Genomic DNA, 144179 nt, shown 5'->3' on the forward strand with positions numbered 1-144179 from the left:
CCTTTCCATCACGGTTGACAACTCCACAGTGTCCCTCTACCAGAGTGCAAAGAACTTTGGCATGACAGTGGACAACACCCTGTCATTCTCTGCAAACATCAATGCAGTGATTCACTCTTGCAAGTTCATGCACTACAACATCCTTAAAGTATGACCCTTACTCACACAGGAAGCGGCGCAGGTCCTAATCAAGGCTTTCTGTTGGCTGGACTCCCTGCTTGTGCCAGTAGATCACTGCAACTTATCCAGAACGCTGCAGCCAGCCTGGTGTTCAACCTTCAAATCAAATCAAATCAAAACAAATTGTATTTGTCACATACACATGGTTAGCAGATAACATGCGAGTGTAGCGAAATGCTTGTGCTTCTAGTTCCGACAATGCAGTGATAACCAACAAGTAATCTAACTAACAATTCCAAAACTACTGTCTTATACACAGTGTAAGGGGATAAGGAATATGTACATAAGGATATATGAATGAGTGATGGTACAGAGCAGCATACAGTAGATGGTATCGAGTACAATATATACATATGAGATGAGTGTGTAGACAAAGTAAACAAAGTGGCATAGTTAAAGTGGCTAGTTCTCCCATGTCACATCGCTCCTCCTCACACTCACTGGCTTCCAGTCGAAGCTTGCATCCAATACAAGACCATGGTGCTTGCCTACGAAGCAGCAAGAGGAACTGCCCATCCCTATATTCAGAATATGCTCAAACTCTACACCCCAGCCCGAGCACTCCGTTTTGCCACCTCTGGTCTCTGGCCGTCCCACCCCTACACAGGGTCAGCACCCACTCAGCCCAGTCAAAGCTCTTCTCTGTCCTGGTACCTCAATGGTGGAACCAGCTTCCCCCTGAACAGTTCCTGCCCATCTTCCGAAAACGGCTGAAACCCTACCTCTTCAAAGAGTATCTTAAATGATCCCCACCACATAAAAAACGAGCACTGATATTGAGGGAAAATTGACTTGCTATGACTGTGATATGTGGTTGTCTCACATAAGAACATCTGCCAAAATACTAAAATGTCAATGTAAATAGTTTCCCTCTGCTGGTGATTTGCAGGATATGCAATGATACAAGTAAAAGGAGGGCTGTGATTGGTTACATTGCATACTATGATAATTGCTCTGCATAACACGGCAATAACTTTAAAACTAGAGATCGCACTCTGGAAACGTAAAATGCCAGTATAGTATATTATGTTCAACCATATATTCAACAATTAGCAAAATTAACATTTTATATTTTCAATATTCATGTTTATATTTTTCAATATTCATACAGTAATGTAAGATTTAAAAAAACAATCTAAATTATTAAATCATATTACACCATTTTTTGCATTGTTCACACCTAGAGATGAAACATTATGGAGTCTTAAAGGAGTCCTGGGTATGGCTAAAATGTCACAAATGTTCCAACTTTAATGAATTATTTCTCAATTATGCTTTAAAATGCAAATGTCAAATATATGTCAACAATAATTCCTCCAAAGGACCCTTGTATGGAATTCATTTTTTGGGAAATCCCACAAATCATAGTCTTTTCTTGTTCTGGTTTCGTGAGGAATAACCCAGTAGGTGTAAGCAAGCGTTCCCCTGCACCAATTGTTTGTTGTTATATTAGTGATTACCTCAAGGAAGGAAGGATGGAAGGAAGGACGGAAAGATGCATTTTATGACTAATAGAACAGGGCTTGTATGTGCAATCTTTCATTGAGAGAGTGTAAGTTTTGTTGAGACTCCAAGCACTCCCTTGATACACTCATGAAGGCTGGAAGTCTCATGTTGGGTCACATTGTGTTTCCATCGTGAGTGAAAGAGCTAACTGTGTGGTGCAATTACAGTGTGACGTGATGGCTGACTAAGGGATTAGCCATCGCTTGTTTGATAGAGCAGTCGCCGCAGCGTCTGTGCTCAGGCACGCGCTCGACGTGCACACAGGCATACATGCACCCACACAAACACACTAACACACTCGCACGCACACACACACACACACACACACACACACACACACACACACACACACACACACACACACACACACACACACACACACACACACACACACACACACACACACACACACACACACACACACACACACACACACACACACACACCTCGCCCCCGGTGATATTGAGGAGCCAGGTCGCGGGCTGTTCACATGTTTTGAGGAGGAGGGTCTGTGTCATGACTGCTTCACTGTCCAGTGAGCTGACACAGATACAGCTGGCCAGGGTGGAGCTGAGAGGGGGCACACAGGGAGTTGAAGGACATGGATCACTGCCAACGCATTTCATACATAGCACATATCTTACAAGTGCAGCTGAGAACTAGAGATAGGGGGCCCTCGCCCCACCACCACTGCCCACCCATCCATCTACCTGCCTAGGGCTCCCTGTCTCTGGCTTAGCCTCCACATTGCCAGCCATCTAACTGGCTGTCCAGCTTTCTCCTCTCTCTTCCTCTCCCCTCTTCTCTCTGGCTTTCTCCTCTCTCCTCCTATATCCTCCTCTCTCCTCCTCTCCCCTCCTCTCCTTTCCTACTCTATCCCCCTTTCTCTGCTCTTCTCCTCTCCCCTCCTCTCTTCTCTTCTCTCCCCCTTTCTCCTCTCTCCTCCTCTCCTCCTCTCCCCTCCTCTCCTCCCATCCTCTCCCCTCCTCTCTCCTCCTCTCCACTCATCTCTTCTCCTCTCCACACCTCTCTCCTACATCTCTCCTCCTTTTTCCTCATCTCATCCCATTCTCCCCTCCAGCAGGAGTGATCACTTATGGTAAAATGACAGGACAAGGCACAGTGTAGGGATGTCAAAGTAATGAGGGATCACCAGGCTTTTACACTTGTTGAGGGGAAGACATACAGCACCTTCAGGAAGGATTGCACACTTGACTTTTCCCACAATTGTGTTGTGTTACAGATGGAATTTAAAATGGATTACATTTAGATTTTCTGTCACTGGACCTCATAATGTCAAAGTGGAATTGTGTTTTTAGAAATGTTTAAAAATGAATAAAAAATGAAAAGCTGAAATGTCTTGAGTCATTAAGTATTCAACCCCTTTGTTATGGCAAGCATAAATTCAGGAGTAAAAATGTGCTTAACAAGTCACATAATAAGTTGCATGGACTAACTCTGTGTGAAATAATAGTGTTTAATGTGATTTTTTAAATGACTACCCCATTTCTGTACCTCACTCATACAATTATCTGTCAGGTCCCTCAGTCGAGCAGTGAATTTCAATTACAGATTCAACAACAAATACCAGTTTTCCAATGCCTCGCAAAGAAGGGCACCTATTGGTAGGTGGGTAAAACAAATTAATTAAGCAGACATTTTAGTATCCCTTTGAGCATGGTGAAGTTATTAATTACACTTTGGATAGTGTATCAATACACCCAGTCACTACAAAGATAGAGGCGTCCTTCCTAACTCAGTTGACGGAGAGGAAGGAAACCATTTCACCATAAAGCCAGTGGTAACATTAAAACAGTTACATTGTTTAATGGTTGTGATAGGAGAAAACGGAGGATGGATCAACAACATTGTAGTTACTCCACAATACTAACCCAAATGACAGTGAAAAGAAGAAAGCCTGTACAGAATAAAAATATTTCAAAACGTGCATTAAGATTACACCAAATTGTTAATCTAGCTCTATGCTGTTTGGCTGTAATGCTACATCTCACAGCTGTAATCATTGCCAAAGGTGATTATAACATGTATTTACTCAAGGAGTTGAATACTTATCCAATCAAAATATATGTTTTATTTTAGATTAATATATATTTTTTTAAAATCCAAATACAGAGTATGTTGTGTAGATTGTTGACAACAACATTACAATTAAATCCATTTTAATCCCATTTTGTAAAACAACAACATTTTGAAAAAGTCAAGGGGTGTGAAAACTTTCTGAAGGCACTGTATTTTCTTTGGGTGTCTAATTTAGTTCCTGTTCAGAAAGGTAGGAAAAGGACCCAGGAGAGGTCACAGGTCTCACTGTGGTTATAGTTAGTAACTTCCTCTCTGCGTTAGCGTTTACAAAAATACTTAGCTTCCCCTCACTTGTTTTCCTTTGCCATTTATCTCTGTCTATATTGTAGTGCGTGTCACATGTTTTGGGAGTTAACAACAACTTTGGAATCGGGCGTCAGTCTTAACTCGCCCCTCATTCTACTCTCTGTCCAGTTGGTAAATCATACATCCTGTTTCTTCCCAGCCAAAGCGATGAACAGGAATGCATAAGCAGCGGCCAAAACTAATACAGCGCCATGTTAGCTTCATCGCCTTCTTTAATCTGAACAGGTCTCAATGTAAAAACGAATGTCAGTCCCTGTCAGGTATCACTAAGCCCTGAGATGATAAGCAATCAGCGAGACTCTTCCTGCTTCCCTTTCATCCTCCTCAAAAGCCACTGTAAATAACACCAGGTTACCACGGATGGGCTGACTGACGACTGACTCATACACACTCTCCGTGCTGCGACTGGCCAAGCTTCCCTTATAGCTGTCGGAAAAATCCCCTTTAAATCATTCTAGCGTGCCGCCAGAGAGCTACAGGAGTTACTGCTAAAAACACCCCTAGTCAGTTGCACAGTGATATCGATGATAGCCATGGATCCTGTATGGGGAAACGGTGGTCGGGTGGTGAGTGTTGTGTGGTGGGTGGTGAACGGAGGGAGGTGATTGGTGGGTGGTGGTTGGGGAGTGGTGGTTGTTGGGTGGTGATTAGTGGTTGGTAAGTGGTGGTTGGTGAGTGGTGATTGGTGAGGGGCGGGTGGTGCTTTAGTGGGTGGTGGTTGGTGAGTGGCGGGTGGTGGTTTAGTGGGTGGTGGTTGGTGATTTGTAGTTGGTGATTGGTGGGTGGTGAGTGGTGGGTGGTGGGGGCTGGTTGGTGGAAGATGAGTTGTAGTAGGTGATTGGTGGTTGGTGGGTGGTGGTTGGTGGGTGATGGGGTGTGGGGGTGAGTTGTAGTTGGTGATTGGTGGGTGGTAAATGGTGGGTGGGAAGTGGTCATTAGTGGGTGGTGAGTAATGGGTGGTGAGTGGTGGGTGGGTAAGTGGGTGGTGAGTGGTAGGTGGTGGGTGGTGGTTGGTGAGCAGTGGTTGGTGGGTGCTGGGCAGTGAGTTGTGGGTGGCAGGGAGAGTTCCAAACCTCTCTGCCAATAACAGCTAGTTTTCAGTTTTCCCCTCCCCACTCAGATTACTCCAAGACAGTCCTAGCAAAATTCTTGCTTGAGAAGCATTTTTTTAATATTTGAATTGAAAACAATCACAGTATGGTACTTAATTGTTAAAGATAAATTATTTGATATTGAGATAAAAATGGCTGTATTAGACCTTTAATACGGCTAATTAAATGTTTTAATGAAATGTTTTAATCAAGGATTGTGTCAGTATTGATCCCTATCTGTGGCTGTGGAGAGAGTTAGCCCTCTCCTGATTATTCCTGCTCCGCCAGAGCTGTCACTCTCCACTCTCTCAACGCAGTCATCCCATCAGCCCCTGCTGCTGCTGCCGCACGCCGCCGGGTGGGAGGACCAGTAAAAATAGTGAGCTGAAGTCATCCTCCGACTTAGTCACTTGCCAACTTCTATTGACACATCCATTCTTTGATTAAAGAATTACCTAAGTGCCATAAGCAGCTCTGATTGAGACATTGGCTGTTGAATGCAGTGGTCATCTCCTTGGGTATGATTAGCTCAGTTTTTGCATGCCGGCAGACATGAACTGCTCTCTCTCCATCTGTCTGTTCTGATTTCTTGTTGATCTATATGCCTCCTCTAGATCTGATTTGACTCGGGGGAGGGGGAGGGTTGTGTGTGGTTGCAGACAGACACACACATACACACAAACACACACCCACACACATTCCGAATCCTGTCACTGGGGTCACATACCCACCCCTTGCACCGAGCCTCCTCTGCCCTCCTGACCCCTTGACAGGTACATGGTGGAACTCAAGAGTGAAAGGAGAGACCGTGAGAGCAGGTCTACATCTCAGAGACGTGGCCTCTCCATACTGTAGGTACCTGTCTACTCCTCCTGATTCCTCCTGGTTCCTGGGGACGTCTCCACCTCCAGCCTGCCTCTCCCGGGAAGCCATAACTCTCTTTTTTTTAGGAAGTGAGGTGTGTCTGGAGAGTTCTCTGCATCTGTCTGGGATGGAAACAGGAGAACAAAAGGTCAAGCCTGGGACCCCTTCTATCATGCATTATGGATGACGACTGGCATGTGATTGAATATTTACATTTGTCTGAAGGTGATGCAAATAGAGAGAAAAAACTCAAGTTGAGACAGAGAGATCTGTGTTTGTCCGTCAAGAAAGGCTCCCTCACAAACAGTTAGGCATCGTGCCAATCCTTAGCATTCAAATAATCCTGATTAGTAGACTAAGTGAATCATTTGCATGGAAGCACTGATTTGATCAAGATCCCAATATATGTCACAAGTGTGGTAGTTTATCATATTCATGGTTTAATCACAATATTGTTGAACATTCGTTTGAGGACAGATGCCCGACTAAGTATTCTTCTCTATGCATTGTCAATGGGCGCTGATGAAGATTTGATCTAAAGTGCATTATATTGGCTTGGAAACACAATGGCATTTCTAAAGGAAGCAGATAGATGTAGAGATGCTGTTTATAGATGTTTGTTTTATTTTCACATACTCCGGATAGCTGCAGTGAAATGTGTTGTTTTACAGGGTCAACCACAGTAGTATAGCGCCCTTGGAGAAAATTAGGGCTAAGTGCTTTGCTCAAGGGCACAGCTTTTCACCTTGTCGGCCCAGGTATTCGCATCAGTGACCTTTTCTGTTACTGGCCCAATTGTCTAACCGCTAGGCTAATTAATAGGTAGGAAAACCTTTTCACAGGAAAACCTGTGATGCCACCACATTGACATTAGATGCAGTATAATCTTTAATTATTTGTTATTATCATCTTCTTTCTTTTTTCTTTTATTTTCTTACAACTGTATTGTCGGTTAAGGACTTGTAAGTAAGCATTTGACTTTAAGGTCTACACCTGTTATTGATTTGATTTTAATTTTAGCTAGCTAGTGTTAACATTGATAGCTATTTTTGACAAACTTTGCAAGCTAATGGCAACATTAAACTTGACCACATCGTAATATGGCAAAGTTGTTTCCTACTAATTATTTGCCTACTTTGTCAGTGTCATCTTATTTCCAAGCCACTATTGTTTAATTTAGACGAAACAGTCAGCCGCTGTTCAGAGTGACTGGACATCAGTCTACTTTTGGCCATCAATATGACTACGGTGTGTGTAGAATGTTGATAACAATTGCACGGTGGTGCAATTCATGAATACTATGACTACAAAGACCAGGATGCTTTGTCCTTCACCATAGTAATACAACCTTTTCAGCCAGATCAACATGTTTTTCTTCTCACCCCTCTCAGATGGATCCTATATGAATCCTAGGCCTAAAGTATACCCCCTCTCCTCTCCAGTGTCTGTTGGAGCTTTGGAGAAGCCCTGAAACAACATGTCATAGAGGAATATTAACAATCTGCTCTCACAAAGCAGCGTTTAAAGCTCTGGTGGGCGATCCCCGTGAACTCTCACAACACTTCCAGGTATATCATTAAAAGGTTGTTTCTCATTTCTATGAGAGTAAATTGCTGCGGGTGAATCCATTGTTAAATCACGGCCAGTGGCGTTGCCCCTGGAGATAGAGATGAATTAGAGTGGGTTGGACAGTCACTTGATAATTTTGACAATGGGGTTCAGGCGATCGTCCATCACTCAAGCAACATACATGAAAGTTTTGACAGGTAGAGGTCAAGGCAATGTGGCAGAAGCCAAAGGAGATGGATGCCTTTCATTTGGGGAATGAAGAGTTAACCGTCTTGGGAGTGTTAAGAGGAGCGGTAAATGGACGAGCCATCCCATATTAAAGGAAGTCTGATTTAAATCTTCTGTCTAAATGGGGAGCCATCGGAACACAATTCAGTGATTGACAACGAGGCCCTTCGACATAATTCCCAGCAGACAGTTCACTTAAGTTCCATCCCTTGTTAATCTCAAATATAATGAATTGCAAAACTAAGGTTAAACGTGCCAGCGTGAATTCATTATCGCTAATAGATTAGTCCGTAAGATGATTTACTGTAACTCTTTTTCATTAACGGTGAATGGGCGCTTTGATTTAACGGAGATCCTCCAGGCCTGTCCGTTCCAACCATCAATCTCTCGGCTGTGGTCATAGTCCTCCTTTATGTGACCCATCTTCGCTTCATTACAGAGATGAAGAATGAATATATGTTGGAGCCCATGACCCTGTGGAAAAATTACTATTCTGTTTTGAGTTCGCTGAACAAAAACCTCAGAAAATTATATTCATCCCGGCCTGTCATTCAAGTTCATCCTTGACCCCAGTCTTATTGTTCTGGGCTTAATGGTTAGCCGCTAGCCAAGATAACACTTAATGCCTTCTGTCAACCAGCAAAGAACCTCACTGTCTTTAAACACCATATCTGCATACCGTATTGATAGACATACTAACATTTAAATGAATGTACATACCTATACCTTCATACCTTGTTCATTACTGAAAGTATAAGCTCCTTGGCTTTTTATTCTTTCAGTAAGAATTCCCCAAAATATAGCTCTGAGTGCTTCGCTGTATAACATTACTGGTACTTTATGGCTGAGGCTTGGAGAGGAATACTTAGAGGAATGTCATACATATGTCAGCCTATTAACCGTATACAGCCCCAAGCACTGTGGCTTATACCCAATTTGCTTGACTGAAAATTGCATATAGAAATTGCATTAACTTATCGCCATTTGCACTCTGTGTGTGTACCAGTGTGCATACAGTATGAATGTGTACGTTGTGCTTATATGTGAGCTTTGTAAGGCTGCCAGTGAAAGGAGACGGCTGCTGTCTCCATGTGATGTGATGATTGACAGTTTGGTCACATGGTCTAATGACAGGTTTTAAAGCTGGAGCTACTACTAATTGGGGTGATGTGTCCATCCCATCCCAAGACGTGACTAGCAGGATTATGCATGATTAAGGTATCGGCTGTCCAATGGCTTTAAGATCTCCCAGCATTTAGTCTCAAAGGCCCAGTGATAGACAGATATAGATCATTTAGATATCTTTAGATATGACAGTTACAAGCTGTTGAAAGCTTTAAATGTAACTACCTCTCTTGCTGTGAGGTGGTTTGTGGTTGAATCCCAAGCACAGTCTTGAAAGTTATAGATCTCCAGACTCTCAGTCGGTGAGGCTGTGTGTTGAGTCTAAGAGAAAATGGCATATTTATGCAATCACTTTGTTATATCAAACAGGTCAGGAACGACTCCTGGGGATATTTTTCACGTTCTTCTGCTCAAATCTGTTTGGATAAGCTTTGTTAAACAGGTGCCAATTATGTGTTCTTCCTCTTCAAGTTTAACAGAAGGTCTAAGTCAAAATGTAATTATTAATTTATTAGCATACAAGTGTTAAATGTCTATATTTCGCCACAGCGGTTTAATTAATCTTCAGGGGATAGGAATTCCTAAGTGTGGAGGTTTGTGTGGCTTGTTTGGGGCTAAGCATCATCAACTGTGATCCATTACAGTACTTCACTGGAAAGAGTAATATGTTGAACCCTAGAAAATAATAAACTCAAAATGTGAATATTTATTGAACTCAGATGTTTATTGCTACTTTTCGTGAGGAAATCCCTGAGCACCAACAACGAGCCTCTCGGGACATTACACCATTAAACAGTGCTGTGGTCACATTGAACACATTTGCTAGGAAAACACATTCACATTTAAACATTTTCCATTGTCAGGAGTTGAAATTATCAAAAGCAGACAAAGCTGATCCCCTTTTTTCCCTTGTTAGAAAATATTGGTTCCACAAAACTCTCATGTGTTTTCATTTGTGAAGAGAGAGGGAGGAGAGAGAGAGAGAGAGAGAGAGAGAGAGAGAGAGAGAGAGAGAGAGAGAGAGAGAGAGAGAGTGAGAGGGTGGGGGGGTGAGTGAGAGAGAGAGAGAGCTAGGTGAGAAGCTAAAGGAACAAGAAGCAGTATCTTGTTTAACTGAATTGTCATGTCTGCCTGACAGACACATATAATGAGATTAGCAAGCAGATATCAAAGAGAATGTCTCTGGAATAAGAAAGGTGATAAACCACTCCCACTTTTTTGACAAATCCATCTCTTGGTTTTTCTCAGAAACGGTGCATCCCTTCTTCATTAGCTAACTTTGTAACACAAGTTTTCTTGTTAAAGTTCCTGAAGTGGAAAAAGGGGGATTTCTGATTTCAGGTACAACATTGAAAAGTTATTGCCTTCAAACAGGGATGATGTCACCAGCTAACAACAGCTAGCTAGCGTTTTAGGGTGTGTTATGCTACATTTCGGTGTTATCATAAAACTGTTCACTCGTGACCTACTGCAAATTCACCCTCCACACATCTTTCCCCCCCAGCCAATCTCATCCTCTCGATAAAATGACCAAGAATGAGGTCTTGCAACTGGAGGCATTTCTCTTGTCTGGAACACTCATTACCAAACTCTAGATGTTTTGTGGTTGATCATTTTGAAATGCTCTCGCACAGAGATAGATTAGCCTTTTCCTTCCTTAGTTCTCTTCCAATGACCTTTACTGTGGTGATAGAGATAGCTGTCATAACATATGGAGGTGTGTGGATGGATTTGCAAAAGTCTTGAGGCTGCCTGAAAAATCCTTCAGAGACATGAAGTAAAGGGCAGTGGATCCTCCTATGGATATATAAAGGTGAAAAATACCAGTCTATATGTGCATAAGTCATACCAAGTAGAAAGGAACTGACCCTATAACTATTTAAGTTTATTTTTTTAAGTGGTCATGTTCTCTTTAAAAAAGTGACATATTGCGCAAATACAGCGAGCTGCCCAGTGACACGAGCCTACCAGACGAGCTAAATCACATCTATACTCACTTCGAGGCAAGCAACACTGAGGCATGCATGAGTGCATCAACTGTTCCAGACGACTTTGTCATCACACTCTCCATAGCCGACGTGAGTAAGACCTTTAAACAGGTCAACATTCACAAGGCTGCTGGGCCAGATGGATTACCAGGACGTGTGCTTCAGGCATGTGCTGACCAACTGGCAGGTGTCTTCACTGACATTTTCAACATGTCCATGATTGAGTCTGTAATACCAAAATGCTTCAATCAGACCACCATAGACCATGTGCCCAAGAGCACTAAGGTAACCTGCGTAAATGACTACAGACCCGTAGCACTCACGTCCGTAGCTATGAAGTGCTTTGAAAGGCTGTTAATGGCTCATATTAACACCATTATCCCAGAAAACCTAGACCCACTACAATTTGCATACTGCTCAAACAGATCCACAGAAGATGCAATCTCCATTGCACTGCCCTTCCCCACCTGGACAAAAGGAACACCTACGTGAGAATGCTATTCATTGACTATAGCTCAGCGTTGAAAACCATAGTGCCCTCAAAGCTAATCATTAAGCTAAGGATTCTGGGACTAAACACCTCCCTCTGCAACTGGATCCTGGACTTCCTGATGAATGGTGAGGGTAGGTAGCAACACATCTGCCACGCTGATCCTCAACACTGGAGCCCCTCATGGGTGCATGCTCAGTCCCCTCCTGTACTCCCTGTTCACCCACGACTCCATGACCAGGTACGACTCCAACACCATCATTAAGTTTGCTGACGACACAACAGTGGTAGGCCTGATAACTGACAATGACGAGACAGCCTATAGGGAGGAGGTCAGAGACCATGGCTGGGTGGTGCCAGAATAACCTATCCCTCAACGTAATCAAGACAAAGGAGATCATTGTGGACTACAGGAAAAGGAGGACCGAGAGCGCCCCCCATTCTCATCAATGGGGCTGTAGTGGAGCAGGTTGAGAGCTTCCACATCACCAACAAACTAGAATGGTCCAAACACACCAAGACAGTTGTGAAGAGGGCACAACAAAACCTATTCCCCCTCAGGAAACTGAAAAGATTTGTCATGGGTCCTCAGATCCTCAAAAGGTTCTACAGTTGCAACATCGAGAGCATCCTGACTGGTTGTATCACTGCCTGGCAACTGCTCGGCCTCCGGCAGCAAGGCACTACAGAGGGTAGTGCGTACGGCCCAGTACATCACTGGGGCTAAGCTGCCTGCCATCCAGGACCTCTACGCCAGGCGGTGTCAGAGGAAGGCCCTAAAAATGGTCAAAGACCCCAGCCACCCCAGTCATAGATTGTTCTCTCTACTACCGCATGGCAAGCAGCACCGGAGCGCTAAGTTTAGGACCAAAAGGCTTCACAACAGCTTTTACCCCCAAGCCATAAGATTCCTGAACAGGTAATCAAATGGCTATCTGGACTATTTACATTGTGTCCCATCACTTCCCCCCCTCCACCAACCCCTCTTTTATGCTGCTGCTACTGTCTGTTTATCATCTATGCATAGTCACTTTAACTATACATTCACGTACATATTACCTCAATTAGCCCAGCTAACCGTTGCCCACTCACATTGACTCTGTACCGGTACAACCTTTATATATCCTTACTACTGTTGTTTTCACTGTCAATTTACTGCTTCTTTTTCTTTTTTCTTTCTTTACTTATCTATTGTTTACCTATTACCTATTTTTTACTTAAAAATTGCACTGTTGGTTAGGGCTTTTAAGTAAGCATTTCACTGCAAGGTCTACCTACACCTGTTGTATTCGGTGCACGTGACAAATAAACTTTGATTTGATTTGTTCCGAAATTATTGACACCCTTGATAAAGATGAGTAAAAATGACTGTATAAAATTAATATTTCAAAATACTGAGCTTTATTGTATGCTAAAGAAAATGGGGAAATTATATTAAGCACACATCAAAATCCACAAAGAAATAGTTAATTGGCCACAACACCAACATTTTGCAATGGCCATCTCAGTCTCCGGACTTAAAACCCATTGAAAACCTGTGGTTTGAATTGAAGACGGCAGTCAATAAGCGCAGATGAAAGATATCAAGGATCTGGAAGTTATCTGTGCAATGGTCTAAGATCCCTCCCAATGTATTTTCCAAATCATTAAACATTTGAGAAATTGAGGTATTGAAAAGTACAGAAAACAATAACTTTGACCTTTTTGAGAAAAAAAGTATTACATGTTAATTCAACAAACTCTCTTTCTCTGAGCAATTGTATAAGAAGAAAATAATATAATTTCAATATAATTTATGAAATTATTTATTTTACACTGTCATTTTTGCTCATCTTTTCAAGGGTGTCAATCATTTTGGACCCACTATATCATGGTAAAAAGTGTAGATACTTATATGACATCAGATGATATCCAGCATTTAAAGAAAATCCACACGGAGAGCCTTAACCAATAGAATTGCACATCCATCTACTATGAAAATATAGCTTTATGCACCCTATTATGTTTATGTTGCTATGTTTAGAATTGAATATCTTTACAGTGTAAAACCAATATAAACTTTTGACTGATATCCTGAAAATCCAGTTATTGGTTTCGCTACACTCACATTAAAATCTGCTAACCATGTGTATGTGAACAATACAATTTGATTTGATTTGATTGAACAGGACCCTTTCAGTGACGTCAGGCATTTCAGTTGAGCTGTTGGTGGGTTGTATGTCTTGGCAGGGGCTGGAGGCATTGATTCCCTTATCCTCTCAGCACATTGATGAAACTCTTCTCTGGTGCTCCCCTGGGAATGTATCTTGTGCTGATAACTTTGAACAATCTTATCTGGTCAATGTTTAAACAAGACTGAAGTCTCAGATTGTCCTTTCAGGTGTTTGTCTCTTTTAAGTCCATTTTGTTGTTTTTTTCCTCAAGGTTACAGCCTAAAGCTTTACTGAATTAGGTCCATGTTATTTCCCCTTACATTTTTGGTGTTTTAGGCCTGGATTCAATTGGAAGATCTGCGCTAATGTAAAGTTCATTTCCAATTGAGCAGACATATGCAGTGTTTACTGCGAATACCATTTCCACGAACCCGGGAACATTGCCTTTACATTTCAATCGAGCTAAAACGTGGACCTTCAACGCTATGGATTGAATCTAGCTATTTGTTTTGTTGCAAATCTATATATAAAGATTTGAAGTTGAAGTCGGAAGTTAGCCAAATACATTTAAGCTTCTAAAGCTGTTGAAAGGCACAGTCAACTTAGGGTACGTGAACTCCTGACCCACTGGAATTGTGATACAGAGAATTATAAGTGAAATAATCTGTCTGTAAACAATTGTTGGAAAAATTACTTGTGAAGTCAGAAGTTTACATACACCATACACCGCCAAATACATTCAAACTCAGTTTTTCACAACTCTTGACATTTAATCATAGTAAAAATTCCCTGTCTTAGGTCAGTTAGAATCACCACTTTACTTTAAGAATGTGAAATGTCAGAATAACAGTAGAGAGAATGATTTATTTCAGCTTTTATTTCTTTCAATTAGTATTTGGTAGCATTGCCTTTAAATTGTTTAACTTGGGTCAAATATTTCGGGTAGCCTTCCACAAGCTTCTCACAATAAGTTGTGTGAATTTTGGCCCATTCCTCCTGACACAGCTGGTGTAACTGAGTCGGGTTTGTAGACCTCCTTGCTCGCACACCCTGTTTCAGTTCTGCCCACAAATGTTATATAGGATGGAGGTCAGGGTTTTGTGATGGCAACTCCAATACCTTGACTTTGTTGTCCTTATGCCATTTCGCCACAACTTTGGAAGTATGCTTGGGGTCATTGTTCATTTTGAAGACCCATTTGAGACCAAGCTTACACTTCCTGACTGGTATCTTGAGATGTTGCTTCAATATATCCACATAATTTTGCTCCCTCATTATGCCATCTATTTTGTGAAGTGCACCAGTCCCTCCTGCAGCAAAGCACCACCATAACATGGTGCTGCCACCCCCGTGATTCAAGGTTGGGATGGTGTTCTTCGACTTGCAAGCAATCCCCTTTTTATTCCAAACATAACGATGGTCATTATGGCCAAACAGTTCTATTTTTGTTTAATCAGACCAGAGGACATTCTCCAAAAAGTACGATCTTTGTTCTCGTGTGCAGTTGCAAACCGTAGTCTGCCTTTTTTATGGCTGTTTGGAAGCAGTGGCTTCTTCCTTGCTGAGCAGCCTTACAGGTTATATCGATATCGGACTAGTTTTATTGTGGATATAGATACTTTTGTACCTGTTTCCTCCAGCATATTCACAAGGTCCTTTGCTGTTGTTCTGGGATTGATTTGCACTTTTCACTTGAAAGTATGTTCATCTCTAGGAGACAGAATGCATCTCCTTCCTGAGCGGTATGATGGCTGTGTGGTCCCATGGTGTTTATACTTGCGTACTATTGTTTGTACAGATGAATGTGGTACCTTCAAGGGATTGGAAATTGCTCCCAAGGATGAACCAGACTAGTGGAGGTCTACAATTCTTCTCTGAGGTCTTTCTTTTGATTTCTTTTGATTTTCTCAAGATGTCAAGCAAAGAGGCACTGAGTTTGAAGGTAGGCCATGAAAACATCCACAGGTACACTTCCAATTGACTTAAATGATGTCAATTAGCCTATCAGAAGCTTCTAAAGCCATGACATCATTTTCTGGAATTTTCCAAGCTGTTTAATGGCACGGACAACTTAGTGTATGTAAACTTCTGACCCACTGGAATTGTGATACAGTGAATTATAAGTGAAATAATCTGTCGGTAAACAATTGTTGTAAAAATCACTTGTGTCATGCACAAAGTAGATGTCCTAACCGACTTGCTAAAACTATAGTTTGTTAACAAGAAATTTGTGGAGTGGTTGAAAAACAAGTTTTAATGATTCCAACCTAAGTGTATGTAAACTTCCTGACTTCAACTGTATCTCAACACCATCCATATTGGATTTATTTTTGCCCTATATTTTTCAACTCTGCTGTGATGTTTCACAAAAGTTCTGAACCTTTCTATTCTCATTGTTTCTACAGACTTTAAATTGAAAATAAACATTTTTGCTAAAAGTATTATTATATTATTGATTGAATGACTATGACTTTTCAGATCACCTTGTAGTGCTATCTGTAGGGTTAGCTCCAGGTAAATATTTCATTTCTTCAGCCATTCCTGGACCTGCGACCAAAGACAAGCTACATATTGACAGTACCAAAACAAATGATCCAGTGGTTATGTCTCTTCGCAGCAAAATCTGCAGAACTGGGCAGGTTGTATCCTCCATATAAATAACATTCTATTGATCACATGAATTTTGTATAATATTTCAAATTGCAAAATGTTAAGATTTGAATTGAGTGTTATTTTTTTATATCAGTTCATAAACCATGTGACATGGAATCGGTACGTCAAAAATATTTTCCCAACTTTTTTGCAATCAATATGGCTGTCAATTTTTTTATCCTTAACTTATGTATCGGCCCCTTTAAAAAGAAAATTGGCCTAAAATGACATACCCAAATCTAACTGTAGCTCAGGCCCCGAAGCAAGGATATGCATATTCTTGATTCAATTTCAAAGGAAACACTTTGAAGTTTGTGGAAATATGAAAGGAATATAGGAGAATATAACACATTAGATCTGGTAAAAGATACAAAGACAAAAAAATATATTTTTTGTATCTTCATCTTTGAAATGCCAGAGAAAGGTCATAATGTATTATTCCAACCCAGGCACTCTCCTCAAACGATAGCATGGTATTATTTCACTGTAATAGCTACTGTAAATTGGACATTGGAGTTAGATTAACAAGAATTTAAGCTGTCTGCCAATATCAAATATGTCCTGGGAAATGTTGTTGTTACTTACAACCTCATGCTAATCACATTAGCCGACGTTAGCTCAACCGTCCCGTGGGGTCCCACCGATCCTGAAGAAGTTTGAAATTGGTATACTTTTTTATTTATCACAATTTTCTTTAACAAATGATTGTCTTAATGCAGGGCCAACAGACAAGTTCCTTACTTTTCCCCCCTTCCATTTTTGCAGTAATGCTGCAATTCGTTGGCTGTAATTTTGTCTATAGCAGACATTTCCATATGTTTTTGTTAGCTGCATGTGTGGCATATCTCCAGCAGTCCTATTTATGATATCATTTATGAAGACTATACCTTTTTGTTTTTTTCTTCTTCTAAAAAGCATGTTTTTTAAAAATCAATTACTATATTTAAGTTTAACCACAATATTTGTAGTATTATTTGTTCTGTCTCTTCTGGTGGATTAAATTGAAATTGCAACCAACTTTCTATGTCTTGCTTTAAAAATAGCGATATTTTGGAGATGATTTCCTTTTCAAATAACTGAAAGTGACAGGTTGTAATCTGAATAAAGGGAAAAGGCCATTCTTGAACAAAGGGTGAGACATTCTTACTAATTTGCTAGAGAACCAGTTTGGATTTATGTATAACTTTTGTATGACTGAAGCATTTAATGAGAGGTCTGCTTAAATTTGTAATAATCCCCCCCCCAAAAAATTAATATTCATCAAATAAATAGTCCCGTTCAATTTTGTCTGGCTTTCCGTTCCAAATATAATTGAATATTCGCTAAGTGTAGGCAAGACCATAAGCAAACAGGTAAACTGGGATATGACTAATGAGTTAATCAGGGTGATTTTTCGACAAATAGACAGGTATTTACCTTTCCATGGTAGCAAGATAATATCTATTTTTATAAACGTTCTAATAAAATGTTTTGGAATGAGATAATTTATTTATTTCTGGATATGTATACAGAGTACATCCCCACCCGACCATTTTATTGGTAAACTACACGGCAATGTAAAAACTGTATTTTTTTGTGATCCAACATGTAATATAGTACAGTAATCATAATTTGGCTTTACTCAGAGGAGGTTTTGGTGGCTGTGAAGGCTTTGGAGGCTGTGGAGGGATACTAATTGTGGATTATAAAGAAAATATGAATCATTAGTGTACAATGACACCTGGATGTCTAATCACTTGAAATTATTGTTGGATATGATTTGAATAGCTAAAATTTCGCAACCATGATAAATAGATATGTCTATAGTGGACGACCTTGTTTTACTCCTCTTGACAGTTTAAAACATTCTGAAAAGTAGCCATTATTTACTATTTTACACCTAGGGTTACAATACATGATTTTAACCCATTTTATAAGAGATTCTCCAAAACTGAAATGTTCCAGGCATTTGTATATAAACCCCAGTTGTACTTTATCAAAAGCCTTTTCAATGTCAGCTATGAATAGCAGGCCTGGTGTCCCTGATTTTCCACAGTGTCTATTGTTTCCAGTACTTGCCTTATATTATCTTGAATGTATCGTCCATGTAAAAAACCTGTCTGATTAGAATGAATAATGTCCGACAATACCTTTTTAATTATATGTGCCATACATTTTGCTAGAATTTTTGCATCACAACACTGAAGTATAAGGGGCCTCCAGTCTTTATATTTCCCACATGTATCCTTTTTCAGTAATAATGAAATCAGACCTTTTTGTTAATTGTCTGATAATCTACAATTTCCATAGGAGTGGTTAAAACATGCTGATAACGATCCTCCTCGTATATCAACAAAAGTTTGGTATACCTCCTTAACCCTGTATTTTTCCCGAACTGAAAGGCCTTAATTGTGTCAAGAAGTTCCTCCTCTGTAATTTCACTTTCACATGAGTCTTTGCGTACGGCTGTTAATTTTACAATTTTAATAGAAAACAAATCCATACAATTGGCTTCGGTTAGAGGAGATGGAGGAGACACTAAATGAGGAGAGGAGGAGATGGAGGAAACTAAAACAAATCCTTAAGGTACTTTTCTTCCAATTTCAAAACATCATTTGGTGAATCATTGGTGACTCCGTCATTTGTAAGTTTCATAAAACACTTTTGTGTAGCATTTATTTCTATGTTAAAGATTAAAAAAAAAGATTTGGTGTATTTTTCTCCATATTCCATCCAGTTTTCTTTATTTAAAAAATATATATTGCAGTTGATCTTTCTTGAATAAGTTCCTAGGTCAGGATTTTTAAGCCTCCATATATCCAATTGTTCCAATATGTCCATGACATTCATGATTTCCTTAAGAGCATGAGGGTGATAGTTTGTTGCGTGATTTCCTTTATGGTCCATTGAGGTATTTAAAACAGTATTATAATCTCCCACCATAATAATAGAGTATTGTAATGCTTGTAGGGTTGATCATGTATTATATATATTTTCAAAGAAGCATGGATCATCATTATTTGGTCCGTAAAGGTTAATGAGCTATATCTGTTTATGGTCCAATAACATCATTTAAAACCATCCATCTTGAATCTAGCTATTCGTTTGTCCATCCTTATTCTAATCCCATGTCATTATTTTGTTTCAATTTTATTTTTCATTATTGTTCATGACACCAGCTTTAGATGTGCCTCTCTTCTTATGATTATGCATGGCAAGTTAAGTTAAGTCAATCATTAATGTGTGGGGATGTACCTCAAACGCATGATTGTTGCAATCAGTAAAATGTCTCATTAAAGAATTGAATAAATAAGTAAATTGTTTTATAACTGATTACAAGCGACATATCTCATGTTTTTGTGCTGAGTTGAGGGTTTGATCCAATTCCCGTGCGGTAGTTTGTATGTTTCATGCTTTTCATTTTATTGTTTGTTTGGTTTCTACAACAACTCTTATAGCACCAAGCAATAACAACACTATAAAAACTGCATTCAGAACTGTACTTTCTGTTTTTAAGTACAGTGGTCATTGTGGGCTCATATAAAGCATAATCAAATGGTTCACGTACAATGTTAGTACATGGGTGAAATGAAAGACATTGTGGGTGGAACAGAGTGTGCCTCAGCTGCAGGCAGCCAAATACCCCATTGCATCGTGGGGGCCAACAGTAGTCATGTAACCTCAATACTTTGTCATTGCTTGTGTGCAAAGCCGAATCAACAGATATAGAGGAACAAGAAATTGAACAATGTCAAACAATGTATGATCCATGACACTTCAAGAACGAGCAGCATCTGCATATAATAACAAAAAAAGTGTGATAAAAAGCCCATGTTTGACGTACACCATATAAATAATAATATCCCAACAGAAAAAACATAAATGCATATTGCTACCAAAATCTGGAGTCTAATTTGGGGTTATCTAGAACCGCTAATGACTGGGGGTAGAGGGCCTAACATAGTGTTGCCTGAGCTTACCCTGAAGGCTGTGGATTCTGTGGGGCTGCTTTGAACTGTCACAATTGAGCTTGTGGTGCAAAGATCATAAACCAGTAAAACATCAGTGTACAGGATGTCTGAGAGTCACTAACCACATTGGAGCCCCCCTCTTCTCCTCTCCTCTCCACACTGACTGGCCTGAATTGAACACAATCTTATCTAACTGAGGAGGACATGCCTGGGCTGGTCAGGCTCATGGCTTGGCTAAAAACAGTCCTGCACTTCTTATAAATCATGATTTGCAGCCACCAGGTTAGAATGTAATGAACAAATTTCAAATCACACTCTCTCAGTATTGGTCAATTAAATCTTACACAACAATCATCTTATAAGCAATTCAAACAATTTTTTCTAACTGAAAATCAACTAAAACACATGTAAAAAAAAAATATATATATAAGGTAACATAGTTGTTTTGTGCATACTCTCCACACAAGTGAAAGTTATCCTAAACTTTTCATAGTCTATTCAATGCACAAGTGAAACATTACCTAAACTTTCCTTACTAATCCAAGAGAGAGAGAGAGACAGAGAGAAAGAGAGAGAGAACGAGAGGAGTGTGACCTGCAGTCATATAATCCGTCAACATTTGTCCCAGTCTGTAGACTAAACACGCTATCATTACACACAGCCTTACACAGAGCTTAGGGGCCCTGGAGGGATTCTCAAGACATGTTTATTAGCCCAAGACACAGTGTACATAAGTCGTCGGCTGTACATTACAGTAAACAACATTTTTTAATGCGGATTTATAATTAGGGAACTCAGCAGGCACAGCTTAGGGGGAAGACAACAGGTGACGTGACAATGTACTTAGGACATGACTGCTCTCCGATGATCTTACCACCTCCCACTTCCCTCTGTGGATTTCCTTCCCCTGGCTAGAGCTGAAGGCTGTACAGGAACAGGAACCTCGGTATGTTTTCATTGTGAATTCCAACAGTGTCTCACTGTACGAGTGGTGATGCAGGCCTACTACTCTAGCGCAATTCCCTCAAGGGTATGGGTGTGTTTAATCTTTGTGATTTTACATTTGACAGTGTAGGTTGCCTCTGTGACATTATATATTAAGAAATATATGGGTGACTCCGGAGTGGCTGGCCTCTGAGCTGAGAGAGTGTTTTGCAAGGACAAGTGAAAACAGGATGCAAGCCAAGCTTGGCCCTTGATTGTGCGTGTGTGCTCCGTGCGACAAACATTCCAGGGAGTGCTTAGCGTCAGCTGTTTACATTCATGACAAGATACTCCAGTCTCAAGTATCTGCTAAGCATCAGGACCTTGAGAGAAGGGCAACATCACGGAGGTCAACAGAGAATCGGACACCCTGGAGATACATTTTGCATTGAGTCGAGAATGTTAGACAACAACATGGCAAAAATGAGTCTCTGTTCTTGGGCCAAACCGATCCTTCTAATTGTGAGAGGTTTCTCTGTTATTTGGAGTGAGAGGAAAACACTGTCTAATGGTTTGTGAGTAATTCAACCACAGGTAGTGACAAACACTACAATTAATGTTCGGCAGCTGGTATGGCCTGTTTTAGAACCATCTCACATATTGAAAGAACTAAATGGGACAAAGTAATGTGAATAACCCCTTATTTATGTAAAAGTAAGGCCTTTTGTTTAGTACTTGTGTATACGGAGTCAATTAATAAAATAAAGTGTCACTTGAAAAGGGTCTGAATTGTCTGAACTGAGGCAGCATGGGTAACGTACTACAGTAATAACACTGTCCCTATCGGTGCATATCAGCAGTTTCCATAGGCATGAATACCCTAAGAGAACTATCTCCCTGAGACTCATTCAATCAGATTACCATTAAATGACTCCACTGTATTGGCCTGAAAACCATTCACGAAACACACAGCAATAAACACTCCGCCCTTTGAATAATATAGGATCATTTGCGCCTGTGTGTGCCATTGAAACGACTGTTTTCTCTCCCACCTCCACCCTGTCCATTGTGAATCCATCAGATAGAGGCTGACAGAAGCACCCACCTGTCTGGAGGCTATGCAGAGGAGATGGATCCTGTGCATTTTGAGCAACAGATAACCCCTAGTGAGGGTTCGTATTGATCCAACGCTCCACTGCTTCTTTGTGAGAGCAGCAGCTCTTTCAGATAAAAATGGGGGAATTATTTTTTCTCTTGAAAAAAAAAGCTTTCGCTGTTCCTACACGAAAAACATTCACTTAATTTAACACTCCATTGCTTTTGAATATAAATCATTGTGGTTGTCTCCCTCCTGTACACGAATGCGACATATAAACATTATCATCTGACTTTAGGCATTAGAAATCATGTAGTGAGAAAACAGCTTGATACATTTCTAACTAACTATTTTTTTCCTCAACATTTGAAATAATCTATGGAAAAAAACACACTAGCAGCACACTTTAGGATGTATACCTGTCCTTTCCCTATAGCTTTTACTGATCATTATGCTATTTGTCACTGTTGCCAGGTAGAAGTCACTGGCACCAGTCTCCCTGCCTATATAGTATCTCACTGAGCCACACATGGCGCTGATGGCACTCCCAGGGATCTAGGATAGCCCCTGCCTGGGCTGACTGACTCTGCATTGTTGGAAAATGACCAGTAAGTAAGCATCTCACTGTTAGTCAACACCTGTTGTTTATGAAGCATGTGACAAATACAATTTTATTTGATTGATTTCATCTCATTCACAGCCAATAATGAGCCACACTAATGAGCAGGCCGGCCGGCCGCCCTGCATGCTTCCATTAAGCAGTGCTGTGATTCATGCTCGGTTCTGCAGGAAATCATCATACCCAATGCATTGTGGGTCCAGAGATGAACTGATTAAGTCTTTTTATGGTATCGGGGAGATTGGATCTATCTCTCTCATTGTAAAGTACATGTGGTCTACTTGAATTCATATTGAACATGTTATATAATATTTAAAACCTTGTTTTCGTGTGGGTTTTCACAACCTCTGATATTCATTTATTCAGCTGTATAATAATCAATTGGAAGTGTATCTGCTGATCACTACCAAATACTATTTAATAATGTATACTAATCAATTGGAAGTACATCTGCTGATCACTAACAAATACTATTTAATAATAGGCCTAGCCCACAGATTGCACTGGATAAGGCTGTCTTTATGGCTATACGTCAATTTCATGCTCTTAATGCATTCAAAACATCAGGGTAAGATTTAATGTTGTGTATATAACCAAAAGTTCAACTGAATACATCCTGGAAAGAATACCCGTGATACATCTATGTGCGTCAGCCTCTTGAGGCTCTACCCAGTAGTGTATATCTGATAAGGCTTAATCAGCACAGGGTTGTCATGATAAAGCATTTCATCAGTATCTCTGTCTCAAAGAAGAGCCTCACTGTCTGCTCCAAGGATGGGAAATGAAGACTCTCTCTCTCTGTCTCGCTCTCTCTTTCTCTCTCTCTTTCTCAAGTCTGAATCAGTAGACACTTCATAAGTCTCAGGCAAAGGCACGGGTGGGGGAGGGTCTCAAAAGGGTAAGTGATTGCCCTCTAGGGGACAAGGGGAAAAAGCAGTCGAGCCTTATCGTCCCCAGCCTCCAATAGCACTGCTGGCTGCCACCCAGAGCCCAGAGCCCGTCGACGGGGGTGCAGCCTTAGCCGAGCACTAGCAGGGAGGGAGACCCACGCTGTAGTACTGCTGCCTCTTGTCACAGCAAACTCAGCAGGGAGGGAGGGAGGGAGCCCATGAGCTGCACATCCTAATGTTGGTGTCAGAGGATGGGGTTGGTGCATGCATCCTCCTAGACGGGCCTCAAGACAGACCACATCAACAACATGCTGAAGATAAATACGGTCCACAGGTTACTGTTTATAACACTATAATAGATACAGTTGGTTGATTGAACTATTATCCTAATAAGTAAAACAAATTAAATCAGGGTTATATTGATAAATATGAGATTATGAAACAGTGTTTACAAAAGTATTGTTATTCTAAAATCAACAGAAGGTGCCTGGCTCATGCTATTATAAATTATATGTATTAATGAGATTAAAGGCAATTAATTTAATTTAATAAACAGATACATTTAGGCATACAGACAATTAAGAGACAAGAAACACTTAATACAGACTGTAAAGGTGTGATACTATTGTTGCCATGTAATAACTGCCATGTAATAACTGTGAATTACAGTAGCCCATTGCTAATCAAGGCTACTGATATCCATGTGCCACTGAGGACACAATGTATCCAGTCCGCGCGCTGGCTGTAACAGTGTCCAAGCGCCACCTTCAGTGTATCCAATAAAATTAAAAATAAATAAACAACCGTAAACTGGTACATTTTTCTAAGCGTGTGTGAGTCAGATACATTATTACTAGGCTACTGCGCGTCTATCCTAGTCTTTCCATTCTGATACTCTGACTGAATTATTTTAGCACAGCTAAAACATAAAATAAAGAGAGTTTTATAATTTGCTCTTCTCATTGCTCGTTCATCTTCAGAGGATTGTGAGCTAAGTGTATGTTTAATATGCCTGCTTCGCGCAGCATGCGTCCGGGGCATAGACATTAAGGTCCAGACAACGTACCACACGACCCACCTCCAAATCCCACCTCCAATGAGAGCTAGGGAGGGCGGAATAACGGGTTAAGGCACTGTATGGAGTCTTTTGGGCGGAGTGGAGGGGACGTGATTGGATACTTATCAATGACGTAATGGACATGAAAAAGCTAATAACTAGTTAAGAAGGCAGTTTGTAACTCTGGAAAAGAGACCAGAGCTTGGGACACGGAGGACGTGGACACATTGGCGAAGCGAATACAGAGATTTGGCAGTGGGCTCTTAGACACTGCAACGTCTGGGGGAAGATAACTTTTTAAACAGGACCATGGTGCAGCACACCGACAACAGCGAGACGGAGGGCACCATGTCCAGGGAAGCTACCGATTCAGAGGAGAGTGAATTTATTGCTTGCAGCCCCGTGCAGATAAACCCAGACTGGTGCAAGACAGCCACCGGTCACATAAAGAGACCAATGAATGCATTCATGGTTTGGTCCAAAATTGAAAGGAGAAAGATCATGGAGCAGTCCCCGGACATGCATAACGCCGAGATTTCCAAAAGGCTGGGGAAAAGATGGAAGATGCTAAAGGACAGTGAAAAGATTCCCTTCATCAGGGAAGCGGAGAGGCTCCGGTTAAAACACATGGCTGATTATCCCGATTACAAGTATAGACCCAAGAAAAAACCAAAGCTCGACAGTTCAAAACCATCAGCACCATCTCCGGAGAAATCTTGCAGCAAAATGGCAAAGACTTCCGGTAAAAAATGCTCCAAAATAAAGACTAAGACCCATTCTAAATTGTCTCACCGCTACGGGGATGACTGTGTGTTCCCAAAAGTTACAAAGACGGTTAAAAGTGAACTCACAGATGATGATGACGATGATGAATACGAGGAGGACTATCGTATGCGGATTAAACAGGAGGACGAGGAGCAGATGAGGCCGTATAATGTAGCAAAAGTTCCCACGAGCCCAACGTTGAGCTCCTCTGCTGAGTCCGAGGGAACCAGCATGTATGAAGACGTACGGAATGCGGCTCCGAACAGACTGTTTTACAATTTCAAAAACAGTACTAAGCAGAGTACAATGTACCCAGCATCCGCCTCACCAGCATCTTCTAGGTCAGTTTCAACATCTTCCAGTTCCAGCGAGGACGCGGACGACTTGCTTTTTGACTTCAGTTTAAATTTCGCCCCGAACGCTCAAGGGCCGGAGGTGGGCAACCCGAATTCAGGAAATCTCTCCCTCTCTCTTGTGGATAAAGATTTGGACTCATTCAGCGAGGGCAGTCTGGGCTCTCACTTTGAATTTCCAGACTATTGCACACCAGAACTCAGTGAAATGATAGCAGGGGACTGGTTGGAGGCGAACTTTTCTGACTTGGTGTTCACATATTAAATTGAAAAGATCCGACTTATAACAGAGAAGGATAAATGAAATGATGTCCTGTTCAAGTTGTTCCTATAGCCCTGCCTCCTCTGGTTTCTAGTGGTCGGGGGAGGAGGCAAGGTGAGGTTTGAGGAATTAGATGCTAATGAAGCTGGTACTGTAGCAAAAAAAAGTCTGCAAATGTTTTTCTGGCAGAATGACAGGGTTTTATGGATTTTTCTGTGGGTCTAAAATTACTGTTCAACTAAAACGGACCACAAATGGAAAAATCTGTGAACTTCTATGCATCTTATCCTCTTTAAACTGCAGGGAACTGAAAACGTAGGACTGTGGACTGACTCAAAGCAAATCCGTGAACTGACAATGTTCAGGATGTTACTTTACAATGGTTTTATGTCATTTCTATATGCCGCAAACATTTTTGTTTTGTAACTGATTCCGTTTACCTCCTGATTTGAAAATGAAGCAGTCTAAACCTCTTCAGAATACAGGTGCGGAGGAAACATTTTGATACATAACAGACCTCATCTTTTTAAAAGAAAAGTAAAATATTTTCAGGCATATTTTTGTACAGTTAAAAGGGAATGTTCTTACTGTGCTTTCAGTGAGTTTCAGGCACTTCTTCCCTTTATCATTTGTTTTCGCATGCAAGGAAGTCCTGGTTTTAAGGATTAAGTTCAATTAAAACTTGCATCAAAATGCCTTGTGGATTTTAAGATTTTGTACAGTTGTAGAGCAGATTTGTTAAGTATTTGTAGACGATAGGCTACAAGGGCATCATGGGGACAACATACCTCAGTGATGGGATTAGTTTCAAGATTGTATATGTACTGTAATATAGTAAAGTTAGGAGTTTATGTATATCATACTCGTGATATGTGGATGGGTCCCAAATCGCAGGTGTGAAACTGGATTTTGGTATTTTTTATGGCACATACTGTTTTTTTTCCCCCTCATTTTTTGTGCAATATATACTCTTAAAATACAGGCCATCTGCATTTTGTAGCAAGTGATGGAAAAACAGCCTTGTGCACTGTCAATATCATTACCTGTCATGATGCTGAACTCTGCCTCCACAGAATATAGACAAATCAGCTGGAACTGATACAAAATTACTTAATATGGCCATGTGGTGTGATGCATTTAAAAGGCAAAACAAAGATACCAATTTGAGTGTTATTTGACTCAGTTTGGATATTGGGCATATCCAAAACATATCTCAACCAAACTGTGTAAAACTGACCCCAAAATTCTGGGGAAAAAAAGAGAAGTACTGCAAGGGGCATACTTTAATGTGGGTGGTCTGGCATAAGTCAAGCAAGCAAAAAATAACATTCCGGAGTCCTGTTTCAAGAAATGAAATGTTTTATTTCAAACTGAAGACTGCCTTCTTTTCTTAAACATTAACCATAAACCTGTATTTTTGTTTCTTGCACTTAAGACAGATATTGTTTATTTTTATGTGGGTCTTACATATGAAGTCTGTTTGAGTACAAGGTTTGGAACATGACCTAATTATATGTCAGGAAAACGTTAAAAGGTTCATGGCAGTAGTTATTTCACATTCCAAGTGTGAATCTCTCTTTGACTCATCTTTTAATAAACAAGTACATACCACCATCAACTGTCCTTTCAGTTTGTGAATAATACAGTATGTATTGTTGATCTTGAATTGGGGTCATAACAGAAAATGTTGGATGCATATTTTTTGTCAGAACAGACAGCTTTATGGCCATGGAGAAACATCTTAATTGTATTGCATGGGAACACTTTTTCTTATAATGTGCATATTGCATAGGAATAATGATGATGAGTAAATAACATTGCATATTGGCTGAACTCACATGAAATGGCCTCAAACTGATATGTGAAATCGCATTGAATAAAACCAACAGGTACACATGCAAACTACAGTGTTGAAATATATTGCGTATAAAAATGTGTATTTCAGTTCTCCCGTTACTTGCATAATGTGGCTGTAAGGACACCGTAGCTTTAAGAAATTGAAAAGCGCGCTCCAACACGCTGAGCATTGTGATTGGTGAGATTGTGCTTCCTCATAAACGGTGTTGGTAACCAGAGACGCCACTCACAAGCCCCTTTATACATCAGTTCTCTCAGCATGTGTGCCTGCCTACTGGCTCCCCTGTCTATGCCTGATTCGGAATTACCCCTCTGAGCTAAAACACAACATCTCATCCTAGACCTAGAATAGAAATGATTACATTCCAAGAGGTGAGTATGAACAGAATGCGCGCCACTGGTCTGTCAATTCAACAGGTGTTTATCATTGCTTGTTTACCAGACAAACTGAAATAGGTTCTAGAGAATTGGCGTATCTGTTATAAACTTGTCATGTTATCTTCACAGTTTAATTGGTAAACCGAAGTAGAAGGATGAGGGAAAGCTGCATATCAGTTATTTATAGGCCTTATGTCAAATATGGATATGGATTTACGAGTGCGTAATAATAGCAACGACATAATAACAAGCCTCACTGATGACTGACGCCCCCTCTGTAAGGAGAGAAGTAACGATATTCAGAAATACACGTGACTTGAAGGTCGAGCAGTATAATCAATAACAGGCCGTATGTTGGCAGTAACAGAGATTAAGAATAAAGTTCTGATTCAACTGAAACTCCACATGAAATATACTCTGTGGGATTTATTCAGCATAAACAGAAACATGTAATGTCAGTCTGGCATGAAATAGTGTGTGGCTGACAATAAGGGTAGCAAATACATAGCATTATTGTGCTGTCGGTTGATGAATAAGTGTTCACAAATAAGAGCTGTACTGTCGTTTAACTGCATAGGTTACTTCAATTGAAAACAAGGGGAAAAAATGCCGACTCTTTATAAACAGTGTATGCAATGTGTACCTAAACCATAATTCAAATGTTATTGGTCACATAAGACAATAAGGCGGTCTTCATTATCCATACACATGATATGAACGGTGAAAGATATTATGATCAATATTTTTGAAATATCAAAACAAATTCGTGATGACATTTGTTGGTTTCTCACTTTCACAATGTAGACTGGCGTCTGACATGGATCATTGTTAAACCATGGAGATGCTGCCTTTGTCACCACCGAGAACAAGTGGGCACAAGTCGTCACCGGTAACCTATCAGAAGTCAGGATGAGCCCTGCATGGCTAGAAATGGTCTGTGCTCATCACACCAATAGAATTGAATGATTAATATTTGCCATGCGTGACTGCACAGGTTTATCCCTGCCATTAAGTCAGTTTGCAAATTTGTAATAAAACATTGATCTATTACTTTACCTGACCTATTGGTCAATGTTACTAATGGATTCCGGGACAATTCCCAATAGAATATGAATATTGATTTCGTGTTCCTCTGAAATATCCGCTCTGGGCTAATGCCATTGGTACAAGGTGAAATTAAATTAGTGACTGTTGAAATTTTCCTTCTATTTCCTCCTTAAATAAATACATGGAAATCTACCCTCGTCAAAACATCCTATAGGATCAGTCATTTTTCCCATAGAATCCTTTAGGAAGCTCACAATCCTATAGGGTTTGGTGTCACCTCTATCAGAACCCTATTGGAATCCAATTGGACTAATTTATTCCTATTTTGCTTAATTGAACTAACTCAATTATAGTTTGTTGTCATTTGTTCCAGTACAATACAAAAACATGAATTACAACATTTTCGTTGATCGGAAACAACATTTTGGTTTCATTCACCACCTCAATATGGGAGTGATTCAAGGCTGCACGTTAATTTGCAGTAAGACCACCTGTAAAATATATATATTTTTTTAACAAAACAATCACTTTAGTTATTTTATTTTATTCCGATTCATGCAACTTCTTGTCTTTGAAAAAGACATTACAATATGACATACAATACTAAAAACAATGTTACAATAAAAAAAATATTTGGGAGGGTTTCCCAGAATACATAGCATCTTTACATTGATTATATGCAAATAAAAAGTACTAAGCTATATGGAATTGTTTTAAGAAGGTCAAACCAAGGATCATATTGCTGTTTGATTTAGAATTTTAAAACCCCTTGAAGTATCAAAAAAACAAACGCATTGAATAACAGATTCACTACATGGAAAAACAGATAGTCCCCCCCCAAAAAAAGTTTAAAATAAGTTTGTACTGAAGTGTCTGTCCTATATCTGAGAGACATAAGATGAGGGAAAATGTGCTTTTTTTAGTTTTATTTTTTTTTTTTTTTTTTTTTACATATATTGAACCCGTTATTTTTGTCACTAAAGAGTCTCTTTATATACTTCCATAAATGTTTTCAACTGGTACTGGGGACCTTCATGCGAGTCATGTGAGTCCTACATGTTCGTGAGAGGCTCACCTTTACATAGAGGGGTTATATTAGTGTGCAGCCCAAACTGCTCTGACGCTACAGACCCGCCACAGCTATTCTATGGCAGATCGGCTGTACCGACTTCAGACAAGACCCAAGTCGCTTGCTCTTGTGGGGGTCGTGGAGCAACACAGAGAACACCATCGTGTTCGTGAGTCTCTATATTTCCATAGAAGGGTCATAATAGTTCTGTAAGCCAAACCGTTCAGACTTTACAGATTATTTTGTGAGAATACAGATTTTCAGGACATCTCATGGTCTGACAAACACGGTGGATTGAGTAGCATTCAATGCAAAGATAACAGATACTGTATCTGTAGCTTAAATTTACTGATTTTTGTGCGAATATTTGTATTATGTTAATTCGATTTCTGGGAGCGTGCGGACATCGACCTTAGAGGGTTATTATAGTATGGTCAGCTATACATATGTTCCTTTTACCCTCTTTATGTTGATATAGGGAGAGGAAAAGAAAAACCTAAAGATAATCAGACCCCCTTGCCCCCTAACTCCTTTCCTCCCAGGGGTGTACCACCCCCTCTCCCTCTCTACCTGCCTCCCTCCCCCCTCTCTCCCACAGAGCTGTCCCCCCACCCTCTCTCCATTCCTAGAAGGTGCTCCCTCCCATCTTTCATCTCTCCCTCCTGGATGTAACTACCAGTTCCCATCTAGTGACCTCTTTGCACACCTGATTCTGGTGTTGTAATTTTTTTAAATTACCTGTGGCACATTAAGATTACATCTAATTATTAATCTAGCCCTGTTTGGCTGAAATGCTACATCTCGCAACTGTAATCGCTGCCAAAAGTGATTCTAACATGTATTGACTCAGGGAGTTGAATACTTATCTAATCAAAATATAATAGTGTTTCATTTTCCATGAATACTTTCTGAAGGCACTGTTGTCACGTCCGTTATAATGATTGGACCAAGGCGCAGCGTGCGTAGAGTTCCACATATTTTAATTAATAGAAACTCAACAAAACAGAACAAACAAGCACGAAAGAAACGTGAAGCTACTGGTGTGCACACAGGCAACTATCTGTAGACAAGATCCCACAAATCACAATGGGGAAAATGGCTACCTAAATATGATCCCCAATCAGAGACAATGATAAACAGCTGTCTCTGATTGGGAACCATACCAGGCCAACATAAACAATTAAATCACCTAGATGACCCACCCTAGTCACTATCACGCCCCAACCAACATAGAGAATAAACAGCTCTCTATGGTCAGGGCGTGACAACTGTATACAATTCAAATCAACAAAATGCATAGAAATCCTATAGGATAAAAAAAAACATTGAAATCCTATAGGATCCTATAGGATTCGAATACAAGAATCCAATTAGAATCCAACAGAAAAATCCTATCAGATTTTGGAACCAGTCCTATTGGATTATAATCTATATGGTTTTATGTTAGAGGATCCTATAAGATTCCAATACAAGAATCTAATAGAAAAATTAAATCAGTGTGCTGGAGTCTAAGCTCCCAATTTGGGACCACATATGACCCTTCAGAGGCAGGGGTTCGAGCCCCCGCTCGGCTGACTCAACCACTTTCTATACATTTCCGTCTGTCCAGTCCCCACTAATCTCCTTGAAAAAAACATTTTACTAACATGAGTGCTACCCTAGTAAATAAAATCCCATAGGATTCCAATTTTTAAAAAATCTAATAGAATCAGATTTTGGAACCAGTCCTATTGGACTCATATTCGATACAATCCTATAGCATAGGTTACAAAATCTGATCGGATTTTCTTTTGGATTCTTAGGATTCTTTTATTAGAATTCTATAGGATTTTTTTTTACTAGGGTTGAATGCTCAGGAGACATTGAATGAGATACCATCCAAAGCAAAAATCCAGGCAGGGGGAAAAGGTGGTGACTAAATAAAGTAATTTCCAATCCCTTGAGCGCTTAAATCATTCATATAACCCGGGATGTCATGGCCAAACGCTGTATGTGACACCTCTACAAAGGCCTCTGCAAAAGAACTGAGGGGCTGATGGGTGATTTTCCGATTTGCCAAGTTACTTAAAGCGGACATTTGAAAAATGTCACAGCTGTCTCGGCCCCGAGGCTCAGTCAAAGCCTAGGTGGCTGATCTTTGTCATACTCTGTTGCTGTCGAATCCGGTAATTATGAGGTATATTTTATGATTTGCTCAGATCTCAGAGTCTCTTCTCCTCTCCTTTATGCTGTCCACGATGCTGTAGCAGCAAAGTGCATTACGTCACCTCGCTGGCAGGCTAGCTCAGAGAGACCCAGCAGGACTCCTGTTGTTCTGTGGCTTCACATGTCCCCTTCTCTCAGTGGGGAACCTCTAATACAACATGGCTGTGGGAATAGCTAGCATTGCCTCCACAGCTAAAAGTCTCAGAACAACACAGCGCTGTTTGCCTACAGATAAACATGTTTGGTGTCGGTAGAATTGACGAGTGGGTAGGATTTATGCCTCCTTCAAATCTGCTGCCTTAATGAGGATGACACCCCTCCAGGCGTCTCTACATTATAATACTGTAGGTAGGCTCACCATGCTCTTGGCTGTGCTTCCCTTTGTAGTCTGTAATGGTTTGCAAGCCCTGCCACATCCGACGAGCGTCGGAGCCGGTGTAGTACGATTCAATCTTAGGCCTGTATTGACGCTTTGCCTGTTTGATGGTTCGTTGGAGGGCATAGCGGGATTTCTTATATGCTTCCGGGTTAGAGTCCCGCTCCTTGAAAGCAGCAGTTCTACCCTTTAGCTCAGTGCGAATGTCATGTTTTGTCATTGATTATCATGTCTTGTCCCTGTGCTTCCCCTTCTATTCGTTTCCCTCTGCTGGTCTTATTAGGTTCTTTCCCTCTTTCTATCCCTCTCTCTCCCCCTCCCTCTCTCCCTCTCTCGCTCTCTCTCTATCGTTCCTGCTCCCAGCTGTTCCTCATTCTCCTAACTACCTCATTTACTCTTTCACACCTGTCCCCTATTTTGCCCTCTGATTAGAGTCCCTATTTCTCCCTCTGTTTTCCGCTTCTGTCCTTGTCGGATCCTTGTTTGATGTTCGCTGTTCTTGTCCTCGTTCCGTCCTGTCATGTTTTTTGCCTTCTTCAGATGCTGCGTGTGAGCAGGTGTCTAGATCAGCTACGGCCTGCGCCTTCCCGAAGCGACCTGCAGTCTGTGGTCACATCTTCAGTTGTTCCCCTCTACTGACTAGAGGGTTTCAGTATTCCTGTTTTGACTTGGAATAAACTCTGTTTCTGTAAAGTCGCTTTTGGGTCCTCATTCACCTGCATAACAGCGAATGCCAATAAAACGATTAGGGACAATAAAACGATTGAGGGAAGGGCAAGGAAAGAGAGATCATGAGCCCCATCTGTTGCAGGGATATTTACCATCTCTTCACATTTAGAGAGGAGGCCAAGGCCTAAGTACCCCCCCAACACAGCATTTTATTCTGCTTGTATCACAGACAGGTTGTTGAAAATGTCACCTACATGATTCCATGGTGCCTTGAGATGTGTATAGGCTGAACTACCTGGTCACTCCCTAGTCACACCAATAGGAAACTGTTTCAAGGTTTGTCACTCCACAAGAGAACATTCTCAAAGACTTGTGTTAATAAGGGATATTGTATTACTTGTCCAGATAATTTTCTTCTGTGGACTGTTGCTTCTAGGACTAAAGTTTAGAAGGCTATTTCTGAGGCCTGTTTATATTTTGGGCTTTTCTTCTGTGGACTACTTTCCTTTGGATTGCTACAGAGATGACTATTCATTACTTCATTTCTTGTGGTGGGATTTGTTTCTGTTTCTTGCTGGCATTTTTGGACTTTGAATCAGAGACTGGGCCTATACGTTCAAGTTAATTTGGGGGGAATTTGGGTTTGATTCTGTATGCCAGCGGATTAATTTGTGAATACACATTATTCATTACATGATGTTTGTGTCCTCTCTTGTTCAGAGGTGTTGTGTTTAACTAACTGATTGTTATAAATAAGTAGCAGGAAGGAAATATGCTGTTTGTCATACAGCGCACACCAATAGCAGTTCAATCACAGCTGTAAGAATCCACTTTGACAGGTGGTAAAATCTCATTGGTAAAGGTCACTTTCATTTTCATGGAGGTCATTCATCAGTCATTTTAATTATCCATTGATATGACATGAGCTCACTGTAGTAACTATAACTTCTTTTCTTCTTCTCTCAGTTAGATTGAATCAAGTCACACACATCATGTCCCTTCACATAGAATTTGGGACTCTGCTATGTTGAAGTTAGCTGCACTTTGTGTGGTAAGAACGTTTTTTAACTCCCCATAACAAGAAGCATTGGAGTCATTAGTGTTCACTACATACTTATTAACCTCCATGTTTACTATGTAATCTAGCCACAAGCTGGTTGGTTTGATTGTGGTCAGTTTGGGGTTTGTGGAACCTTGTTTGGAATTAATTGTAACACTGTGCTCTATGTTTATTTTTACAGCTTTACTGATACCACCCCAGCCGTTTGCTCTTTCTAACACAATGCTGTGTATACATTTATCTCAATCATTCGTCCAATATCGGATTGATGATGTTATATACGGTATATAACTCAGATATGATGTTATATTTTAATCCAGATTACAATTTTAGAGTTACATTTTGGTGGGCCATGTATTGCTTCAGGTATTTCAGCAGTATGTTTACTGTTAATGCTTGAACTAAAAATATACATAAAACTCGACCAAATTAAATCCACAGATAATACTGGATCTCTCAAATAAAATTGAGTGGAATATTAGTATTTTAGAGCACACTAGTCTTGGATGCGTTGATCTGCTTGCTGAGGGAAAGTTGCCAGATGTATGGATTTAAGACCACATGCCCTGCTTTTGGGTGAGAAGAGAATATGAAGCGTGTGGAGCGAAGGAACTTGTATTACTAAAAGTAACAGACTAGAGCTTTGACAGAATACCCAGCTTCAGTTAGATTCCTGAGTACAAGTTTAAGTGCTTCTTCACAATTCCGTTTCTTCAGCAATGGTGTTGCATGATCACAGCTCCCACTGCCAGGCTTGCGTTTGTAGGCCTGTTGATAATGACTAAAAACATCTAGGACCCCTCGCTCTTTCCTCGCAATCAGGCTTAAGCCATGCAGACTGGAACAAAAAGCTAAATGTTATGCAGTTTTTACCCCAAACCTGTAGCACCACCAGCCAGTTCGCCATTCATATTAATTTGCAATCTAATACTGTGTTATGGTCCCTGGTGGCCCCTTCCAGAGGTGTGGACTCGAGTTACATGACTTGGACTAGAGTCTGACACCAATCACAAATTTAATGACTTGAGACTCAACAGTCTACCTCAGTATGATTCTCAATCAGAGACAACGAACAACACCTGCCTCTGATTGAGAACCATACCAGGCCAAACACAAAACCACAACATAGAAAAAATAACATAGACTACCCACCCCAACTCACACCCTAACCAAACTAAAACAAAGAAATAACAAAGGAACTTAGGTAAGAACGTGACATGGAATTTGTTGTTAAAATGTATTATTACATCATCAAGATGTGTTTTAGACAAAATAATAAAAATGGCTGTCTGGTAGCCTCAATAAATAGATTTAGATTGGTAGTTAAACAAGTCATTGCCTGTATACATTTTTATTAACTTTACTTGAGACTTGATTGAAAAAAGTTGTGACTTGACTTGCACTTAGAATTAACGACTTGGACTTGACTTATGACTCGACGGGTTCTACTTGGGACTCAACTTGACACTATGACCTTGTGACTTGAGACTTGCTTGTGACTTGAATAATAGTGACTTGGTCCCAACTCTGGCCTTTCCCCTCTGTGTTCACCATCAGACACCCCCTCTCTACACAGTGAACATTGTAATCTGTCCCTCTTCTTTCTCCTTTAATTCATGTGTTACCCCGTTAGGGCACCCCCTTCACAGTGAGCATCAGCACGGGGCCTCATTGGAAACATCTCTGCTGCTTCAGCAAATAACTAGCACACCAAATCCGCCGGGGCACTTTACAGGAAGCATGGGTTACTAGAGGGGCTGGGTTTTTAATGAATGCAACTCTACAATGTTTTTGATAGCACCCCCCATTTTTCTGAAAAAAAAACCCATGTCCCATCTAGGTCTGTCTGTCTCTGTTTCTCTGTCTCTCTCTTTCGCTCTCTCTTGTTTTCGTTCTCTCTCGCTCTCTCTTGTTCTCTCTCTCGTTATCATTTTATGCTGTCGCTGTGTAAGGCTATTGTTGGTTCAGCAGATTCTCCTCATTATAGGTGTATGCTTCTGATTTCTTGTTGATTTGTACAATTAAAAGGGAGTGGCCTAAAATCTAAATAGCTAGCAATATTTCAGTCGTTTGCATAATTTAATTGAGTGAGCCATGCTATTTCAAGTGATGCCACATGTAGATTGTCATTTGTCACCAATTATGCCAACGTGTCCTATTGTTAAAGTAATCCAATTTCCACTAAACCAGTGAAAAGGGCCTCCCCATCTGTCTCTGTGTTATTAGCTAAGGCAAAGCCTTCCACTATGGTAATACCCTCTTTTATTATTGCAGGGTTTCCCAGACTCGATCCTCGGGACACCAAGTGGTGCACGTTTAGTTTTTTGCCCTAACACTACACAGCTGATTCAAATAATGAATTCATCATCAAGCTTGATCATTTGAATCAGCTGTGTAGTGTTTGGACAAAAAACTAAACGTGCACCCCTTTGGGTCCCGAGGACCAAGTTTGGGAAACGATGTAGCATTGCATCATCAAAGTGACAATGGTTGCCAAAAAGTCCATTAACTGCTTGTATGTGTTAATGTTCTTTGTACATCTAGTGATGCGCGTATAACTTCCGGTGTTATTTTGAAACGATGAAACACTGCCAATATATAAGTGGCAACCAGACCATCTTCCTCTCCTGTTTCTATCCCTCGATCTCCCCACTCCCTCCTTCAGTTCCAAATACATCCCCATCATTGCGTTTTGGTGGACAATTTAAGAAAATGTATCACTAAATAATACATGGCTGCCGATGAACAATTCATATGCAGTATGGCAAATCTAGATCTATTATGGAAGAAATGTAATATTCATCAAATATACATTTCAGCCCATGAGCTACACCTTTAAGATGCACAGGAAAACAAACAAGCAAATCTGTCGGTATTTGGAGTTGAGAGCGCAGTCGGCGGCTCCCATCTCCTCTTAACAGCATTTGCGATATGATTTTATTGGCTCCCCCCGAGTTCCCATCACTGCTTGAGCTTTACAGACTAGACTAGAATAACATGCAGTCTGGTCACACTGACAGTAGACAGGACTCTGCAGAGAGTAAACAGAGCACTGGCACAAATGTAGTAGTGTAGTGTGGCAGGGGCAGCTGCAGGCCTGCAGGTGATCTAGGGGGGGGGGGGGGTTTAGATTGTCTCGAGCCGGTTGGGACCGCTGTTCTAGGGCCTGTGGAGTTGGGACATGCTGCATGGACCCAGCTGGTCCGGGTTGTTCATTTGCTTGGTTGAGCACCTCGCTGAGGCTGGTTCCAACAACAAAAATACTGTCACATTGTGCCATTACAAATTCCCACAGGCCCCCCCAGACCCACACTATGGCAAGAAATGGGCGCCGCTGTAAGATAGTGTTTTGAATGGCCTATTTTATCTAACACGTTCCAAAACAGTTTCACATAACATTACCAGAGGGATAAGAATATATCTTCTCATATTGCAGAGTGTTTCTCATATTGTAGCAAGCATATAACCTAGGAATTGTAGGCTTTGGATTGTGTTTCTGACATCAAGCTTAGTGGGAATTGGAATAGTATCCCATCTTTGAGGAGGAAGTGAAAGAGTCCATTTAAAATCTGTTCCTAAGGCCAGTGGACTGTCTCCACTTCACGTTATGTGGCCTCAGGTCCCTCACCTCGGTGACAGGATGCTCGGCGGGTATTTTCAGTGCATGGCGAGACGGTGGAGGGAGGCAACTGTGATCAAACGAGGGCCGCTCATTGATTTTCAAACCCAACCACATTATGCCACAAAAATATCAAAGGTAAGGACCCGCATGGCCTCCCTGATAAGCTCAGCGTGACTTTAACATGCTAAAACTACGTTTAAGACTCCAGTAACACATTTGAACTCAAAAAATTAATAATGAGAAGGTTTGTTCACAGTCGGCCTCGGCCACTGCTTCCTTGGAAGAAGAAAAATGGAAATAGGGAGAATGTAATATAAAGAAAGCAGAGCCTACCACTGTGATTCCATGCATTATTAACATACCCCTTCCAGATTGGTTAATTAGAAAAAGGTAATCTAGTCATTAACATGTGGGCCAACTGGTTAGATACAATATATCATTAGGAAACTAATCCCCCTACCACTAACAGAGAGCTCCTTCTTCAACGCGACTCACCATTAATCTCATTACAAAGGTTCATACTACATAAACTATACTTCCCTCATCCTTTAAGCACTGGCCTGGACCATGTAATTGCTATGCATTTAAAGCAATTTGGTCAGTGGCGACAGAAACCTGCTTACTGCTGAAAAGTTAATGACACTGAAAGCCAATACTATACCCCGGGCACTTAGCGAGACGCTCCATTTTGCAAAGTTCCTCCCTCCTCTTGGCATTACATACCCTCTCATACAGTTCACCACTCCTAAAAACCTGGTGGTTATTACCTACCACTTTTTCGTTTGGGGAGGAATTTAAGGGTAATGGGGAACCCTCTGTTCAACACAAAGGCCTGAATACAAAGTACAGTATGAGATCTGGTCATCGGTGCACTGTGCCCTAACTTGTACTGTATAGTAGTAGTGACAATACAGAAGGGTAGGGAAGACGTTCAAGGTGTGATGAAGTTGTTGCTTGAATAAAAGACTGAACGCTAGTGAGCTAGAAGTTATATAGATCATACATATGCCGTATCTTAATTTGATCATCCTGAGGTTGCAGAAATACAAACTTGTAGTGTATTCAAGGTTTAAAAAGGTGATTAAGGTTTGTAATTTCCACTTTAACATCTCAGACTAGATTTGCCCTTGCAAAAAAAAAGTTAAACCCCTAAACAAATTGTCCGTTAATTATAATCCAAACAATAATTCACATTTCCTTTTGCTGGAGGATTATTTTCCTGCTTGTGAGAAACTTGGTCAAATTAAGGTACGGCATCTGTACACACAGTTGAAGTCAGAAGTTTACATACACTTAGGTTGGAGTCATTAAAACTAGTTTTTCAACAATTCCACAAATTACTTGTTAACAAAATATAGTTTTGGCAAGTCGGTTAGGACATCTACTTCGTGAATGACTGTCACGCCTTGGTCTTAGTATTTTGTGTTTTCGTTATTTATTTGGTCAGGCCAGGGTGTGACATGGGTTTATTTTGTTGTGTTTCATATTGGGGTTTTGTAGGCATTGGGATTGCGGCTGAGTAGGGGTGTCTAGCATAGGCTTGGCTGCCTGAGGCGGTTCTCAATCAGAGTCAGGTGATTCCCATTGTCTCTGATTGGGAACCATATTTAGGTAGCCTAGGTTTCACTGTGTGGTTTGTGGGTGATTGTTCCTGTCTCTGTGAAATTGTTTCACCAGACAGACTGTATAGGTTTTCACGTTCCGTTACATGAGTAACCACCACGCTGCATTTTTGTCCGCTTCTCCTTCAACAGACGAACGCCGTTACAATGACACAAATAATTTTTCCAACAATTGCTTACAGAAAGATTATTTCAATTAAAATTCACTGTATCACAATTCCAGTGGGTCAGAAGTTTACATAAACTAAGTTGACTGTGCCTTTAAACAGTTTGGAAATTCCAGAAAATGTTGTCATGGTTTTAGAAGCTTCTGATAGGCTAATTGACATCATTTGAGTCAATTGGAGGTGTACCTGTGGATGTATTTCAAGACCTTCCTTCCAACTCAGTGCCTCTTTGCTTGACATCATGTGAAAATCAAAAGAAATCAGCCAAGACCTCAGAAATAAAATTGTATACCTTCACAAGTCTGGTTTATCCTTGGGAGCAATTTCCAAATGCCTGAAGGTACCACGTTCATCTGTACAAACAATAGTACGCAAATATAAAACACCATGGGACCACCCAGCCATCATACCGCTCAGGAAGGAGACACGTTCTGTCTCCTGGACATGAACGTACTTTGGTGCGAAAAGTGCAAATCAATCCCAGAACAACAGCAAAGGACCTTGTGAAGATGCTGGAGGAGAAAGGTACAGAAGTACCGAAATCCACAGTAAAATGAGTCCTATATCAAATTCAAATTTCAAATGTATTTATTTATATAGCCCTTCGTACATCAGCTGATATCTCAAAGTGCTGTACAGAAACCCAGCCTAAAACCCCAAACAGCAAGCAATGCAGGTGTAGAAGCACGGTGGCTAGGAAAAACTCCCTAGAAAGGCCAAAACCTAGGAAGAAACCTAGAGAGGAACCAGGCTATGTGGGGTGGCCAGTCCTCTTCTGGCTGTGCCGGGTGGAGATTATAACAGAACATGGCCAAGATGTTCAAATGTTCATAAATGACCAGCATGGTCGAATAATAATAAGGCAGAACAGTTGAAACTGGAGCAGCAGCACAGTCAGGTCGACTGGGGACAGCAAGGAGTCATCATGTCAGGTAGTCCTGGGGCACGGACCTAGGGCTCAGGTCCTCCGAGAGAGAGAAAGAAAGAGAGAATTAGAGAGAGCATATGTGGTGTGGCCAGTCCTCTTCTGGCTGTGCCGGGTGGAGATTATAACAGAACATGACCAAGATGTTCAAATGTTCATAAATGACCAGCATGGTCGAATAATAGTAAGGCAGAACAGTTGAAACTGGAGCAGCAGCACGGCCAGGTGGACTGGGGAGAGCAAGGAGTCATCATGTCAGGTAGTCCTGGGGCATGGTCCTAGGGCTCAGGTCAGTTGAAACTGGAGCAGCAGCACGGCCAGGTGGACTGGGGACAGCAAGGAGTCATCATGTCAGGTAGTCCTGGGGCATGGTCCTAGGGCTCAGGTCCTCCGAGAGAGAAGGAGAGAATTAAAGAACGCACACTTAGATTCACACAGGACACCGAATAGGACAGGAGAAGTACTCCAGATATAACAAACTGACCCCAGCCCCCCGACACAAACTACTGCAGCATAAATACTGGAGGCTGAGACAGAAGGGGTCAGGAGACACTGCGGCCCCATCCGAGGACACCCCCGGACAGGGCCAAACAGGAAGGATATAACCCCACCCACGTTGCCAAAGCACAGCCCCCACACCACTATAGGGATATCTTCAACCACCAACTTACCATCCTGAGACAAGTCTGAGTATAGCCCACAAAGATCTCCGCCACGGCACAACCCGGGGGGTGGCGCCAACCCAGACAGGATGACCACAACAGTGAATCAACCCACTCAGGTGACGCAACCCCTCCAGGGACGGCATGAGAGAGCCCCAGTAAGCAAGTAACTCAGCCCCTGTAATAGGGTTAGAGGCAGAGAATCCCAGTGGAAAGAGGGGAACCGGCCAGGCAGAGACAGCAAGGGCGGTTCGTTGCTCCAGAGCCTTTCCGTTCACCTTCCCACTCCTGGGCCAGACTACACTCAATTATATGACACACTGAAGAGATGAGTCTTCAGTAAAGACTTAAAGGTTGAGACCGAGTTTGCGTCTCTGACATGGGTAGGCAGACCGTTCCATAAAAATGGAGCTCTATATTAGAAAGCCCTGCCTCCAGCTGTTTGCTTAGAAATTCTAGGGACAATTAGGAGGCCAGCGTCTTGTGACCGTAGCGTACGTGTAGGTATGTACGGCAGGACCAAATCAGAGAGATAGGTAGGAGCAAGCCCATGTAATGCTTTGTAGGTTAGCAGTAAAACCTTGAAATCAGCCCTTGCTTTGACAGGAAGCCAGTGTAGAGAGGCTAGCACTGGAGTAATATGATCAAATTTTTTGGTTCTAGTCAGGATTCTAGCAGCCGTATGTAGCACTAACTGAAGTTTATTTAGTGCTTTATCCGGGTAGCCGGAAAGTAGAGCATTGCAGTAGTCTAACCTAGAAGTGACAAAAGCATGGATGAATTTTTCTGCATCATTTTTGGACAGAAAGTTTCTGATTTTTGCAATATTACGTAGATGGAAAAAAGCTGTCCTCGAAATGGTCTTGATATGTTCTTCAAAAGAGAGATCAGGGTCCAGAGTAACGCAGAGGTCCTTCACAGTTTTATTTGAGACGACTGTACAACCATTAAGATTAATTGTCAGATTCAACAGAAGATCTCTTTGTTTCTTGGGACCTAGAACAAGCATCTCTGTTTTGTCCGAGTTTAATAGGAGAAAGTTTGCAGCCATCCACTTCCTTACGTCTGAAACACATGCTTCTAGCGAGGGCAATTTTGGGGCTTCACCATTTTTCATTTAAATGTACAGCTGTGTGTCATCCGCATAGCAGTGAAAGTTAACATTATGTTTTCGAATAACATCCCCAAGAGGTAAAATATATAGTGAAAACAATAGTGGTCCTAAAACGGAACCTTGAGGAACACCGAAATGTACAGTTGATTTGTCAGAGGACAAACCATTCACAGAGACAAACTGATATCTTTCCGACAGATAAGATCTAAACCAGGCCAGAACATGTCCGTGTAGACCAATTTGGGTTTCCAATCTCTCCAAAAGAATGTGGTGATCGATGGTATCAAAAGCAGCACTAAGGTCTAGGAGCACGAGGACAGATGCAGAGCCTCTGTCCGATGCCATTAAAATGTCATTTACCACCTTCAGAAGTGCTGTCTCACAGCTATGATGGGGTCTAAAACCAGACTGAAGCATTTCGTATACATTGTTTGTCTTCAGGAAGGCAGTGAGTTGCTGCGCAACAGCCTTCTCTAAAATTTTTGAGAGGAATGGAAGATTCGATATAGGCCGATAGTTTTTTTATATTTTCTGGGTCAAGGTTTGGCTTTTTCAAGAGAGGCTTTATTACTGCCACTGTTAGTGAGTTTGGTACACATCCAGTGGATAGAGAGCCATTTATTATGTTCAACATAGGAGGGCCAAGCACAGGAAGCTGCTCTTGCAGTAGTTTAGTTGGAATAGGGTCCAGTATGCAGCTTGATATTGTTTACCAATATATCGATATAACCTGAAAGTTCACTCAGCAAGGAAGAAGCCATTGCTTCAAAACCACCATAAAAAAGCCAGACTATGGTTTGCAACTGCAACCCAAATTATTGTGGGAAGCTTGTGGAAGGCTACCCAAAACGTTTGACGCAAGTTAAACAATTTAAAGGCAATGCAAACAAATACTAATTGAGTGTTTGTAAACTTCTGACCCACAGGGAATGTGAGGAAAGAAATAAAAGCTGAAATCAATCTCTACTATTATTCTGACATTTCACATTCTTAAAATAAAGTGGTGATCCTAACTGACCTAAGACAGGGGATTTTTTACCAGGATTAAATGTCAGGTGTATGTAAACATCCGACTTCAACTGTACCATGTAGATCATATAGACTGATCACATTAGCAAATGCCATTATCTTTGACACTTTTCAATCAGGAAGCATCCTCTTTTGCATTTTAATAGCACATGGGTATATTATATTGTTTACCACAAGCCCTACTCCAGTGACCCTAGACCCGAGCAAAATATCCCTTTATAGAACCCTTTTTGGTTCTAGGTAGAACGCTTTTGGGTTCCATGTAGGACCCTTTCCACAAAGGGCTCTACATGGAACCCAAAAGGGTTCTAAATGGAACCAAAAAGGGTTCTCCAATCCGGGGGCTTCCGAAGAACTCTTTTTGAATGCTTTTTTCTAATAGTGTAGAGGGATCATTTGGGTGGCATAACAATCAAACAATTGATTATATTGTTTACACATGTCCAGGGACCAGTGGTGGAAAGTACTTCAGTAAAAATACATTAAAGTACTACTGAAGTAGTTTTTGGGGTATCTGTACTTTAGTATTATATATATATATATATTGTGACAACATTTACTTCACTACATTCCTGAAGAAAATAATGTATTTTTTACTCCATAAATTTTCCCTGACACCCAAAAGTACTCATTACGTTTTGACAGGAAAATGGTCCAAGTCACACACTTATCAAGAGAACATCCCTTGTCATCCCTACCTACTGATCTGGCGAACTAACTAAACACAAATTCTTTGTTTGTAGTGTTGGAGGGTGTAACGGTCATCATCGGTGGAAGAAGAAGAGGACCAAGGTGCAGCGTGGTATGTCCATATCTTTTAATAAAGAACTTGAACACTGAACAAAAACAATAAACCGACAACCGAAAACCGAAAACAGTTCTGGCTGGTGCAGACACACAACACACAACAGTTTTGGCTGGTGCAGACACACAGCAGAAAACAGAAAACAATCACCCACGAAACACAATAGAAAACAGGCTCCCTAAATATGGTTCTCAATCAGGGACAACGATTGACCGCTGCCTCTGATTGTGAACCATACCTTGCCAAACACAGAAATAGCAAATCATAGAAAAACTAACATAGACAACCCACCCAACTCACGCCCTGACCATACTAAAACAAAGACATAACAAAAGAAACTAAGGTCAGAACGTGGCTATCCATCAATAAAGATGAAAATTGTTCCGTCTGGTTTGCTTAATATAAGGAATTTGAAATTATTTATACTTTTACTTTTGATACTTAATTAAGTACATTACATTTTGAGCAATTCCATTTACTTTTGAAAGTTAAGTATATTTAAAACCAAATACCTTTAGACTTTTACTTAAGTAGTATGTTACTGGGTGACATTCACTTTTACTTGAGTCATTTTCTATTACGGTATCTTTACTTTTACTTAAGTATGACAATTGGGTACTTTTTCCACCACTGCCAGTATCATGTACAGTATCTCAGAGTAGGAGTAATGATCTAGGATCAGGTTCCTCCCTGTTTATGTAATCTATTCATTGTTAATCTAAGATGTGAAATTGATCCCAGAGCAGCACTCCTACTCTGAGAAGCTTGATGTACACGCCCCTGATCTACAAACGCCTGGGCCATGTAAAAGTGATTTGGTTAGATACCACTTTTTGGGGGAATTGAGCTTTTACAGTCTGTCCCTGTTTCTCAATTGTATGTTATTAGGTAGTGTTTCTTATCAGACAACATGTATATCATATTTTATGACTTTACCAGCTGTGGATCATTATTATATCGTGCTTCCTGTTGAATGGCAGGATCATATTTTTGTTCATGCTGGAAAGCAGCACCTTGAAATTATGATTAATGACTTATGAAAAATAGCTTTTAATAATTACTATAATTGATTGGACTTATATAGCGCTTTTCTAGACACCGAAAGTGCTTTACATAGTAATGTTTTAGTTAAGTATTGTATGAGGAAAATATTAATATCACAACTCTAGAGTGAGAGAAATTATCTTCTATAGTATTAACTGTCTATTCCCAAATCTCATAGATCAGTTTTATGTTAATCTCCAAGGCACTGAATTGTTGTCACACAGGTCAAATAAAGCTTAGCTGTCCATGGTTATACTATACGGGCCAAGTGTCATCACCATCTAAGTATCTTAGAGAAATTATATTTCTGTTATACCATTCTTAGTATGCTGAGACTAGGTGTCTGGGACATTAAAGTGTAGAAAACATGAGTTTTTACTTACCAATGTAACAACACAGTGTTGTCAAAGACTTAGTAACTTAGTTGTAGTCACAATCTGGTTACCTATAAGTATGTTCTTGAGTTATTACATATTTACTCATTTATTTCCAGATATCTTCAAAATGACCCACAATGCACTATTTTTCAACGTCATATGGACTATCTAATCTGTGCTACTGAGTTCGTAGGCTGGAGATTAACCAGCCTACATTTCAGGTAGCCTAGTGGTTAGCGTGTTGGACAAGTAACTGGAAAGTCGCTGGTTCAAATACCTGAACTGACAAGGCACTCAACCTTCATTTGCTCAAGAGGGGCCGTACTACTATGGCTGACCCTGTAAAACAACAGCTTTCACTGCACCTATCTGATGTATGTGACAATAAAAATAAATTATACATATTCTTCCTATAGTGTACCTTACTTTGACTCACATTGTTGGGATTGATCATGTAGTGGTACAGATGTGTAACCTCACTTCTCCTCACTGTTGTCCCATTCAACCAGTAGATGATTGGAGGGGCTCTGTTGTTTTCACTGCCCTGCTAGGATTAGCAGCTGTCATAACAGCATCAATACTTGAATGGATGGACAGTTTAATCCATTGATTAAACACTGTGTGAATGTGCAAGTACTAACCTTTGCCGAGCCGTCGTCCATACCTAGTAATGCAACACTTGCCGTTTGGTGATTTAGTGTACATTTATGTGTAAGTGGTGTGTTATTCCATACTACACCATTTTGCCTTAGCCCCCTTATCAATATCTTAATCTATATGGAGAATCATGGAGAATCACACAGCTCGACAGAAAAAAATGTCTCATAGTGTTGCATGAGGTCAAACCTATGTTTCTCCTGTTCAAAGTTAAAGCTAAAATAGCCCCATCATTGATGAAGCAATGAAGAATGTGAATTATCCTTTGACAGGTCAGAAATGGCCACTTGGCATATTTCATGAATTAGCTACAGTGTTACACACATGGCACTGAGTGAAAAGTGAGCTGTCTTGACTTTATGGCACAAGAAATATGTTCTTTCAAAGGACAACGTCTTTCATCTTTGAATCTTTAATTAATATGTTAGCAGAAATTAACTCAAAATACTGTAAAATGACCATGATTCTTATTTGAGAATTTGGCCTACACACTGTATAAGACTGATAGATTACACTGAGTAAAATCCACATGATCTGTAGGAACAATCAGCCAATGACTGTGCTGGTTGTCTATATAGTCCTCTACATGCGGCGCCAAAGTGGTGCCCTAAAGTGGTAATAAACCCAGTCATTCAGGACAGAGGCTAACTACTATTTCTTCTAAATTACACAATAGTGCCTGGAAATACGACGACATTGTTAAGTAGTCAAATCATTTGTAGGAAACTACTTTGCCAGCATTATTATGTCATCAACTTTGATACCTAGCAAAGTCAGTCAGAAATAGCTAGCAGTGCTAATATTAGCAATCTAAAATCCGTTGGCCTCCCCTAAATCTTAGCTAGCTAGTTATATAGCATCTAAAGTCAATCTGGCGACCTCAAAATGAGGGCAAAAGGTTTTCCTACTAATTATTTGCCTCCTTTTAAATGTCATTGTATATCCAAGCCACTGTAATGCACCTTTGATGAAATCTTCATCAGCGCTGATTGACGATACATTGAGTAGAATGCTCAGTCGGGCATCAGTCCGAAACGAACATTCAAAACAATATTGTGACAAAACTCGCATCCATGAATAATGTATGTAGGACACCTACTGCATGAGAAGGCAAGAAGTGACTGACATGCAGGCTTCTGTAGTGTCTGGTCAAATGGGACTCATTACTGGAGGAATCCCATTCAGCTGCTCTCTAGGCAATCAGATGAGGATAATCGCCCTGGATCTCCATTATCTCCATGACGACAGAGGCTTAGCTTGCGTCCCAAATGGCACCCTGTTCCCTTTATAGTGCACTACTTTTGACCAGGGCCCATTATTCTTCTGCTGGGCCAACGGCCTTCTACTCAGAGAGAACAGAGTGGAGCGCCGGGTCTTGCCAGGTGTTTCTCTTATCTCTGATTGCTCATAATTGCGCCGGAAGAGATGGCTGCCGTTTTACCTTCCCCTAACCAATTGTGCTATTGTGTGTGTTTTTTCACTTTATTTGTAACTTATTTTGCATATAATGTTTCTGCCACAGTCTCTTATGACCGAAAAGAGCTTCTAGATATTAGGATAGCGATTACTTTTTCTTTAATGAGTCGGACGTTAAAGATTTACTTCAGACACCCGGCAAGGCCCTTATTTTTCTTAAAACTGCATCATTGGTTAAGGGCTTGTACGTAAGCTTTTCACCGTTGTATTCGGCGCATGTGACAAATACAATTTGATTTGATTCATTTGTGCCCAGAAGTAATGTGGTGTGTGTCTGTGGATGAACATTGCATCATATATCGGAAATGCAAACTTGTTCTTAGCAGTATTTCTCATGCACTTGGAAATGGAATAGAGAAGGTATCAGGGATTATTTTCTATCATATTTTATGTGGCTTAATTGTGTCAATGGATAGATATTTATCGCTTACAATCTGACTGTAAGTCGCTTTGGATAAAAGCGTCTGCTAAATGGCATATATTATTATTATTATTATTATTGATACAAGCCATCAAGGATGTGTTTTTCTGACTTTTATGTGCCATTCACTGTCATTCACATCCATTGAAATAAATGATTAATTAAGCTATATCATATCAAGCTAACCAAGCAAACCTTCCTTAGGAAATTCATGGAATATGCTGTTGTTTTCGTAAGAAGCCATTTTCTTGGTCCTCAACATAGCAAAAAGGCAGGGACGACCATTGTCCAGTCCCCAGCATTAACCATGGTGGTTCCCAAAAGGTTATAACCTGGCTTGATTTAACCTGATTTACAATGGCCAGAAGACACTGACCATTAAAAATATGTACATTTGGGGGCCGCACAGAGAGGAGCATGGCCCTGCTGACAGACCACCTACTCTCGCCCCAAACACGGCTCTCTCCACAAATCAGAGAGAGCTTTCATTTAGGGAAGGTCACCTTTTTATTACCTCTTTAAGACACCCTTTGGAGCAATCTCTCATCTTACACAACACTGGTGTGTGTGTGTGTGTGTGTGTGTGTGTGTGTGTGTGTGTGTGTGTGTGTGTGTGTGTGTGTGTGTGTGTGTGTGTGTGTGTGTGTGTGTGTGTGTGTGTGTGTGTGTGTGTGTGTGTGTGTGTGTGTGTGTGTGTGTGAACCACCCACCCCCAGACAACAACACAGTAGGTGTTTGTTTTCTAGATTGAGGAGAATCTCACCTGGTTGTGCCTTTCACTTGACGAGAATGAAGGGTCTTGTTTGAGGATTTTTTTTTTTTTCTACAAATTCACAGATCCCTTTCCTCAAAAGTGAAGTTAAATCATTTCGGGTTGGTTTTATTGGCTCCCCTCTCATGTTTTGAATATTATTGACGTCCACCTTTTGGGTTCTATCTGATAGATGGATTGGATGTCACACATGCCCTGGGTGTTTGCTTCTCTCAGATGTTTGTGTTGTTTCTGTCTGTCTCCCGGTGCCTTGGCTTTTCCTGCACTGATGTGCTCTGCTGGATCCTGCGGCATTTGGCACCCTATCAAGTCCCCTGTCGCCCCTCCCCCTACACCTCCTGTAAACCTCCACCCTCTCCACTACCAGCAGACACACACACACACACACACACACACACACACACACACACACACACACACACACACACACACACACACACACACACACACACACACACACACACACACACACACACACACACACACACACACACACACACACACACACACACACACACACACACACACTTCCTGCTGATACTTCCTCTCCAGATAGGGTGGATCTATTTAAAGGGCCTAGCTACACAGACAGCAGAGGATAATAGACTGTCTTTGGAGGCACCAGGAGGAACTGTCATGCTACAGTATGCTTAGAGTATATCAGTAGTGAATCACGATCTAAGTCTTTTATCACATAGCCAGTGGTTAGTGTGGTCACTCACTCATATGTGTTGATGGCATGTTGGAGATGTCTTGCGTTGACAGCCTGTCACAATGCTGACTGACATCTGACTGTGTGTTTGTTGGATGGATGTGTATGATAAGTATGGAATCAATATTTTTATTGTTTAATTTTTTATTTGACCTTTATTTAACCAGGTAGGCCAGATGAGAACAAGTTCTCATTTACAACTGTGACCTGGCCAAGATAAAGCAAAGCAGTGAGACACAAACAATAACACAAGAGTTACACATGGAATAAACAAACGTACAGTCAATAACACAATAGAAACGTCTATATACAGTGTGTGCAAATGAGGTAAGATTAGGGAGGTAAGGCAATAAATAGGCTATAGTGGCAAAGTAATTACAATTTAGCAATTAAACACTGGAGTGATAGATGTGCAGAAGATGAATGTGCAAGTAGAGATACTGGGGTGCAATGGAGCAAAAATAAATAAATAACAATATGGGGATGAGGTAGTTAAATGGGCTATTTACAGGTGGGCTATGTATATGTGCAATGATCTGTAAACTGCTCTGGCAGCTGATGCTTAAAGTTAGTGAGGGAGATATGAGCCTCCAGCTTCAGTGATTTTTGCAATTCGTTCAAGTCATTGGCAGCAGAAAACTGGAAGGAAAGGCGGCCAAAGAGGAATTGGCTTTGGGGGTGACCAGTGAAATATACCTGCTGGAGAGCGTGCTACGGGTGGGTGCTGCTATGGTGACCTGTGAGCTGAGATAAGGTGGGGCTTTACCTAGCAGAGACTTATAGATTACCTGGAGAAGGTGGGTTTGGCGACGAATATGAAGCAAGGGCCAGCCAACGAGAGCATACAGGTCACAGTGGTGGGTAGTATATGGGCCTTTGGTGACAAAATGGATGGCACTGTGATAGACTGCATCCAATTTGCTGAGTAGAGTGTTGGAGGCTATTTTGTAAATGACATCGCCAAAGTCAAGAATCGGCAGGATTGTCAGTTTTACAAGGGTAAGGTTGGCAGCATGAGTGAAGGATGTTTTGTTGCGAAATAGAATGCCGATTCTAGATTTAATTTTGGGTTGGAGATGCTTAATGTGAATCTGGAAGGAAAGTTTACAGTCTAGCCAGACACCTAGATATTTTTAATTGTCCACATATTCTAGGTCAGAACCGTCCAGAGTAGTGATGCTATACAGGCAGGCAGGTGCAGGCAGCGATTAGTTGAAGAGCATGCATTTTTTAAACTTGCATTTTATGAGCAGGTTGGAGGCCACGGAAGGAGAGTTGTATGGCATTGAAGCTCGTCTGGAGGGTTGTTAACACAGTGTCCGAAGAAGGGCCAGATGTATACAGAATGGTGTCGTCTGCGTGGATCAGAGAACCACCAGCAGCAAGAGCGACATCATTGATGTATACAGAGAAAAGAGTCGTCCCGAGAATTGAATCATGTGGCACCCCCATAGAGACTGCCAGAGGTCTGGTGTGGGCCTGTTCCCTCCGTTTGACACACTGAACTCTGTCTGAGAAGTAGTTGGTAAAACAGGCAAGGCAGTCATTTGAGAAACCAAGGCTGTTGAGTCTGCCGATAAGAATGTGGTGATTTGGCTGCACAGTATTGTCTTTTATAAAACTACATTATTATTAGCAGCAAGGAGATGATTTTGAGCTATTTGCACTTGAGTGATTCCTGAAGAATTTCCCCCAATAGGCTACTGCAGGAGGTAATGTCCAACTGTGTGTGTGCGCGCATCTGACTGTGTGCGTGTGCGTGTGAATACCCTGTGTGTGCACATGAGAAACACCTATTTTATCACATACAGTGGGGCAAAAAAAAGTATTTAGTCAGCCACCAATTGTGCAAGTTCTCCCACCTAAAAAGTTGAGAGAGGCCTGTAATTTTCATCATAGGTACACATCAACTATGACAGACAAAATGAGAAAAGAAATTCCAGAAAATCACATTGTAGGATTTGTAATTAATTTATTTGCAAATTATGGTGGGGTCAAAATGATCACAAGAACGTTGAGCAAAACTCCCAGAACCACACAGGGGGACCTAGTGAATGACCTGCAGAGAGCTGGGACCAAAGTAACAAAGCCTACCATCAGTAACACACTACGCCATCAGGGACTCAAATCCTGCAGTGCCAGACGTGTCCCCCTGCTTAAGCCAGTACATGTCCACGCCCATCTGAAGTTTGCTGGAGTGCATTTGGATGACCCAGAAGAAGATTGGGAGAATGTCATATGGTCAGATGAAACCAAAATGGAACTTTTTGGTAAAAACTCAACTCGTCGTGTTTGGAGGACAAAGAATGCTGAGTTGCATCCAAAGAACACCATACCTACTTTGAAGCATGGGGGTGGGAACATCATGCTTTGGGGCTAATTTTCTGCAAAGGGACCAGGATGACTGATCCGTGTAAAGGAAATAATTAATGGGGCCATGAATCGTGAGATTTTGAGTGAAAACCTCCTTCCATCAGCAAGGGCATTGAAGATGAAACGTGGCTGGGTCTTTCAGCATGACAATGATCCCAAACAGCCCTAAAACATCACTGCTCTAGAGGAGATTTGCATGGAGAAATGGACCAAAATACCAGCAACAGTGTGTGAAAACCTTGTGAAGACTTACAGAACATGTTTGATCCCTCTGTCATTTTATACAACAAAGGGTATATAAGAAAGTATTGAGATAAACTTTTGTTTTTGACCAAATACTTATTTTCCACCATAATTTTCAAATAAATTCATTAAAAATCCTACAATGTGATTTTCTGGATTTTTTTGTCTAATTTTGTCTGTCATAGTTGAAGTGTACCTATGATGAACATTACTACAGGCCTCTCTCATCTTTTTAAGTGGGAGAACTTGCACAATTGGTGGCTGACTAAATACTTTTTTGCCCCATTGTAGTTATGGGGAATGCTGTTATTTCCAAAAGTAATTTTCCCCTTGTCCTCATCTGGCAACTCAATTGAACAATCTATAACTGCACTCCAGGTGCCCCAAGTTGTTCACTTCCCCTCAGATAAAGTTATTATCTCCTTGTAGGAAACACGAGTACTAGGGACTACCTTTTGCTATCATCTGGTACTGATTAAAATGAGCTTTTTCAGTCGACCCTTTAAAACCCAGGAGGTGTAGTTCTGTCATGAACTAGCTAGATCATTATAAAGGATTATGTTTTTTTTGAAAAGGTATCGTTAAAGCAAATTTTCCACGTGTTGTTGTAATGTATTTTCCACTTCCACAAATTGCTGGGTACACCAACTGCCCTCCTGTTTGACTTTGTGTTTTCTTTTCAAGACAATGGATGGATAAGATGAATCAATCAATCAGACTTAAAGCCAATAACAGGTTGAGTTTTGCCATTTGAAAGCCACAGTGTTGTGTTGCTACCCAGCAGAGTGGAGTTTCAGTTTGTCCCTCTCATACGCACATTACCTCTTCTCCTCGTCTCCCTTATTGCTGCCTGGAGTGCTACAGTATGACAACATAAATGAGAATAGATTTAATCTCTCCAAACCTTCTTATAATTTGTTCAATGGGCTCAGGGCCAAAACATGCACAAAAATCCCTAATCACGTCGAGTAGCATGTGTAAGCCTTTTTCCACACATTCTCCCTCCAGTTCTCAGAACTTTCATCAGTTAGAGAGATACGAATTTGTCCCGAACAAGTGAGCGTTGTCTGCCAGTAGTGTCATCAACACCCAGTGGTGTTAGGTGTGAGGTGGGAGAGAGGATGGGGCTCATAGCACGAGGAATGTGATTGCAAACCCAAGGTTCCTGATACAACCTGTTATTATTTTTGACACAAGCCATTTACAATAGCTATGAAGGTGGCAATGGAAAATGTAATATTGATTGTATGCCCTCAAGGCTCTGCTCTCCTGACTTTCCCAGTTTCATGCCTCTCACACATGTTGTCGTGATGTTTTTTTTTTCTTCATTTCTCTCCCCTCACAAATCCTGTTTTTAGGGCTTTCTTGATGGTTTATTTGATGAGGTAATTATGTTGTTAGATTAGGGAGGATAAGGTAGAGTTTTGGAAGAATGATAGAAAGCTATAACAAAGGGAATAGAATGTGAACCACAGATGATGTGACAAGTGTTGATATACCTAACAATATTCTGTGTTGCACTTCTTTTTCCATCAGGGTCAACACATTATTTACCCTCAAAATATTTACAAAAAAAATAAAACAAAATAAAAAAATGTTGTTTTTTTTGTCATCATTTAGACACATACTCACACACCAAGACTTGTGGGAAAGTCCCCTCCTAAACACTAATGTGCAACGTCCTCAGACACTGTTAGCCATGTTTGTTCAGGTAAACTGCACAAAAAGACAGGCATCAGAATGTAAAGGAAGCAAATCATTCCCTTTTACAAGGCGAGGAAACAAACACTGGGAAGGAGACTAGAGCATTTGGGCTCTGGCTCTATCTACAGTGACAGAGACATGCCAGACTATAGACATACATGTTAAACAGGGCCTTCAAAGGGACCACAGCCAATTGGACAAGTCTGGGTGAGGTAGAGCTCAAACGTCAGTAGTATCTGGGTAGATTGCAGGGGTTATCTCCCAATCCAGTAATTAGAGTGTTTCTTTCCGGTGCACGAGCCAACACTTCTGCTCATTTCTCAAATTAATGTGTGACCTGCAGAAAACCCCTCTATGTAGCAAACCACTAATTGCTACACTTAAAAGCTGTCCCTGTGAAAAGTAGCCATCTAATGGTCCCTTTCCCCTGTAACACATCGTTAGGGACCTCCATGCTAATTTGCGGTTAGCTTGTCCTGTGAACTCAGACATAAAAAATGACAAGCTAAGCTCAAAACCCTTCGCTAACTTTTTCACACAGAAGAAAATTACTAGTCCGTTTATTTCACTGAATCTCAAGTGGTCAGAACTGGATGTCCTCCATGATAGTAACTTCTCCAAAGTTTTCATAGATTTGTTTTTTTCAGCCTTCATAACTTAATTACTACAGTGGGATAAATCAGGGTCACCCGGAGTGTTTCTTGGTATTCTTCATACATTTACTTTGAAACACCTCACACACATGGTTATGGACCTAAGAAAAACAAGACAGCTGTACCATGTCAGATATATTCTTTATATCCATCACAGAAGACTGAAATATAACAAAACTTTTTGACATACAAACAGTGAATTTTGGGCGTTATTTAAAAAAAAAGTTTTACATGAAGAAATTATGAAAAATATGAATAACATTCCACCCATGTGTAACGGCGTTCATCTGTTGAAAGAAGAGAGTCGGACCGAAATGCAGCGTGTTTAATGAAAGAATCGCGGTACATGAAATAACTGAAAGAAAAACAACAAATGGAACGTGAAACTAATTACAGCCTATCTGGTGACTACAACACAGAGACAGGTACAATCACCCACGAAATACAAAGCGAAACTCAGGCTGCCTAAATACGGTTCCCAATCAGAGACAACGATAAGCACCTGACTCAGGCAGCCAAGCCTAACAACACCCCTAATCAGCCGCGGTCCCAAATAATACAAACCCCAATACGAAACACAACATATAAACCCATGTCACACCCTGGCCTACCCAAACATATAACAAAAACACAAAATACAATGACCAAGGCGTGACACCATGAGGCCACTAGGTCATTTGACTGCAGGAATGTGCTACTTGTCTGACTCAGACCTGGTATTAACCTCTTTCAGCTAGGGGGCACTATTTTTATGTTTGGAAAAATAATGTTCCCAATGTAAACGGCCTATTTCTCAGGTCCATATGCTAGAATGTGCATATAATTGACAAATTATATGCAGAAAACACTCTAAAGTTTCTGTCAAAATATTGTCTGTGAATATAACAGTATAACAGAACTGATATTGCAGGTGAAACCTGAGGTAAATCAAACCAGGAAGGGGCTTCTATTTTGAAAGCTCCATGTTCCATAGCCTGCCTTCGCTCCATTTAAAGGGATATCAACAAGATTCCTTTTCCTATCGCTTCCTCAAGGTGTCAACAGTCTTTAGACATAGTTTCAGGCTTTTATTTAGAAAAATTAGTGAGAAAGATAACAGAGCTTGCGCAACAGAGCTTGGGCAGCCATCGTCTCTCCCTCTCCTACTAAAAAAGACAGTGCCGGTTGATATATTATCAATTATATATTTTAAAAACAACTTGATTGATTATAAAAAACGGTTGACATGTTTTTGTAATAATAATAATAATAATATATGCCATTTAGCAGACGCTTTTATCCAAAGCGACTTACAGTCATGTGTGCATACATTCTACGTATGGGTGGTCCCGGGGATCGAACCCACTACCCTGGCGTTACAAGCACCATGCTCTACCAACTGAGCTACAGGACAGATAGTATTTGGAATTTTCGTCTGCGTTGTCGTGACCGCTCGAGCCTGTGGATTTCTGAACATAACGAACCAAACAAACTGAGGTATTTTGCATATAAAATAATCTTTATGGAACAAAAGGAACATTTATTGTGTAACTGGGAGTCTCGTGAGTGAAAACATCCGAAGATCATCAAAGATAAGCGATTTAATTGTATTGCTTTTATGATTTTCGTGACCACGCTACTTTGATGCTAGGTGTTCATCATGTTTTGTCTAGTGATCGATAAAGTTACACAAACGCCTGGATTGCTTTCGCTGTAAAGCATATTTTCAAAATCTGACACGACAGGTGGATTAACAAAATGCTAAGCTGTGTTTTGCTATATTACACTTGTGATTTCATGAATATAAATATTTTTAGTAATATTATTTGAATGTGGCGCTCTGTAATTCAGTGGTTGTTGATTACAATTATCCCGCTAATGGGATAGGTAGCGTCAATAATTAACTGAAGATGTTATCTATTCACAGATAGTATCAGTCAAATGTTTGGACACACCTATTCATTCAAGGATTTTCTTTATTTGTACTATTTTATACATTGTAGAATAATAGTGAAGACATAAAAACAATGAAATAACCCAAAAAGTGTTAAACAATCAAAATATATTTTATATTTGAGATTCTTCAAAGTACCCACCCTTTGCCTTGATGATAGATTTGCACACTCTTGGCATTCTCTCAACCAGCTTCATGAGTGCAAAAAGTACAAATAAATAACAAAAACGCTTGAATGAGTAAGTGTGTCCAAACTTTTGACTGGTACTGTTCATTTCCTCGTATATACTCGTATATATGCTAGTAGATTGTCTTGTTATCATGGGACAGCAGGTAGCCTAGGGGTTAGAGCGTTGGGCCAGTAACCTAAAGATTGCTAGATTAAATCCCAGAGCCGACAAGGTAAAAATCTATTGTTCTGTCCCCGAAAAAGGCAGTTTACCCACTGTTCCTAGGCCATTATTGTATAGAAGTATTTATTCTTAACTGACTTGCCTAGTTTTTTAAAAAGGTAGTCACCTTGAATGTATTTCAATTAACAGGTGTGCCTTGTAAAAAGTTCATTTGTGGAATTTCTATGAGTATTAAGCCAATCAGTTCTGTTGTGACAAGGTAGAAGTGGTATACAGATGAGAACCCAATTTGGCAAAAGACCAAGTCCATATTATGACAAGAGCAGCTCAAGTAAGCAAAGAGAAACGACAGTCCATCATTACTTTAAGACATGAAGGTCAGTCAATAAGGAACATTTCAAGAAGTTTGAAAGTGTCTTCAAGTGCAGTAACAAAAACCATCAAGATGTGATGAAACTGGCTCATGAGGACCGCCACAGGGAAGGAAGACCAGGAGTTCATTAGAGTTAACTGCACATCAGATTGCATCCCAAATTTCAGGCAACAAACACATCTCAACATCAACTGTTCAGAGGAGACTGCTTGAATCATGTCTTCATGGTCGAATTGCTGCAACAAAAAAAACACTACTAAAGGACACCAATATGAAGAAGAGACTTGCTTGGGCCAAGAAACACGAGCAATGGACATTAGACCGGTGGAAATCTGTCCTTTGGTCTGATGAGTCCAAATGTGAGATTTTTGGTTCCAACCATGTTTCTGTGAGACGCAAAGTAGGTGAACGGAGGATCTCCGCATGTGTGGTTCCCACCGTGAAGCATGGAGGGGTAGGTATGATGATGTGGGGGTGCTTTGCTGGTTATACTGTCAGTGATTTATTTAGAATTCACGGCACACTTAACCAGCATGGATACTACACCACTCTGCAGCGGTACACCATCACGTCTGGTTTGCGCTTATTGGGACTATCATTCATTTTTCAACGGGACAATGACCCAACACACCTCCAGGATGTGTAAGGGTTATTTTACCAAGAGGGAGAGTGATGGAGTGCTGCATTAGATGACCTGGCCTACACAATCACCTGACCTCAACCCAATTGAGATGGTTTGGGATGAATTGGACCGCAGCCATCAAGTGCTCAACATATGTGGGAACTCCTTCAAGACTGTTGGAAAAGCATTCCAGATGAAACTGGTTGAGATAATACCCAGAGTGTGCAAAGCTGTCATCAAGGCAAAGGGTGTCTACTTTGAAGAATCTAAAATCTATTTTGATTTGTTTAACACTTTTTTGGTTGCTACGTGATTCCATATGTGTTATTTCATAGTTTTGATGTCTTCACTTTTGTTCTACATTGTAGAAAAAAGTTAAAATAACGATAAACCCTTGAATGAGTAAGTCTGTCCAAAATTTTGACTACTGTTCATTTCCTTGTTTATACACTGGTAGATTGTCTAGTTGTCATATTCAGTTGTCAGTCCATCATCGTGATGTCACCAATTCTCTCTTCCTGGGAGACACCGCATTTTCGAACAAAACTATAAACACAACATGCAACAACTGCAAAAACAATTCTGAGTTACAGTTCATATAAGGAAATCAGTCAATTGAAATAAACAGATTACACACTGCTCTATGGACTTCACATTACTGGGAATACAGATGTTGGTGTGTGGATCGAAAAACCAGTCAGTATCTGATGTGACCTCTATTTGCTTCATGCAGCGCAACACATCTCCTTTGCGTAGAGTTGATCAGACTGTTGATTTTGGCCTGTGGAATGTTGTCCCACTCCTCTTCAATGGCTGTGTGAAGTTCCTGGATATTGGCGGGAACTGGAACACGCTGTCGTACAGGTCGATCCGTGCAATATCATGCTGAAACACAAGGCAATGGCGGCGAGTGAATGGCACGACAATGGGCCCCAGGATCTCGTCACAGTATTTCTGTGCATTAAAATTGCCATCCATAAAATGCAATTGTGTTTGTTGTCCGTAGCTTATGCCTGCCCATACCATAACCCCACCGCCACCATGGGGCACTCTGGTTACAACGTGGACATAGGACAAAACACACAACATCTTGACTGTCAGCATCACTGCTTGGTATTGCAAATGCAACGCCCTTGACCGCAAAGTGCTACAGAGGGTGGTGAGGACAGTCCAGTACATCACTGGGGTGTTCACTCTGCTACCATCCAGCAAATGGTACCAGAGCATCGGCTCTTGGACAAACAGGACCCAAAGCTATAAGACTGCTAAATAATCAATTAAGGGTACCCAAACTATCTGCACTGACTCGATCTTGCACTGATCCACTCAATAGACAATATTACATTGCCTTTGGAAAGTAATCAGACCCCTTGGCTTTTTCCAAATGTTGTTACATTACAGCCTATTTCTGGAATTGATTAAATAGTTTTTTTACCCTCATCAATCTGCACGACCATACCCCACAATGACAAAGCAAAAACTGTTTTTAGAAATTGTTGCTAATTTATAAAATAAAACCCCCCAGAAATATCACATTAACATAAGTATTCAGATCCTTTACTAAGGAATTTGTTGAAGCACCTTTAGCAGCGATTACAGTATAAAGTCTTCTTGGGTATGACACTACAAGCTTGACACGTGTATTTGGGGGAGTTTCTCCCATTCTTTTCTGTAGATCCTCTCAAACTCTGGGAGCGTTGCTGCACAGCAATTTTCAGGTCTCTCCAGAGATGTTCGATCGGGTTCAAGTCCGGGCTCTGGCTGGGCCACTCAAGGACATTCAGAGACTTGTCTCGAAGTCACTCCTGCATTGTCTTGGCTGTGTGCTTAGGGTCGTTGTCATATAAGAAGGTGAACCTTCGCGCCAGTCTGAGGTTCTGAGTGCTTTGGAGCAGGTTTTCATCAAGAATCTCTCTGTACTTTGCTCTGTTCATCTTTGCGTTGATCGTGACTAGTCTCCCAGTCCCTGTCGCTGAAAAACATCCCCACAGCATGATGCTGCCACCACCATGCCTTACTGTAGGGATGGTGCCAGGTTTCCTCCAGATGTGATGCTTGGCATTCAGGCCAAAGAGTTCAATACTGGTTTAATCAAACCTGAGATTTTTGTTTACCATGGTCTGAAAGTCTTTAGGTGCCTTTTGGAAAACTCCAAGCAGGCTGTCATGTGCCTTTACTGAGGAGTGGCTTCTGTCTGGCCACTCTACCATAAAGGCCTGATTGAGGGAGTGCTGCAGAGATAGTTGTCCTTCTGAAAGGTTCTCTCATCTACTCAGGAACTCTAGAGCTCTGTCAGAGTGACCACCGGGTTTTTGGTCACCTCCCTGACCAAGGCCCTTATCCCCCAATTGCTCAGTTTGGCAGGGCGGCCAGCTCTAGGAAGAGTCTTGGTGGTTCCGAATGTCTTCCATTTCAGAATGATGGAGGCCACTGTTTTCTTCAGGACATTCAATGCTGCAGACAATTTCTGGTACCCTTCCACAGATCTTTGCCTCAGAACAATCCTCTCGGAGATCTACGGATAATTTCTTCGACCTCATGGCTTGGTTTTTGCTCTGACATGCACTGTCAACTGTAGGACCTTATATAGACAGGTGTGTGCCTTTCCAAACCATGTCTAATCAATTGAATTTACTAATCAAGTTGTAGAAAAATCTCAAATCATCGAATCAAATTTTATTTGTCACATACACATGGTTAGCAGATGTTAATGCGAGTGTAGCGAAATGCTTGTGCTTCTAGTTATGACCATGCAGTAATATCTAACAAGTAATCTAACCTAACAATTTCACAACAACTACCTTATACACACAAGTGTAAAGGAATAAATAAGAATATGTACATAAAAATATATGAATGAGTGACGGCCGAACGGCATAGGCAAGATGCAGTAGATGCTATAGTGTACAGTATATACATACGAGATGAGTAATGTAGGGTATGTAAACATGATATAAAGTGGCATTGTTCAAAGTGGCTAGTGATACATTTATTACATCAAGATGCAAGGATGATCAAATGGGAAATTGGATGCACCTGAACTCAATTTCGAGTCTCATAGCAAGGGGCCTGAATACTTTTCTAAGGCACTGTCTATACACACCATATTCACACTCACTAGACTATATATACCCACCATTTACACACTCACTCACACACGGTACATTGACACTTCCACACAAAATCCACACACACACACACACACACACACACACACACACGCACGCACGCACGCACGCACGCACGCACGCACGCACGCACACACACACACACACACACACACACACACACACACACACACACGAACGCACGCATTCAAAGATACACACACACACACGCACACTCACACGCACACATGCAGACCGACAAAAGACACATACACACATTAATTACACAGACACACACACACACGCACACGCACACATGCAGACCGACAGAACACAAACACACATACATACACATAACACACACACATGAATTGATGCTGCTTCTCTCTTCTTTATTTTACTTGTATTATCATCTATCCTGACACCTAGTCACTTTACCCTGCCTTCATGTACATATCTACCTTAAATACCTCTTGCTGTATTTCTGCACATTGATCTGGTACTGGTAATACCTGTATATAGATCCACATTGATCTGGTACTGGTAATACCTGTATATAGCTCCACACTGGTCTGGTACTGGTAATACCTGTATATAGCTCCACACTGGTCTGGTACTGGTAATACCTGTATATAGCTCCACATTGATATGGTACTGTTAATACATGTATATAGATCCACATTGATCTGGTACTGGTAATACCTGGATATAGCTCCACATTGATCTGGTATAGGTTATCCTTGTATATTGCTCCATTCTTGTTAATTCTATTTTATTTTTAAACTCTGCATTGTTGGGAAGGGCCCATAAGCAATCATTTCATGGTAAAGTCTGCACCAGTTGTATTCGGTGTATGTGACACATATGGTTTGATTTGATTTGATATGACAATGCTTTCTGGAACGTAAAAAGATGGTAGATTACCAGGACATGTGGTTCTCAGAACACCACTTCCTCTTTCAACCAAACAAGAATGGCTTTTTGGGGGAAATGCGCTTAAATGCATTGAGGGAAAAGTGTTTGAAACATAACTGAATATATATTTGTATCCTTTCATCCAGCTGAGTTGATGTGACCTTCAAGTGCCAGTTTTCAGTTCAAATCAAATCAAAGCTTTTTTGTCACGTGCGCCGAATACAACAGGTGTCACCTTACAGTGAAATGCTTACGTACAGGCTCTAACCAATAGTGCAAAAAAGGAATTAGGTAGGTAAAGAAATAAAACAACAGTAAAAAGACAGGCTATATACAGTATTGAGGCTATAAAATAGTGAGGCTACATATACACACCGGTTAGTCAGGCTGATTGAGGTAGTATGTACATGTAGATATGGTTATAGTGACTATGCATATATGATGAACAGAGAGTAGCAGTAGCGTAAAAGAGTGGTTGGCGGGTGGTGGGACAGAATGCAGATAGCCTGGTTAGCCAATGTGCAGGAGCACTGGTTGGTCGGGCCAATTGAGGTACACTTTGAAAGCAGCAGCTCTACCATTTAGCTCAGTGCGAATGTTGCCTGTAATCAATGGCTTCTGGTTGGGGTATGTACGTACAGTCACTGTGGGGATGATGTCCTTGATGCACTTATTGATAAAGCCAGTGACTGATGTGATGTTCTCCTCAATGTCATCGGAAGAATCCCGGAACATGTTCCAGTCTGTGATAGCAAATCAGTCCTGTAGTTTAGCATCTGCTTCATCTGACCACTTTTTTATTGACGAGTCACTGGTGCTTCCTGCTTTAATTTGAGCTTGTAAGCAGGAATCAGGAGGATAGAGTTGTGGTCAGATTTACCAAATGGATGGCGAGGGAGAGCTTTGTACGTGTCTCTGTGTGTCAGTGTGTGGCAAGCAAAATCTAGAGACTTCCTTCGATTTCGTGCACCAGCAGTTGTTTACAAATATGCACAGACTGCCCTCCCCCTCGTCTTACCGGAGTGTGCTGATCTCTCTTGCCGGTACAGCGTATATCCCGCTAGCTGAATATCCATGTCGTCATTCAGCCACGATTTCTTGAAACGTAGGATATTACAGTTTTTGATGTCCCGTTTGTAGGATATTCTTGATCGTACCTCGTCTAGTTTATTGGACGTTTGCAAGTGGTATTGACGATAATGGCAGCTTTCCCACTCACCTTTTTCCTTTCCTGATCAGGCATCCGACTCTTTGTCCTCTGTACCTGTGTTGCTTTCTCTTGCAAATAATGGGGAAGTTGGCCCTATCGGTGTTTGGAGAATGTCCTGTGCATCTTGATTGTTGAAGAAAAAACCTTAGTCTAATCCGAGGTGAGTGATCGCTGTCCTGATTTCCAGAAGCTCTTTGTCTAATCCGAGGTGTGTGATCGCTGTCCTGATTTCCAGAAGCTCTTAGTCTAATCCGAGGTGAGTGATCGCTGTCCTGATTTAAAGAAGCTCTTAGTCTAATCCGAGGTGAGTGATCGCTGTCCTGATTTCCAGAATCTCTTAGTCTAATCCGAGGTGAGTGATCGCTGTCCTGATTTCCAGAAGCTCTTTGTCTAATCCGAGGTGAGTGATCGCTGTCCTGATTTCCAGAAGCTCTTTGTCTAATCTGAGGTGAGTGATCGCTGTCCTGATTTCCAGAAGATCTTAGTCTAATCCGAGGTGAGTGATCGCTGTCCTGATTTCCAGAAGCTCTTTGTTATGCAGGTGAATGAGGACCCAAAAGCGACTTAACGGAAACAGAGTCTATATTCCAGTCTTAAACAAAAGCGATAATCCTGGATATTATCTAGGCAAATGCAAAAACAGGAAAACTGAAATCCACTCGTCAGTAGAGAGGAATGACTGGAGACGCGACCACAGACTGCAGGTCGCTTCGGGAAGGCACCGGCCGTAGCTGACATTGACACCTGCTCACACACAGCATCTGAAGAAGGTAAAACACGACAGGGCGGAACAAGGACACAGAACAGCGAACATCAAACAAGGATCCGACAAGGACAGAAGCGGAAAACAGAGGGAGAAATAGGGACTCTAATCAGAGGGCAAAATAGGGGACAGGTGTGAAAAGAGTAAATTAGGTAGTTAGGAGAATGAGGAACAGCTGGGAGCAGGAACGGAACGATAGAGAGAGAGAGAGCGAGAGAGGGAGAGAGGGAGGGGGAGAGAGAGGGATAGAAAGAGGGAAAGAACCTAATAAGACCAGCAGAGGGAAACGAATAGAAGGGAAGCACAGAGACAAGACATGATAATCAATGACAAAACATGACACTCTTTGTCTAATCCGAGGTGAGTGATCGCTGTCCTGATTTCCAGAAGCTCTTTGTCTAATCCGAGGTGAGTGATCGCTGTCCTGATTTCCAGAAGCTCTTTGTCTAATCCGAGGTGAGTGATCGCTGTCCTGATTTCCAGAAGCTCTTAGTCTAATCCGAGGTGTGTGATCGCTGTCCTGATTTCCAGAAGCTCTTAGTCTAATCCGAGGTGAGTGATCGCTGTCCTGATTTCCAGAATCTCTTTGTCTAATCTGAGGTGTGTGATCGCTGTCCTGATTTCCAGAAGCTCTTAGTCTAATCCGAGGTGAGTGATCGCTGTCCTGATTTCCAGATGCTCTTTGTCTAATCCGAGGTGAGTGATCGCTGTCCTGATTTCCAGAAGCTATTTTTTTCCGTGAGATACGGTTGCACAAACATTATGTACAAAATAAGTTACAAATAACGCAAAAAAACCCACATAATAGCATAATTGGTTGGGTGCCCGTAGAACTGCTGCCATTTCTTTTGGCGCCATTTTGTAAATATTTGTAGCCGCGTCTTCATCAGATGCCACTCCCATCATTGATGATGTCTATTTCACAGAAAACAGAATTGAGAACATTGAGCTCCCATTGAGTGGAGGCAATGAAGTTTGATAAAAACTCAGGTGAAAAACTCAGGTGAAAGGCAGTGAAAGAACATATGATCAAATCAGTGGGCTCCATTGGCCCTGGTAAGGCCCCCTCAGAGCATGCTCAGTGCTCACCACCTCATATAACAGGAGGAGTCTGGGAAGCACTCTGAAAAGGATCTGCTAAACTCTCTTTCTCTCTCTCACTCACTCACACTCACTCTCACTCTTACTCTCACTCTCTCTCTCACTCTCACTTACACTCTCACTCTCACTCTCACTCTCACTCTCTCTCTCACTCTCACTCTCACTCAATTAAATTCAGTTTAAGGGGCTGGGAAACATATGCGTACATTGACAAAGCAAGTGAAATAGATAGTAAACAATAGTGAAATAAACAATCAAAAATGAACAGGAAACATTACACTCAAATGTCAAATGATGTGTATTAACAGTATACAGTGTGCAAATAGTTCAACTACAAAAGGGAAAATAGATAAACAAAAATATAGGTTGTATTTACAATGGTGTTTGCTCTTCAATGGTTGCCCTTTTCTTGTGGCAACAGGTCAAAAATCTTGCTGCAGTGATGGCACAATGTGGCATTTCACCCAATTGATATGGGAGTTTATCAAAATTGGATTTGTTTTCAAATTCTTTGTGGGTCTGTGTAATCTGAGTGAAATATGTGTCTCTAATATGGTCATACATTTGGCAGGAGGTTAGGATATGTAGCTCAGTTTCCACCTAATTTTGTGGGCAGTGTGCACATAGCCTGTCCTCTCCTGAGAGCCAGGTCCGCCTTTGGAGGCCTTTCTCAGTAGCAAGGCTATGCTCACTGAATCTGTAAATAGTCAAAGCTTTCCCTAAGTTTGGTCAGGTATTCTGCCACTGTGTACTCTCTGTTTAGGGCCAAATAGCATTCTAGTTTGCTCTGTTTTTTTTGTAAATTCTTTCCAATGTGTCAAGTAATTATCTTTTCTCATGATTTGGTTGGGTCTAATTGTGTTGCTGTCCTGGGGCTCTGTGGCATCTTTTTGTGTTTGTGAACAGAGCCCCAGGGCCAGCTTACTTAGGTGTCTCTTCTCCAGGTTCACTCTCTGTAGACGATGGCTTTGATATGGAAGGTTTTTTTCTGGATTTTGATAATTAGCGGGTATCGGACTGATTCTGCTCAGCTTGCAATATTTGGGGTTTTACACTGAGGACATTTTTGCAGAATTCTGCATGCTGAGTTCCATTTTGTAAATTATTGGTTGTTGATAGGACCCAAGACCTCGCAACCATAAAGGGCAATGTGTTCTATAACTGATTCAAGTATTTTTAGCCAGGTCCTAATTGGTATATCAAGTTTTATGTTCCTTTTGATGGCATAGAAGGCCCTTCTTGCCTTGTCTCTCAGATTGTTCACATCTCTCTCTCTCTCTCTCTCTCTCTCTCTCTCTCTCTCTCTCTCTCTCTCTCTCTCTCTCTCTCTCTCTCTCTCTCTCTCTCTCTCTCTCTCTCTCTCTCTCTCTCTCTCTTCAATTCAATGGGCTTTATTAGCATGGGGGTGTCTCTCAAGTGAGGGAGTGTTGAGTTGAAGGGGATAAAGGGAAGTTTTCTCATATATACAGGTTGAATGTAGGCCTCAGTTGTCAAGCCTATAGAATTGAGTTGAGGGGTGCAGGGAGGCTGAAAAGATTTGGCAAATGCACCGCCCTTGACTGCAAAGCGCTACAGAGGGTGGTGCGGACAGCCCAGTACATCACTGGAGCCTTTGCTCCATGTCATCCAGGACGTCTATAACAGGCGGATTCAAAGGAACGCCTAAGAAATTGGCAGACTCCAGCCACCCAAGCCATAGATTGTTCGCTCTGCTACAGTCCGGCAAACGGTACCGGAGCATCGGTTCTCGGAAATACATGCTCTGAGACAACTTCTACCTCCAAGCTGTAAGACCGCTAAATAGCCAGACTGCTAAATAGTCACATGTGACAAATACAATTTGATTGGGGGGGGGGGGAGTAGTTACTCTACATGGTCTGGGGACCCCTTAATCCCCTGCTGGTTTTACTACAGGCTCCTGTGTGTGTGTGTGTGTGTGTGTGTGTGTGTGTGTGTGTGTGTGTGTGTGTGTGTGTGTGTGTGTGTGTGTGTGTGTGTGTGTGTGTGTGTGTGTGTGTGTGTGTGTGTGTGTGTGTGTGTGTGTGTGTGTGTGTGTGTGTGTGTGTGTGTGTACAACTAACACCCACTGCATATAATTTACCCAGCAGGCAGGCAGGCAGGCAGGCCAGGCCATTTAGCTTAGTTTTGTTTTTCTCAGAGTTCTATGTCTCTCAAGGGAACAAATGAGCTGCCTGAAGAACTGTACGCTTGTTGACCATGCTAAATAATCAGTGACTTCAAAATGAAGTAGAAAACTAAATGTTTTCTACTTGTGTTGATGTGTAAAGTATGTAGCGAAATCCAAAGTGTTGGATAGTGCTGTAGTATTATGTAGCAAAACCACAGTGTTGGATTGGGCTACCTGAGGCGGGTTTGTGAAATGAAGAGACTTGGTTTAGACTAATGTACTGTATAGCTACTCTTTCAGCATGATGTGGTGTGGGTTTGTTATGGAATGTTACGGTCCAGAGGTAATTCCCTCCAAAAGTCCCAACAGTGAGATAAAACCCAAGGTCAAGACCTGGCCCCACAATGTAGCATTCACCTAGCGCTAACGCTGCTTCTCTGACAGCAGGTTTAAGTGGGGGAAAATGACTTAATAAATGAATCATTTCAGGTCGTATACATTACCTGGCTATAGTGTGTAGAGTATGAATGCATGGAATAAATATGTCTTCGGTTTATGAAGTGAGAAATGGACCAATGCAGATGCTCTGTTGTTGTTGCTATTGCTCACATTAGGTGACTCCACTTTAATGGCCATTCACACTCCAGGCATCCCGGCATTATGCAAGTCCAATTTATTGGCCCTCTGAAACTTCTAGTTTTCACCAATAAAAATACTCCAGTCATTAGGTAATCCTGATATACCTCTGTTTAGCCCAGATAGAGAGCTTGATGAGGTTAAAGTAGACTCATGCCGAACACAGTTTGTCAGACAGAAAACAGTCTGCCTTGGATATAGAAGATATCTGCTAAATGTTTCTGCTAGCGTCCAAATGAGGCAATTAAAGCATACACTCATAACCTGCAAGGACACTAATGACCAAGCAATCCCAGACAGTCACAAAGTATACCAGGAACTGCAATGAAACTTAACCGTGCCTCATTATTTGGTTTGTAGACTGGCTTCCTACAGTCTTTGTCACCACTGGGATTCTGTGTTGTTACAATCAGACTGGCCCCACAATGTAGCATTCACCTAGCGCTAAAGCTGCTCCAGACAGCAGGTTTAAGTGGGGAAAATGACTAGGAAGGTACAGTGATGCCGAAACGTTGGCGATTTACTCAATAAATTACTGGGATTTTATACATGGAGTGTGCGACTCTCTTTATTTTTATAGTTCATAGTTTATTCGCCGTTAGCACCCCCACACAAAATCATTTTTCTGGGTGTACGCCAGCTCATGTTTTGTATTCTACGATCAGACAGTGAAACATCACTTGAAGAGTTAACGAGAGTATGTTAGTGGTACAGTAAAGGCAAGCAGTCAGTGGTTTATAGGTCTACGGTATGTATAGCACACGATCAAAAGTATGTGGCAACCTGCTCGTCGAACATCTCATTCCAAAATCATGGGCATTAATATGGAGTTGGTCCCCTCCTTTGCTTCGATAACAGCCTCCACTCTTCTGGGAAGGCTTTCCACTAGATGTTGGAACATTGCTGTGGGGACTTGTTTCCATTCAACAACAAGAGCGTTAGTGAGGTCACCAGTGGTGTAAAGTACTTATGTAAAAAATACTTTAAAATACATATTAAGTAGTTTTTTGGGGTACCTACACTTTACTTAACTATTTATGTTTGACTACTTTTACTTCACTACATTCCTAAAGACAATCATTTACTTTTTACTCCATATATTTGACCTGACATCCAAAAGTACTTGTTACATGTTGAATGCTTAGAAGGACAGGAATATCAAGACAACACATGGTCATCCCTTCTGCCTCTCATCTGGCGGACTCACTAAACACAAATGCATCTTTTGTAAATGATGTCTGAGTGTTGGAGTGTGCCCAGGGCAATCCATACATTTTAAAAACAAGAAAATGGTGCCGCAAGCTTTGCTTAATAGAAGGAATTTAAAATGATTTATACTTTTACTTTTGATACCTAAGTATATTTAGAATCAAGTACTTTTAGACTTTTACTCAAGTAGTTTTTACTGGGTGACTTTTACTTTTACTTGAGTTTCTTTCTATTAAGTTATCTATACTTTTACTCAAGTATGACAATTGAGTACTTTTTCCACCACTGGAGGTCGGGCACTGATGTTGGGCGATTAGGCCTGGCTCACATTCGGCGTTCCAATTCATCCCAAACGTCCTAGGTGGGGTTAAGGTCAAGATCTTCCACACTGATCTCGACAAACCATTTCTGTATGGCCCTCGCTTTGTGCTCGGGGGCATTGTTATGCTAAAACGGGAAAGGGCCTTCCCCAAACAAAGTTGGAATCACAGAATTGTCTAGAATATCATTGTATGCTGTAGCGTTAAGATTTCCCTTCACTGGAACTAAGGGGCCTAGTCCGAACCATGAAAAACAGCCCCAGACCATTATTCCTCCTCCACCAAACTTTACAGTTGGCATTATGCATTAGGGCAGGTAGTGTTCACCTGGAATCCGGCAAACCAAGATTCGTCCGTCGGACAGCCAGATGGTGAAGTGTGATTCATCACTCCAGAGAATGCTTTTTCACTGCGCCAGAGTCCAATGGCGGCAACATTTACACCCCTCCAGCTGACACTTGGTCATGGAAACATCATTTTTTTGTTACTAACATGAAGCTCCCGACAAACAGTTCTTCTGCTACCAGAGGCAGTTTGGAAATCGGTAGTGAGTGTTTGCAACCAAGGACTGACAATATTTCCGCACTATGTGGAAAGTCCAGTTCTGTGAGCTTGTGTGGCCTACCACTTCGTGGCTGAGCCGTTGTTGCTCCTAGATGTTTCCATTTCACAATTACAGCACTTATAGTTGACCGGGACAACTCTAGCAGGGCAGACATTTGTCAAACTGACTTGTTGGAAAGGTGGCATCCTATGATGGTGCCATGTGGAAAGTCAGTGAGTTCTTCAGTAAGGCCATTCTACTGCCAATGTTTGTCCATGGAGATTGCATGGCTGTGTGCTCGGTTTTATACACCTGTCAGCAATGTGTGTAGCTGAAATTGCCGACTCCACTAATTTGAAGGGGTGTCCATATACTTTTGCATATATAGTGTATCTACTACAATCCTTAATTGTTATTGTAATTTTCAGTCTAACTTTAGCTGTTCATGCATTCACAGATTTGATATACATGTACACCTAATGGTAGAGCAAAGCTTAGGGTGCAAGAGCTCCATATCCTGTTGAGATCCCTCTAGCCGTGTTCAGGTACTGTAGGAGTAAGTTGGTGAATCTTTACAGCTAAATTGACATCGTCACACACAACTAGTGACTCGGATGTAGATCATTCTGGCTGCTTTGTGTTTCTCAGTGACTGAAAAAAGTGACTGAAAAACAGCATCCGTCCTCAAAGTATTTAACTGTTGGATCAGTCTTTTCTGCATTTTCCTCTGCAGTTTCCTCTATAGCCTAAGCAGGCTACAGAAGCATTAAGAGCATGTGCTTAGTTGGAGACCTCATGCCTCCTGCCAGGTTTTCTATTGACCCTCCTTGGTAACGATTTGTCCAGTTGTGTTCAGGCATTAAGAGCGATGTGGCTAGAGGGCAGGACCCTTGATCCATTGATTGTGAAGATTGTGTAGGCTCAAGTCACTGGTGCCCTTTGACCCTCCAGGTCCATTCTGGCTATGGCCAGTCTGCAATCCAGAGCTGGCATCCCTTACAGGTCAGTGTAACGTTTAGCCCTCACTGTAAATAATTTAACCTCTGCGCACCGAACCCTTTAGCGGGATGAAATTCGACAATTTTCGATGATCGCTATATAAATAGTCATATTAAACATGAATGAAAATACAAGTGTCTCACATGTTTCGAAAGCCTAGAATCTTGCTAATCCAAACGCGTTGTCAGATTTAAAAAATAATTTACTGCGAAAGAATACGATGCGATTATCTGAGGATAGAGCCCCATAAAAAACAACTATTTCAACCAGCACATAACAAAATCACAAACTGCAATAAAATAAATGGTTTATCTTTGACGATCTTCATCTGTTTGCAATCCCAATGGTCATTGTTACACAAGAATGCTCTTTTGTTTAATAAAATCTATTTTTATAGCCTAACACGAAACATTTTGTGAACCACTTGTGTCGTGAATTCCGTCTCATTCCATTTTCGACTACACATTCGATGTAAATACACAGACTAAATGTGACTTTTCCAGTCATGTTTGGTTTCATTTCAATCAACTGGTTTGTTTATAAAACACAACCAAACCTGGTGGGTTATTTCGCAGGATGTATTGACTGAAAGAAACCGATTTGAAGACAACAAGTAATGACATCATTGTGCACCAATGATATGACCGCTGTTTCGTTGATTGACTGTATTTTAACCCAATGGCCACTGATCGTCTTGAAATCTAGCTGGGTAGCTAGCCAATGAGCTGAGGTAAATGGAAATATGTAATGTTTATGTGTTGGAAGACCAACCCATGTAGTAAACTCTGGCGTAAAGAGGTTAATTCGCCATTGAAGATTCATACCGGAAGGAGCCATGCATGTTACGCACAGCGTTATTTTGGTAAAGCGCATCTTCAGCTGTTTATATATCAATTAGTATGGCGACTAAGTCAGGGAAAGCTAAATCTAAGTCTAGATATACAGATGTACACACAATTTTAGAAGAAATTGATCGGGAAAGTGAGACAGAGATTGTTGGAGGACGATTCATTTAGCGATTCCCAAATGGAGGAATATTTTTTGAATGGAGAGGACATCGTTTTGGACTGGTAAGTTTTTCTCATGCCAATGCCGTTGTTTGAAATTAATAATATAAAATATTATTTGTGAAATGAAATAGCCTATTTGAGGCTGTTGAGGGCAGGGCAGGCCCACAACAATGTCCAAAGTGAAATGGAGACAGTAGATACAGCTGGTCTGTTGTATTATAATAAAGACTGTAGATCTAGCTGGTCTGTCATAATATAATAGAGACAGTAGATCTAGCTGAAATGTCATAATATAAATGAGACAGTAGATCTAGCAGGTCTATACTAATATATTCAACCTTATGTTCCCTGTACTCTATATATATCTGTTTATTATACCTATTGATACAGGGTTCCTATGTGAAACTATTCTAACGGAACATTTTCTTTCACAGTGACACTGACTCCGAATGGGAGCCCCCAGTGCCAAGGTGTCCATCCCCCACTGAAGCTGGTTCATCCAGCTCCTGCCACAAGTGGTGTTCATCTGCCCAAATATATTTCTGCAGGCATGGATGTGCCTCAGGGCCAAAAGGGCACAGCATGGAGGTGTCGCTGTGTTCTTTGCAAAATTAAGTCCCCCATCACCTGTACCACATGCTTGGTGACCCTCTGCTTTACAGCAGAAAGAGATTGCTATGGCACCTGGGCATCAGCAGCACAATATTGTGTAGAGGACTGAGGGTCTTCCAAATATTGAAAGTGTTATTTTGTAATATTTTTTCATGTTTTTCTCATTTTTTTTTTTGGGGGGTGTGTTAGAATACCATTTTGGTATTTTGTATATAGTTATTCCATTCCAAATGTATAACTTCACCAATTTCACCAGGTGGTGAGGGTAGGCAACAACATCTCCACCCCGCTGATTCAACACTGGGGCCCCAAAAGGGTGTGTTCTGAGCCCTCTCCTGTACTCCCTGTTCACCCACGACTGCGTGGCCACGCACGCCTCCAACTCAATCATCAAGTTTGCGGATGACACAACAGTGGTAGGCTTGATTAGAGACGGCCTACAGGGAGGAGGTGAGGGCCCTCGGAGTTTGGTGTCAGGAAAATAACCTCACACTCAACGTCAACAAAACTAAGGAGATGATTGTGGACTTCAGGAAACAGCAGAGGGAACACCCCCCTATCCACATCGATGGAACAGTAGTGGAGAGGGTAGTAAGTTTTAAGTTCCTCGGCATACACATCACAGACAAACTGAATTGGTCCACTCACACAGACATCATCCTGAAGAAGGCGCAGCAGCTTGTCACCAAAAGCACTCACAAACTTCTACAGATGCACAATCGAGAGCATCCTGGCGGGCTGTATCACCGCCTGGTACGGCAACTGCTCCGCCCACAACCGTAAGGCTCTCCAGAGGGTAGTGAGGTCTGCACAACGCATCACCAGGGGAAAACCACATGCCCTCCAGGACACCTACACCACCCGATGTTACAGGAAGGCCATAAAGATCATCAAGGACAACAACCACCCGAGCCACTGCCTGTTCACCCCGCTATCATCCAGAAGTCGAGGTCAGTACAGGTGCATCAAAGCTGGGACCGAGAGACTGAAAAACAGCTTCTATCTCAAGGCCATCAGACTGTTAAACAACCAACACTAACATTAAGTGGCTGCTGCCAACACACTGACACTGACTCAACTCCAGCCACTTTAATAATGGGAATTGATGGGAAATTATGTAAAATATATCACTAGCCACTTTAACTATGCCACTTTGTTTTCATACTCATCTCATATGTATATACTGTACCCGATTCCATCTACTGTAGAGCCTATGCTGCTCTGTACCATCACTCATTCATATATCTTCATGTACATATTCTTTATCCCCTTACACTGTGTACAAGACAGTAGTTTTGGAATTGTTAGTTAGATTACTTGTTGGTTATTACTGCATTGTCGGAACTAGAAGCACAAGCATTTCGCTACACTCGCATTAACATCTGCTAACCATGTGTATGTGTCAAATAAAATTGGATTTGATTTGATTTGATTTGGTACATTGGGCTACTTGTGTGGGACACCTGGGTGACTTCATGATAAATGTCATGTAGCACACTCATTTTGGAAGTTATCATTCTGAAACTTTGCACAAGTACTGTTGCCCTCTTATGTCTTTCACTGAAATTGTCCCCATCATCCTATCTGAATGTTTGTTTTGTCTTGTTCATTTTAAAGATGATGATACAACAATAAAAATGAAAACATGTATGTTTTTTTCATTGTGTTATCTAAACCAGATCTATTGTGTTATATTCTCCTACATTCAATTTACATTTACACAAACGTCAGAGTGTTTTCTTTCAAATGAAACCAAGAATATGTATATCCTTGGTCCTGGGCCTTAGCTACAGGCAGTTAGATTTGGGTATGTCTTCAGGCGGAAATTGAAAAAAGTAGGGGGGTAGCTGTAAGAGGTTTTAACATCATTTGTATAGACTGGCCAAATGACAAATCTACATGAGAATCAAGTTATCACTATTTTTTTTGGTTAACTACTACACTTGTCTTTCGATTTCAGAGGAGACATGCGGTCATATCTCAAAAAGTGAAGGAGATAAATGGTGACAAAGCTCTTAAAAGTCACTAAAAGTGCGTCTTCATGGTAATTTTACAAGAGTGATGGTTCCTGGAGTCAGGAAAAAAAAGACTTATGATCTGTGTTGTTGCCGAATGTAGTGGGTTTCTAATGGCTTTGATGGCTAAAACACATGTTAGAACAAAGCGTCTGTTCAGACGCTGGTTCAGGCTTGGTCAGTGTGACCACGGCACACATGGTACTTCTCTCTCCCATGTGTCCTACAGCTCATTTTCCGTGAAGCACTGGGTTGATTCCCAATACTTTTACATGGCTCCCTTGTCATTGTCTACTTTCCTTGCTTTCCTTCCTCTCCTCTTGTGCTCATTTTCATCAGCGGTCCACTGGCCACACACTGGTTAAATCAATGCTGTTTCAATGTAATTTCAATGAAATTACATCAAACCAATGTAGAGTAGACATTGAGTTGACATCTGTGCCCAGTGGGTGGGCTGTCTCTGGCTGGCTCCTAACATGTTTGTATGGTTCACTTTTCCCTTGTCTCCTTTCCTTTCTTTGCTTTCCTTCCTTCCCTTCCTCTTTGTTAGGTGAAAGGAATTGACAGGTGTCCAATGTTTTCAAAAAATTTCAGATTATTGGTGGTGAAAGGGAATGTAGGGAAGAAGTTGAGTAAAGGAAAGTGAAATCTACAGAGACGACGTAGTGTTAGTGTTTTCGGCTTGGCTAGCTTAGCCTAGTGTCTGTTCTTCCGTGTCTGTGTAAGTGTCTGTGTGTGTCTGTGTGTCCGTGCATAAGTGTGTGTGTGTGTGTGTGCCTGTGTGTGTGTGTGCGCCTGTGTGTCCATGCATGACACACAGGCACAGAATGCCCCTCTCCCCACAGGTGTGATTACTACCTCTAAGAGTTTAGAGCTTGAGGTAGTCACCTAAGACACGTACTTGGGAGTATGACTAGACGGTACACTGTCCTTCTCTCAGCACATATCAAAGCTGCAGGCTAAAGTTAAATCTACACTTGGTTTCCTCTATCGTAATTGCTCCGCTTTCACCCCAGCTGCCAAACTAACCCTGATTCAGATGACCATCCTACCCATGCTAGATTGCGGAGACATCATTTATAGATCGGCAGGTAAGGTTGCTCTCGAGCGGCTAGATGTTCTTTACCATTCGGCCATTAGATTTGCCACCAATGTTCCTTATAGGACACATCACTGCACTCTACACTCCTCTGTAAACTGGTCATCTCTGTATACCCGTTGCAAGACCATGTTGTGTTGCTACCATGCTGTGTTGTCATGTGTGGCTGCTGTACTATGTTGTTTCCTTAGGTCTCTCTTTATGTAGTATTGTGGTGTCTCTCTTGTTGTGATGTGTTTTTTGTACTATATATATTTTTTTATCCCAGCTCCTGTCACCACAGGAGGCCTTTTGTCTTTTGGCAGGCCGTCATTGTAAATAAGAATTTGTTCTAAACTGACTTGCCTAGTTAAATAAAGGTTAAATAAATACATAAAATAAGTGTGTGTGTGTGTGCGTGCCTGTGTCTCTGTGCATGAGTTTGTGCGTGTGTCTGTGTGTGTGTGTGTGTGTGTGTGTGTGTGTGTGTGTGTGTGTGTGTGTGTGTGTGTGTGTGTGTGTGTGTGTGTGTGTGTGTGTGTGTGTGTGTGTGTGTGTGTGTGTGTGTGTGTGTGTGTGTGTGTGTGTGTGTGCATGCCTATGCGTCTGTTCATGTGTGTGTGTGTGTGTGTGTGTGTGTGTGTGTGTGTGTGTGTGTGTGTGTGTGTGTGTGTGTGTGTGTGTGTGTGTGTGTGTGTGTGTGTGTGTGTGTGTGTGTGTGTGTGTGTGTGTGTGTGTGTGTTTGCGGCCCGGGAGAGCAGGATTTTAAAAGTCTCTGATGTGTCCTGGGCATCCTCAGCTCCACAAGTCTCAAAGATGAAGAGGTTGCAGAGTTGCTCACTCTGAACTTCCTGCCAGTTTGTCTCTCACCGGTTCCCCCTCAAGGGAAGGCAGTCCTAACCTCTCTCCCCCTCCACCCTCCCACTCTTTTTTTCTATCTCTCTACCACAAGGGTTTCCAACAATAAAAAATTGGTGACCTCACCATGTAAAAAAAAAAATGTAATCAATGTTTACTTTTTAAATTGGTGCTATGATAATCTATTACAAATCCGTCTGACATAACTTTGGACAGTATTTCAATCTGAAGGAAGTATGGTTTGAAGTTAATTAATCAGAAAGGTATTAAGAAGTTCAGACAATAATTTTGTATGATATTCTGTATAGAAAATAACATCATCATTGATGATGCTCTTTTACCCCGAGTCTGATTCATTGCCTTGTCTTGTCCACTCTTTTCTAATGAGGCTTGTAGAGGGAAACAGACGTGTTCCTGAGAGTCTTATCTTTCAGTGATGGGGTCAAAGTATTTTGTAGCTTAAACCATTCAAAAGATAGAGCCACATTTGTTGGAAGAAAACATAAACCGGTCTGTTTATTACAACCACATCTAGCGGCTACCGGAGGTTACTGACGTAACCCCTGTGCAATGAACCAAGCAAATATGTTAAAATTGTATTTATGATTTTCTCTCGCAAACCTATTTTCAAACTATGTGACCCCACATGGAGTCACGACCCCAAGTTTGGGAAACACTGCTCTACCCTCTACCTTCCAAGACAAGACTTGCTCACTCTTAGGGAGAAAGCGCCAGCCAACAGGCCTGACTCGGAACAAATGAGAACTCAGACTTGATCAATGTCCACAGTTTGTTTCTGTCTGCTAATGCAGGATGGCTGTCAGAGGTTGCTCTCAGGGAATGGCGAGAGATGACGTTGGGGCCCAGTATGTCTTTGATCTTCTAACTAATGGGAATGGTTAACATTGTTTTTGTCTGGGTGGATTCTAGATAGCCATGTCAAACAGGACTTTTTTTTGGAGGAAGGGCACGTTTTTGCTATCTTCCAACACTTAGGCTGTACAGGTTGCAAATTAGTGTGCAAGCAGCAGAGGGTTGTTGTGTTAGTGGCAAGACGCATGGCCACTTTGGCAGCTTATCTGTGATCGATGTTGGAGTTTCTAATCCCTCGTGCACTTACAAAGCAAATAGCTCAGTGCAGGACTTAATGTACACACACAGTAACAGGCAAGAGAACAGCACCACTACCAATTCAGTCAACTGTTTCATGGAAAAAAAGAGAGAGAGAGCGAGAGAGAAAGAGAAAGAAAGAGAAAAAGAGAGAGAGAAAGTCCTTGCGGCACTTAAAAACAGATAATGGCACCATTGGCTGCCGTTTTACCGACTCCAAACCAACTGTGCTATTTTGTTTTTTGTTTTTTTCACATTGTTTGTAACTAATTTTGTACATCATGTTGCTGCTACCTTCTCTTATGACCGAAAAGATCTTCTGGACATCAGAACAGAGCCCGATGTGAAGTATATACTGCTTTGTCAAGACAAGCCCCAAAACCCCGTCATCCACGTGAAGAAAATATGGAGAAAAAGGGTGAGGAGGGCAGGGTACCTTGTAAGAATTCGCCGACGAGTAGGTAAACCACCACTACCCTCCGTGTTATTGGCCAATGTGCAATCATTGGAAAAGTAACTGGATGATCTATGATTAAGACTATCCTACCAATGGGACATTAAAAACTGTAATATCTTATGTTTCACCGAGACGAAGCTAAACGACGACACACATAATATAGAGCAGGGTGGCTTGTCAGTGCATCGGCAGGACAGAGCAACTACGTCTGGTAAGACGAGGGGTGGGGGTGTGTGTCCATTTGTCGATAACTGCTGGGGCGCGATGTCGAATATTAAAGAAGTCTCGAGGTATTGCTAGCCTGAGTTTTACCTCATGATAAGCTTTAGACCACACTATCTACCAAGAGAGTTATCATCTATATTATTATATTTACCACCACAAGCCGGTGCTGGCACTAAGACCTCATTCAACGAGCTGTATAAGGCCATAAGCAAACAAGAAAATGCTCATCCAGCAGCGACGCTCCTAGTGGTTGGGGACTTTCATTTCTACCAGCATGTCACATGTGCAACCAGAGGAAGAAAAAACTCTAGACCATATTTACTCCATATACAGAGACGCATACAAAGCTCTCCCTCGATCTCCATTTTGCAAATCTGACCATAATTCTATCCTTCTGATTCCTGCTTAGAAGCACAAATTAAAGCAGGAAGTACCAGTGGCTTGCTCAATACGCAAGTGGTCAGATGACGTGGATGCTATACACTACAGGACTGTTTTCCAATCTCAGACTGGAATTCACAGACTGGATTCCAGCACAGACTGGATTCCTCCAATGGCATTGAGGAGTATACCACCTCAGTCACCGGCTTCATCAGTAAGTGCATCGGCAACATCATCCCCACAGTGACCGTCATCCCCACAGTACACGTACATATCCCAACCTGAAGCCATGGAATACAGGCAACATCCACACCAAACTAAAGGGTAGAGCTGCCGCATTCAAGGAGCGTGACACTAATCCAGGCGCTTATAAGAAATCTCGCTATGCCCTCAGACGAACCATCAAATAGACAAAGCGTCAATGCAGGAAAAAGCTGTAATATTACTACACCAGCTCTGAGGCAAGCATCACTAAAGCATGCATGAGAGAACCAGCTGTACCGGACAACCTCTCCCTGACCGAGTCTGTAATGCCTACATGTTCAACCTCTCCCTGACCGAGTCTGTAATACCTACATGTTCAACCTCTCCCTGACCGAGTCTGTAATACCTACATGTTCAACCTCTCCCCGACCGAGTCTGTAATACCTACATGTTCAACCTCACCCGACCGAGTCTGTAATACCTACATGTTCAATCTCTCCCCGACTGAGTCTATAATACCTACATGTTCAACCTCTCCCCGACCGAGTCTGTAATACCTACATGTTTCAAACAGACTGCCATAGTCCCTATGCCCAAGAAAGCAAAGGGATCCGTGCCTGAAGACTACCACCCCGTAGCACTCCGTAGCACGTTGGTAGCCATGAAGTGCATTGAAAGGCTGGTCCTGGCTCACATCAACATCATCGTGCCGGAAACCCTAGACCCACTCCAATTCGCATACTGCCCCAACAGATCCACAGATGACTCAATCTCAACCGTACTCCACGCTGCCCTTTCCCACTTGGACAAAAGGAACAATTATGTGAGAATGCTGTTCATTGACTACAGCTCAACGTTCAACACTATAGTGCCCACAAAGCTCATCACTAAGCTAAGGACCATGGGACTAAACTCCTCCCTCTGCGACTGGATCCTGGACTTCCTGACGGCTTGCCCACAGGTGGTAAGGATAGTCAAGAACATATCTGCCATCGTCAACACTGGGGCCCCTCATGGGTGCGTGCTTAGTCCCCTCCTGTACTCCCTGTTCACCCGCGACTGTGTGGACAAGCACGACTCCAACACCATCATTAACTTAGCTGAAGACACAACAGTGGTAATTCTGATTGCCGACAACAGTGAGACAGCCTATAGGGAGGAGGTCAGAGACATGGCAGTCTGGTGACAGGACAACTTCCTGACAACCAGGACCTATATACTAGCGGTGGCAGAGGAAGGCCCAAAACATTGTCAAAGACTCCAGTCACCCAAATCATAGACTGTTCTCTCTGCTACTGCATGTCAAGCAGTACCGGAGCACCAAGTCTAGGACCAAAAGGCTCCTTAACAGCTTCTACCCCCCAAGCCATAAGACTGCTGAGCAATTAATCAAATGGCCACCTGGACAATTTACATATTTGTTTTTGTTTTTACACTGCTACTACTCGCTGTTTATTATCAATGCATAGTCAATTTTCAAATGACCTTGACTAACCTGTACCACCGCACATTGACTGTACCACCGCACATTGGTACCCCTGTATATAGCCTCTTTATTGTTCTGTAATTTTATTGTTATGACTTTTTGATTTTATTCGATTTTTTGCTTTAGTTTATTTAGTAAATGTTTTCTTAACTCTATTTCTTGAGCTGCATTGTTGGTTAAGGTCTTGTAAGCATTTCACGGTGAGGTCTACACCTGTTGTATTCGGCGCATGTGACAAAATATTTTATTTTATTTTAACCGTGTTATGGGGCATTCTTTTTAACCCTAAAAACATCATATTGAATTTAGGTCAGCCAACTATACCCCAGTAAGTCAGGGGTGTGATCTGTGAGAGTAGCTAGTGCCCTGGCAACAGCTAATGGGGATCCTGATAAATACTAAAAATGAAATGTTCAGAATGTTGCAGGTAGAAATGTAATGAATAGAGCTGACAGAAAATCATACACTACATGTGGACATCTGCTCCTCAAAACATCTCACTCCAAAATTATGTGCATTAATATGGGAGTTAGTTGCCCCTTTGCTGCTATAACAGCCGCCACTCTTCTGTGAAAGATTTCTATGAGATGTTGGAACATTGCTGTGTGGACTTGCTTCCATTCAGCCACAAGAGCATTAGCGAGGTCTGGCACTGATGTTGGATGATTAGGCCTAGATTGATTGACTAGAATGTCATTGTATGCTGTAGCTTTAAGGTTTCTCTTCACTGGAACTAAGGGACCTAGCCCGAACCATGAAAAACAGCCCCATACCATTTTTCCTCCTCCACCAAACTTTGCAGTTAGCACTATGCATTCGGGCAGGCAGCATTCTCCTGGCATCCACCAAACCCAGATTTGTGAAGTGTGATTCATCACACCAGAGAATGTGATTCCACTGCTCCAGAGTCTAATGTCGGCAAGCTTTACACCACTCCAGCCGACGCTTGGCATTGCACATGGGGATCTTCGGCTTGTGTACGGCTGCTCAGCCATGGAAACCCATTTCATAAAGCTCCTGCCTAAATGTTCTTGTGCTGACATTGCTACCCGAGGCAGTTTGGAATTCATTCCGTAGTGAGTGATTTTTGTATTTTTTTTTTACATGTTACGTGCTTCATTCAGTCTCCCGAGTGGCGCAGCGATCTAAGGCATTGCATCTCAGTACAAGATGTGTAACTGTAGTACCTGGTTCAAATCCAGACTGTATCACATCTGGCTGTGATTGGTAGTCCCATAGGGTGGTGCACAATTGGCCCATTGTTGTCTGGATTTGGCTGGAGTAGGCTGTCATTGTAAATAAGAATTTGTTCTTAACTGACTTGCCTAGTTAAAAAAAAGTTTTTATATATACAAAAATTCTGCACACGGCAGTCCCCTTCTGAGAGCTTTTTGTGGCCTACCACTTCACGGCTGAGCCGTTCTACTCCTAGACGTTTCCACTTCACAATAAAAGCACTTACAGTTGACCGGGACAGCTCGAGTGCAGCAGAAATTTGACAAACTGATTTGTTGGAAAGGTGCCATCCTATGACGGTGCCACGTTGAAAGTCACTGAGCTCTTCAGTAAGGCCATTCTACTGCCAATGTTTGTCCATGGAGATTGCATGGCTGTGTGCTCGGTTTTATACATCTGTCATCAACGGGTGTGGCTGAAATAGATGAATCCACTCATTTGAAGGGGTGTCCATAAACTTATATATACAAACTTGTATATACAGTGTATATGCTACACATTACCTTTCGATCTTAACATTTTGTAGCGTTGCACCCTGCTGAACAGATCCCTGTTTTCCAAAAAGGCCCCTCTGTTTGCTTTCATTTGCCTTTCACTACATGCCTGCTACAGCTGTTGTGGTTGGTGCACTACTTTTGGCACAGACTTCCTCTGTAGGTTTGACTTTGCCACTGGCGATCTACAGGCATGAAAGCGAATGCACCTGTGATATATACCGCCTGCTATTACCACTCAATGAATCAATTAATTAAGTCTTCCTTAAAACATTTACGCCACTGGTTCCCCCGCTGATCCCAGTGCGGAGAGATGGACTGCAGGTGCTTCCTGTAGATGGAAAAAAATACTGTTTAAAAGAGGATATTAATAGGTTCCTCTCTTCCTCTCCTCCGCCCTGCATCCCTTCTTTTTTCACTGCTTCTGGATGATACTTCCCTCCCCAACCCTTCGATGATCACGGACTAAAAGAAGCCACACTGGGGCATTCCCATGTTATGTAGTACGCAGCTGGTGTGAGAGATCGGTGTGAGCCCCATGAAAAAAACAAATAGCTCACACAAAGTTATTTCTCAATAGTGGAGAGACAGCTGACGGGGACGTGTCCAAACAATCTCGCCTGTGCAGGGCATTCCACCTCCTCATGACACACACACACACACACACACACACACACACACACACACACACACACACACACACACACACACACACACACACACACACACACACACACACACACACACACACACACACACACACACACACACACACACACACACACACACACACACACACACACACTCACAGATCATCTCTGGCAGGGTGTGGGGGTGACATTCCGCCCTCTCTGCCAGCATGCCAAGGAATCTCAGGCATTACAGACACACACACAAACATATACCCCACACCCGTACAAACAGAGAAGGCTTGATTAGAAAGCCTGTGTGTGGTTGACAAGTTTCACGGCGTTCATATTTTGCCTCTGGCGTGGCGGTGGTAATTATTCCACAATTGTCCTGTGCGCTCACCACTCACATCCAACAAGCTGTGCAGCTGGTTGCCCACGCCTCTGGAACCTCCAAACCTCTATACAGCACAGACTGAAGGGGGGCATTATGGGGCAGGAGACACCAGCTAGCACAGGCATAAAAAGTGTCAAGAATGACAAGAATGCGGTGTATTTCACTGTATTTATAGCCCTTGTGTTCAGTAGGCATTTGGGGCCCGATCCTATCACTCATTGCATTATGCTTTGAGAAATGTTGTTGTGGATTGAAATAACGTTGAGATTACGTTGATACACACTATTTGAACAAGGGAGCTGTGTGGTGCTCCAGCCATGCATGTAGCCTGATGATTATATGGAAGGATAAGGATCGGGTGATATTGTATGTAGTGAGTGTATGTATACTGGTGACTTACTGGTGTGTGTGTTTGTGTGTCTCTTTAAGATCTGTCTGATGGCGAGAAAAATGTATCTGGATATTTCTGTCAAATTCCATTTTGGCTTAATTCAGCCCTTATGCCGTATGTTCAATGTAATGTGTTTGCTTTATTATTGAAGCTCAAACATTTTCTCCAAAATGGTCTTTTCCCAAGAGACAGTATATTCCTCTTAGTGAGTGGAACCTGACTGTGGGAAGGTTTCACAACGCCACCCTTCATGTTGTTGTCTGTTCTGAACATCAGTGACTCATATCTTACATGTTACATGCAAGCTCTGTCTGACATGTTCACACTAAACCGGGTCAATGTAGCCTAAGGAAAAACCCATTAACCAAACCTTTTACCATTTACCATGGTATCACACAAACTGTTTACCATGGTATCACACAAACTGTTTATCATGGTATCACACAAACCGTTTATCATGGTATCACACAAACTGTTTACCATGGTATCACACAAACCATTTACCATGGTATCACACAAACCGTTTACCATGGTATCACACAAACCATTTACCATGGTATCACACAAACCGTTTATCATGGTATCACACAAACCGTTTATCATGGTATCACACAAACCGTTTACCATGGTATCACACAAACCGTTTATAATGGTATCACACAAACCGTTTATCATGGTATCACACAAACTGTTTATCATGGTATCACACAAACCGTTTATAATGGTATCACACAAACCGTTTATCATGGTATCACACAAACTGTTTATCATGGTATCACACAAACCGTTTATAATGGTATCACACAAACCGTTTATCATGGTATCACACAAACTGTTTATCATGGTATCACACAAACCATTTACCATGGTATCACACAAACTGTTTATCATGGTATCACACAAACCGTTTACCATGGTATCACACAAACCATTTACCATGGTATCACACAAACCGTTTACCATGGTATCACACAAACCATTTACCATGGTATCACACAAACCGTTTATCATGGTATCACACAAACCGTTTATCATGATATCACACAAACCGTTTACCATGGTATCACACAAACCGTTTATAATGGTATCACACAAACCGTTTATCATGGTATCACACAAACTGTTTATCATGGTATCACACAAACCGTTTATAATGGTATCACACAAACCGTTTATCATGGTATCACACAAACTGTTTATCATGGTATCACACAAACCGTTTATAATGGTATCACACAAACCGTTTATCATGGTATCACACAAACTGTTTATCATGGTATCACACAAACCATTTACCATGGTATCACACAAACTGTTTATCATGGTATCACACAAACTGTTTACCATGGTATCACACAAACCGTTTATCATGGTATCACACAAACTGTTTACCATGGTATCACACAAACCGTTTATCATGGTATCACACAAACTGTTTACCATGGTATCACACAAACCGTTTATCATGGTATCACAAAAACCATTTATCATGGTACCACACAAACCGTTTATCATGGTATCACACAAACCATTTATCATGGTATCACACAAACTGTTTATCATGGTATCACACAAACTGTTTATCATGGTATCACACAAACCATTTACCATGGTATCACACAAACTGTTTATCATGGTATCACACAAACCATTTACCATGGTATGACACAAACCATTTACCATGGTATGACACAAGCTCGTTGTATAATGTCTGAAACATCTTGAGTAAATCAGAGGAGGGTTAATTCTTTGGAGAGCAGGCCCAGGAATTTTATCAGAAAGAGTCATTTATACCCCATGCCGATTTAAATTAATGATTCATTAAATCCCCCTTGGATTGGGGAGAACAGAACCTCTTGAAGTTTGAAGGTTGCTCTGCCTGGATATTTCTGCAGTGACCTCTCTGAAAGGCTGCCAAGAATGACAGAAATCCTAGTTGTGTGCACCTGCGTTTTCCTCTCTCTCTCTCTCTCTCTCTCTCTCTCTCTCTCTCTCTCTCTCTCTCTCTCTCTCTCTCTCTCTCTCTCTCTCTCTCTCTCTCTCTCTCTCTCTCTCTCTCTCTCTCTCTCTCTCTCTCTCTCTCTCTATCGCTCTCTCCTCTCTCACACACTGTCTTACTCTCTCTCACTTTCTCTCTCTCAATTTTCAATTAAATTCAAAGGGATTTATTGTCATGGTAAACATACTGTATGTTAACATTGCCAAAGCAAGTGGAAAATACAGTAAACATAAGTCAAATAAACTAGGGAAATAGACAATCAGAAATTAACAGTAAACATTTCACTCAAGTTTTAAAATAATATAGACATTTCAAATATCATATGTATAATGTTGTAACAAAGTGCAAGTAGTTGAAGTACAAAATAAACTATAAATAAACAGATATACTGTACATAGGTTGTATTTATAATGTTGTTTGTGTTCTGCTGGTTGCACTGTGTTATTTCACCTAACAGATATGGGAGTTTATTAAAATTGTATTTTATTTTTTAAATTCTTCGTGGGTCTGTGTCTGACGGAAATCTGAGGGAAATACTGTGCCTTGAGAAAGTATTCACAACCCTTGACATTTTCCACATTTGGTTGTGTTAAAGCCTGAATTTAAAATGGATTACATTGAGAGAGAAAAAATGGCACTGGCTTACACACGATACCACATGATGTCAATGTGGAATTATGTTTTTTATTTTATTTATTTTTTTACATTTGTCTCATTTATAAAAATGAAGTGTCTTGACTCAATATCTACCCTTTTTTATGGCAAGCCTAAATAAGTTCAGGAGTAAAAATCTGATTAACAAGTCACTTTATAAATTGCATAGACTCTGTGTACAATAATAGTATCTAACATTATTTTTGAATGACTACCTCATCTCTGTATCCTGCACATACAATTGTATTTAAGGTCCTTCAGTCGAGCAGGGAATTTAAAACACAGGTTCAACCACACAGTTCAGGGTGGTTTTCCAATGCCTCGCAAAGAATGGCACCTATTGGTGGATCATTATAAATAACATTCAATATCCCTTTGAGGATAGTGAAGTTATTAATTGCACTTTGGATGGTGTATCAATACACCCAGTCACTACAAAGATACAGGCGTCCTTCCTAACTCAGTTGCCAGAGAGGAAGGAAACCGCTCAGAGATTTCACTACAAAGCCAATGGTTACTTTAAAACAGTTACAGAGTTTAATGGCTGTGATAGGAGAAAACTGAGGATGGATCAACAACATTGTCGTTGGTCCACAATATTTACCTAATTGACAGAGTGAAAAGAAGGAAGCCTATACAGAAAAATAATATTATAAAACATGCATCCTGTTTGCAACAACGCACAAAATTAATACTGCAAAACATGTGGCAAAGCAATTTACTTTTTGTCCTAAATACAAAGTGTTACGTTTGGGGCAAATCCAATACAACACATTACTGAGTACCACTCTCCATATTTTCAAGCATAGTGGTGTCTGTATCATGTTAAGCATATGCTTGTCATTGTTAAGGACTGGGGAGTTTATCAGGATAAACATTTAACGGAATTGAGCTAAGCATAGGCAAAATCCTAGAGGAAAACCTGGTTCATTCTGCTTTCCACCAGAACCTGGGATATGAGTTCATCTTTCAGCAGGACAATAACCTAAAACAAGGCCAAATATACGCTGGAGTTGCTTACCAAGAAGACAATGAATGTTCCTGAGTTTCCTAGTCACAGTTTTGACTTAAAATCTTGAAAATCTATAGCAAGACCTGAAAATGGTTGTCTATCAATGATCAACAACCAATTTGACAGAGCTTTAAGTTAGAAAATAATAATATGGGCAAATGTTACACAATCCATGTGTTAGATGTCAGGTGGCAGCTCTTAGAGCCATACCCAGAATGACTTACAGCTGTATTCGCTGTCAAAGGTGTTTCTACAAGTATTAACTCAGGGGTGTGAATACTTATTTAAATGAGATATATTGATGAGATGTATTTGACCTTGTTTCATTTTCAGTAAGTTGTGTGTAGATGGGTAAGAGAAAAAAAGCAATTTAATAAATGTTAAATTCACACTGTAACACAACTAAATGTGGAAAAAGACAAGGGGTATGAATACTTCCTGAAGGCACAGTATGTCGTTAATATGGTCATACATTTGGCGGGAGGTTAGGAAGTGCAGCTTGGTTACCAACTCTTTTTGTGGGCAGTGTGTACATAGCCTGTCTTCTTTTGAGCCCCCAGGACTGCCTACGGTGACATCTCTTGATAGCCATGCTCACTGAAGGCCATGCTCACTGAGTCTGTACATAGCCAAAGCTTTTTTTAATTTTGGGTCAGTCAGAGTGGTCAGGTATTCTGATACTGTAATTTCCAGGGCCGGCTCCATGCATAAAGCTCCATGAGGACACCTAGGGCCTCAGTCTGGGTCTCAACTTACTGCTGAGCGTTAGAATTGTTCTATCTTCTATCTGCCCCATGGCAAAATGAGTTGAACTGCATGAAATGTCTTCTATAATTTCTAAATGTTATCTCTGCCCCATGGCGAAATATGTAGAACCGTAGAAAACTTGCTTTAAAACTGCAACATGTTTTATAATTTATTTGGAGGTCTTGGTCTCAAAACATACTGCTGAGTCCTAGAATAGTGGAATACACAAGGTGCAAGTTCAACATTAGGTGGTGCATCAGCAATTTCTGTCTTCTTATGTCAGTCACTGCCAGTCACTGAAATAGCCATGTCAGCTAACAATTTTGAGAGTGTTAGACTAGCCAGCTATTTTAGGTAGTTAGATTAGCCAGCTATCTAAACTTGTAGTAATCATGTCTGAATACTGACCGGTCATGTAGGAGACGTGCCCAGGGGCCCTGACATCCAGAGGGCCCCCATTGATTTTGTTAGTCACTCATTAACTTAGCATAAGTCATGGCAAGATATGTAAAAAAAAACTAATTTCTTTCTTTAAGGTCAAATATCATCTCTCTCTCTCTCTCTCTCTCTCTCTCTCTCTCTCTCTCTCTCTCTCTCTCTCTCTCTCTCTCTCTCTCTCTCTTGCTCTCTCACTCTCACTCGCTCATTCTCTCATATTTCTGGTATTAACACTGCCCTCTACAGGAGTGTTGGACAACTGCTGCTACCGGACAGTTGTCTAGTACACAGCTTGTAGGCTTGGAGAGATGCAGATGGCAGAATGTCTACATTCTCTTATCTCCACTTTTTAAGTCAATCGCAAACTTTTACTCTTTTAAAGTTTACGGAAATGTATTGGTTTTGTGTGTACATGTAGGTAGTATAGTTATATTGTTATTGTTGTTAAATTACAGGTTTTTTGTAAGTGGTACATTTTCACAACTCTTATTATAAAACTCTAAACAGATCATCAAAAAAAAACAGTTGTTTTAAAACTCTTTTCAGTTGACTAATTACGACACACAAAATCATACAGTCACCTTTTGACCAACTTTAATCAGTGTTTCATGTAGACAAATGTCAAGGGGGATGAATACTTTTGCAAGGCACTGTACCACCGTAGTTTTTCCCCAGGTACAGTAAGCCCACCCTGCCTCCCTGTGTTGCTGTAATCCACACTAAATGACCAAAAGTATGTGGACACCTGCACGCCGAACATCTCATTCCAAAATCATGGGCATTAATATGAAGTTGGTTCCCCCTTTGCTGTTATAACAACCTCCACTATTCTGGGAAAGCTTTCCACAAGATGTTGGAACATTGCTGCTGGGACTTGCTTCCATTCAGCCACAAGAGCATTAGTGAGGTCGGGCTCTGATGTAGGGTGATTAGGCCTGGCAAGCAGTCGGCGTTCCAATTCATCCCAGAGGTGTTAAATGGAGTTGAGATCAGGTCTCTGTGCAGGGTAGTAAAGATCTTCGACACCGATCTTGACAAACCATTTCTGAATGGACCTCCCTTTGTGCATGGGGGCATTGTCATGCTATAACAGGAATGGGCGTTCCCTGAACTGTTACCAAAAGGTTGGAAGCACAGCATTTTCTAGAATGTCATTGTATGCTGTAGCATTAAGATTTTCCTTAACTGTAACTAAGGAGCCGAGACCGAACAATGAAAAACAGTCCCAGACCATTATTCCTCCTCCACCAAACTTTACAGTTGGCACTATGTATTCTGGCAGTTAGCGTTCTCCTGGCATCCGCATAATCCAGATTTGTCCATTGGACTGCCAGATCACTCCAGAGAACGTGTTTTCACTGCTCCAGTCCAATGCTGGCAAGCTTGATACCACTCCAGCCAACACTTGGCATTGTGCATGGTGATCTTAGCCTTGTGTGCAGCTGCTCGACAATGGAGACTCATTTCATGAAGCTTCCAACAAACAGTACATGTGCTTCCTGATGCAGTTTGGTACTCAGTAGTGAGTGTTGCAACCAAGGAAAGACGATGTTTACACAGTACGCACTTCAGCACTCAAAGGTCCTGTGCTGTGAGCTTGTGTGGCCTACCACATTGAGGCTGAGCCGTTTTTGTTCCTAGACGTTTCCACTTCACAATAACAACACTTACAGTTGACCTCTAAAAGGGCAGAAATCTGACAAATGAACTTTTTTAAAAGGTGGCATCCCATGATGGTGCCATGTTGAAAGTCACTGAGCTCTTCAGTAAGGCCATTCTACTGCCAGTGGTTGTCCATGGAGATTGCATGGCTGTGTGCTCGATTTTCCACATCTGTCAGCAACGGATGTGGCTGATATAGCCGACTCCACTAATTTGAAGGGGTGTCCACATACTTTTTTATATACAGTGGGTAATGGCCTTGAGCGGAGGATAAAACCAGTACCAGGCCTGGGGGCTCATACGACTCAACTCACACTGCCATATTCCCTGCTTACAGTTTGTGTTTTTAATGTGGTATATTGTGCGTTTGTTCGTATGTGTGTGTTTGTGTGTGTGTGTGTGTGTGTGTGTGTGTGAGAATGTCTGTGTTTGTATCTCTCTCTCTCTCTCTCTCTCTCTCTCTCTCTCTCTCTCTCTCTCTCTCTCTCTCTCTCTCTCTCTCTCTCTCTCTCTCTCTCTCTCTCTCTCTCTCTCTCTCTCTCTCCGTAGGTATGTGTGATGCATTGTTGTGGAGCACAGCAGTGTGACAGATCATGTTCCCAGGCAGGGCTGCTGTAGAGAAGAAGAGGTCTACTGCGCTGCTACAGAGAAGAAGAGGTCTACTGCGCTGCTATAGAGAAGAAGAGGTATACTGTGTTGCTTTAGGGAAGATGTCTACTGCGCTGCTATAGAGAAGAAGAGGTCTACTGTGCTGCTATAGAGAAGAAGAGGTCTACTGCGCTGCTACAGAGAAGAAGAGGTCTACTGCGCTGCTATAGAGAAGAAGAGGTATACTGTGTTGCTTTAGGGAAGATGTCTACTGCGCTGCTGTAGAGAAGAAGAGGTCTACTGTGCTGCTATAGAGAAGAAGAGGTCTACCGTGCTGCTATAGAGAAGAAGAGGTCTACTGCGCTGCTACAGAGAATAAGAGGTCTACTGCGCTGCTATAGAGAAGAAGAGGTATACTGTGCTGCTTTAGGGAAGATGTCTACTGCGCTGCTATAGAGAAGAAGAGGTCTACTGTGCTGCTATAGAGAAGAAGAGGTCTACTGCGCTGCTACAGAGAATAAGAGGTCTACCGTGCTGCTATAGAGAAGAAGAGGTCTACTGCGCTGCTACAGAGAATAAGAGGTCTACTGCGCTGCTATAGAGAAGAAGAGGTATACTGTGCTGCTTTAGGGAAGATGTCTACTCAAATCAAATCAAATCAAATCAAATTTATTTATATAGCCCTTCGTACATCAGCTGATATCTCAAAGTGCTGTACAGAAACCCAGCCTAAAACCCCAAACAGCAAACAATGCAGGTGTAAAAGCACGGTGGCTAGGAAAAACTCCCTAGAAAGGCCAAAACCTAGGAAGAAACCTAGAGAGGAACCGGGCTATGTGGGGTGGCCAGTCCTCTTCTGGCTGTGCCGGGTAGAGATTATAACAGAACATGACCAAGATGACCAGGTGGCGAATCGCATCTCTGCATGTCTGGCAGACATATCAGTGTGGATGACGGATCACCACCTCAAGCTGAACCTCGGCAAGACGGAGCTGCTCTTCCTCCCGGGGAAGGACTGCCCGTTCCATGATCTCGCCATCACGGTTGACAACTCCACTGTGTCCTCCTCCCAGAGCGCCAAGAACCTTGGTGTGATCCTGGACAACACCCTGTCGTTCTCAACTAACATCAAGGCGGTGGCCCGTTCCTGTAGGTTCATGCTCTACAACATCCGCAGAGTACGACCCTGCCTCACACAGGAAGCGGCGCAGGTCCTAATCCAGGCACTTGTCATCTCCCGTCTGGATTACTGCAACTCGCTGTTGGCTGGGCTCCCTGCCTGTGCCATTAAACCCCTTCAACTCATCCAGAACGCCGCAGCCCGTCTGGTGTTCAACCTTCCCAAGTTCTCTCACGTCACCCCGCTCCTCCGTTCTCTCCACTGGCTTCCAGTTGAAGCTCGCATCCGCTACAAGACCATGGTGCTTGCCTAGGAGCTGTGAGGGAACGGCACCTCAGTACCTCCAGGCTCTGATCAGGCCCTACACCCAAACAAGGGCACTGCGTTCATCCACCTCTGGCCTGCTCGCCTCCCTACCACTGAGGAAGTACAGCTCCCGCTCAGCCCAGTCAAAACTGTTCGCTGCCCTGGCCCCCCAATGGTGGAACAAACTCCCTCACGACGCCAGGACAGCGGAGTCAATCACCACCTTCCGGAGACACCTGAAACCCCACCTCTTTAAGGAATACCTAGGATAGGTTAAGTAATCCCTCTCACCCCACCCCCCTAAGTTTTAGATGCACTATTGTTAAGTGACTGTCCCACTGGATGTCATAAGGTGAATGCACCAATTTGTAAGTCGCTCTGGATAAGAGCGTCTGCTAAATGACTTAAATGTAAATGTAATGTTCAAATGTTCATAAATGACCAGCATGGTCAAATAATAATAAGGCAGAACAGTTGAAACTGGAGCAGCAGCACAGTCAGGTGGACTGGGGACAGCAAGGAGCCATCATGTCAGGTAGTCCTGGGGCACGGTCCTAGGGCTCAGGTCCTCCGAGAGAGAGAAAGAAAGAGAGAATTAGAGAGAGCATATGTGGGGTGGCCAGTCCTCTTCTGGCTGTGCCGGGTGGAGATTATAACAGAACGTGGCCAAGATGTTCAAATGTTCATAAATGACCAGCATGGTTGAATAATAGTAAGGCAGAACAGTTGAAACTGGAGCAGGAGCATGGCCAGGTGGACTGGGGACAGCAAGGAGTCCTCATGTCAGGTAGTCCTGGGACATGGTCCTAGGGCCCAGGCCAGTTGAAACTGGAGCAGCAGCATGGCCAGGTGGACTGGGGACAGCAAGGAGTCATCATGTCAGGTAGTCCTGGGGCATGGTTCTAGGGCTCAGGTCCTCCGAGAGAGAGAAAGAAAGAGAGAAGGAGAGAATTAGAGAACGCACACTTAGATTTACACAGGACACCGAATAGGACAGGAGAAGTACTCCAGATAAACAAACTGACCCTAGCCCCCCGACACATAAACTACTGCAGCATAAATACTGGAGGCTGAGACAGGAGGGGTCAGGAGACACTGTGGCCCCATCCGAGGACACCCCGGACAGGGCCAAACAGGAAGGATATAACCCCACCCACTTTGCCAAAGCACAGCCCCCACACCACTAGAGGGAAATCTTCAACCACCAACTTACCATCCTGAGACAAGGCCGAGTATAGCCCACAAAGATCTCCGACACGGTACAACCCAAGGGGGGGGAACCCAGACAGGCCGACCACAACAGTGAATCAACCCCCCAGGTGACGCATCCCCCCAGGGACGGCACGAGAGAGCCCCAGCAAGCCAGTGACTCAGCCCCCGTAACAGGGTTAGAGGCAGAGAATCCCAGTGGAAAAAGGGGAACCGGCCAGGCAGAGACAGCAAGGGCGGTTCGTTGCTCCAGAGCCCTCCCACTCCTGGGCCAGACTACACTCAATCATATGACCCACTGAAGAGATGAGTCTTCAGTAAAGACTTAAAGGTTGAGACCGAGTTTGCGTCTCTGACATGGGTAGGCAGACCGTTCCATAAAAATGGAGCTCTATAGGAGAAAGCCCTGCCTCCAGCTGTTTGCTTAGAAATTCTAGGGACAATTAGGAGGCCTGCGTCTTGTGACCGTAGCGTACGTATAGGTATGTACGGCAGGACCAAATCAGAGAGGTAGGTAGGAGCAAGCCCATGTAATGCTTTGTAGGTTAGCAGTAAAACCTTGAAATCAGCCCTTGCTTTGACAGGAAGCCAGTGTAGAGAGGCTAGCACTGGAGTAATATGATCAAATTTTTTGGTTCTAGTCAGGATTCTAGCAGCCGTATTTAGCACTAACTGAAGTTTATTTAGTGCTTTATCCGGGTAGCCGGAAAATAGAGCATTGCAGTAGTCTAACCTAGAAGTGACAAAAGCACTGCGCTGCTATAGAGAAGAAGAGGTCTACTGTGCTGCTATAGAGAAGAAGAGGTCTACTGCGCTGCTACAGAGAATAAGAGATCTACTGCGCTGCTATAGAGAAGAAGAGGTCTACTGTGCTGCTATAGAGAAGAAGAGGTCTACTGCGCTGCTACAGAGAATAAGAGGTCTACTGCGCTGCTATAGAGAAGAAGAGGTATACTGTGCTGCTTTAGGGAAGATGTCTACTGCGCTGCTATAGAGAAGAAGAGGTCTACTGTGCTGCTATAGAGAAGAAGAGGTCTACTGCGCTGCTACAGAGAAGAAGAGGTCTACTGCGCTGCTATAGAGAAGAAGAGGTATACTGTGTTGCTTTAGGGAAGATGTCTACTGCGCTGCTGTAGAGAAGAAGAGGTCTACTGTGCTGCTATAGAGAAGAAGAGGTCTACCGTGCTGCTATAGAGAAGAAGAGGTCTACTGCGCTGCTACAGAGAATAAGAGGTCTACTGCGCTGCTATAGAGAAGAAGAGGTATACTGTGCTGCTTTAGGGAAGATGTCTACTGCGCTGCTATAGAGAAGAAGAGGTCTACTGTGCTGCTATAGAGAAGAAGAGGTCTACTGCGCTGCTACAGAGAATAAGAGGTCTACTGCGCTGCTATAGAGAAGAAGAGGTATACTGTGCTGCTTTAAGGAAGATGTCTACTGCGCTGCTATAGAGAAGAAGAGGTCTACTGTGCTGCTATAGAGAAGAAGAGGTCTACTGCGCTGCTATAGAGAAGAAGATGTCTACTGCGCTGCTATAGAGAAGAAGAGGTCTACTGTGTTGCTATAGAGAAGAATAGGTCTATTGCGCTGCTATAGAGAAGAAGAGGTCTACTGTGCTGCTATAGAGAAGAAGAGGTCTACTGTGCTGCTATAGAGAAGAAGAGGACTACTGTGTTGCTATAGAGAATAATAGGTCTACTGCGCTGCTATAGAGAAGAAGAGGTCTACTGTGTTGCTGTAGAGAAGAAGAGGTTTACTGTGTTGCTATAGAGAAGAATAGGTCTACTACGCTATTATAGAGAAGAAGAGATCTACTGTGCTGCTGTAGAGAAGAAGAGGTCTACTGTGTTGCTATAGAGAACGACCTCAAGGTCTTCCGTGTTAATGAACTAATTACTCTGCAAATTGGAGGCGTTCACTGTGCCTCCCATACCAGCCACTATATGTATTTTCTGGGGCCTAATGGCCTGATGGCAGACATTCCTTTCTCAGTGTCCTTGACCATACTCCCAGCATTATCTTCATTGATTAGATATAGCCTAAGGAATAGCCATTTTATGGTCTAAGAAATATTGTCTTCCATTAAATGTAGAACGTATCTGTTGAATACAGGCCTGGTGTGGTGTTGCATTTAGGTTAACCACAGACAAATGTGTTATTATGCCGATTGCAACGTTAGTTAATTGTGTCACTGATTCATTGTGACTAAACCACTTAATTGTATCCGATTTTGTAGGCTTTAGCGTTTGTCAATGTGTCACTGACTGATTGTGTCTTGTGTGGTGGTTGTGTGGCAATGCTTGGATCCATCTGTGGTGATGACTCATTTGTGCACGAACCCCCTAACCCCACCTCTTCTCTTTCTCCTTTTCTCTCTCCATCCCCTTCACTCATCCCTCTCATATTCTTCTTCTCTGTGTACAGTACATATTTCCCCTACTCTCTCCCCCGTTCTGTTCTTTCCCCCATATCTCTGTGTTTCTTCTGTCCCCTCACCCCCCTTCCATCTCTCCTATCTCTTTTTTCTCCTATAGATGGGTCAGGGAGTGCTGGGCTGGGCAGTGGCAGCAGCAGCTGCAGAAGGAGCAGCTGCTGTGTGTGAGCTACAGCTTTTCCCCTCAGCCAGGCTGCCTGGGCAGGGCTTGTCTCAGCAGGGTACCACCATCCTGCCAACACCCCTCCAACCAGCCACACACACACACACACACACACACACACACACACACACACACACACACACACACACACACACACACACACACACACACACACACACACACACACACACACACACACACACACACACACACACACACACACACACACACACACACACACACACACACACACACACCGGGTCAGAGACAGCGAGAGAGATAAAGAAACCCATATGCACAGACACAATGCAATTTCACACACATTCATTTTAGAATACAGTCCTATTCAATAAGCCCACCAGTGAATCATCCCCATATAAGTCTGACAGTAATGTATGGAAATAGGCGAACAGAACTTCTATGAGTCATCATTGCTTTATGCAACTTGTGCAGAGAATGAAATCTTGAAATATGTGTAATGTAAAGGGAGAAATAATAATGCAAGTGTTTTATATATGACAGACTCTGGCACTTGTATCACACACCCTCTAGTCAATTACATCCTGAGTTTCAAGGGTTAGTGCCCAGGGCAATGTTAACTGTATACTCAAGGAGAAGAGAAATCATCATGTTCTATTTAGAGGAAGACTCTCAACGGCCTCTCGCCCCGAGTTGGAGGTCTTTTGAGCATCCATCTTTTCTTCCATCAAATTACAGATCCTTTTAAAAACCTTACTCATGTTGTTGTTGTTTCATCTGGTCGCTTTAATGAGAAGCCAGCCCGAGGCAGTTATTATTTCCAGAGGTAAACAAACGAAGACTGGACCAATGCCTGTCTGTTGACTGTAGTCCTCCTCTGATTGCCTTGACTTATCACAAAGGGAGAAGAAGAAGAATATAATACGAAGAAGAAGAAGGTGATGTCATTCTATCAGGGAACGCTCAGGGAATAGTGCCCTGTCATCAGACTCAGTCATGCAGAAGAAGAAGGAAGGGAAAGAAGTTCTCTCATTGCACCGCTGCACCGTCACTTCTGTCTCTGCAGCAGGGCTTGTCTGTCTGCCTGACTGGCCTCTGCCTCTCCCCCCAATTCTTTCATCTCACTCTTTCTCTGCTTGCCTGACTATCTTTTTGTTTTTATCCCTCACCTACTGTACCTCTCGCCTCACTCTATCTCTCCTTCCCTCTCTTCCCCCTCTCTCTTGCCTACACCTCACCTATATCCTGACTAATATTTGCCTTTCCCTCTCTCTCAGCCCTGTCTTCCTCTACCCCTGTGTTTATCCCTGTCCCCCACACTTCCCCTCCCCTCCCTCTCCTCGACACTCATCTCCTTCTATCTTCCTCTGTTTCCCTCGTCATGCTCCAGGGCTTGTGTGGGAACTGTGGTGCTCTGTTGTGGTCTTGGCCCGAGGTCGGTCTTTAGGCCCAGAGTGGTGCTGCTGTACCCTGCTCTTCTCTTCTCTTCTCTTCTCTTCTCTTCTCTTCTCTTCTCTTCTCTTCTCTCTTCTCTTCTCTTCTCTTCTCTGCTCTGCTCTGCTCTGCCCTGTAGTGTGTGTGTGTGTGTGTGTGTGTGTGTGTGTGTGTGTGTGTGTGTGTGTGTGTGTGTGTGTGTGTGTGTGTGTGTGTGTGTGTGTGTGTGTGTGTGTGTGTGTGTGTGTGTGTGTGTGTGTGTGTGTGTGTGTGTGTGTGTGTGTGTGTGTGTGTTCTCCTGGCACCTGAGAAGATTGGGATGCTGGGCAGTTGATGTTGGGTTTGAGGGCCAGGGGAGGGCCGGGGATAGGGGTCACTAAGAAGGCCGGGGATAGGGGTCACTTGGAGGTCCGGGGTAGGGGTTACTAGGAGGGCCAGGGGTAGGGGATACTAGGATGGTTGGGGATAGGGGTCACTAGGAGAACCGGGGTTCAGCAGCACCATTCAGACCCTTGGCCCCGGCTCAAAGCTTCAGGGTGATAGAGGATCATACTTTGGGGGCGAATTGTTTCCCCAATTCAAAAAGGACACAGTGAAGGAACTCCCAGACAAGCACCAACAATTTTATGTTGTGCTGTTATACTGAGTTGAGTTCTATTGCACAGCACTAGCCATAATGGCGGTGTGGACCAATATAGCTGGTTTTAGTTGGTTTTTAATAATCAAGTTGTCTGCATGTGTTCTCAAGGACTGGTGGTTGTATGTTGTGCCTGCTGGTGGGAAGGACAATAATGAGGCAGCGCTTGGTTTGATGGTTTAGAAAGTTTGGAAAATGTGTTCCATTGAAAAGGTTACTAGCTTTTGATTTTGGATCCCGCGACACGGTTGGCATCAGTTGCTGGGACCGCTGCTATCTGTCCAGAGATCTTGTCGACCGAGGGTCTGATGATGAGCTGCTTGGCGTAGCAGCTTACCTGCTACCATTATTAGCTGCCTATCAAGCTAGCTGGGTTTCCCTGAGGGCTTGAAAGCAGCCCGTGACGCAGTTAGCTCTTGTGGCTGGGACCGCTGATTGTCCCGGGCTTGTGGCTGTCTTGATCCCTACTGTTTGGTACTGTTTCCATCTTCCCTGCGACCTACCCTGCCTTCAATTGCGGGCAGTAACAGCGTAACTGTTGCTACCATCACAAAGACCAAAGCCGGTGGAAGTACTGTCTCAGCCTCCAGTATTTATGCTGCAGTAGTTTATGTGTCGGGGGACTAGGGTCAGTTTGTTATATCTGGAGTACTTCTCCTGTCCTATTCAGTGTCCTGTGTGAATCTAAGTGTGCGTTCTCTAATTCTCTCCTTCTCTCTTTCTTTCTCTCTCTCGGAGGACCTGAGCCCTAGGACCATGCCCCAGGACTACCTGACATGATCACTCCTTGCTGTCCCCAGTCCACCTGGACGTGCTGCTGCTCCAGTTTCAACTGTTCTGCCTTATTATTATTCGACCATGCTGGTCATTTATGAACATTTGAACATCTTGGCCATGTTCTGTTATAATCTCCACCCGGCACAGCCAGAAGAGGACTGGCCACCCCACATAGCCTGGTTCCTCTCTAGGTTTCTTCCTAGGTTTTGGCCTTTCTAGGGAGTTTTTCCTAGCCACCGTGCCTCTACACCTGCATTGCTTGCTGTTTGGTTGTTTTAGGCTGGGTTTCTGTACAGCACTTTGAGATATCAGCTGATGTACGAAGGGGTATATAAATAAATTTGATTTGATTTGATCACAGGTGAAGGATCTTATAAACAAACTAAAATTGTTTTACAAGCAGTTTCCAGCTTCAAGTGTTCCAGCCACAGGGCTGGAAAACCCACCACGGCTCAACTGACAGGCCCAGGCCAATAGTTGTCAAGTTCGTGAGGTTCGAGGTCAATGTAGAGGTTCTGGAAAGAACCAATAACTTGAGGGTAATGTACATTTTCCTCAACGAGGACTATCCTGAAGCTGTGCTCCAGAAGAGGAAAGAACTTATCCCAGCCACGAAAGCTGCCAGAGCATGGAGGACAATGCTTACATCTGATATAACAGGCTCCTTGTCCACCCTCCCTCCCAAGAGCATGGAAGGGATGAGAGAGCCAAGCCTATGGGTTCATAGCTCTAACCCCGCAGAACACACATACACTTACACACACCAACTGATTAATGGACATGTCACGTCTTGACCTTAGTTCCTTTTTTATGTCTCTGTTTTAGTTTGGTCAGGGTGTGGGTTGGGGTGGGCATTCTATGTTGTGTTTTCTCTTAAGGGGTGATCAGAGGAGTGTTCAGGTAGGTGTATAGGAGTTGCCATTGGTGCGACTACGGTGGAGAGTCCAGACCAAGTTTCCACCGTGCGCATTCCCTCTGAATATGCCGATTTGGCTATCGCCTTCCGTAAAGGGAGGGCGACCAAATTACCACCTCATCGTCGAGAGGACTGCGCGATAAACCTTCTGGAAAACGCTGCACTTCCTAGGAGTCACGTGTATCCATTGTCCCAGGAGGAGACAGTTGCGATGGAAACATATGTTTCCGAATCGCTGGGACAGGGGTACATTCAGCCCTCCATATCACCCGTCTCCTCAAGCTTCTTTTTTGTGAAGAAGAAGGATGGAGGTCTGCATCCGTGTATTGATTATAGAGGTCTAAATTCCATTACAGTGGGGTTTAGTTACCCACTACCTCTCATCGCTACGGCAATGGAATCATTTCACGGGGCGCAATTCTTCACAAAACTGGACCTGAGGAGCGCGTATAATCTGGTAAGTATACGGGGAGGAGATGAGTGGAAAACCGCATTTAGTACTACTTCTGGTCATTATGAGTACTGCGTCATGCCATACGGGTTGAAGAATGCCCCAGCCGTTTTCCAATCCTTCGTAGATGAGATTCTCCTAGACCTGCTCGGGCAGGGAGTGGTAGTGTACATTGATGACATCTTGATCTATTCTGCCACACACGCGGAGCATGTGTCTCTGGTGCGTAAGGTACTTGGGCAACTACTGGAGCATGACCTGTATTGCAAGGCGGAGAAATGTGAGTTTTTCAAACAGTCAGTTTCCTTCCTGGGGTAACGTATTTCCATCTCCGGTGTGGTGATGGAGGATGATCGCGTTACAGCCGTGCGTAATTGGCCGACTCCGACCACGGTGAAAGAAGTGCAGCGGGTTTTAGGGTTTGCCAATTACTACCGGAGGTTTATCCGGGGTTTTGGTCAGGTGGCTGCTCCCATCACCTCACTGCTGAAGGGAGGACCGGTGCGCTTGCGCTAGTCAGCAGAGGCGGGCAGAGCTTTCAGTCGTCTGAAGGAGCTGTTCACCAATGCGCCCGTGTTGGCGCATCCGGATCCCTCTTTAGCGTTCATAGTGGAGGTGGATGCGTCCGAGGTAGGGGTCGTGCTGTCCCAACACTCGGGCGTGCCATCCAAACTCCGCCCGTGTGCTTTCTTTTCGAGCAAGCTCAGCCCAGCGGAGTGAAACTATGATGTGGGGGACCGGGAGTTGTTAGCTGTAGTCAAGGCTCTGAAGGTGTGGAGACATTGGCTTGAGGGGGCTAAATACCCTTTTCTCATCTGGACTGACCATCGTAATCTCGAGTACATCCGGGAAGCTAAGAGCCTAAATCCACGTCAGGCTAGATGGGCCATGTTTTTTTACTAGGTTCCAGTTTACCCTCACATATCGGCCAGGCTCCCAAAACACCAAAGCTGACGCACTGTCTCGCCTCTATGATACCGAGGAACGGTCAGTAGAGCCAACTCCCATCATTCCACCGTCATGTCTCGTGGCACCGGTGGTATGGGAGGTAGTTGCTGAGATAGAGAGGGCCTCACGGTCAGAGCCGGCTCCTCCTAACTGTCCAGTAGGGACCAAGTACGTGCCGAGGGTGGTCCGGGACAAGCTGATTAGGTGGGCTCATACTCTTCCCTCCTCGGGTCATCCTGGTATCAAGAGGACAGTGCAGAGTCTGAGAGGGAGATACTGGTGGCCCACACTGGCTAAAGAAGTGAGATTTTATGTCTCCTCCTGCTCAGTGTGTGCTCAGAGCAAGGCTCCTCGGCACCTACCTAGAGGGAAATTACAACCACCCCCCGTTCCACAACGGCCGTGGACACATTTATCGGTGGATTTTCTTACCGACCTTCCCCCGTCCCATGGAAGTACTATGATCCTGGTTGTTGTGGATCGGTTTTCTAAGTCCTGTCGTCTTATTCCGTTGCCCGGTCTTCCTACGGCCCTGCAGACTGCTGAGGCTTTGTTTACCCATGTCTTCCGGCACTATGGGGTGCCTGAGGACATCGTCTCTGATCGGGGTCCCCAATTCACGTCCAGAGTGTGGAGGGCGTTTATGGAGAGACTGGGGGTCTCGGTTAGCTTAACCTCAGGTTTTCACCCGAGAGTAATGGGCAGGTGGAGCGCGTTAACCAGGATGTGGGCAGGTTTCTGCGGTCCTACTGTCGGGACCGGCCTGGTGAGTGGGCAAGGTATGTTCCATGGGCCGAACTAGCCCAGAAATCCTTACGCCACTCCTCCACTAACTTGTCTCCTTTTGAGTGTGTGTTAGGTTACCAGCCGGTCCTGGCTCCATGGCATCAGAGTCAGACCGAAGCTCCTGCAATGGAGGAATGGGTACAGCGCTCCAAGGACACCTGGAAAGCTGTTCAGGACTCATTACGGTTAGCGGGAGAATGGCAGAAGAGGAGCGCTGACCAGCACCGCAGTGAGTCCCCCGTGTTTGCACCGGGGGACAGGGTCTGGCTCTCGACCCGAAACCTGTCCCTCCGCCTGCCCTGTCGGAATAAGGGCCGCAGTGTGTGGGGCCGTTCAAAGTCCTGAGGAGAATAAACGAGGTGTGTTATAGGTTACAACTTCCTAGGTATTACCGTATTAACCCCTCGTTTCATGTGTCTCTCCTCAGGCCGGTGGTGGCTGGTCCCCTGCAAGAAGGTGAGGTGTCTGAGGTCCCTCCGCCCACTCTGGACATCGATGGGCCCCCGGCGTATACAATTCGAGGCATTCTGGATTCTAGGTGCCGGGTGAGGGGCCTACAGTACCTCGTGGACTGGGAGGGGTACGGCCCGGAGGAGAGATGCTGGGTTCCGGTGAGGGACATTTTGGATCCCTTTTCGTGTATCTGTTTGTTTTGTCATTCGTTTCGTCTGTCTGTGTTTTTTGTGTTTATATTTCTCCGGTTTGTCTGTTATCCTGTTTTGGATAATTTCACCCTGTTTGTATTTTGGGTTGTCCGTGTTTATTTTTGTTCACTGGAGAAGAAACTACTTATCGCTATTTGCTCTCTGCGCCTGATTCCACCCACCTTGACTAGATGTGACACATCAAACTGCATTATTTGAATCATGCTGTGTCTGCATGTATGTATTACAATTATACACTTCAACAGTGTTTACCACTCCTGCTCCTGGGACATCAATGATTACACATTGTAACTATGCAATAGACTAGAAACATGATTGATTTGTAATTCATATATACAGAAAAAAAACTATGCATATATAACTCCCTTCATCTGCATTAATCTGAGGACACAGGATAGTATTTTAATGAGATACTTCATTTTAACCGGTAGAGAATGTGAAACGCTTTATTGAAATAAGTTCATTATCCAGGTGTTATCAATACATAAATGCATTATATAACATTTTAAAAACAGGTTCAATCTGTACTTCAATGTACATATGGTGTGCATTATAAAACGATGAAGAAAGACGAGGTGGGGGGAGAGGTGTCGAAGACAAAGGGAAAGAGGTAAGAACAGCGGCAGACAGCATATGATTAATGAATTACAGTGCTACCCTAATATTCACAATGGTGGTGTCTCCTAACCAGCCCTGGGCCCCCAGTTGGCCCGAAGGCTATCTTAAGAGTGGGTGAGGTGGCGATGACGGGACTGGCTTCCTCTCTCACATCAAAACATACCTGCAGACGAGAGAGCATGATTAAGCCTTGTTGTTTTTATTCTAACATGGTTAGTCATTTTAAATCAGGAAGTGAAATGCAAAACTGACCTTGGATTATTAACTCTGGGACTGCTACATCTCTGTCTGTATTTCAATGTAAAGCATCTCTTTAATAATAGTTGAGCCGACCACCTATGATCATGCTGTGCCCTCTGTGTCAGCCAGTTCAGATGCGGGTGGAGTTCACCAAAACAGCAAAAAAAACAGAAAAAGAACACAGAACAGTTTAATTACCTCTGGTTATAGACACTTTGCCAGAATTAAAGCTTCCATAGCCTGTTCCTCGGACAGTGAACATCTGTTAGCGTGCACCCGCTAACTAGCTAGCCATTTCACACCAGACTTGAAAACAATCTAAATATACACATTGCAGGATATTTGGCGAAATAGACAGACATGCTTATGGGAAGACCACAGAGTTCAAATATTATTTTGTTGTTTACATTTTGTTGTTTACATTTTAACTATAAAACAACATGAGCAGGTCTCATTACCAACAATAGCGAAGCAGGCATTGTGACGTTGAAAAATAAGCCGGGAATCGAACGTTTGTGTCACGATGCTCAATAGAACTAATAGGAGCTGGCAGGGTGAAAAATGCACTAACATGAAGCATGTTTTTTTCGTGAATACTTCAAAACGACAGCAAGCAGCTGGAAAATATGGTCATATTATGAAACTGGTCTCCACAGCGGATGCAATGAACTAGTTTTTATCAGAAAAGAACATTGTTAAGAATTTAATGTGTCCAGCCTACCATCTACACGGATTTCAGAGCACTCTCCTCGAAGTGTACCAGAGAGCAGAATAAATTACTTTACCAGCGCTCAACGCCTGTTGAATATGGCTGGTGTCAGTAAACGTTGGGAAAAAAGTGTAATTAAATTGTTTCCAGCAGCACATTTACAGTCACCAATGCTCTGGTTACACAAAAAGTTCCTTACCAGCTCTGCTAGGGCGAGTAAAATGGTCAGAGTGGTCTCATTTGTGTTAGGAAGTAGCTAGGCAACGTTAGCTTGGGTGCTTGACTGCCGTTGTAAGACTAGGATGCTCAAATCAACCCTTCTCCTCGGCCCGAACGTCCAGTGTGCGCTCCAAGTTTATAAACGGACAATTTCTCTCTGAATGGAAACACCATAATATTGATCAAATTAATTAAGCCAATTGCTTAAAATCAATCCCATATACTATGTTATTTCAAAAAAGGTTTAAATTCTCTGGTAATGCCAATACGGAATACTAGCAAATGCCTCTCAAAGATGCCCTCTGGTGGTCAAACTAGCAATAACTTGCAGTAACAGAAGAAATGGCTGAGAATGAAATGACGTGCCACAGAATGCTGCAGCAGCACGCAGGGTGTGCCGCAGTTTGACTCAACCTCTAAAGGAGGAACTACCGTAGGGAGGAGGTCTGAGATCTGCCCGGGTGGTGCCAGAATAACAACTTATCTCTCAACGTAACCAAGACTAAGGAGATTATTGTGGACGTCAGGAAAAGGAAGACCGAGCACGCCCCAATTCTCATCGATGGGGCTGTAGTGGAGCAGGTTGAGAGCTTCAAGTTCCTTGGTGTCCACATCACTAACAAACTAGAATGGTCCAAACACACCAAGACAGTCATGAAGAGGGCACGACAAAGTCTATTCCTCCTCAGGAAACTAAAAAGATTTCGCATGGGTCCTCAGATCCTCAAAAGGTTCTACAGCTGCAACATCGAGAGTATGGTTGCATCACTGCCTGGTATGGCAACTGCTCGGCCTCCGACCGCAAGACACTACAGATGGAAGTGCGTACGTCTCAGTACACTGGGGCTAAGCTGCCTGCCATACAGGACCTCTACACCAGGCGGTATCAGAGGAAGGCCCTAAAAATTGTCAAAGACCCCAGCCTCCCCAGTCATAGACTGTTCTCTCTACTACCGCATGGCAAGCGGTACCGGAGTGCCAAGTCTAGGACCAAAAGGCTTCTCAACAGTTTTTACCCCCAAGCCATAAGACTCCTGAACAGGTAATCAAATGGCTATCCGGACTATTTGCATTGTGTGCCCCCTTCCCAACCCCTCTTTTTACGCTGCTGCTACTATCTGTTTATCATGTATGCATAGTCACTTTAACTATACATTCATGTACATACTACCTCAATTAGCCCGGCAAACCGGTGCCAAAGCACATTGGCTACCTGGACTATCTGAATTGTATCCCGCCAACCCCTCTTTTATGCTTCTGCTACTCGCTGTTTATCATATATGTATAGTCACTTTAACCATACCTACTGTATATGTACATACTACCTCAATCAGCCTGACTAACCGGTGTCTGTATGTAGCCTTGCTACTGTATATAGCCTTGCTACTGATATAGCCTCGCTACTGTATATAGCCTTGCTACTGTTATAGTCTCGCTACTGTATGTAGCCTTGTTACTGTATATAGCCTTGCTACTGCTATAGCCTCGATACTGTATATAGCCTTGTGTAACGGATGTGAAACGGCTAGCTTAGTTAGCGCTAAATAGCGTTTCAATCGGTTACGTCATTTGCTCTGAGACCTTGAAGTAGTAGTTCCCCTTGCTCTGCAAGGGCCGCGGCTTTTGTGGAGCGATGGGTAAAGATGCTTTGAGGGTGACTGTTGTTGATGTGTGCAGAAGGTCCCTGGTTTGCGCCCGGGTATGGGTGAGGGGACGGTTTAAAATTATACTGTTACATTGATGCTGTTGACCCGGATTACTGGTTGCTGCGGGAAAAGGAGGAAGGTCAAAAGGGGGGTGAGTGTAACGGATGTGAAACGGCTAGCTTAGTTAGCGGTGCGCGCTAAATAGCGTTTCAATCGGTTACGTCACTTGCTCTGAGACCTTGAAGTAGTAGTTCCCCTTGCTCTGCAAGGGCCGTGGCTTTTGTGGAGCGATGGGTAACGATGCTTTGAGGGTGACTGTTGTTGATGTGTGCAGGAGGTCCCTGGTTCGCGCCCAGGTATGGGCGAGGGGACGGTTTAAAATTATACTGTTACACTTGCTACTGATATAGCCTCGCTACTGTATATAGCTTCGCTACTCTATATAGCCTTGCTACTGATATAGCCTCGCTACTGATATAGCCTCGCTACTGATATAGCCTCGCTACTGTATATAGCCTTGCTACTGATATAGCCTCGCTACTGTATATAGCCTTGCTACTGATATAGCCCCGCTACTGTATATAGCCATGCTACTGCTATAGCCTCGCTACTGTATATAGCCTTGCTACTGATATAGCCTCGCTACTGTATATAGCCTTGCTACTGTTATAGCCTCGCTACTGTATATAGCCTTGCTACAGATATAGCCTCGCTACTGTTATAGCCTTGCTACTGTTATAGCCTTGCTACTGTATATAGCCTTGCTACTGATATAGCCTTGCTACTGTTATAGCCTCGCTACTGTATATAGCCTTGTTACTGATATAGCCACGCTACTGCATATAGCCTTGCTACTGATATAGCCTCGCTACTGTATATAGCCTTGCTACTGATATAGCCTCGCTACTGTTATAGCCTTGCTACTGTTATAGCCTCACTACTGTATATAGCCTTGCTACCGATATAGCCTCGCTATTGATATAGCCTCGCGACTGTATATAGCCTTGCTACTGATATAGCCTCGCTACTGTATATAGCCTTGCTACTGTATATAGCCTTGCTACTGATATAGCCTTGATACTGATATAGCCCCGCTACTGTATATAGCCTTGCTACTGCTATAGCCTCGCTACTGTATATAGCCTTGCTACTGATATAGCCTTGCTACTGTATATAGCCTTGCTACTGTATATTTACATTTACATTTAAGTCATTTAGCAGACGCTCTTATCCAGAGCGACTTACTACTGATATAGCCTTGATACTGATATAGCCTCGCTACTGTATATAGCCTTGCTACTGATATAGCCTCGCTACTGATATAGCCTGGCAACTGTATATAGCCTTGCTACTGATATAGCCTTGCTACTGTTATAGCCTCGCTACTGTATATAGCCTTGTTACTGATATAGCCACGCTACTGCATATAGCCTTGCTACTGATATAGCCTCGCTACTGTATATAGCCTTGCTACTGATATAGCCTCGCTACTGTTATAGCCTTGCTACTGTTATAGCCTCACTACTGTATATAGCCTTGCTACCGATATAGCCTCGCTATTGATATAGCCTCGCGACTGTATATAGCCTTGCTACTGATATAGCCTCGCTACTGTATATAGCCTTGCTATTGTATATAGCCTTGCTACTGATATAGCCTTGATACTGATATAGCCCCGCTACTGTATATAGCCTTGCTACTGCTATAGCCTCGCTACTGTATATAGCCTTGCTACTGATATAGCCTTGGTACTGTATATAGCCTTGCTACTGTATATAGCCTTGCTACTGATATAGCCTTGCTACTGTTATAGCCTCGCTACTGTATATAGCCTTGTTACTGATATAGCCACGCTACTGCATATAGCCTTGCTACTGATATAGCCTCGCTACTGTATATAGCCTTGCTACTGTTATAGCCTCACTACTGTATATAGCCTTGCTACCGATATAGCCTCGCTATTGATATAGCCTCGCGACTGTATATAGCCTTGCTACTGATATAGCCTCGCTACTGTATATAGCCTTGCTACTGTATATAGCCTTGCTACTGATATAGCCTTGATACTGATATAGCCCCGCTACTGTATATAGCCTTGCTACTGCTATAGCATCGCTACTGTATATACCCTTGCTACTGATATAGCCTTGCTACTGTATATAGCCTTGCTACTGTATATTTACATTTACATTTAAGTCATTTAGCAGACGCTCTTATCCAGAGCGACTTACTACTGATATAGCCTTGATACTGATATAGCCTCGCTACTGTATATAGCCTTGCTACTGATATAGCCTCGCTACTGATATAGCCTGGCAACTGTATATAGCCTTGCTACTGATATAGCCTCGACTACTGATATAGCCTCGCTACTGATATAGCCTTGCTACTGATATAGCCTTGCTACTGATATAGCCTTGCTACTGTATATAGACTTGCTACTATTATAGCCTCGCTACTGTATATAGCCTTGCTACTGATATAGCCTTGCTACTGTTATAGCCTCGCTACTGTATATAGCCTTGTTACTGATATAGCCACGCTACTGCATATAGCCTTGCTACTGATATAGCCTCGCTACTGTATATAGCCTTGCTACTGATATAGCCTCGCTACTGTTATAGACTTGCTACTGTTATAGCCTCACTACTGTATATAGCCTTGCTACCGATATAGCCTCGCTATTGATATAGCCTCGCGACTGTATATAGCCTTGCTACTGATATAGCCTCGCTACTGTATATAGCCTTGCTACCGTATATAGCCTTGCTACTGATATAGCCTTGATACTGATATAGCCCCGCTACTGTTATTTTTCACTGTCTTTTTTGCTTTTGTTTTTATTTCTTTACTTATCTATTGTTCACAGAATACCTTTTCTTAACTTAAAAATTGCACTGTTGGTTAGAGCCTGTCAGTAAGCATTTCACTGTAAGGTCTACACCTGTTGTATTCGGTGCACATGACAAATAAACTTTAATTTGATTTGATTTCAAACTGACTTTTAGAACTGTTAAGGCTCCGTGGATTGATGTGAAATTGAAAAACTGTACGGTTGAAAGAGACGGGGTGAAAGGAGTGGCTAATAAGTCTGGCTCCACATCTGACTGGCTGATTTACTGCAAATTGAGAAATGATGTGACTAAATTTAACAAAAAGAAGAGAAAGTGTATTATAAAGCCAAGGTCAATGACATAAAGAATGATGGAAAAAAATGTTGGCATACTTTAAATGTGGAATGTATGCACACATGACTGTAAGTCGCTTTGGATAAAAGCGTCTGCTAAATGGCATATATTATTATTATTATATTATAAATGATCACAAAAGACTAATTGAAATCCATCTTTCATCAAATCAGATTCATCACAAAACCGTTTTATGTTGCCCATTAATTTAATGTTTACTTCAGTGGCAAAGTGGGTAAACTTCAGCAGGAAATGCCAACAGCGAAAAACAAATAATAATGAAAGAAAAGCATTGTACAGTAAGTTTGAATTTTACACAGGTTGAACAAATATTGTTATTGATCGATAATGACAACCTCCTGGCATTGACAACTTAGATGGAAGGCCACTGAGGATAGTAGATGACTCTATGGCCACATCTGTCATATCTTTAATCTAAGTATAGAGGAAGGTGTTTGTCCTCAGGCCTGGAGGGAAGCCAAAGTCATTCCGCTACCCAAGAGTGGTAAAACAACCTTTATTGTTTCTAACAGCAGACCAGTCAGCGAGCTGCCAGCGCTTAGAAAACTGTTGGAAAACATTGTGTTTGATCAAATACACTGCTATTTTTCTGTAAACATATTGACAACAGACTTTCAGCATTCTTATAGAGAAGGGAACTTAGCATGGACTGCACTGACAAAAATGACTGATGATTGGCTGAAATAATTTTATAACAAGGAAATTGTAGGAGCTGTACTGTTAAATGTCAGTGGAGCCTTTTGTAGTAGCCATGCTGGTTAAGTGTGCATTGAATTCTAAATAAATCACAGACAGTGTCATCAACAATGCACCATCACACCTCCTGCTTCATGGTGGAAATCACACATGCGGAAATCATTCGTTCACCTATTCTGCATCTCACAAAGACATGCCAGTTGAAACCAAAAATCTCAAATTTTGACTCATCAGACAAAAGGACAGATTTCCACAGAGTCTCTTCTTCTAATTGCTGTCCTTTAGAAGTGGTTTCTTTGCAGCAATTTCACCATGAAGGCCTGATACACGCAGTCTCCCCTGAACAGTTGATGTTGAGATGTGTCTGTTACTTGAACTCTGTGAAACATTTAGGGTGTGCGATTTCTGAGGCTTGTAACTCTAATGAACTAATCCTCCACAACAGAGGAAACTCTGGGTCTTCCTTTCCTGTGGCGGTTCTCATGAGAGTCAGTTTCATCATAGCACTTGATGGTTTTTGCAACTGTACTTGAAGAAACTTTCAAAGTTCTTGAAATGTTCTGTATTGACTGACCTTCATGTCTTCAAGTAGTGATGGACTGTCATTTCTCTTTGCTTTTTTGACCTGTTCTTGCCATAATATGTACTTGGTCTTTTACCAAATCGGCTGTATACCACCCCTACCTTGTCACAACAGAACTGATTGGCTGAAACATATTAAGAAGGAAAGAAATTCCACAAATGAACTTTTAACAAGGCACACTTGTTAATTGAAATGCATTCTGGGTGACTAACTCATGAAGCTGGTTGAGAGAATGCCAAGAGTGTGCAAAGCTGTCATCAAGGTGTACCACAGTGCAGTCCTCTAGGCCCTCTACTTTTGCTCTATTTTTACCAATGACTTGCCACTGGCATTAAACAAAGCCTGTGTTTCCAATTATGCTGATGATTCAACCATATACGTGTCAGCAACCACAGCTAATGAAGTCACTAAAACCCTTACCAAGGAGTTGCAGTCACTTTCGGAATGGGCGGCCTGTAATAAACTGGTCCTGAACATCCCTAATAATAAGATCACTGCATTTGGTACAAAACATTGCATAAGCTCTAGAATCTGGTAATGAATGGTGTGGCGGTTGAACAAGTTGAGGAAACTAAATTAGCTGGTGTTGCCTTAGATTGTAAACTGACATGGTCAAAACATATCGATTCAATGGTTGTAAAGTGGGGAGAGGTCTGTCTGTAATAAATATATGTTGTGCTTTTTTGACACCACAATCCACAAAGAAAGTCCTGCAGGCTCTAGTTTTGTCTTAACTTGATTATTGACAAGCCATGTGGTCAAGTGCTGCTAGGAAATACCTAGTTAAGCTGTAGCTGACCCAGAACAGAGCGGCACGTCTTGCTCGTATTTTATAATCAGAGGGCGAATAGAAATACTATGTATGCCAGTCTTTCTTGACTAAGATTTGAGAAGAGACTGACTGTTTATTTTTTATAAGAAACATTAAAATGTTGAAAATTCCACACACACACTTACCCCACCAGAGATGTCATCAGGGGTCTTTTCATAGTCCCCAAATCCAGAACCAATTCAAAAAGCTTACAGTATTATATAGAGCCATTATTGGATGGAACTCCCTTCCATCTCATATTGCTCAAATGAACAACAAACCTGGTTACAAAAAGCAACACCTCATGACCCAATGCTTCCCCCCACATTTTACCTAGATATTTTGTGTGTATGTATTGATATTTAGGCTATGTGTGCCTTTTATAAAATGATGTAGTTCTGTCCGTGAGCTGTTCTTTTCTATTAATATTCTGTATTATGTCATCTTTCATGTTATGTGTGGACCCCTGGAAGAGTAGCTGCGGCTTTTGCAGCAGCCAATGGGGATCCTAATAAAATACCAAAAATAATTCCAACGTCTGTGTTGCTGTTGGAAGGCTATATTTTTATTAGGAAACAGCGGACCATGTCCTTCAGGCTACTTCCTGCAACCAACCAAATAATGTAAAGGTTCATCTTCAGTTTATTGCCATCAGCAGTCAGGCAGATGGTATCTTTCCAGATTCTATATGTCAGGTCCACTATTGATCCGGCGGAGTCAGCGGCCCCCTATAGATGATATTTCATGTTTCCCATGCTGCCCAGCCCATTACATCACTATCAATGTCAAGCATCCAGCACCATTCAGAATGACCAGACTTGAGTTGCTGGGATCAATAGCTTCTGGCTAAATACTACATTCATCCATTCTCTGGCCACGTTATAGTAATTTAATGGCTTTATCTTGTAGGGAAGTCGGAGAAGGAGGATATGATTGGGAGTTTGGGCTTAAATACTTGTGTGTTTAGATCTAATGTTACATTATCTATGGGAACACTCCAGAAAACACCAGCTAAATCTGAGATTGGGCATCTTTTCTTACTTTCAATGACAGGCTTATATTGTTATCTACCCTATTCATCTGTATGTATTTAATCTAAGGGGAAACAATGAGGTCTGATTGGCCAATGCTCTGCTTCCCTTTCCTCTTCTCTCCTCTCCCTCACTTCTCCTCTCCCTCTCTTCTCCCTCTCTCTCTCTCTCTCTCTCTCTCTCTCTCTCTCTCTCTCTCTCTCTCTCTCTCTCTCTCTCTCTCTCTCTCTCTCTCTGTCCCTCTGCCTCTGCCTCTGCCTCTCCTCTCCTCTCCTCTCCTCTCCTCTCCTCTCCTCTCCTCTCCTCTCCCTCTCTCCTCTCCTCTCCACTGCCTCTGCCTCTGCCTCTGCCTCTTCCTCTCCTCTGCCACTGCCTCTGCCTCTGCCTCTTCCTCTCCTCTGCCTCTGCCACTGCCTCTCCTCACCTCTGCCTCTGCCACTGCCTCTGCCTCTCCTCTCCACTCTGTGTCTTCTTTAGATCCTGGCTAGTGATGGGAAATCTATACAGTGCGAGAGGCCAATTTAGCGTTCCTCCAACAGTGTGGGTTTGAAGCCTGCAACTAGGGAAACACAACTGAATAACGCCCACACTGTGTAAATTATTTCAGTCTGTGAGAAGACGGTATTCTCACTATCTATTTTCTCTGGGATGTGTATGATGTGGGAGAGGAGTTTTTTCTTTGCTGCCGAAAGACTTGTTTGCTGAATGAAGACCAGTGTGTGTGTGTGTGTGTGTGTGTGTGTGTGCGTGTGCGTGTGCGTGTGTGTGTGTGTGTGTGTGTGTGTGTGTGTGTGTGTGTGTGTGTGTGTGTGTGTGTGTGTGTGTGTGTGTGTGTGTGTGTGTGTGTGTGTGTGTGTGTGTGTGTGTGTGCATGCTTGCAAGTGTGAGTGTGTGTGTGTGTGTGTGTGTGTGCGTGCGTGTGTGTGTGTGTGTGTGTGTGTGTGTGTGTGTGTGTGTGTGTGTGTGTGTGTGTGTGTGTGTGTGTGTGTGTGTGTGTGTGTGTGTGTGTGTGTGTGTGTGTGTGTGTGTGTGTGTGTGTGTGTGTGTGTGTGTGTGTGTGTGTGTGTGTGTGCATGCTTGCAAGTGTGAGTGTGCGTGTGTGTGAGTGTGTGTGCGTGCGTGTATTTACATGTGTGTGTGTGACACATATCACCCCTGTCCTGTGTCATTGGCTTCTCTCCACTTGCCACAAGCTCAAAATCAAATCAAATCAAATGAATTTGTCACATACACATGGTTAGCAGATGTTAATGCGAGTGTAGCGAAATGCTTGTGCTTCTCGTTCAGACAATGCAGTAATAACCAACGAGTAATCTAACCTAACAATTCCAAAACTACTACCTTATACACACAAGTGTAAAGGGATAAATAATATGTACATAAAGATATATGAATGAGCGATGGTACAGAACGGCATAGGCAAGGTGCAGTAGATGGTATCGCGTACAGTATATACATATGAGATGAAAAATGTAGGGTATGTAAACAAAGTGGCATAGTTTAAAGTGGCTAGTGTTACATGTATTACATAAAGATTCAGTAGATGATATAGGGTACAGTATATACGTATACATATGAGACGAGTAATGTAGGGTATGTAAACATTATATTAAGTAGCATTGTTTAAAGTGGCTAGTGATATATTTTACATCAATTTCCATCAATTCCCATTATTAAAGTGGTTGGAGCTGAGTCAGTATGTTGGCAGCAGCCACTCAATGTTAGTGGTGGCTGTTTAACAGTCTGATGGCCTTGAGATAAAAATTGTTCTTCAGTCTCTCGGTCCCTGCTTTGATGCACCTGTACTGACCTCGCCTTCTGGATGATAGCGGGGTGAACAGGCAGTGGCTCGGGTGATTGATGTCCTTGATGATCTTTATGGCCTTCCTGTGACATCGGGTGGTGTAGGTGTGCTGGAGGGCAGGTAGTTTGCCCCCGGTGATGCGTTGTGCAAACCTCACTACCCTCTGGAGAGCCTTACGGTTGTGGGCGGAGCAGTTGCCATACCAGGCTGCTCTTGATTGTGCATCTGTAGAAGTTTGTGAGTGCTTTTGGTGACAAGCAGAATTTCTTCAGCCTCCTGAGGTTGAAGAGACGCTGCTGCGCCTTCTTCACAACGCTGTCTGTGTGGGTGGACCAATTCAGTTTATCCGTGATGTCTACGCAGAGGAACTTAAAACTTACTACCCTCTCCACTACTGTCCAATCGATGTGGATAGGGGGGTGCTCCCTCTGCTGTTTCCTGAAGTCCACAATCATCTCCTTTGTTTTGTTGACGTTGAGTGTGAGGTTGTTTTCCTGACACCACACTCCGAGGGCCCTCACCTCCTCCCTGTAGGCCGTCTCATCGTTGTTGGTAATCAAGCCTACCACTGTAGTGTCGTCCGCAAACTTGATGATTGAGTTGGAGGCGTGCATGGCCACGCAGTCATGGGTGAACAGGGAGTACAGGAGAGGGCTCAGAATGCACCCTTGTGGGGCCCCAGTGTTGAGGATCAGTGGGGTGGAGATGTTGTTACCTCCGCTCACCACATGGGAGCGGCCCGTCACGAAGTCCAGTACCCAGTGGCACAGGGCGGGGTCGAGACCCAGGGTTTCGAGCAAATTGGAGTGGGTCTAGGGTGTCAGGTAGGGTGGAGTTGATATGGTCCTTGACTAGTCTCTCAAAGCACTTCATGAAGATGGAGGTGAGTGCTACGGGGCAGTAGTCGTTTAGCTCAGTTTCCTTAGCTTTCTTGGGAACAGGGACAATGGTGGCCCTCTTGAAGCATGTGGGAACAGCAGACTGGGATAAGGATTGATTGAATATGTCCGTAAACACACCAGCCAGCTGGTCTGCGCATGCTCTGAGGACGCGGCTTGGGATGCCGTCTGGGCCTGCAGCCTTGCGAGGGTTAACACGTTTAAATGTTTTCCTCACATCTGCTGCAGTGAAGGAGAGTCCGCAGGTTTTGGTTGCAGGCCGTGTCAGTGGCACTATATTGTCCTCAAAGCGGGCAAAAAAGTTATTTGGTCTGCCTGGGAGCAAGACATCCTGGTCCGTGACGGGAACGGTTTTCTTTTTGTAATCCGTGATTGACTGTAGAACCTGCCACATTACCTCTTGTGCCTGAGCCGTTGAATTGTGACTCTACTTTGTCCTATACTGACGCTTAGCTTGTTTGATTGCCTTTCGGAGGGAATAGTTACACTGTTTGTATTTGGTCATGTTTCCGATCACCTTTTCCTGGTGAAAAGCAGTGGTTTGCGCTTTCAGATTCACACGAATGCTACCATCAATCCACAGTTTCTGGTTTGGGAATGTTTTAATCATTGCTATGGGAACGACATCATCAATGCACTTTCTGATGAACTCGCTCACCGAATCAGCATATTCGTCAATGTTGTTGTTGGACGCAATGCGGAACATAACTTAGTCCACGTGACAGAAGCAGTTTTGGAGCGCACGTTGAACAGACCTGAGCGCGGGAGATTCTTGTTTTAGTTTCTGTCTGTAGGCAGGGAGCAACAAAATGTAGTCATGGTCAGCTTTTCCGAAAGGAGGGCGGGGGAGGGCTTTATATGCGTCGCGGAAGTTAGAATATCAATGATCCAAGGTTTTACCATCCCTCGTTGCGCAATCGATATGCTGATACAATTTAGGGAGTCTTGTTTTCAGATTAGCCTTGTTAAAATCCCCAGCTACAATGAATGCAGCCTCAGGATATGTGGTTTCCAGTTTGCAAAGAGTCAAATTAAGTTTGTTCAGGGCCATCGATGTGTCTGCTTCGGGGGGGGAATATATACGGCTGTGATTATATGAAGAAACAAGCTGGCTGCACCCATTCCATTAGCGTCTCTCGAGTGAGCCATATTTCCGTGAAGCAAAGAACGTTACAGTCTCTGGTGTCCCTCTGGAATGCTACCCTTGCTCGGATTTCATCAACCTTGTTGTCAAGAGACTGGACATTGGCGAGTAGTATGCTAGGGAGTGGTGCGCGATGTGCCCGTCTCCGGAGCCTGACCAGAAGACAGCTACGTTTCCCTATTTTACGACGTCTTTGTTTTGGGTCGCAGGCTAGGATCCATTCCGTTGTCCTGAGTGGAAGGCAGAACACAGGATCCGCTTCGGGCAAGTCATATTCCTGGTGATCCCTCAATGTTCCTCAAGTGTTTGTTTGCTGTGTGCCTAGCACTTGCCTGCATTGCTAACTCACTGCTAGCTGCTCTTACATGTGCTGTATCAGGCTTAGGAGGCTGAAATTCATTCACCGCCTCCAGGGTTAGGGTTAGCCTCTCTCGCTTTGTGTCTCTGGTCAGTCTGGGTCAAGCTCACATTTTTTCTCCAACCCTCCTCTTTCTGAGAGTAAGCAGTTTGTGTTGGATCAGATGCGGCTAGGCTAATTCTCTGGAGCAGCTGGTCCTTTTCACTCTACTGTCTACCCTATCAATGCTAAATATTTTTGGTCTGATTGCCCATGAAGACATCTCTTTACACTTCCAATGACTGAATATAACAATCAACAGAGCCTTGAACTGGATCTCTCAATCTGTCTTGGACAGTATTGATTCAGGGGAGGGGAGTTGGATGGGTTGAAGCACGGTCAAACGTATGACTCACATTTCGAACCAGGGCGGTGTAAATTGAGTTGTATGTGGAATCGTAGACAGCTAATTGATGTTTTAGTCCCGTTGTTATCTCGGTGTCCCATTTTCCCGTCTCCCCCTCTCTCTCTCCTCTCTCTCTCTCTCTCTCTCTCTCTCTCTCTCTCTCTCTCTCTCTCTCTCTCTCTCTCTCTCTCTCTCTCTCTCTCTCTCTCTCTCTCTCTCTCTCTCTCTCTCTCTCTCTCTCTCTCTCTCTCTCTCTCTCTCTCTCTCTCTCTCTCGTATACTGCCTCTCTCCTCCTCCGGAGTCCGTCCTGCCTAACCTGCCACCTCTGCAATGGGAGTTGTTTGTCGAGTGCTGTGTCATCAGAGCCTTTTGCCTTGCCCCAGAGCGGAGCTAAGTCTAAACACTGCACTTTGTGGGCTGAAGGGCCATCTGTCAGAGTGAAGGAATCTGACTTTTCCAACAAAAAGCATAAACAGTGGTGTCTTGCTAAGCCGAAGCCGCAGCTCACTGTCATGGAAATGGTCCAGCTGAGTAAGGCTAAGCAAGGCCCTAATCCTCCATGGCACAGCTGCTTTTTAGGTCATCATGGCACCAATCGTCCGCCCCCCATCATTTGGTTGCGGTGGGGTGTAGAAACTAATCCATCATGCATCTTCTGTGGTAGCCTGATGGTGAATTATGATGTATGTATATGAGGAAATCGATTGTCTGATATAGATCTGAATCAGTTGTTTGAAAGGCTGGGGTAAATATGGATGTGTGAATTCTTCTTGTTTTAGATCAGTGTTTCCCTGGTGGGTTTCTCCAGGGTTTACAACAACATTTGTATTGTTGGTCGTTTGGAGGACCAGGGTTGGGCGTACTGGAGGACCAGGGTTGGGCGTACTGGAGAACCAGGGTTGGGCGTACTGGAGGACCAGGGTTGGGCGTACTGGAGGACCAGAGTTTGGCACCTGGAGGATCAGGGTTGGGTGTACTGGAGGACCAGGGTTGGGTGTACTGGAGGACCAGGGTTGGGCGTACTGGAGGACCAGGGTTGGGCGTACTGGAGGACCAGAGTTTGGCGTCTGGAGGACCAGGGTTGGGCGTACTGGAGGACCAGGGTTGGGCGTACTGGAGGACCAGGGTTGGGCGTACTGGAGGACCAGGGTTTGGCATCTGGAGGACCAGGGTTGGACGTCTGGAGACCAGGGTTGGATATCTGGAGGACCAGGGTTGGGAACCACTGTTTAAGATGATGTCTAACTCATAGCCAGCTATGTAATAAACTGTCTAAAATGTGTCAAGCAGCCTCCTTTTTAAGGAGGTTTACCTTAAGAACATGGGGCACTGCTATATAGAAATATTTATGTAAAATGTCACAAAAATCCTAACAATCTCCACTGCACCTATCTAGTATATGTGACAATAAAACATATATATATATATATATATATATATATATATATATATATATATATATATATATATATATATATAATATACATTTTTCATCCAGTATTGTGGCCTGTGGAATTGATGAGAAGTCATCCCCACTTTTCTCTCTCACACTATTCTGTCCACTGTCAAACATCAGGTCTGGCCCTGAGTCCTCTATTGCAAGAGGAGCATCACACAACCGGAAGATCCCCCTCAGACATTTCATACGTGAATGCTGAGATTTACGTGAGGTAATTATGGGTCTGTATCTGCCATCCCTGAGCAGATCAATTATTTCAATCAATTCCTCTTTTAAGAGGATAGACCAGATTACCGGGACTGGGGAACAATGTGGACAGGGATCTAGTAATGCTCTTAATAGGTCACTAAAATGTGTGTTAAAGGCTCTCTCACCTCTCTCTGCAGCCAATGGATGATTCCTCAGAGAGAGAAAAACGTTTCCCCCCTCCTCGGGCGTTAAGTTGGAAAATACATGAGTAGCAAATGCAGCCTACTCCCCCTTATTGGAAATACCGGATGGTAATATTTGTCTTTAGGAACCTTATTGGCATGTGTGCAAACAATCAATTATTTGTTATACAATTCAGTATTAATCAATACAAGGTCCAGCCGTATCCAATGTTTTGTCCAAGGGCAAATAATGGACTTGTATCTGAAACTTTAGGCCAAAATTGGATGTCGAACTCATTTTTAGAACAGGGCTTTATTGAATAACATAATTACACTCACTGAGCCTCTGTAGGGGATATCTATTCTCCATTACTAGAGTATGTCTAGATAACCTGGTCTCAGAGTATTTAGTATAATTCTGTATCTAAATCCGTGACACTAAATCCATTAGTATGATATGTTATGTATTAATTTGTGGATGGATCACCAATTTCATATGATATGTTATGAATTACCATTTGTACTAAATGTTCCGAATTTGCAAAACATATAATATTTTATGAATTCTAGCTTGGTGGATAACGTTAGCTAGCTGGCTAACGTTAGCAAGGCTAGGAGTTAAGGGTTAAGTTTTAGTTTAGGAGTTAGATTAAAGGGTTAAGGTTAGGGTTAGGGGAAAGGTTAGCTAACAAGCTAAGTAGTTTCTAATTAGATCAAATGTTAAAGTCTAGCACCTTTGGGATGCTAGAAGTTAGAGTTATATGTCCACCCATCTGCCCCGATCAACCAACCCACTTTTGTTTTTGCCTCAATTAAGTAACCATCTGTCTTATTTAACCATACCAAACGTAACATATAATATTAATTTGAGTGTCCCAGATACACATTTACTATGTTATGTCTAGTCCGAGACCAGGCTGGTCTGGAGGTTGTTAATGGCAAAGTGCAGAGGGCGTGCAGAGTTATTCAACAACCCTACCCTGGCCTTTATATGAATACCCATTTAACTCAGGGAGTGAAAACACATTTATGTCAGTGGAAAGCTGGCCTTTTCACACAATCCAATCCAATCAGATAAGACTGGTGCGGAATGAGTGGCTTGAATCTAGAAGCCCAAATCTAGCTAGTGTTGCCTTAGCATCAGCGACAGGCTGGAGAGTAAACAGTGCTAAGGACAGTGGCTGAAACCCTAAACCTTGAGGCCTGACCACGGAGCCCTGTCCACAGTAGGGGAGAGGTCACCACAGCCCAGAGCACACTGTGAAACTACAAGAAGACAGCAAACAAGGCCGTTATGTGGGACACTCAGTTTATTCAGTCATTTAAATCATAATTCATTGTTACTGTAGCAGCATCCTCCACACAAACACGATACAAATCAATCATTCACATACAGAGTTCGCATAAACACAACATAGGTAATAATAGATTTGAAGACAGAAACAATCAAAAAAACATTGCACAGGAGCATACAGACCGTAAACATATTCAATGCATGTGTCTAGTGATTTGCAATACGTACAGTACATGAAGACAAATAAAAGTTAGCATGCTTAACTAACTTAGACGATATGCTCGTAAAAAGTCATTTTGTATTTGCATTTTAGTCGAAAGTGTGTTCTCGATCACTGAAACGTGCACCTAAGCTAAGGGGAATTGTAAAACATTTATGTTAAGGGAACATAAATGAGCATTTCATCTGTCTCCCCAACAGTAGTTAGTGCCTATACCTCTCGGCCATACAATTAAATGGATTGGGATTTAATGCCTGGACTCGATTTACCTCGAGAGCCAGTCCTCCTTCTTACAGCGGTTTTATTCTCAGACATGTTAATCACAGCTACTGATGGCTCTGCCATACGTGTTGTCCAGGAGTTATGTCTGGGCCCAGCCCTGTACAACCATAAATAACCTTACAGTACTTTTGCTATGATTTTCTGGAAAGTTGTGATCATAGGCTGACGGCAACTTGGAACTAAGATCCCTTTTCGACTTGCCAAACAAAACTGAAGTATATTTAAAGATGTTTTGTCTAATGCCTTGATTATACAGAGGATTGAAGGTGCTGATGATTTTACTGGGCATTTTCGTTTTTTTTTCTCTTCTCTTCTCTCACATTAACTGACTGTCATTGGGCTCGGCATCACACATACTTTGGAGAAATCTGCAGAAAGGTTCCTATTAGCATGAGAAAGGGTTCATGCAGACAACGGTGTACATTATGTATTCAGCCCCATTCGTATGAAATGCAGCCGCTGTCATTCCTGCTAGCCCTGTAGTCTCGTGGCAGTATTTCAGCGGGGCACATTTGGAACATTGGAGAATGGCTGCGACGCCACATACATAAAGAATGTCCAAGCCCACACCATTATAATGCACATCAAATGCGAGGCAAGTGCCGAAAGTGTCACAGTTGGCTGAAGCGACAGCCTGACAAAAATGACACCTCAGTGGCCTGTACTAATGAATGGGGGGAGTTGCTTTTGTTATACGTTACAACCTTATTCTAAAATTGATGAAAACACATTTTTCCTCATCAATCTACACATAATAGATTGTGATCAATAATGACAAATAATAATAAATAATGACATACCTACACGTACGGTATGGTCACAAGACACAGGCCTCCTTACTGTCCCTAGAATTTCTAAGCAAACAGCTGGACGCAGGGCTTTCTCCTATAGAATGGTCTGCATACCCATGTGAGAGACGCAGACTTGGTCTCCACCTTTACGTCTTTATTGAAGACTCATCTCTTCAGTAGGTCCTCTGATTGAGTGTAGTCTGGCCCAGGAGTGTGAAGGTGAACAGAAAGGCACTGGAGAATGAACCGCCCTTGCTGTCTCTGCCTGGCTGGTTCCCCTCTTTCCACTGGGATTCTCTGCCTCTAACCCTATTACAGGGGCTGAGTCACTGGCTTACTGGTGCTCTTCCATGCCGTCCCTAGGAGGGGTGCGTCACTTGAGTGGGTTGAGTCACTGGCTTACTGGTGCTCTTCCATGCCGTCCCTAGGAGGGGTGCGTCACTTGAGTGGGTTGAGTCACTGATGTGATCTTCCTGTTCAGGTTGGCACCCCCCCTTGGGTTCGTGCCGTGGCAGAGATCTTTGTGGGCTATACTCGGCCTTGTCTCAGGATGGTAAATTGATGGTTGAAGATATCCCGCTAGTGGTGTGGGGGCTGTGCTTTGGCAAAGTGGGTGGGGTTATATCCTGCCTGTTTGGCCCTGTCCGGGGGTATCGTCGGATGGGGCCACAGTGTCTCCTGACCCCTCCTATCTCAACCTCCAGTATTTATGCTGCAGTAGTTTATGTGTCGGGGGGCTAGGGTCAGTCTGTTATATCTGAAGTATGTCTCCTGTCTTATCCGGTGTCCTGTGCGAATTTAAGTATGCTCTCTCTAATTCTCTTTCTTTCTCTCTTTTTCTCTCTTTTTTTCTCTCTTTTTCTCCTTCTCTCCTTCTTTCTCTCTCTCGGAGGACCTGAGCCCTAGGACCATGCCTCAGGACTACATGGTTTGATGACTCCTTGCTGTCCCCAGGCCACCTGGCCGTGCTGATGCTCCAGTTTCAACTGTTCTACCTGCGGCTATGGAACCCTGACCTGTTCACCAGATGTGCTACCTGTCGCAGACCTGCTGTTTTCAACTAGAGACAGCAGGAGTGGTAGAGATACTCTGAATGATCCGGTATGAAAAGCCAACTGACATTTACTCCTGAGGTGCTGACCTGTTGCACCATCGACAACTAATGTGATTATATTTATTTGACCCTGCTGGTCATCTATGAACATTTTAACATCTTGGCCATGTTCTGTTATAATCCTCAACCGGCACAGCCAGAAGAGGACTGGCCACCCCTCATAGCCTTGTTACTCTCTGGGTTTCTTCCTTGGTTCTGTCCTTTCTAGGGAGTTTTCCCTAGCCACCGTTCTTCTACACCTGCATTGCTTACTGTTTGGGGTTTTAGGCTGGGTTTCTGTACAGCACTTTGTGACATCAGCTGATGTAAGAAGGGCTTTATAAATAATTTAGATTTGATTTTAACTGTAAGTGTATGTAAACCTCCGACTTCTACTGTACATAAGTATACAGAACCTTCCCTCAGTACTTTGTTGAAGCACCTTTGGCAGTGATTACAGCCTCGAGTCTTCTTGGGTATGACGCCACAAGCTTGGCACACTTGTATTTTGGGAGATTCTCCCATTATTCTCTGCAGATCCTCTCAAGCTCTGTCAGGTTGGATGGGGACAAACGCTGCACAGCTTTTTTTCAGGTGTCTCCAGAGATGTTCAAGTACAGGATCTGGCTGGGCCACTCAAGGACATCCAGAGACTAGTCCCAAAGCCACTCCTGCATTGTCTTGTCTGTGTGCTTGTCTGTGTCCTGTCGGAAGGTGAACCTTAGCCCCTGTCTGAGGTCCTGAGCTCCCTGGAGCAGGTTTTCATCAAGGATCCCTCTATACTTTGCTCTGTTCATCTTTCCCTCGATCCTGACTAGACTCCCAGTCCCTGCCGTTGAAAAATATACCCACAGCATGATGCTGCCACCACCATGCTTCATCGTAGGGATGGTGCCAGGTTTTCTCCAGTTGTGACGTTTGGCGTTCAAGCCAAAGAGTTCAATCTTGGTTTCATCAGACCAGAAAATCTTGTTTCTCATGGTCTGAGAGTCCTTTAGGTGCCTTTTGACAACTCAAAGCGGGCTGTCACGTGTCTTTGTCTGAGGAGTGGCAAATCGTCTGGACACTCTAACATAAAGTCCTGATTGGTGGAGTGCTACAGAGATGGTTGTCCTTCTGGAAGGTTCACCCAGCTCCACAGAGGAACTCTGCAGCTCTGTCAGAGTGACCATCGGGTTCTTGGTCACCTCCTTGACCAAGGCCCTTCTCCCCCGATTGCTCAGTTTGGCCGGGCAGCCAGCTCTAGAGTCTTGGTGGTTCCAAACTTCTTCAATTTAAGAATGAGGGAGACCACTGTGTTCATGGGGACCTTCAATGCTGCTGAAATATTTTGGTACCCTTCCCCAGATCTGTGCCTCGACACAATCCGGTCTCGGAGCTCTACGGACAATTCCTTTGACCTCATGGCTTGTTTTTTTGCTCTGACATGCACTGTCAACTGTGGCACCCTGTATAGACAGATGTTTGCCTTTCCAAATCATGCCCAATCAATTGAATTTACCACAGGTGGACTCCAATCAAGTTATAGAAACATCTCAAGGATGATGAATGAAAACAGGCTGCACCTGAGCTAGTCTCATAGCAAAGGATCTGAATTCTTATGTAAATAAGGTATTTATTTTTTACAAATGTTTATATACATTTGCTAACATTTCTAAAAATCTGTTTTCACTTTGTAATTATGTGGTATTATGTGTAGATTGATGAGGAATAAAAATGATTTTATTCATTTTAGAATAAGAGTTTATCTTACCAAAATGTGGAAAAAGGAAGGGGTCTGAATACTTTCCGAATGCTCTGTATATGAATGTGTAAATCCCCACTATACCATGTATTTGATTTTGCTATTACTTTTGAACACATATAAAAACATTCTCTGTCATTGACCTATTACAACTCCTCGTTACACAACATAAAACAAGACCTATTTCAACTCCTCGTTACACCACTTAAAACAAGACCTATTACAATTTCTCCGTTGAAGCAAAAATCTAAGGCCTATACATCTCCAGACACAAACTTGGAGAGCACATTGTGTAAAATGACTCAGTTATGGTGTGTTAAAAGCTCATAGTCTATTAAAATATTTATCCTTTTTGGAATGCCTTGGCGTTGGCATCGCAGTGGCATATCTAAAAGAACTCTTTATGAACCTATGATTAATAAGCTGTTTAAAGACTCCTACTATGTCTCAATGTACAGTATCTTTATCTTCCACTTCGGTAGTTATTAAGTGAAAGATTTACTAGAAATTAATATAAAAAATTATAAAAGAATCCCTATGTTCACGTCTGGGAGTTGTCGTCCCCAGCCGAGACATGATCGTTTCCTATGGGCAAACACACGCAAACACACACACGCATAAACACACACATACACACAGAGAGACAAAGTATTTCATAGGAGGCCTTAATTTTGTCAATATGCCCGAATAGTTGTCATTGCCTGTCACATGTTGTGGTTGAAGCCAAGCCAGAAGCCATCCATGCATGCGTTGCTTCAGCGGTATAGCGTTTTATAGCGTTGTAGCACTATTCACATTAACACAGCAAAGAGGCAGTTCAAATGGCAAAAACGATTGGGCGCCTTCATGTTGCCTTTTGGTTCCCTCTCCTATCCTGGCCAATGACGGCTCCTTGGTCAGGAGTGACAGAGATTCACTGGATCTCTTACAGCAGGAAAGCTGCAAATCAATCTGTCTTTCTCATGTGGCTGCTAATGGTGGGTCAGTTCTTATCTTTTTCCGTCTTTCTGTCTGTCTTTCTCTGTATTTCTGTCTGTCTTTCTTTCTATATTTTTTTTTCAGCTCAAAGCTTTTTGCTAGACTGTGATGGACGGGTTTGTACTATTGGATTATGGTGTCATGGCTAAATGTGTGTTTGTATGGCTATTAGTGGGGCCCAGTGTGGGGTGAGTCATGCACTCTCATGAACCCATGAGCAGCCAAAGTGATGGAGGAGCCTCTCTCTCTTCTCTCTCTCTCTCTCTCTCTCTCTCTCTCTCTCTCTCTCTCTCTCTCTCTCTCTCTCTCTGACACACTATCATGTGGCTGATGGGAGATGTCTGCAAAGCATCATGGGTTATCACCTCATTACTAACTAAGTTTTCATTGTTAATTTGTGTTTCATTAAAGAACTCTAAAACTGTAACTAGGACAGGTGAAGAACATGTCATACCCTCCAATGATTTCCCCATACTCAGCAAAACCACTCTCTATCTCCATCTTCCCCTACATCTCTTTAAATTGATCTCAAATTCCTTTCCCTCCGCCGTCGCTTGCCATGGATCCTCCTCTTACCTCTTATCCTCTTATCTTCCTCCCTGACGGAGAACCTTTGACATGCGTATGGATGTGTCACTCAGGTGTCTATCTAATCTGCAGTCAGCAGATAAGTCGCTCTAGATAGGAGCGTTTGCAAAATAACTCAAATGTATATGTAGTGTAAGCAAGGACCGGGGTATACCGAGTGGAGGATCCTCATTCTCCTCAGTGAATCACCCCCTCCCCCAAAACATAAAAAAGTTATAATTTTTAGATAAAACTACAGTAAATATATTCATCAAATAATTCATCATCAAATAATTGATTAAAACACATTGTTGTGCACTGGACTACAGAAGCCTCAACAGCACTCTGTAGGGTAGCCCCATGGTGTAGCTGGAGGACAGATAGTTTCCGTCCTCCTCTGGGTACATTGACTTCAATACAAAACTTAGGAGGCTCGTGGTTCTCACCCCATTTATTATAAAAAATGTTTACCTGTATTCAACTTGGCAAGTCGGTTAAGAACAACTTCTTGAATGCCTCCTACGGAGAAGGGGTCTAGGATTAAACATTAAAAATACAAAATAAATATAGGACAAAACACACATCACTACAAGAGAGACACCACAACACTACATAAAGAGAGACCTAAGACAACAACATAGTATGGCAACAACACATGACAACACAGAATGGTAGCAACACAACATGACAACAATATGGTAGCAACACAACATGGCAGCAGCACAACATAGTAGCAGCACAAAACATTGTTCAAACCTTCAATAGACTTACACAGTAATTATGACATCTTCCGGAGGACATCCTCCAAACTATCAGAGCTCTTGCAGCATGAACTGACATGTTCTCCACCCAATAAAAGGATCAGAGAATGAATCTTGTACTGAAAGCATAAGCTACAGCTAGCTAACACTGCAGTGCGTAAAATGTGGGGAATAGTTGACTCAAAGAGAGAGAAAGAAATTACTTGAACAGTTTTGAACAAAATATTTTTTTCGTATTTGTTTCACTTTCACTTACTTAGCTGGCAAATGATGCTTGCTAGCTAGTTGAGCCAACTCAAACACCAAACAGAGAGGGATGCTATCCAACACTGAAACTCTTCCAAGTCAATGTAAGCTTTGGTTTTTATCAATTTATTGCCACCGGGGCCTGCCTGCTAAACTGCTTTCTAACTGTACACTGTACTGTACTGCATGATTGTAGCAGGTTTACTAATGCATTAGTTCTAGTAGCTATGTTGTTGACTTGACGTTAGCTAATATGGAGACAACAATGTAGGCTGTGTGTAGCGGTTAGCAGATATGATATGACGGTTTGGCTTGGAACGTTTTTCTGCCTGGTCACAGACAGCTGATGTGTTGTGCACTGAAGTCCACAAGTGAGGGGGAAAGATAAGAGGAGAGAAAGTAGATGCAAAAAGGAATTATACAACAATCTGGCTGCTATGAAAGTGAACTGCTTTTGCATGTGATCAGGAGTGTATTCATTCCACCAATTCTGTTGAAAAACATTGAAAAAATGTCCAACAGAAACTCTTGTTTGCAACTGCTGGACTAATGATTACACCCTAGATCAACTAGATGCAGGAAAAATTGTGCAAGGCGATATTGAATGTGACAATGTCTGTCACCTTGATTACTCCAATTTCTCTCAACCTGTGCACCTACTCTGTAAACTTTAATTTATAGGCTAGCTTGTAGCAAATTAATGAGAGGTATAGGGAAAATTTGAGTATCATGTTGTTTACCCATGTTACATTGAGCTGGGTGAATGGATTATGAATGGCAGTCATCCAATATGCTACAGTAGAAATAAGGCCATGCTCATAACAAAACAAATTGTCCTCCTTCATTTTATTTAACTAGGCAGCAGTGGGTTAACTGCCTTGTTCAGGGGCAGAATGACAGATTTGTACCTTGTCAGCTTGGGGATTTGATCTTGCAACCTTTCGGTTATTAGTCCAACGTGCTAACCACCGCCCCCAGTTTTAAAAGACACCAACCGCCAATGTTACACTGTAAGGTGTAAATACAGGCCAGAGTATACTGTATAGTGTAGGCATGGGCCAGAATATAATGTATAGTGTAAGCATGGGCCAGAGGTACCCAGAAGGGAGAGCGGTCAATACATTATCATCCGTGGTGGGGGCCATGGCGATGTATGCATTTCCATAAATTTGCAAGCAACAGGTTGATTATGCTACCTATTGCTCCACTGCGCTACGTACTTGCCCCCCCCCCATAAGTGTACACCCCACCCCCACTGAGCGAGAGAGTGCACTTCAATGTTGATCAACACCTATTGATTATCTCTCTTGCTAATTGGGCTCAAATTAATTAAAAGCAGGAACTATACATTAGCACAGCTGTATTAGCCATGCAAGGCGTAACATGCCTTCATTAGCCACATGTTAGAAACACCTTAACCACACAAACAAAGACATATAGGCTATCAATATGATATGTACTTTTTTTGCTGCACCACAACTTCAACTTCTATTAATTGATGCGGTCCCACTTAGCTGGGGTCAGTTGAGCAGAGCCTCAGTTGAGCAGTGCCTGGGAAACGCTATTTGCTGGTTCACACCCCTGGATCTTCTCCCCAAAGCCTCTGCTGCTGTGGCGATAAGCCCCACTGCCTCGCCAAGCCCAGGTCGCATCCCTTTTTATCAGGTCCTGAAGTTCACTGGAGCGTCGCCTTCATGCCTTCACCTTTTAGCCGGACCACGGGCTGGCTCTCTGTTTCCGCTCTGCTCTCCGCTCCCATCTCTACAATAACAAGAGGAAATTAAGGTTTTGTCAACTGTCACCTCATCTAGGGATGAGGGAGTTACCCAGTGATCCCCACCTAATTAGCCCTGTCTGGGTAGGGTTGGGTTACCCGCTGCTACAGCTAAGTGATCGCAACACCACTGTCTGAATACAAAAACACAGCTAACGTTAAAAAAACTCTCAAACACTAACCAAGCAACTGGCTTTTTTTACGTCTAAAATCTGCAGGTTGTTTTCTCTGTTGTCATTGAAGAGATTAAGCCTGTGTACCAGTCAGTAACTAGGGAAGACAGGTACATCCTGTGTACCAGTCAGTAACTAGGGAAGACGGGTACATCCTGTGTACCAGTCAGTAACTAGAGAAGACAGGTACATCCTGTGTACCAGTCAGTAACTAGTGAAGACGGGTACATCCTGTGTACCAGTCAGTAACCAGGGAAGACAGGTACATCCTGTGTACCAGTCAGTAACTAGGGAAGACGGGTACATCCTGTGTTCCAGTCAGTAACTAGGGAAGACAAGGTACATCCTGTGTACCAGTCAGTAACTAGGGAAGACGGGTACATCCTGTGTACCAGTCAGTAACTAGGGAAGACGGTTACATCCTGTGTTCCAGTCAGTAACTAGGGAAGACGGGTGCATCCTGTGTTCCAGTCAGTAACTAGGGAAGACGGTTACATCCTGTGTTCCAGTCAGTAACTAGAGAAGACGGGTACATCCTGTGTTCCAGTCAGTAACTAGGGAAAACGGTTACATCCTGTGTACCAATCAGTAACTAGAGAAGACGGGTACATCCTGTGTTCCAGTCAGTAACTAGGGAAAACGGTTACATCCTGTGTACCAATCAGTAACTAGGGAAGACGATTACATCCTGTGTTCCAGTCAGTAACTAGGGAAGATGGGTACATCCTGTGTTCCAGTCAGTAACTAGGCAAGACAGGTACATCCTGTGTTCCAGTCAGTAACTAGGGAAGACGGGTACATCCTGTGTTCCAGTCAGTAACTAGGGAAGACGGTTACATCCTGTGTACCAATCAGTAACTAGGGAAGACGGTTACATCCTGTGTTCCAGTCAGTAACTAGGAAGACATCCTGTGTTCAGTAACATCCTGTGTTCCAGTCAGTAACTAGGGAAGACGGGTGCATCCTGTGTTCCAGTCAGTAACTAGGGAAGACGGTTACATCCTGTGTTCCAGTCAGTAACTAGGGAAGACAGGTACATCCTGTGTTCCAGTCAGTAACTAGGGAAGACGGGTACATCCTGTGTTCCAGTCAGTAGCAAGGGAAGTAACAATTTAATTGTACTTACCTATCGCAGGACTGTGAAATCCAATATTGGCCGTGACAATATAAGTGTGTGGGCCAGAATGCCTTGTGTTGTGCCTGTGTGAATTCTACTAGCACATAACTGGGGACCATATTCCACAGCTTCTCAATGAATCCCGAAATGTCTCTGAAAATGGATTCATCACTTTGTGATTCATTCCTTTTCTCCTCCCTCCTTTCTTTTAATGTGGCCAAATACCCCCTGTTCTAAGAGAGCAGCCCTATCTGTGAATTACACATGTAACTCATCCCCAAAAGTATTATTTACTTCCTCTACGCCCCACAAAGCTAGAGATGCAACAGTCGTGATCCTTTATAGCCAGTTGAAAGTATAAATCAGTTATTTTTGCTGCCTGTCTGACTGTCTTGTCCTGCTCTTTTTTTCAATTTCATTACTGTGTTATGAGTAGACTAGGGAATCTCAGAGGAAAAGGACAACTGTGTGTTATGAGTAGACTAGGGAATCTCAGAGGAAAAGGACAACTGTGTGTTATGAGTAGACTAGGGAATCTCAGAGGAAAAGGACAACTGTGTGTTATGAGTAGACTAGGGAATCTCAGAGGAAAAGGACAACTGTGTGTTATGAGTAGACTAGGGAATCTCAGAGGAAAAGGACAACTGTGTGTTATGAGTAGACTAGGGAATCTCAGAGGAAAAGGACAACTGTGTGTTATGAGTAGACTAGGGAATCTCAGAGGAAAAGGACAACTGTGTGTTATGAGTAGACTAGGGAATCTCAGAGGAAAAGGACAACTGTGTGTTATGAGTAGACTAGGGAATCTCAGAGGAAAAGGACAACTGTGTGTTATGAGTAGACTAGAGGGGACAACTGTGTGTTAATCTCAGAGGAAAAGGACAACTGTGTGTTATGAGTAGACTAGGGAATCTCAGAGGAAAAGGACAACTGTGTGTTATGAGTAGACTAGGGAATCTCAGAGGAAAAGGACAACTGTGTGTTATGAGTAGACTAGGGAATCTCAGAGGAAAAGGACAACTGTGTGTTATGAGTAGACTAGGGAATCTCAGAGGAAAAGGACAACTGTGTGTTATGAGTAGACTAGAATCTAGAGGAAAAGGACAACTGGGAATCTCAGAGGAAAAGGACAACTGTGTGTTATGAGTAGACTAGGGAATCTCAGAGGAAAAGGACAACTGTGTGTTATGAGTAGACTAGGGAATCTCAGAGGAAAAGGACAACTGTGTGTTATGAGTAGACTAGGGAATCTCAGAGGAAAAGGACAACTGTGTGTTATGAGTAGACTAGGGAATCTCAGAGGAAAAGGACAACTGTGTGTTATGACTAGGGAATCTCAGACAACTGTGTGTTAGGGAATCTCAGAGGAAAAGGACAACTGTGTGTTATGAGTAGACTAGGGAATCTCAGAGGAAAAGGACAACTGTGTGTTATGAGTAGACTAGGGAATCTCAGAGGAAAAGGACAACTGTGTGTTATGAGTAGACTAGGGAATCTCAGAGGAAAAGGACAACTGTGTGTTATGAGTAGACTAGGGAATAGACTAGGGAATCTCAGAGGAAAAGGACAACTGTGTGTTATGACTAGGGAATCTCAGAGGAAAAGACAACTAGGGAATCTCAGAGGAAAAGGACAACTGTGTGTTATGAGTAGACTAGGGAATCTCAGAGGAAAAGGACAACTGTGTGTTATGAGTAGACTAGGGAATCTCAGAGGAAAAGGACAACTGTGTGTTATGAGTAGACTAGGGAATCTCAGAGGAAAAGGACAACTGTGTGTTATGAGTAGACTAGGGAATCTCAGAGGAAAAGGACAACTGTGTGTTATGAGTAGACTAGGGAATCTCAGAGGAAAAGGACAACTGTGTGTTATGAGTAAAAGGACAACTGTGTGTTATGGGAATCTCAGAGGAAAAGGACAACTGTGTGTTATGAGTAGACTAGGGAATCTCAGAGGAAAAGGACAACTGTGTGTTATGAGTAGACTAGGGAATCTCAGAGGAAAAGGACAACTGTGTGTTATTCTGGGGTTGAGCAGCAGCAATGCAGAATCCCTGCAGAAGACTTTGTCTTTTCAAATTGTTGTTTTTTCTTAGTCTGATTCCTCAGCTAACAGCTAATTAAATATTTATGCCAAGCTATGTGGCAACTTTGACGGATTAGTTGCAAACAGTTGATTTGTCAGATCTGACTCACTTTTCAAGGCATTGCCTTTCTGGATCCTTCATAAGGTCTGCCTTTAAGACTGGCATGACCTGCGAATGAAATTTGGGGGTGATCAATGTCTCTGAGAATCCATCCAATAATTGTACCTCTTCATCTCTGGGCTGCTTCAGCCCATATTATAACCTTACTTCTCCAACTGAAGAGCAGACATGTTTAAAGACTAGAACACTCGCCTAAGGCGAGCCTCAGATATACACTCCATGACCAAAAGTATGTGGACACGTAAACATCTCATTCCAAAATCATGGCAATTAATAGTTGGTCCCCCGTTTACTGTTATAACAGCCTCTCTTCTGGGAAGGCTTTCCACCAGATATTGGAACATTGCCATGGGTATTCAGTCACAAGAGCATTAGTGAGGTCCGTCACTGCTGTTGGCGATTTGACCTGGCTCGCAGTCAGCGTTTCAATTCATCATTAAGGGGTTCGATGGGGTTGAGGTCAGGGCTCTGTGCAGGCCAGTCAAGTTCTTCTACACCAATCTCAACAAATAATTTCTGTATGGACCTTTTATGCTGTAACATTAAGATTTCCCTTCACTGGAACAAATGGGCATAGCCCGAACCATGGAAAACAGCCCCAGACCATTATTCCTCCTCCACCAAATTTTACAGCACTATGCATTGGGGCAGGTAGCGTTCTCCTGGCATCCACCAAAACGATATTTGTCCGTCGGCCGGCCAGATGGTGACGTGTGATTCATCAATCTAGAGAATGTGTTTCCACTGCTCCAGATTTCAATGGTGGCGAGCTTTACACCACTCCAGTCGACGCTTGGCATTGCACATGGGGATTTTAGGCTTATGTGTGGCTGCTCGGCCATGGAAACCTATTTCATGAAGTTCCCAACAAACAATTATTGTGCTGACCTTGCTTCCAGAGGCAGTATGGAACTCGGTAGTGAGTGTTACAACCGAGAACAGAGAGTTTTTACACGCTACGCGCTTCAGCACTTGATGGTCCCATTCTGTGAGCTAGTGTGTTCTACCACTTTTTGGCTGAGCCATTGTTGCTCCTAGATGTTTCCAATTCACAATAATAGCACTTACAGTTGACCTGGTCAGCTCTAGCAGGGCAGAAATTTGACGTACTGACTTGTTGGAAAGGTGGCATTCTATGACGGTGCCACGTTGAAAGTCACTGAGCTCTTCAGTAAGGCCATTCTACTGACAATGTTTGTCTATGGAGATTGCATGGCTGTGTGCTCGATTTTATACTCCTGTCAGCAACGGGTGGGTCTGAAATAGCCGAATCCACAAATTTTAAGGGGTGTCCACATACTTTTGCATTTATAGTATATGTCTGTCATGCTAGAAGTGTATTTGTTTTCTTTCCTGATTAGCCCAGATTAAAAGCAGAGCAGCGGCGCTATGTTGTCTTCAGCCTGTCAACTCCCTGTGTGGGTGTTAGTGTGATATTCTCCCTTATTTCATCTCCACTAGGCTGCACATGATAATTAACCATTTGTGGGCTGAATGGGGTAAGAGGGTTACAGCTTTAGGTAATACTGCTCTCCCCCTTCTCCAACCCAACCCCCCTTAACCTGTTCAATCCCCCCACGCCCCCTCCTTTCTCCAATACCATCTCGGGCTGTGGGGATTTTCTTTAGTCACACTCGGCTTGCCAGGTAAACAAGCCTGAATGGAGGGACGGGGAGCGGAGTTTGACGGGAGCAAATAAAACAGGAGGGGATTCAAATGGATTTATCACTGGTGTGGCTCTCTCCCCTAGCGAGGGGGCACTCTTCTAACTCGCCACTATTGCTAACAAGTCAATTGCAAACCTCGGGAACTCTCGGAATCAGCAGAGTGGGAAGACTAGGAACTACTCCGAGAATGAGGCATCGGGCTGCCTGCCACACCAGTCATTCTCTGGAGCGGCAGTGTCAACTCTGAGTCAGTATGTGAATGACAACAGTGGACTGTAACCTGTAACCCTCTCCCCCTTCTCCTCTCTAACATGCCTCCTTCGCTCTCTCCCAAATGATCTTCTGCTAATCCAGATCAGAAGTTAAAAAGCAGGTCAACCGTGAAAGGCTGAGGAGTAACGAGAGAAGGTCTCGTGTCTGTTCCCCCTTTCAAAGAACCCTTTCAGTCTCCAGTCAAGCTGACAGAGTTAAAGCGAGGCCACCATAAACAGACTCTCCTGTTTTATGGCAGGGTACTGTTCCTGCCAAAAAACTCCTGAGGTTTTCATGTACAGTGTTGGGGAAATATGGATGCATCAGGAATACTGGATAAGGTAGGAAAAGAAAAGGAGTACCACATTTATGTCCTGTTGACAGCGTTCAGGTGTGTGCCAAAGCAGAAAATCGATGTCCATCGATCCAGGAGCGAAGTTGAGGCAGAGGAATTGGTTCTACACAGTTTTCCATGGCTCTCCTCTTTTACTGTGGATCGCATCAAGGGAGCCTTGATCATAGCTATAGCCCCAGTGTTAATTAAGATGCTGCAACATTTTGACATTAGCCAAGGTTTCATCATGACACCAGCTCAACTCTTTTCTTAGATTTCTGAGAGGTTATCAGACACAGCAGGCTATGAAAGACATCCAAGAAAGGCCTTTTTAGGTTAACTCATCACTAGGTATCTCCCATTGATTCTGTGCACTGCAACGGGACCTAATCGATTGATCTTCTTGCAGGTTGGCATTTGTTGTCATGAATCTTGCCCTAGAGGCAGCCCTGCAGAGTGGTCACTAGCTGGCATAGCCACAATGTCCTCAAATCTGATTTGAAACCTAACCTTAACCCTAACCACACTGTTAACCAACCCTAATGCCTAACCCTAACCACACTGCTAACTAACCCTAATGCCTAACCCTAACCCTAATGCCTAACCCTAACCTTAACCCTAACCCTAACCCTAACCCTAACCTTAAATTAAGACCATGAAGCTAATTTGATCTGAATCTGAGCACTGCAACTGGATCTAATAGATTGATCTTCCCAGCCAGCATTATCTGTTATAATCCCAGGTTGTCATTAACGCCAACAGTGTAATTTGCAATGTATTGACATTAATATATTAATATTATTGAGTTCCCAAATGATAAAACACATTGAAAGATCAGGAATGAGAGCCAAGAGAGCTGGACCGGAATTAATGATGTCGAAATTCTCCCTTCCTAAGCATTTTTCTGTAAAGAGTGATATAATCTAAATAGGCCCTACAGTACAGTCGTTCATCTTGCAGAACATATTTTCCCACATCCACTATTGCCTGACTTCCACTGCTCTCAATTCCTCACCTGTGCCATTTGAGAGAGGATTGTAGTGTGTATGTAAACACTTTGTGTCTCTACTCTACTCCCCGAGCCCGTTCCTGGGTGGAAGCCGTAGATTGTTATGCTAAAACTGCAGCAACATGCTGTTCCAAGTGCCAAATGCATTAAGACTCAGCAGCACTGGGACAGTGGAAAACAGACACCATTCTAGACATCGCCTGGAGCTTCGGATTTGCCAGCCATGTCTGTTTCTTTTCTCAAAACAAGCATTGACGTGGAGGGAGGGAGAGAGGAAAAAAACACACTTCCCCTCTCTCTAAATGTTAAGTGCCATACATTCAAGAAAAATGAGCCTAGCAGTCAATTAAAGCAATGTTATAAGGAGGATAGTTTTAGATTTATGTGGAGGTTTTTTTTGAAGTGATGTGCATTAGGTTAGTACATACGTGAGTATTCACTCAAGGTAATGTTTAACTGCAGCCAACTTGTCCCCAATCAAGGTTTAATCAAGGAAGAGATGCTCATATAGACCTAACGCTTGGAGCGAGAGGTTTAAACAGCTTTTTAAAATGTTTTTAAAAATGTTTTAAAAATGTTGAAATCTTCATGTGTTTATGAATGCTCTCGCCGATGAGTCATTACGTTAACGGAGTCCAGATCGGTGAACTTTGAAGCATTTTGTCCCAGATTGCAAACTGGTTCCTGCTGTGTGTGAACAATGATGAACAACCACTGAGATCACCAGATGAGGGTCAGAGCCATTCTTCAGACACTTCAGCCCACGTTGCGGCTTCACTCTCCATCCATCAGTTATGACGGTTCATGTTGTTGCACCACATACAGCGTCATTGTGTCTTACCCCCGGAGAAACTCAGTGATGGGGTCTGCTTTGTGCTTACAGGTTGTCTGTTCAAGTTTGTAGGGTCAACAAGCTTTTTTTGGGGATCAATGCATCGATTTTCAAAAGTCTTCCATGCATAACAGTGAGCTCCAAAAGTTTTGTGCCAGTGACACATTTTTGGTTATTTTGGCTCTGTACTCCAGAACTTAAGATTTTACGTGATACAATGACTATGTGGTTAAAGTGCAGATCCATATTTGGTGAATCGTTTAGAAATTACAGCGCTTTTTGTTCTTTTTGGGGGACCAACATGTTTTGGACACATTTACTTAAATGTGTATTGAAACCTCTCTGGGATATGTGGCTAGAGTCCCACCTGGCCAAAAGCCAGTGTAAACACAGACCACCAAATTCAAATAAATTACTATAAAAATCAAACTTTCATGAAATCACACATGCAAGATAGTAATTTAAAGCTTCACTTGTTGTGAATCCAGCCTACATGTCAGATTTCAAAAAGGCTTTTCGGCGAAAGCAAACAATGCTATAATCTGAGGATAGCACCATAGTAAACTAAGAGAGAGTAGCATATCTCAACCCTGCAGGCGCGACACAAAACTCAGAAATAAAAATATAATTCATGCCTTACCTTTGACGAGCTTCTTTTGTTGACACTCCAATATTTCCCATAAACATCAAAAATGGTCCTTTTGTTCGATTAATTCCGTCGATATATATCCAAAATGTCCGTTTGATCCAGAAAAACACCGGTTCCAACTTGTGCAACATGACTACAAAATATCTCAAATGTTACCTGTAAACTTTGCCAAACATTTCAAACTACTTTTGTAATACAACTTTAGGTATTTTTTTAACGTAAATAATCAATAAAATTGAAGACGGGATGATCTGTGTTCAATACAGGAGGAAAACAAAGTGTAGCTAGCTTTCTGGTCATGCGCCTCTATCTAACAGTACACTTCAAGTTACCCTCGTTCAAGATGGCTGTACTTCATTACACAAAGGAAAAACCTCAACCAATTTCTAAAGACTGTTGACATCCAGTGGAAGCGATAGGAATGGCAAGAAGGTCCCTTAGAAATCTGGATTCCCAATGAAAACACATTGAAAAGAGAGTGACCTCCAAAAAAAACATCTGAATGGTTTGTCCTCGTGGTTTCGCCTGCTAAATAAGTTATGTTATACTCACAGACATGATTCAAACAGTTTTAGAAACTTCAGAATGTTTTCTATCCAAATCTACTAATAACATGCATATCTTATCTTCTGGGGATGAGTAGCAGGCAGTTGAATTTGGGCATGTATTTTATCTGGACGTGAAAACACTGACCCCTGTCACCAAGAGTTGGTGGAACAAACTCCCTCACGACGCCAGGACAGCGGAGTCAATCACCACCTTCCGGAGACACCTGAAACCCCACCTCTTTAAGGAATACCTAGGATAGGATAAAGTAATCCTTCTCACCCCCCCCCCTTAAAATATTTAGATGCACTATTGTAAAGTGGCTGTTCCACTGGATGTCATAAGGTGAATGCACCAATTTGTAAGTCGCTCTGGATAAGAGCGTCTGCTAAATGACTTAAATGTAAATGTGAATGTAAAGAGGTTTTAAAGTAGTCAAAAGTGTAGTATTTGATCCTATATTCCTAGCAATGATTACACCAAGCTTCTGACTCAACAAACTTGTTGGATGCATTTGCACAAATACATTTACACAATGTATTGTGTAATTTTTATTGTAAATTTGTAATGAATTTCGTCTGCTGTTTGAAGAGAGTCAGACCGAAATGCAGCGTGTAGGTTACTCATGACTTTTAATGAAGATATATGCGGTACATGAAATAACTGAAAATACGAAAACAACAAACGAGTGAAACTAATACAGCCTATCTGGTGACTAACACTAAGACAGGTACAATCACCCACGAAATACAACGCGCACTCAGGCTGCCTAAATACGGTTCCCAATCCGAGACAACGAGAATCAGCTGACTCCAATTAGGAATCGCCTCAGGCAGCCAAGCCTAACTAGACACACCCCTAATAATACACACTCCCAATTAATACAAACCCCAATACGAAATACAACATATAAACCCATGTCACACCCTGGCCTACCCAAACATATAACAAAAACACAAGATACAATGACCAAGGCGTGACAAAATTAGAATAGAATATGTTTCTAAACACTTCTACGTGATAGAATATGTTTCTAAACACTTCTACATGGTAGTATTCTACCAAGAGAATATTACCATGACTACGAATAATCCTGAAATATCATACCCCAAGACATGCTAACCTCTCCAGTTATTGTAACGGTTAGAGGTTAGCATTTTGGGGGGGGGGGGGTTGATATTTATGCCATGTGAGTGAACGTTACACATATACGTATGTAAGTGAAATTGTCCCAATAATTTTGGTTCCCTAATTTGGGGGATATATTTACAAAAAGTGCTGAAATTTCTAAAAGGTTCACCCGATATGTTTGAAATACCCTCAAATTAAAGAAGACATTCAGCACTTTAACCTTATAGTCATTGTATCATTTCAAATCTGAGTACAGAGGCAAAGCAACCAAAATGTGTCACTGTCCCAATACTTTTGGAGCTCACTGTATTTGCAGCTCACTATAAATGTCTATTTACTTGTAGGCTAGCATAAAATTGTTTCGAATGAAAGTACATCCAAAGATTACCCACCAGACTGGCCCGTCAGATGTTATTGTAGGAAATTGGAATTTCTGGAAATACAGTAAGTCTGTTATTTCTGAGAGACAGAGGGAGCAGAGTATATGGAATATTGGGTACCGCGTGCTGTAAGAAAACCTTTCCTGTGCAGTGTGGTTTATGAGCTGGGTGAGAGTCTTGAGAGTCTCATTTACAGTCTCCTGCTCAAGTTGGAGTAGTCAGACTTTATCTAACATTTTGCCTTCTTGCACCCTTAGCCTCGGTAGCACACGATTAGTACAGCTCTATCCCCAGCACTTCTCCCAGCTTCACTCGGATGGGCCGAATCATGATGGGAAAACAAGGACGCTTCTCTGTGTCATAAATCTCACATCTGCTCTCGCCACCACAGCGGCTCCACCTGGATCCCAGCCTGCATCCTGTCCTCACACGGTCCTCTCTCCACTCTAACTAAAATTGCCTTCTTCACACCGCTGCAGAGAATTCAAAGGAATAAAAACAATTTTCTGGACCCGACCGGCATTCCACATTTTTAGCTGAGCTTTATGAGTTTACACAGGTGTGTGTCCACTGGGTTCGGCCATGTTTGTGTACACAAGGTATTAAATATTTAGACTTGTTTAGATATCGCGGCTCGGAAAACATGTTTCATTAATGTGTTTGGGAGGAATAAGAAATACTAACTCTCATTAGGCATCTATTTGCTTTCGGTAGGAGGCCCGGGATAAATCAAAAGCTCTATGGGGGATAAATGAGTAGAAAACGTGAAGTGTCTGCACCGTAAAACAGACTGAACACGCGGCCATTGCCATTGTTATGATAATGACAGTTTTTTATTATTATTGTCGTCTTAATGACAGGCAGAACCGCAATCCGAGGCCCTCATTTGTACTCTAACTCCATTCAGAGCGAATGAGGGGGAACAAAGAGCCTAAATGAGGAGTGTTGAGGAGCATGAGGCCCCTCATCAGCTGTGTGTGTTTCTCTGTCTCTGTCTATGTCTCTCTCTCTCTCTCTCTCTCTCTCTCTCTCTCTCTCTCTCTCTCTCTCTCTCTCTCTCTCTCTCTCTCTCTCTCTCTCTCTCTCTCTCTCTCTCTCTCTCTCTCTCTCTGTCTCCCTTGCTCTGTCTCCATCTCTGTGTCTCTCTCTCTCTTGGTCTGATAATTAACACATAATCAGTCATTAACGCAGTCTGCCACCTCGTCTCAGACGAGAGCTGGGGCTGGGCGGCGGTGGAGGGTGAAGCGGGAAGGGGGGGGCAGACAGACAGCAGCTAATATCACAGGACCCTAGCCAGAGCTATAGGGCTGGGCTCTCTGTCTGCACATGCCAGGGAGGCAGAAGCACAGCAGCGCACTGCAACACACTGCACATCACACCACCTCCTCCACTGAGCCCATGGAGTAGTGTTTTTGCACAAAAAAATTGTATCTCTCTGTCTGTTTTGTTCTCTCTATTTTGCTGTATCTTGCTCTTTCTCTCTCTCTCTCTCTCTCTCTCTCTCTCTCTCTCTTTCTCTCTCTTTCTCTCTTTCTCTCTTTCTCTCTCTCTCTCTCTCTCTCTCGCATTCTTCTTCACTCTTATGTGCTCCGCCATGACAAAATCTTTCCCTTTCCAACTCTCTTCTCTCTCCTTCTACTACTCACACTCTTTGTTAGTCTTCTGGGCCCACCTAAGACACCCACCCTCTCTGTATTATCTCTCTCTTTCTTTCTTTGTATATCTTCTGGGCTCACCCAAGATGCAAATGACAGAAGAAAATGATCAAATGTGAGTTTTGGCACTGCTGTAATTAAATTTTAAAGAAGCTTTTGTTTTGTCGTAGTCTTCTTCTTTTTTTTAAGGGATGCCCTTGGGATATTGCTTTCACATTACAGTGGAGAAAAATGTACGAGTGACTTAATTTAGACTCTCAACCTTTCATAATGCTCTATTTACCCCTAGATTCTATCATAAGAAGCAAAACTGTTTGGGAGAAAGTTAGCTAATTTCAAAGAGAGGGTAAATTGTTTTGACATGAATGTGTCATTATTTTATGGTATTTAGCATCTCTAGCTATAGTAGAATCACTAACTATACAGCTTCAGGTAAGTATACATTTTCTCCAAACAAATTGAATTCATAACAATATCTCCTGCATATCTGAAAGTCCTGACACTATTCCAATTGTATGTCATACTTGCATAGGTTATTCCACTCTTACCCTGTAATAAGGCCACAGTAATGCAAAGTGTGACATAGTTTTGCTTAGTTGTATTGTCTAGGCTCATACCCAGGCCCACAACCACCCTATTTTCTATGAAGTTTGTGACAATGGAGAAAACAATACACAGAGCATTTGGAAAGAATTCAAACCCCTTGACTTTTCCCACATGTTGTTATGTTACAGCTTTATCCTAAAATTGATTAAATAAAACATTTTCCTCATCAATGTATTTTTTTATTTATTTTTTATTTCACCTTTATTTGACCAGGTAGGCTAGTTGAGAACAAGTTCTCATTTACAATTGCGACCTGGCCAAGATAAAGCACAACAGTTTGACACATACAACAACACAGAGTTACACATGGAGTCAACAAACATACAGTTAACGATACAGTAGAACAAGTATATATACAGTGTGTGCAAATGAGGTAAGATAAGGGAGATAAGGCAATAAATAGGCAATGGTTGCGAAGTAGTTACAATATACCAATTAAACACTGGAGTGATAGATGTGCAGAAGATGAATGTGCAAGTAGAGATACTGGGGTGCAAAGGAGCAAGATAAATAAATACATCCAGTATGAGGATGAGGTAGTTGGATGGGCTAATAACAGATGGCCTATGTACAGGTGCAGTGATCTGTGAGCTACTCTGACAGCTGGTGCTTAAAGCAAGTGAGGGAGATATGAGTCTCCAGCTTCAGTGATTTTTACAGTTCGTTCCAGTCATTGGCAGCAGAGAACTGAAAGGAAAGGCGGCCAAAAGAGGAATTGGCTTTGGGGGTGACCAGTGAGATATACATGCTGGAGCGCGTGCTACGGGTGGGTGCTGCTATGGTGACCAGTGAGCTGAGATAAGGCGGGGCTTTACCTTGCAAAGACTTGTAGATGACCTGGAGCCAGTGGGTTTGGCGACGAATATGAAGCAAGGGCCAGCCAACGACAGCGTACAGGTCGCAGTGGTGGGTAGTATATGGGGCTTAGGTGACAAAATGGATGGCACTGTGATAGACTGCATCCAATTTGTTGAGTAGAGTGTTGGAGGCTATTTCGTAGTTTGCATCGCCGAAATCGAGCATCGGTAGGATGGTCAGTTTTACGAGAGTATGTTCGGCAACATGAGTGAAGGATGCTTTGTTGCGAACTAGGAAGCCGATTCTATATTTAATTTTGGATTAGAGATGCTTAATGTGAGTCTGGAAGGAGAGTTTACAGTCTAGCCAGACACCTAGATATTTGTAGTTGTCCACATATTCTAAGTCAGACCCGTCCAGTGTAGTGATGCTGGACGGGCGGGCAGGTGTGGGCAGCGATCGGTTGAAGACCATGCATTTAGTTTTACTTGCATTTAAGAGCAGTTGGAAGGAGAGTTGTATGGCATTGAAGCTCGTCTGGAGGTCAGTAAACACATTGTCCAAAGAAGGGCCAGAAGTATACAGAATGGTGTCGTCTGCGTAGAGGTGGATCAGAGAATCACCAGCAAGAGCCACATCATTAATGTATACAGAGAAGAGGGTCGGCCCGAGAATTGAACCCTGTGGCACCCGTATAGACATTGCCAGCGGCCCGGACAACAGGCCCTCCGATTTGACACACTGAACACTATCGGAGAAAAAGTTGGTGAACCAGGCGAGGCAGTCATTTGAGAAACCAAGGCTGTTGAGTCTGCTGATAAGAATTTGGTGGTTGACAGGCTTGGCCAGAGTCGAAAGGCTTGGCCAGGTTGATGAATACGGCTGCACAGTAATGTCTCTTATCGATTGCGGTTATGATATTGTTTAGGACCTTGAGTGTGGCTGAGGTGCACCCATTACCAGCTCTGAAACCAATCCACACACAATAACCCATTTTGCAAATGTATTAAATTTAAAAACAGAAATACCTTATTTATGTAAGTATTCAGATTCATTGCTTTGAGACTTGAAATTGAGCTCCGGTGCATCCTGTTTCCATTGATCATCCTTGAAATGTTTTGACATCTTAATTGGAGTCCACCTGTGGTAATTTCAGTTGACTGGACATGGAAAGGCACACACCATTGGAAAGGCACACACCTGTCTATATAAGGTCCCACAATTGACAGTGCAACAACCAAGCCATGATGTCAAAGAAAATGTCCGTAGAGCTCCGAGATCGGATTGTGTCGAGGCCAAAACATTTTTGCACCATTGAAGGTCCCCAAGAACACAGTATCTTCCATTAGTCTTAAATGGAAGAAGTTTGGAACCACCAAGACTCTTCCTAGAGTCCAGGAGTGGGAAGGTGAACGGAAAGGCTCTGGAGCAACGAACCGCCCTTGCTGTCTCTGCCTGGCCGGTTCCCCTCTTTCCACTGGGATTCTCTGCCTCTAACCCTATTACAGGGGCTGAGTCACTGGCTTACTGGGGCTCTCTCATGCCGTCCCTGGAGGGGGTGCGTCACCTAAGTGGGTTGATTCACTGTTGTGGTCATCCTGTCTGGGTTGGCGCCCCCCTTGGGTTGTGCTGTGGCCGGAGATCTTTGTGGGCTATACTCAGCCTTGTCTCAGGATGGTAAGTTGGTGGTTGAAGATATCCCTCTAGTGGTGTGGGGCTGTGCTTTGGAAAAGTGGGTGGGGTTATATCCTTCCTGTTTGGCCCTGTCCGGGGGTGTCCTCGGATGGGGCCACAGTGTCTCCTGACCCCTCCTGTCTCAGCCTCCAGTATTTATGCTGCAGTAGTTTATGTGTCGGGGGGCTAGGGTCAGTTTGTTATATCTGGAGTACCTCTCCTGTCCTATTCGGTGTCCTGTGTGAATCTAAGTGTGCGTTCTCTAATTCTCTCCTTCTCTCTTTCTTTCTC

At 42.7% G+C, this 144179-nt stretch overlaps 1 long non-coding RNA gene and 1 pseudogene across 1 annotated transcript; both read left to right on the forward strand.

The window, feature by feature from the left end:
- Nucleotides 1-24940: 24940 nt before the first annotated feature.
- On the forward strand, nt 24941-27782 carry LOC124002104 (annotated as a pseudogene).
- Nucleotides 27783-28296: 514 nt separating this feature from the next.
- LOC124001175 lies at nt 28297-91741 on the forward strand. Its single transcript, XR_006832746.1, has 3 exons — nt 28297-28397; nt 44714-44772; nt 91065-91741. It is a non-coding gene; the product is annotated as an uncharacterized LOC124001175 (long non-coding RNA).
- Nucleotides 91742-144179: the final 52438 nt, after the last annotated feature.

Source organism: Oncorhynchus gorbuscha, linkage group LG17 (genome assembly GCF_021184085.1).
Source record: "Oncorhynchus gorbuscha isolate QuinsamMale2020 ecotype Even-year linkage group LG17, OgorEven_v1.0, whole genome shotgun sequence".
NCBI lineage: Eukaryota > Metazoa > Chordata > Actinopteri > Salmoniformes > Salmonidae > Oncorhynchus > Oncorhynchus gorbuscha.